This window comes from Clytia hemisphaerica, unplaced genomic scaffold, assembly GCF_902728285.1.
Source record: "Clytia hemisphaerica strain Z4C2 unplaced genomic scaffold, Clytia hemisphaerica genome assembly, whole genome shotgun sequence".
Classification (NCBI taxonomy): domain Eukaryota; kingdom Metazoa; phylum Cnidaria; class Hydrozoa; order Leptothecata; family Clytiidae; genus Clytia; species Clytia hemisphaerica.
The window spans coordinates 1733559-1877737 of NW_027104441.1; the positions used below are offsets into that span (position 1 = coordinate 1733559).

The 144179-nt window shown below is 35.0% G+C and overlaps 8 protein-coding genes and 1 long non-coding RNA gene across 14 annotated transcripts in view; 3 read left to right on the forward strand and 6 right to left on the reverse strand.

Annotated features, from left to right (window-relative positions):
- Nucleotides 1–9775, reverse strand: part of LOC136820823 (uncharacterized) — a 15922-nt gene extending 6147 nt beyond the window's left edge. Inside the window, exons 1-10 of one of the 3 annotated variants that reach the window (XM_067077056.1) lie at nt 9583–9775; nt 8264–8296; nt 7432–7572; nt 6452–6684; nt 5561–5788; nt 4389–4530; nt 3708–3922; nt 2480–2706; nt 1838–2026; nt 480–1026 (exon numbers count right to left, since the gene is read on the reverse strand). In XM_067077056.1, coding sequence (XP_066933157.1) covers nt 480–1026; nt 1838–2026; nt 2480–2706; nt 3708–3922; nt 4389–4530; nt 5561–5783 — 1543 coding nt within the window. In that variant the 5' untranslated portion in view covers nt 5784–5788; nt 6452–6684; nt 7432–7572; nt 8264–8296; nt 9583–9775. Of the gene's footprint in view, nt 1–479; nt 1027–1837; nt 2027–2479; nt 2707–3707; nt 3923–4388; nt 4531–5560; nt 5789–6451; nt 6699–7431; nt 7573–8263; nt 8297–9582 lie in introns of all 3 variants that reach the window. The other 2 variants (XM_067077057.1, XM_067077055.1) reach the window with 2 other exon arrangements.
- Nucleotides 9776–21831: 12056 nt separating this feature from the next.
- On the reverse strand, nt 21832–25398 carry LOC136820825 (uncharacterized). Its single transcript, XM_067077060.1, has 3 exons — nt 24146–25398; nt 23475–23951; nt 21832–22547 (listed from the first exon to the last, which is right to left on the reverse strand). Exons 1-3 carry the CDS (start codon nt 25305–25307, stop codon nt 22309–22311), a joined length of 1878 nt encoding a protein of 625 aa, XP_066933161.1. The 5' UTR covers nt 25308–25398; the 3' UTR covers nt 21832–22308.
- On the forward strand, nt 22477–43462 carry LOC136820829 (chymotrypsin-like elastase family member 2A). Of its 2 annotated transcripts, XM_067077064.1 has the most exons (9): nt 22503–22560; nt 26102–26213; nt 33927–34024; nt 34252–34374; nt 34836–35027; nt 36005–36178; nt 41522–41728; nt 42851–42967; nt 43180–43462. In XM_067077064.1, exons 3-9 carry the CDS (start codon nt 33976–33978, stop codon nt 43383–43385), a joined length of 1068 nt encoding a protein of 355 aa, XP_066933165.1. In that variant the 5' UTR covers nt 22503–22560; nt 26102–26213; nt 33927–33975; the 3' UTR covers nt 43386–43462. The 2 variants fall into 2 exon arrangements, with proteins under 2 accessions (XP_066933166.1, XP_066933165.1); XM_067077065.1 differs by lacking the exon at nt 26102–26213 and having other exon boundaries at nt 22477–22560.
- Nucleotides 43463–45667: 2205 nt separating this feature from the next.
- Nucleotides 45668–46928, reverse strand: LOC136820831 (uncharacterized). Its single transcript, XR_010848648.1, has 3 exons — nt 46677–46928; nt 45993–46076; nt 45668–45757 (listed from the first exon to the last, which is right to left on the reverse strand). It is a non-coding gene; the product is annotated as an uncharacterized lncRNA (long non-coding RNA).
- Nucleotides 46929–47014: 86 nt separating this feature from the next.
- LOC136820827 (NHL repeat-containing protein 2-like) lies at nt 47015–67379 on the forward strand. The gene is made up of 13 exons (XM_067077062.1): nt 47015–47200; nt 51380–51546; nt 51847–51904; nt 52224–52351; nt 52636–52672; nt 52930–53069; nt 53337–53382; nt 54110–54237; nt 56344–56535; nt 58861–58894; nt 59222–59352; nt 66411–66468; nt 66781–67379. Exons 1-13 carry the CDS (start codon nt 47146–47148, stop codon nt 66972–66974), a joined length of 1368 nt encoding a protein of 455 aa, XP_066933163.1. The 5' UTR covers nt 47015–47145; the 3' UTR covers nt 66975–67379.
- LOC136820828 (neuromedin-U receptor 2-like) lies at nt 60443–61799 on the reverse strand. The gene has a single exon (XM_067077063.1). The coding sequence runs from the start codon at nt 61742–61744 to the stop codon at nt 60617–60619; it is 1128 nt and encodes a 375-aa protein (XP_066933164.1). The 5' UTR covers nt 61745–61799; the 3' UTR covers nt 60443–60616.
- A 6139-nt stretch (nt 67380–73518) lies between the features above and the next one.
- Nucleotides 73519–74541, reverse strand: LOC136820884 (type-1 angiotensin II receptor-like). The gene has a single exon (XM_067077122.1). It carries the CDS (start codon nt 74539–74541, stop codon nt 73519–73521), a length of 1023 nt encoding a protein of 340 aa, XP_066933223.1.
- A 19720-nt stretch (nt 74542–94261) lies between these two features.
- Nucleotides 94262–108487, forward strand: LOC136820969 (glycine betaine transporter OpuD-like). Of its 2 annotated transcripts, none has more exons than XM_067077201.1 (13): nt 94262–94367; nt 98126–98295; nt 99961–100134; nt 100449–100525; nt 100910–101063; nt 102535–102656; nt 103119–103418; nt 104814–105011; nt 105638–105839; nt 106537–106739; nt 106969–107146; nt 107355–107845; nt 108079–108487. In XM_067077201.1, exons 2-12 carry the CDS (start codon nt 98216–98218, stop codon nt 107440–107442), a joined length of 1776 nt encoding a protein of 591 aa, XP_066933302.1. In that variant the 5' UTR covers nt 94262–94367; nt 98126–98215; the 3' UTR covers nt 107443–107845; nt 108079–108487. The 2 variants fall into 2 exon arrangements, with proteins under 2 accessions (XP_066933302.1, XP_066933301.1); XM_067077200.1 differs by lacking the exon at nt 94262–94367 and adding an exon at nt 97382–97656.
- Nucleotides 108488–125080: 16593 nt separating this feature from the next.
- LOC136820939 (uncharacterized) lies at nt 125081–132046 on the reverse strand. 2 transcript variants are annotated; one of them, XM_067077174.1, is made up of 4 exons: nt 131833–132046; nt 128642–128808; nt 127308–127551; nt 125081–126168 (listed from the first exon to the last, which is right to left on the reverse strand). In XM_067077174.1, exons 2-4 carry the CDS (start codon nt 128789–128791, stop codon nt 125123–125125), a joined length of 1440 nt encoding a protein of 479 aa, XP_066933275.1. In that variant the 5' UTR covers nt 128792–128808; nt 131833–132046; the 3' UTR covers nt 125081–125122. The 2 variants fall into 2 exon arrangements, 1 of the variants encoding a protein (XP_066933275.1); XR_010848660.1 differs by lacking the exon at nt 131833–132046 and adding an exon at nt 129020–129166 and having other exon boundaries at nt 125918–126168.
- Between the last annotated feature and the right edge of the window lie 12133 nt (nt 132047–144179).

Genomic DNA, 144179 nt, shown 5'->3' on the forward strand with positions numbered 1-144179 from the left:
TTCTGCTGTTTTTCGGGGTCAATCACTCATTAACTTTGTATCATAACTTTATATTGAATAAATATTTTAGTGAAATTCTTTCCCAGCGATGACCTCTTAAGATCAAAGAATTTCTCCAGTGAAAATGAAAGTTATAGCACTTCTCTACAAGATCTTCATTTTTTTCTTCTTCATTTTCATCTTCGTTTTTAGAATTTTTTTAAAGACTTTTTTACTTCAAATTGTTCCACTCACAAATATCTCTCCAGCGATACCAAATTTATAAAGAACGAAGAATTCCTTCAAAAGTTATAGCAAAAAGAAAAAAGAGTGCACACTTATCGTGAACAGACTTTAGACAGATCCTTTTACGGAGTTATGGCCTTTAAAATGAATACATGCTATGCGCAGAGTAATCGGAATCTACTCGGAGGTTAGGCTCTCTATTATAGCTTTTTACAGGTTATGAAATTTTGCAAACAGAGTTAAACTTTTCATACCTTTTTCAGTATCCCAAAAGCTGCAGTTCGGTGTCATATTCATTGCTTTTGATAACACTTCAAAAGTGACATTTATCGGTGATTCTAAATCTCGAATTTTCTGTCCGCTGATTGTGATGGATAAAATATGACTAGAGGTTATTTTTTCCTGGTTGTTTTTACTATATGCTGATGATTCATCTGATCGATAAATAAAGGAGTGTAAAGACACATTCTCTTTTGATTGGTCGAGAGCGGATTCTGGAATTTTCACAAATGCTTGAAATCGTGAGTTATCTACAGACGATGAATTAGCAGGTGATAAAACAGCTGATTGGAGTGATTTTTCGGTTACTTTTGATGCGATTGTGATGTCACCTCTTTTGATTTTCTTTCCAACGAAACCGACATTCGGTTTTGAGATTTGTATTTCTTTACCAACTGGTAAAAACGTGACTGCTTTGTCAGCGATTTTTTCTAAACTAGTGTGAATGTTTTGTAGGTTTTTTTCTTCAGAGACTTTGTTAGACGTGATCACACTTGTTATACTGATTGTCTTCGTCAAAATCTAGACGGAAAATAAAATTGTCGATTTACATTTTTCTTCCTGATTCTAACTTCTTTGAAACTTTATTTTCTTTGCAAGGGCTTAGTTGAGTCAGCTAAATCATAGCCATTATTAATAAACAAACGGGATAATCAGATGGTTTGGAATTTGGCTTGCAGACACGTCCAAGTATTTTTATCTATCATTATATTTTGTCTATCATTCTCCAAAGACGAAATACCACAATTTTTCTTAAAATGGGTTCTTTTAAACTAAACGGTTGTTACGACGAAATTCTATTGTTTATTGATTTTAAAGTAAAAAGCTTCAATATCTCGATTTTGGAAAATAGTTAGGTACTAACTTGGAACGAATAAGAAGGAAGCCACATGCCAAATACCTCAGACTTTCCAATTATGCCTTTAGATATGTTACATATGTTACACCCCTGTGTCATAGACCCGCTTGGACCCAAGCCCCACTGGAAAATGCTGCGAAAATTTCGTCCCCGGTGGGAACATACCCAGGAATTTCAGCCCCACTGGTAAATTGAGTTTGATTTCATCCCAACTCGAAATTCAATGTTCAAAAATTTTACACCAAAACGTTCCCCATTGGATTTTTTAACCTTGGAACAATAGAATTTTTATCCACATTTGGATTTTAACAGGAATACTTATCCCCATTGAGGAAAAAAGTTCGACCAGGGCTGTGAGACAGGTTAGACGAATGTCTAACATACAAGTAAATCGGTAAACTTGAGTAAAATTTCGCAAGAACAACAAGAGCTTGATTTTTTGTGGACTTCTCGACAGGTGGTTCATTTTCTTACCGACCCAACTTCTGTTTCGTTTTGAACATTATCAATTCCCTTTGCTATATTTTCGATAATATCAGCCACTGTTTTGGTATCTTTCTTGGTCACAGTTTTAGTGCCATCGAAGATGTCTTCTAACTTGTCTGCTATCACTCCAGGCGTTTTACAATCGGTTTGATACAGTTCGGTGCAAACAGTATCATTCTAAAAAAGAAGAAGATTTTTCGATAAATACAACGTTTTCGAGAATTTTATAATAATGGTACACCTTTTTGAGTAAAATTACCCAAAGTTGCTTTGGAGAGTGCAAAAAATTTCATTTTCCTGATATTTTAAGAAAGCTTTAATTTGATGAACCTGATTTCATGAATCTCTTTCTTGAGTTGCTTATTTTATCTAACGAAGTCGTTTTACCACTTTTCAAAACGTCGGAAATTACACTGAAACTGTATGTTATCAGTTGGTAGCCCAGCTGGCACACAACGTTATTTCAACGTTCATCTAACGTTATATGGACGTTATGAACATTAGATAAACGCTGAAACAACGTTGTTTGCCAGCTGGGAGCATTATGTTCAAAGATTTTTCTCCGTGAAGTTGAGTTTAGCCTAATACGTCTAAAGAGCTTTATAAAAACGTTAAATGCCGAATTCTCACCCTTAGATCAATCAGCTCTTTGGTTGTTTTCGTATAACAATTTTCCATCCATCCTCTAGGAAAGGACCATTGCCCACTCCTCAAACATGTTTGTGTAAAGTTCTTAGCATCTCCATTAGCAGAACACGTTCTTGATACCACTGTACCAACTGGTGATAGAGGGTAATGGTAGCCTCTACTCGAGCCGTCATTCAGATTCCATGTTTCTTTTCTACAGTGAGTTTTACCTACAATCAGTAACAAAATATTTGGCACAAAAGGGAAATTCACCGGGGTGTTTTGAAACCACAATCGATTTGTAAGTGCTCTAAAGTAGGTTCGAAGGGTAGAGTTTTAACTCTTAGTTTTAACGCTAGACTTAAGACTTAGTACCTTATGATCAGTACCTTAGGATCTGAGGATCGAAAAGTTCAAAAATGGTCCAGTAGGGCTTGAAATATTGCCTAGAAACCAATAAATCCCTCCCAAATCGAAATATTCGATGAAATGAAGTTGAAGGCCTGAAATTGATATTCTCGCTCGAACTTCAATTTTCGAAAAATGCTAAATTAGCCAAAAGTGCCAATATATTATTATGGCACTGATTGTAGCAATAATAAGTGCAAAGTATTTGAAATGACAAAATGTGCTCAGGAAGAATTAAAAATCTGTATTATTGTATAGTATGATTCGGTTAGGGATGCCATGTGCCTTTGTAAAACGTCCTAAAATATATTGACATATGAAGGTTTCGCTTCAATGGGTGACACATTTTATGGAAAGGACTCCTTTACCGAATCGGGCTTATCAAAGACAGAAAACGAAGCAATTTCTTTGGACTTTATTTTCGTTGGGAAAAGCAATGCGAAAATAAATTGCTAGAGAAAAATCATAATTAATTTTACTTAAAATGATCAAATTTCTGAAATAAAAGTGACAGAACCATGCTTATCTCATCACCCTGTTGGTGATCATTTCTTTATTTTTTCAAAGGTAATATTTAAAGGTTTTATTTTTACATTAGTGTTTCCGTTTCATATCAGTCACATATTTCATATCAGGACAGTGTCTTGCTATTGTTATATTGTGCTGATGTAAGCAAAAAATGTTTTTCTTCTTCCTATTTCTGACCAATCTTGCTCCACATCCGTGTCAATTCAATGTGAAAAAGCTTGCAAATTAAAAATGAAGAGTAAACAAACGTTATCACCCTTATTTAAAAACAAAACCTTTAACACATGTAACTTACTATGAAAAGGGATTTTGCAAATATATCTTCTATCACTACCAAGGCATGACGCACTTTCCCAATAAAAGAAGTTTAAGTTTAACTTGATAACCATGCAATCACCAAGATTGGTATCTTTGAACTGGTAAGGGAACGTTGCTGTTGAATCACTTTCTCGCCACCTCCATGTACCATCATCATGTCGATTACCTCCGATCCAAAACATTGAGTCATCCCTAAAATCAAAATGCTTGGAGTTGAAATTATAACCCAACTATTCAACATCTGATGATCGTCTCTGGCGTGAAACAGCCTGTAATGTTTTTAATTTTTTGAAGAAGAATAAATTTTAACCCAATTATTTGATATTTAATTATTTAATATTATTGATTGCTTGTATTTGACTGGTAAAATCATATCAAAACGCTGATTTTTTGCTTGTGGTTCCCTCAAAAGCAATTCAAAAGCAATGCAACGACTTCGAAAATGTTTTTTTAACTTCCCTCCTTTTTCAGACGCATTGAAGAGTCATTTTGCTCTATTTCTCACCATTTTTCACTGAAATTTCATTTGTCTACAACCTTTTGTCCATGATTATAGGCAAAACGCAGCGAGGGCGTAGCAAACATGAGTGATTTGGGATGTGTTCTATGGCCTATAATAGGGGTCATCAAAAGGCCTGACAAACGAAATTTTACTCACTTTGGGACATGCTTCAAATGTTCTCTTTGCAAAAATTTCAATTCTCTTGACGATAGAATGCTTGTTAAATGGCCTTCACGTGAATTACAATCCAGCTCAGCTTCAATCCATGGTTTTTTAATGGAACTGAAGTAGTAGTAGCCTAAAATATCGAATTTGATACACTTTTATATCAAAATTTGAGTTATTTTACATAGAAAGTCCAGTAATCAATCAATCGCTTTCACTGGGTCAAAAGCTACCCAATGAACGAAATTTTACTGGAATGGAAAAGAAAATGTTGCTGGATTTGGCAGGTTTACTCAAAATCCGCCGAATGAAGTTTCCGGCTGAATTTATTTTTTCCGCCACTTACCAAATCTCATTTCATTTATTTAATAAATATTTTTTTTTTGATAAACATTTTTTTTAGTCATCCGTCAAGTTGACTCACTCTGCAAAGAATTCTTGACCAGGTGCAAAAATGTCTTCCTTTAAGGTAGGCTTTCTAATGGGGCTTTTCCATTAAAAAACCATACAGGGAGATGGACGAACCTTTTCAAGTCCCCTGGAAAGTGGAAAAATTTGCAAAATTACCCTTGGAAAAAATATTTTCATACCTTAAAGTGAGGGTGGACAAACTAAAATCAGCCATTTACTTCTGGAAATTTTAGAAAGACTTTTCATCCCTTGGAAAAATATAAAAATACCCTCTGGTAATTTTTCTTGGATTACCCCCTGTAACCCCTGGAAATTTCCGTCCACCCCCTCTATGGATATAAAATGGAACGGCCCAATCTATGTACGGAAATCAACGATATCAGCAACTATCAGCGATTTCAATCCATTCGCTTTAAGTGTGCACTAATTTTTGTTTTGCTTTTTTTACAACCCAGCTGGCACACAACGTTGTTTCAACGTTCATCTAACGTTATATGGACGTTATGAACATTAGATAAACGTTGAAACAACGTTGTGTGCCAGCTCGGAAAGATTAGTGCACACTTAAAGCGAATGGACTTTAGTTATCGAATCTGAACGAAAACTTATTGAATGTAATCAATTCTCGATCTTATCGTTTACATCCTTTTTCATTAAAGACAGAGACCCCCCTATCTGAGTAGATAAACCGTTTGCCCTCCTCCCCCTCGCCCTCCCCCCGACTAATAGATAGTTAGAAAAGGAAAACTCACTCGATTCCCAAGACGGTAACGATAAGGAGATTGTTTTGATCTGTGATGCTGTATTTTCAGTTGGTATCGCTGCTGTTGTCGGAATAATCGTTATTTTTGCTGAAGTTGTAGCAGTAATTACCGAAAAGTTTGTTGTTATTGCCGGAGTGCTGGATATTTCTGTTGGAAAGTCGAAAATTATCGTTGGATTCGTTGTTGCTGAGGAAGGTCCAATTGTAGACATCAATTCTGTCAAAAGAAAATAAATGATAGAACATAAATAATAGGAGCGACGGATGTTTTAGAATGAACTTCTTAATGAACATTCCTTTCCTAATCAAACTTTTTCAAAAATGCGCCCGGCTAGATAATGTGCTTTTGTTGCTGTGCCTCGCTTCTTGAATCCTTGGCATACACTAACACATTTGCGCTCCTTAAACTACCCGCGGTTTTTTACAGGTCTGCTATTCAGACTAGACCCCCCCCCCACCAATCTTAAAAATTTGTCGACGAGAATTAGCCTAAATCACGCATCACGTATCAAATCTTTGCCCTATCACGAATCACACAAAAATCCTAATCACGCTATCATGGAAGGAATAAGTTCCAATCAAGGAACCTTCACGCAAACCAATTGGGGCCTCGTTATCAGAAACATCGGTGGGTATAAATATATGCAAAAAATGGCTATTCATACCTATTCACACACAGAGATGTATAACAGGAATTTAAAAATGACAGACCAGAATCCTTCCTTTGCAGTTGTATAAGAGAATTCGAATTTTTTCATTTTACATGAGCAGTGTTCAAAAATCTTCCAATAAATAAGCGTATATGAAAGGGAAAAATACTCATATATTATCTTTACAGTTTTTGCAACTAAAAAATTTTCAATCTACAAAAATTACTTACCAGTAAGGTTTTTTCCTTTGCAGATGTATGAAAACGTATCTGTGCAATGATGTGTCCACCAAGAGTATCTGATTGCCGTAAATTGTCCATAGTCAACATAACACAGCCTTCTGGGAATTGGTCTTCATTTGATCTTCCTATTTGTAAATGTGTAAACACCATCTCGGAGCCATCACTCCAAATATATTTCATATTACTTTTGATACCATCAATCCAATGGGGAAAGATACGCACTGAAGGAGGAAGCCTAATGAAACAAAGTGATTTATTGTACAAACCGATTTGCTCAGGTCTCAAAATTGCCTAAATAAAAAAAAACAGTTTGGTTTAGAATCTTTATTATAACAAGAAGGCAATCAACAGTTTATGTAGTATACGATTTTTCTCTTCAAAATCTATAAGTATAGGCAACTTTTAGGGTGTGACTGCTTAGACCATGTTCAGATGTTACAGTTCCGTTCCGAAACGAAACGAAACGGTTTCGAAACAAGTGTGAGCGTCAAAATTCGAAACGTCAAAAAAGAAGACGTTTCAAAGCAAAACAGATCAAAACGGTTTCGCTCCACTTTTTTCATCGAAACGGAACTGCTCCGTTTTCTTGCTCCGAAACGTTCCGAAACCAATATGAACACACTCGATCCGTAACGAAAATCGTACCGGAGCAAAACGGACAGTAGAGTAACAAGTGAACATGGTCTCAGACTATGTACTTAAAGAAAAAGTGGAGAAAAAAAATTTTTTTCTCTGAAATTCTCTTTTTTTGGCCTAAAATCACTCAAAAAGGCTGAAAAGAACAAAAAGAAATCACATTTCAATTTTTTTGTTCTCAATGTTGGTTAAGATTTATGTAATTTTTAGTGAACAGATTTTTAGGGAAAAATTCCCGGTCGGCAAAGCTCCAGGCGCAGATTCCGGGGGGGAGAGCATTGGTTCCTAGAATTTATGAATGTTGTTTGGACGTTGCTTGGCCGTTGAAACACATATATACCTTCTGACCATTTCACTGTGAATAAAATCATCTTCTTCTTTAGAAAGAATTTTCGCTAATCGTCCTCCACGACTATTGCATTGTCTTTTTGCTTCAAACCAATCCACTTCAACGTCACTAAAGTAATAGTCAGCTAGAATAGAGAAAAATATAAATTCAAGAATTAAGACACTTACACACAAAATTTTATCATTGGACGCAGTTTTTTTCGTTTTGTCTATTTCATTCCAATAGGATAAAGTAGTCTCAATGTGACTCCAGAGGGATGTCTGAAGAATAGAGAATCTTTACAGATATCAAGAAGAAGGAAAATATAATGGTCGCACAATAATTCTCCGACCTACTCTAAGACCCCAGATTGTAGGGGGGGGGGTTCTGAATTTTTTTAAAGTATAAAGATGGGAGGACCTAATTTCCACGGGTGTGGAGATTGTAATTGTACTGCTAAAAGCCCCATAATAAGGTAATTATATAAATAAAACAGGCTATATAGAGCATTTTCAGTTTTTAAAAGCTAAAAATATTTGAAAACATAAAAACGCACGTATCCTATCTGATATGACTGTTTTACAGTCTGCCTAAGCAAAAGCATATTACCATATACTACTGGGCTACTTAATCGCGCTGTCCAGTCTATAAAAAGCTTTAAGTGGACCCCAGGCTAGGGGATGTGCAACATGTATGAAATTGAAACAGTTGAAACAGGTTACCCCGAATTTGGGGTGACTTGCGGACGGTAATTCTATACATGATTAGCATCCCCTATATCAAAACATATCAGAGGGTGGGTGCAGCCTATATGAACAAGCCATCATCTTACTTACTTTGATTCCAAGTAACCATTGGTGGTATTGTATCTATAACGACGAAAAGGAGGAGGGCTAATTATCAAGAGAAAGATTTCCTATGCATGCTACGCCCGATGTAATTTTTCAGAATTTAACCCATTTTTCACCCTAAGTCAATTTCTCATTACAAAAAATGTTTACCAAACCCCTCAAAATGCTTACACCAAATTATTCAAAAGGGTCATAACCCTTATATATCATCCATTTTGTCTGTACCCTACCCCCAGACAACACACAATGTCAAAACAACGTCCATGTGACATTCATAACGTCCAAATAACGTTATTTGAACGTAAAAACAACGTTGTGTGCCAGCTGGGCCGTCTACTCTAAGAGATGCGCTAAATTAGACAGTCGGATGGATTAGAGCAATCTATGTCATCCATGAAACTGAAAAATTATCTGGACATTAAAACCATTATCTTATTGGGCTTTTCCAGAAAAAAACCGTATACCCCCTGTTGAGGAGGTCCATATCCGTTCCAAGAGGGTAAGGTTTGATATGTGGCGGAATTCCATTGGGAGATACAAAAATCTGTCAAAAATAACTGGAGTTCCATGGGGTAGCCTTTTAAATCCTACTAAAATTCAGAATTTCAGAGGGGTTTAAACCTGAAATTGCCTGGAATTCCAGAGGGTTACAGCATTTCCAGCCACAGAGGGATGGACCTCCTCAACAGGGATATACGGTTTTTTTCTGGAAAAGCCGGGGGGGCCAAAAGTCACCCTGTTCGGGGGGTAAATCACTAAAAATTGCTATATTCTCCACCCCCTATGTACAATTTTTTTCTGGAAGAGCCCAATTTATAGATTCGGGCTACAATGACATTTTCATGCTTTCTATTTTATTTAATCGGATATTTCGATTCCAGGCTATATTCAAGCCTATCAGATCATTCACAAGCTTTTCATTTCCCGTCTCAGGTTAAAACTCAGAGTTAAATCTCCCCTTTCCAACCCTAAGTTAAGGCACTTAAAAACTACTTATGGTTTTAAAATTTTATGCCAAATATTATGGCCATAATCGCACGATGGGTTATTTTTTCTTATTTGGCGCGCCTTCAAAGAGAGCAATTAATCGTTAATTGCATCCCTGTAGAGAGCAATTAATCGTTAATCACACTCTTCGATGCCGCGCCAATATATACAAAAGTGATTTTAATGTTTTTTCTTATTTATATTTTTTTCATCGAACGTAACTTATTTTCCTGACGGGGAAAAAGTAGTGCGATTAGCTCGTACAATTCGAAAATTGCACTCGTTATCATGTGATTACATATACTTATAGTACGTACCTGCTTCTACATAACAATTTTGATCAAAGTTGAAAACAATAGTAAAAACAAAAAGAGTGATCAAAATATGATCGCATAAAATCCTCATCATGATGCTCTAAATTAATTTTTCCGCTAAATTTTCGAAAAACGTCCTTCCTTTTAAACAGTTGTCACTCGTCTGATTGAATCAAATGTTTTCGCATTGATTTATGATTATCATGTAGGACGTTTTGGCCAGATTTGTAAAATCTGATAAACTGATAAATTCTTTTGTACAAAAACCTATCGATCAGTAATTTCAATTACATGCATATTAAGGAAATTTAAAAAGGGGTAAATTTAGATCTAGGAAGTGTCAAATCAACACAAGCGTGTATTTTGCAGACGGGAAAATTGATTTCGATCTTTTTGTCAATTATTGAGATTATATTGATAATATCAATTGACGTTTTATACAATGCAAACACGACATGGTATGATCATTGAGTTTATAGCCCGAAGGGCTAGAGTAGAATCTCTAACCTTTCTCAGGCAAGAACAAGTGAAGCCACTTATTTCCCATCCAGAATCATGACGACGGATTGTATCTAGCGGCTTCTTTGTTTTTGATAAGTGCATTCTTTGAAATCTAGCTATAGATTTTACTTTCAATTGTTTAAAAACCACACGCGGGCGTTCTGGATGGGAAATAATTGGCTTCATATCCCACCCAGGAGTCTCGAGTCTAGCCCTTCGGTCTTGGAAGTCAATGTGTATGATGGTTCCGAGAAAATCTTTTGTCTGCAAGTGTGTAATCTGCAATAATTAAACTACGCGTCTTTGACATTATTATAAGAGAGAATCTTTGTATTCGAAAAATAAGTGCTTAATAAGTGGATGAGTTTATCTTCCCTATAATTCCATTAGCAGTTTGAATTTTCAAATGCTTTAGTCCTGTTGTCATAAATACCACAGTTATTGGTCATCCTTTGGACGTTTGAAGCGCCTTTAATTTTGAACACAGGAGACTCTAGAAGCTTCTGATGCCTTTCATTTTTACTTCCTCCTTTTAAACTTGGTGCTTTGGCAAATTTAGGTCCTAATGAATCTACACGTGAAAGGTTTTTTTAGCGTTGCGAATAAACGAAAAGAAAAAGGATATCCAAGCTATAAAATATTTAGTGTTTAAATCTTGGCGCGGATTAAATTTGGTGGATTTGGAGGTTTTTGGTAAAATTGAATACTCGCAAAAATTTTGGAAATTGACCATCCGCCAAATTTAACAAACATCTTTTTCGGATAGAAATTCCATATGAAATCAGCATTTTTAAGTAAAGTAAAGACCAAGTAATATTTGTTAATTTACAAGTGCCTAAAATCCCATCTGCTAAAATAATACATTTAAGATATATTTTCATTGTAGAATGTTTATTATAAGAACAAATAATATCAGAACATATGTCATACTTCGATGACCAAAATTTTAAGAACATGATTAGAATATAATTTTAAAATACGCTATTTTTTAGGATATTTCATAAAAATGCTCTCAGAATGATAGAAAACATTTTAAAAACATTTTTGAAGTTTTGAGGTTAAAAAAGTTAAGAAGAGCCAAAAGCGTCAAGATTTCTGGATGTTCTTATAAAAAGAGGCTATTTATGTATATGTTTTAGCGTTTACATAGATCTCACAAACGTCTTTTGGACGTCTAATGTACGTTTCTAGGACGTCCAAAGGTCTTAAAGCCGTCCATTGAATGTCCATAAGACGTTGCGTGCCCATAGGCAAGGAGTAAATGAACAGTTTTGGTCGTGTTTTAAATGATATAAGATTTAGTACAACAAAATATTAAAGATGATATTGATTTTGAAGTTTGATGATCGTGCCTCATATACTTAATTATTTTATTCTTGATGATCAAGGAGAACTTTATGAATCAAGTCTCAAATAATGGAAGGGGCATACTGACAATGCCACAAAGGAGTATATGGCTGTTGAAACTACTAAAAATCCATACCTTAATCTTTATGTAACAAGCTCTACTCAAGGATTGAGTACTTTAATCGTATAAATTTTAGCGAGACTAACTTTAGCGTATAATAGGGAGTCAGGAAACTCTTGATTTTTTTTGGATTTATTTTAGCGAATCACGATTTCAAAAGATTTCGCGTGGATAAATTTTAGCGAATACTTGTATTAACATTATTGATTGAATCCTTTTTCTAGCATTTTTTCGCACTGAAACCCTTCCTATTGATAAAAATTTATCAAGGCAATATAACTAGAAATTTTGCGCGGATAAATTTTAGCGATCTGTCGATTCGGCGTGTTTTAGCGAAATTTATTTTAGCGAAAATAGGGAAAACTCGCTAAAACGCTAAAATTAGTCTCGCTAAAATTTCTACGATTAAAGTACTCTTTGTGCAGAGAAACACATGAAGAAAATCCAGACCAATATCTTGAGGGAGTCGGAAGAAAAGTCGGAAGGTGACGAAATAAAATATCCTTAGAGATATTGTTTTTAACATCGGTAATCTCGCAGTCACTCTAAAACAAAACAATAAAATAGTTTTATCTTTCGTGGAAAACCTTATTCTTCGTTAGTCGTTCTTGTTTTGGTGAAATGTTTTTGGGATGCGATTGATTTGACTTTAGATGTCTACATTTTCTACCGACTTGAGAGAGGTGACATTTTAGATGCTGTTATATATCGAAATGATCATGTCAATGACTCAATCTATACCTTTGCCATTCTTAGGCAATTTTTTGCTATGAAATTATATCATTCTATTACAAATCAAAGTAATGAAGAAGAGATCTTAAGTGAATCCAAAGACATTATAGGTTTGGATGGGTTTCTTTTTGAAGATGGCCCTGAATTAATCTTGAAATATTTCTACGTCGAAAGGGATATCACAACTTAGTCTGCTTTTATGGTTGCAAAAGATTTCATGATCGCTTATCTATTAAGGCCTATTAGTAAACACAGCTTTTAAGCTAATGTCCCAATCTTTAATTAAGAGTAAGACATGCAATTCAGATATTGTTAATGAACGTTATAGTTTCTCAATATTACCCTCTATCCTGCGTGTGACTGGTTCTTATTATATCAATACATCACTAAGAAATAGAGACGCTCTTGTTTCGAAATTACAGAAGGATAACATTTACAAACACCGTTTGACTCAGAGTGCATGCGTGGTATCGATTATGCGGTTCTCATCACTTCTCTTGTACCGTTGAGTGTGCTTTTGGTTCTCATCTTGACGTTCTTTATGAAGATTGTTAGCGCAGACCTCATGATCCGCAAGGAATGGAACACTCTGTACCAAAGTGTATCTCATGTTTATCGCCTCTACGGCAATGTATTTTGAAATTAACCGTAGGTACTGGGTCTGTATACAGACAAGGAATCGAAGCGTAATGTCGCATTAAGAAATATTTCTGACCAATAGGTTGGATGATTTGTGTTGCATGACGGCTAGCAGCTCCTTGTTCGTAAATAACTTTATGGTCGCTAGCTTTTCATTGAATTACCAGCGGATACCCCTTAAGACCTACTAAAAATAGAGGTTCCCTCTATATGAAAATTTAGGTGGAATTCGAGGCTGAAACTTTTTTTGTGTTGAAAGTACGCTGTTTATAGTTTTCTTCCCTAGCAGTTATGTTTTGTAGAAAGCAGTTTTCAGTTTTATGCGAGGAAGTGAAAAAATGACTTTTTAGCTATTTGCCCTTAAAACCTACAAAATGATTTTTTTTGAATAACGTTTCCTTTTGGTCTCTAATTTTGAACAGCGACACCCCCTTCTCACAGACCCGGTAGGATTTTTTCAGCCAATGGGGATAAAAATGACGAACTGAAACTCAATGGAGATTGATATTTCCATATTTTTTATGGCTGGGGATTTCATTTCTTTTGTTTTCAAGTCCGAAAATTCAGTGGGGATGGGAAAATAGTAAGTATTTTGCAGTAAGGATTGGTTTATTTGATCATTTTCAGTCGGGACAAAAATTGGAGGATCATTTTCCAACGGGGACGACATTTTGGTCAATTTTTCCAGTGGGAAGGAGTCCCAGTGGGTCACAAAACTTACTGAAACTGTGAAATTGCAATCCAGGTGCTGAACCATGATTCAATTCATCAAATTGTGGTTTTATGACCTTAAATTCAATTGTGTAATCTCTAGCTCCGAAAAATAGTTTTTTGAAGGGGCTTTTGATAAAATGTTCAATAACTTTACTTTAATTTTACAACACTTTGCGACAATCAAAATTCTTGAAATTAGGTAATTTATGAAAGTACATTTATAAGAGGTTGTAAAAAAGACTTTTATAAATTTTAATAAACATGGTGAACCTAATTGCGGGGGGAGGGGTTGGAAATTTTACTTGCGAAAACCCCCAAAAGAATTTCAAAAATATTCATTCAATCAAAAGATATCAAACAAAGTTTATTGCTGGTTGACTCTATAAAGTAGTAAAAAACGACAAAAACAGCCTTTTGTCGATCAGTCAATAACAAACTTTGTTTGATGTCTTTTGATTGAATGAATACAAATTCTATGAAAAGTTACAGCCATTTTTGTCTCCAGCTGCAAATTATTTTGAGACAGACTTTAGCACTTTAATCATCGATGAAATAAGGAAAATACATTTTAGTAGGCTCAAGCTAATGCTTAGTATATGCTTAAATTTTGCCATGTCTGAGCTAGATATGCTTATAAGTGCAATGCTTATCAAAACAAAACTCTACGTTTATTTAAAAAAACAAGACGACTTGAAGTCGAAAATTTCGCCTAGAGTTTGAACTACATGGGAAAAACAAGAAGTAGATGAAGCTAATCTGAAATCTACTTTACAGCACCTGACCCCGAGAATGTAGGTGAAATTTGAATCAGACCTGAGAGATGTAGATTTGCATTTAAAAAAATATTGAATGTTTTAAACGAAATTTTGAACTCCCAAAATCCTTTCCCAGGGGTTAGTTTCATTACTTTTGATAGATAGGCTAATTTTTTTGGTCTTTGAAGTTGACTCCCATTTTCGTTATAACCCCCAGAATGTAGGTTTGGTTTTATGGCTTTAAATCTAGTAATAGTAAAATGTTGATATTTTTTCGATTGAATTAATTATAACAGGAAATTTTAGAAACATTTTATGCCAAAACAATATTCTAAAGAGCTTTTGTTATTCTGAAAATTGGATTTTTTCGCTTTTTAACCCCCAGAATGTAGGTGAAAAGATTCGGTTGCTGAGAGCGAAATTTCAATATTCATCGGAAATTTTTGTTCTCTTAGTGAAATTCATACTTTAGAAATATACTCTGACAAAAAATTAACAAAGATATTAATTTTATCGTGCTACAAATGATGAAAAGTAAAAGAAAGGACGAAAAGAAGAGACAAGAAAGTTGTTTTTATTTTGTAGGTTGAAGATTCTGTGTTAAAATATGTGAATAATGTAACAACACCCCTGCCTCTCAGCCCCGGTGGAACTTTTCCCACATCGGGTCAAAACATTTATTCTACTAAATTCCCAATGGGGATAGAAATTCTATTGTTCCAAACTTAGGCAAATTTTCTGATTGGGCTGGGGTCCCAGCGGGTCTGGGACACGTCGTAAAAGCTTAAAATACCAACATTAATCATCTCTCAGGTTATACTTTCATGTTATGAAAGTACAACAAAAAAGTTTTATATAATTTGACAGATTTTTTATGTCGGGTTATGAAGGCTCCCAAATTGTAGGTCAACTAACCCCAAAAGGTAGGTCAAACATTTTCGTTAAAATATCTAACTTAGAACAATAAATATTGAAATTGACTATTTTCCACATTTCTTTAGTTCATTAGGAATAAGAAAATACCCTATCATCATAACTTAATTCCAATAGATTTCGATTTATAGAGGATTTATTTAAAAAATATCTCAATTCGAGTAGTATCCAATCAACTTCGATTCAGATTTTCGCCTGAAAAAATAAATTCAAGTTAAAATTTTATGTCTAGAAATAATCAGTAATATGTAACAGTATGCTCTGAAACAACTTTTTATGAAGGTGAACTATCGTTAGGGCTACCATGCTAAAAAATGAGAAACCTACATTCTCGGGGTTTACTACATTCTCGGGGTCAGGTGCTGTACATCGAGCCTTGATGAAACAATTTTACAACAAGAACAACGAAAAATCGCTAAAAAAATAAGACCAATTTAAGAACAATTGCTGTTTAATTTTTAAAAATTCTCATAAAGTATATGCTTATAAAAAATTGATATGCTCTTATTGCACGCCATCCCTTGTTTTCTTTGTAAGAACTAAGTACCGAAAGGTATATCACCATCTATCAAGAGTTATTGATTTGATTCTTATAAAGTAAATGCTTATAAGAAAAATAAATATGCTCATATTATGCGCCGTCCCTTGTTTACTTTGTAAGAACTAATTACCGAAATGTATATCACCGTCTACAAGAGCTATTGATTTGATTCTTATAAAGTAAATGCTTATAAGAAAAATGAATATGCTCATATTGTGCGCCGTCCCTTGTTTACTTTGTAAGAACTAACTACCGAAAGGTATATCACCGTCTATCAAGAGTTAGTGATTTGATTCTTATAAAGTATATGCTTATAAGAAAAATAAATATGCTCATATTGTGTGCCGTCCCTTGTTTACTTTGTAAGAACTAATTACCGGAAGGTAATCACCATCTATCAAGAGTTATTGATTTGATTCTTATAAAGTAAATGCTTATAAGAAAAATAAATATGCTCATATTGTGCGCCGTCCCTTGTTTACTTTGTAAGAACTAATTACCGAAGGTATATCACCGTCTATCAAGAGTTATTGATTTGATTCTTATAAAGTATATGCTTATAAGAAAAATGAATATGCTCTTATTTTGCGCCATCCCTTGTTTACTTTGTAAGAACTAATTACCGGAAGGTATATCACCGTCTATCAAGAGTTATTGATTTGATTCTTATAAAGTAAATGCTTATAAGAAAAATAAATATGCTCATATTGTGCGCCGTCCCTTGTTTACTTTGTAAGAACTAATTACCGAAGGTATATCACCGTCTATCAAGAGTTATTGATTTGATTCTTATAAAGTATATGCTTATAAGAAAAATAAATATGCTCTTATTTTGCGCCATCCCTTGTTTACTTTGTAAGAACTAATTACCGGAAGGTATATCACCGTCTATCAAGAGTTATTGATTTGATTCTTATAAAGTAAATGCTTATAAGAAAAATAAATATGCTCATATTGTGCCCCATCCCTTGTTTACTTTGTAAGAACTAATTACCGAAAGCTATATCACCATCTATCAAGAGTTATTGATTTGATTCTTATAAAGTATATGCTTATAAGAAAATAAAGAAAAATCAAAACTGTGAAGCTAAAGACACAAAGATATAATGACGTAATCCAAAGAAAAACCTTCCGTGGTTATACGAGCGTGTAATTTGTAAATTGATTTTAGTGAGTTCGTCCACCGTATCAAGTACTTTCGTTTTCAAAATTTTCTTCCGATATCGCCGCACCATGCCTATTGTAATACCGAGTTTATGTATCGGAGGATATCGAGGGCAACGGTAAGTGAAATTGATACAAAACAAAGTTGATAGTTGATGTACGGCTCTATATCGCCTTTGCTCACCTAAATAGACGACGGTATCTTGGTGTTTTTACCGTCGTCGATCAAAGTGGACGGCGATTTCGGCCCCATGTCAGCTTTGCTTTATACCGTCCCCCTCGATTTATCTCGAATACATAAACTCGCTAAAACTTTCGCTAAGGCGAAATTAAAAATTCAATACAGCGTCTTCACATAAAAAAAATTGACGTCAATCATTAGAATCGAAGTTTTCGAGTAAGTGTTTGAATAATTTATCTATGATAAAATACAATCATCTCAAAAATAGATAAATTATTCAAATTTGATGCATAATGCTATAATCCTTACTTTAAGTATAATTTTTCATTTTTCCACCCTATTTTATTTAAAAAAAATAAATTTTCGAGATTATCGTGACTTTTGGCAGTCCCCCCCGGGGGGGGGGGGTCACTCAAGGTAAACGACCGACCGTACGTGCGGCCCTTAAGGGTCCTTTTCCAAGCTTCCCAAAATGCACTGTAAGGGTCAAAGATGGGAAAAAGTACACTCTAAGGGTGTAAAATTTGTATAACATGACCATATTTTGCCTGACATAAGTAAAAAACTTTCAAGAAAATTTACTCAAAATTGGCTAAATTTCCTCTGGACTGTAAGGGTCCGATTTCAAAGGCCTAATTTTGGGTCGCACGTACGGTCATTTTTGAATAGAGTGCCCCTAGTCTGAATTGCAAACCTCTACAAAACCCCAGGTAGTATAAGGAGCACAAATCCGTTAGTGGATGCCAGCAGCCTAGAGTGCCCCCGTGTGGCAGTCAAGCCCACTACACTAAGTCTGGCCGTGAGGAACTCAATGATAAACTTTTAAACCATACAAAACTGTAAATTGTTAAATAATGTCTAAATTTAATTATTCTTTGTTGACTTGTTGACCAAAGGTAAAGGGTGGGGGTTTCTGGTAAAAATATCCGAACAATAGCACGTTCCAGTCAGGGATAAAAATAAATCACTTTATCGTATGTTTTACAGTTTCGTTGAGAAAATTCAAAATCAGTAAAAATTATTTTTCTTGTATTTTATGTAACATTGTAATCGAATATTTTTATCCATAATTCCCAAAATGGTGCAGTGACCATCCTTTAACCACCTGATCGATAAAGGTTGTCCGTAGACTCTCAAAAGGTATTACGTCTGTGTTTAAAGGTTTCATTCCGAGAATGTCTCGACAGCAGTGTCCAGGAAATCATATTTTTTTCGACAAATTAAGTGTACCGCGTCACAAAGTCAACCTCTTCGTCAGAAATGTTTACTTCATAACATTTCCTATCCTTTACAAGCATCACGAAAAGCATAGATATGAGAACCAAAAGCACACTCAACGGTACAAGCGAGGTGATGAGAACCGCATAATCGATACCACGCATGCACTCTGAGTCAAACGGTGTTTGTAAAATTTTTCCTTCTGTAATTTCGAAACAAGAGCGTCTCAATTTCTTGGTGATGTATTGATACAAAGAACCAGCCACACGCAGGATAGAGGATAACACCGAGAAAAGAACTACAACGTTTACCAATATACCTTTATACTCTCTGAAACAGGAAGCCATCGTTTTTATAGCAGTTTGCACCAATAAAAAAGCGATCATACAATCTTTTGCAACCATAAGCGCAGTATAAGATGTGATATATTTTTCGACGTAGAAATATTCCAAGATTAATTCAGGACCATCTTCATAGAGAAACCCAGACAAAACAATGACATTTTTAATATAGCTTAAATATTCTTCTTCTTTGCTTATTGCTGAAATTTGATATAGTTTCCAGGCACCGATTTTCGTCAGGCAACCAAGAACGGCAAAAGCATAGATTGAGTCATTGACATGATCATTTCGATATATAACAGTATCTAAAATGTCACCTCTCTCAAGCCGGTAGAAAATGTAGACATCTAAAGTCAAATCAATTGCATCCCAAAAATATTTCACCAAAACAAGAACGACTAACGAAAAATAAGATTTAGCACGAAGGATAAATCCTACTTCGTTAGAGCGTCTGAGAAAGGCTGAAAGGTTACTAATATGATTCTTAAAATAATATATCCATGAGCTGTTTACTGCAGCAGCCCATTTTTCTTCTTTATAAAGCAATTCGACTCCCTCAAGATATTGGTATGGATTTTGAGCAGTGCTTAGAGCCCAGTATTCCTTTGTAGTTTTGTCAATGTGTTTCTCCCATGATTCGAGGATTGATTTGTAAAGTTCCTTAATCATCTTGAAGAGAATGATCCAGTAGACAAACACAGGAATGATTGCCATTGCCAATAATTTCCCTTCAGAGAAACGTGGACTCCATTTTTCTGTCAATCCACAAAATGTCGAGTTGCCAACTGCAATCGGTAAATCGTAACAAAAAGTATCGTTTCTCGTGGATGAACCATTCATACCGTATAGCCAAAACTTTAAATTCTTTGTCTCTCGTAAAGATTGAAACTAGGAAACCAGATTCACGGTGAAATAACTTAAAATTTATAGAAAAGCAAATCTTTGGTAAATACAATGTTTTAGCAAATGCTAATCACATAAAGTCTTCAATAATAGTTGCTATGCTGAATTTTATACTTATGTAAATACGAGCAAAGCGTTTCATTTACTCCTTGTCAATAATGCCAGTAATAGAAAAATCAAAGTCTTTCATCGGGAAAGGAAAACAAGAAGCAACCTTTTACGTGTAATTTATTTTCAATAAAGAGTCCTTTACAGGAAGATAATTAGAAATACAATTAATTATCTTGTTCGCGTCATTGCATAAGGCGCTTCCAGAAAAAATAGACAGCTAATTTTTCTTAAATCTATTGTTTCAAAAAACTCATGTTTTGCCATTCGTGTTCGTGGATTTTTCTTTCTCAGGATGTTTTAAAAACTTTTTCAATTACGCCAGTGAGAAAGTTTTGAGAAAAACCTTTCCGGTGAATTTAGAACGTCGTGAGAAAAACACATTTCATCTATTTTCGTAACGTTTTTTTAGAATCTAAAATTCATATCAGGACAGTGTCTGCCTATTGTTATATCATGCTGATCTAAACAAAGAAATGTTTTTCCTTTCTTTTTTCTGACCAATCTTGCTCCACATTCGTGTCAATCCAATGTGAAAAAGCTTGTGAATTAAAAGCAAACGATATCACTCTTATTTAAAAAACAAAACCTTTAAGGAAACTCATTTTACTGATTATCGTAAGTTTCAGAACAACTGTAAAAACTAGCACGAGGATCGGTGGATTTGTGCTCTCCATCATCGGTTACACGCTTTTTCTTTTATAAGAATGGTGTAAATCCATTTCATCATGTATATTCTTAACTTTTTTGGGAAAATCATCCTAAAATATTCTTACGTCATTCTTAGGTTAGGATCCTAATTGACGATTTATAATTTAAAATGGTCTAAAAATGGCATTCTTAGCTTGAGAAGCAAAATTCTATGATGGTGATATTCTTAGCATACTTCTTAATTTTTTGGTCATTTTTATCATGGACATTCTTATAAAGTGTATTCTTATTAAAAAAAAGCGTGTATTTGAAAAATAATGTGATTGTTACATGCCTGATAAAATTTTACAATTTTCCTGTAAGAGTAAGATTCGTCAATTTAATTACCAATATATGTTGTTATGATGACGCTTCAAGTAGTGAAAAAGATGTTATACAGAAGCGGCCAACGAGCCCATTTCCCCGAAATATCTTTCCCTTTTCCAGGAGAGAGCGTTTCTTGAAAAATGGGGAAACATATCCGATTTTCTAGGAAAGACCTTTTCCTTAAAGCTATCTGTTTCCCCGCTCCAGCTGATGACGTCATCAGAGAGAAACAGATCAATATTTCTAGGAGATGACATAATAAATTGGGAAACAGATATCTGTTTCCAAAAAAGATGATATTGCATTAGAAAAAGATTGAACTTTCTGGGGGAAAACAGATATCAATCACAAAAAGCAAGGGATACAGATGAACATTTCCAGGAGAGGGAAACAGATATCCTATTCCTTATAAGCTTGGGAGAACAGATCAAATTTTCTAGGGAAGATACTTTGAGATCAAAAATTTAGGTTTTGAGGAGAAACAGATCTTCATTTCTAGGAATAAGATTTTTGAAACTTTTGGCCAACAGATCAAATTTTCCAGGAAGGCTATGCCTGGGAAACATATGTTTAAAAAAAGGACCTCGCTGGATGCTTTCGGTTATATGCAAGGCTTGTTATATGCAAGAAATTGAATGTTGACACTGGAAATTTTCAAACTTCAACCCCAAAAAAACTTCCTTGTTACCACGTGCCTCCAAAAGATTTCTATACCACATTGAAGCCAGACACTCTTTATCTCGCATCAGATTTCATAAATGCATCCGGCTTGGCATTCTAGCCTTGTTTTCAAACTTTTTGCCTGCAAAGGTACAAAATGGAAGATCTAGAGGACTTTTTTTAAATGAGATTATAAAACATTTTTAAAAATCAAAACCTTCGAGCCGCCATGATACCTTATCGGGGGAAAAAAATGTCGGGGGAGAGAGACGAAAATTTTGAGGGGGTGACGAAATTTTTCCCCGACGAAAAAAAACCCCGTCTAAATAAAACTCCGACATTTTTTTCCCCGATCAGGTAGCTGATGATAGTTGACCTTTGCGGAAAAAGCTTGTTAACCAATTTGTTTTCGGAAACAATTAAAATACAATGGTAGCGACCGTTTCCACCGTTTTATGATTCGTTTATCCAGTGTCTATAATAATTCCTTGATCATCATAATTTATTTACAGTAGTGAGTTTTAGAATAAATTTTTAAGTTTTCTTAGCTAGCCAAGACTAGCCAAGCAAGCGGTGATCTTGGACTGAAAGGGTTAGTTCTCTATATAGAAATTTAAGAGTCAAAATAGTGAAAATCTGGTATGGCGCCTAAAATACTTCAATTATTCCCTAAAAAAGGAGGAGGATTTGAAAGAGAAGGAGGAATTTGAGGCTCAAAATGTCAAAAAAATATAAACAGCTGAGCCTCCGCAAAAATGTACTAGTTTTTACAAAAAAGATTGTATTTGGTATATTAATATCAAGGCATGCATTTCTAATCTCTAAATATAAGATATTTTTCCAAAAATCTCTAATCAATTGTAATGAGCATAAGAGTTTTCAATGCATAAAATTCTTTGCAATGTTCTTTTAAGAATATCCATTTTTATTATATTATCTTGTTGTGTTTTCATGATTGACAGAATATGTTGAATGGCTTTGGATGTTGTGTCAAGAATCGAATCATCTGTTTCCAGATCACTTGATGGTCTTTGTGAAGAACTTCGAACTTCGATCATTTTTCGTTCATCAACCAGATGTAGCGAATCCAAGCCTGTATGAAATTAGTAAGTTTTAGAACAAATTTGTAATTCTTCTTAGAATAACCAAGAAGCTTTCATTGGGCTCTTCCAGAAGTAATCTGTACCCTCCTATGTTGAGGAGTTGTGATGTCCAGGGTGGTATGGAAAATAGAAAAGTCCAGGGGTCTGGTTTTTCGAATGTAAAAGTCCAGGGTGGTCACAGTAGCGTTTTCGGGGGTGTCGGAAAATTTGTGTAGGAGAGCAGATTTTCATGACGAAGTAATTATTTATTCATAACTTTAAAAGATAATAACTTCGTAACAAAATTGCGCTCTCTGACACAAATTTCCGACACCCCTGAAAACGCTACTGGCTAGTAGAATGAGGTTGAAAATCCAGGGTGGTCCAAAAAATGAGAAAAAAATCCAAGGGGTTCCTGAAAAATTGAAAAAAAGTCAGGGGTCATCTTTCCCAATAAGACCTCCTCGACAAAGAGGGTACAAACTTTTTCAGGAATAGCCCAATATCATACCGTCCTTTCTCTTAAATACATCGTCTAGCATTTAAGACGTCGTACTAGATAGGCTTTTTGTTGTAGTTCTTTCTTGCTTATTTAAATAGATTTAATTTATAAATTTCAGTTCGATAGAATGTCTAGCTCAAGATTCACTTTTTAACAGTCCCTGTTGGTACCCATTAACGCTTTCCCAATTTTAAAAAAATTAATTTTTTCTTTTTCATTTTATTGGATCCCCTATTACAAGAGCTTTCTCTCGTTATACAGACTGTCATGCTTTTGTGAGCTCCATTGCGTGACACTGAAAAATTCTTTCTATTGGCGAATTTCAACTTCTCAAAAGAAAAAAAAGATGATAAACTGGGTGTAAAAGCCTTTTTAAACACAGTTTTGAGAAAATCGGGGAAAAATGGGCTTTCTTTACATTAAAAACGCAACATACCTTTCTTTTCTTCCTGTTCTTCTTTAAGAATGTTCAAAATCCGCAAAATGCTTTTCTTTACTTCATGGACAAGATCTTCTCGTGGCCATTCATCGAGTTCTTTCTCATCCAAGGAGTAATAACTCTCATCATCATTCTCATAATCTCGAGCTGGAATCTCCTCATTCTCACAGGGGGTATTAGATTTAACATCAATTCGATCGAATATTGTCTTTTCTCTGTTATTCCAAGTTTGCAACTCTTCTTCTTCTTCGCTGTCACTTCGAGTTTCCAACTCTTCGTCACTGCTACTGTAAGAAGGTACCCATTCTTCATCGCTACCCCAAGTAGACAAATCTTCTTCGTCACTCTCAAGAGCTGTCGATTCTTCGTTGTGAATTAAATCCCGAGTTTGAAACTCCCCTTCCTCGTCATTAAGTGTAGGCAACTCTTCGTTCTCGTGAAATAAATCTACATTTGCCTCGCTTGGTGAGAGAGCTGTTTGATAAATGAGAACTTTTTGAGAATTTGTATTTTCCATACTTCTTAGCCTCGGAAATCTTCCCGTAGGAGGTTGGAAGATAAATAACAACACTTCAAGAAATAATGAATACATTTGTATAAAGACTATAAAGAGCGTTTTCAATATATGGGGCAAATTTGGAAAATCTTGAAAAATAATGTCGGCTTACCTTTTTCGTCCCTGGGCTGCTTTGGTATTTCGTCCTTTTTCAGTTTAGAGACCAATACTCGGAGGTTTTGTAGTTGAAAAGTATTCACATCTATAGCACTGTCAGAACTTCCTCGTCTTGAACTTTGTCTTGATATTCCAGATACGTTTTCGATAGGTTCGTTAAAGAGACTCTCATTAATCGAAGCAGCAGAGTCTCGGCGTCTCGAACTTTGCCTCAGTCTTCCAGATATATTTCCAATTGATTCATTAAGTATACTCGCAGCAAGTGAGTCATCAGAGCCTCTTCGTCTCGAACTTTGCCTCAGTCTCCCAGACGTATTTCCAATAGATTCATTAAGCAAACTCACAGTAAGCGAGTCACCAGAACCTCTCCTTTGGTTCGTTGAGCGTCTACTCATCTGAGAATAACCATCAACATTTGCGTTCGATTTCAATTTTAAGAAAGTCTCGTAAACCGGTGGAGAGTATTTCCAGGCAATCTCACAAGGAGTCTGACTCGCATTATTTGGTATATCCATATCCGCTCCTAAGCGGACGGCGTGCTCTACAATATCTTGAAGCGCATCTCGTTTAGCCAGCATATGCAACACTGTATTACCTGCGAAATTGGTAAAGTTTAAGACTAATGACAGATCAATATCATTTTGATAAATATCAATCATCATATAGAAAACTCCTTTCCAAAATATGATATCGCTTTTACTACAGTTAACGAGGAAATCTGCTACTAGGTGGAAAGGCGTATTTTGGTTGAAATCTGTCACAGATAAGCATTTATTGAGAAGTTTAATAATGGCTGCTATTTTAGTTGGCTTCATGTGTTGTAAAGCTTCAGTAGCGATTAAGCGATGTAAAGCAGTATCGGAATCATGTGATAGCGTGGTTGGATCAATGTTAAAAGGTGGTTTTATAAGTAGCTTTAAGGCCATCCGGTTTCCGAGTACAGCAGCCCAATGAAGAAGTGGATATTGGAAGTCTGGTCTACGGTCGGGAATCTCTGCATCGAATCTTTCGATTACACCGTTAATTTTGTATGTTCGTAAAAGTGTTTTGTATTCTTCGTAAGTTTGCCAGTTGTCAATTTCCGCCATCTTTATTAAGAGCACGTGGTGATCGCCTTCGCAATCTGGACGACAAAATCTCTCGCAGATTACATTCATGATTGTAATAGTATTATTCGACAAGTATTTTGTTGATATATATTTTGCGAATCGGTTGTACTGTGTTTGTTTCTTTGTGTGATAAAAGATCGTTGTCAAAATCTTTTTTTAGATGTCGATTTTTTTAATAGAAATTGACGTCATTTTTTTGAATGAAAATGCAACGGCTTCGGTTTACGTAATTTATTTTCAACTTTATTTTGAATTTAACTTCACGAGGTCCGATCTCGATCCTCATTTCATTATTGCAAACGTTAGTTCTGGTTTAAACAACCGACTATCTTCCTTGTCTATTCTAATTGTGAGAGTTAAGGTGGGCAGAAAGTTGGCTGAACAAAGTTTAATACGTAGTTTACTCTCTTTTGACCTCAATGGATATGACTTCTCCAGTGATTCCGATTCTTATTTTAAAAATTCCGGCTCATACGAAAAACATTGTTTGAATACTATTATTTTTACATAAGTGTCCCTGTTTCATATTAGACACATATTTCATATCAGGACTGTCTATCAGTGTCTGCCTATTGTTATATTATGCTGAGCAAACCAAAAAAATGATTTTCTTTTCCTCTTTTTGACCAATCTTGCTTCACTCATGTGTCTATTCAATGTGAAAAAGCCTGTAAAATTGATGAATAAGCATATCACTCTTATTTAAAAACAAAAACCTTTAGATACTTTTATTATTTACGATTCCTAAGTCAGGCAGAAACTTAAAAATTTCCACATACAAAAAAGACACAAAGTATGACACGATAAAAACCAACAATTTATTTTTATTTTTTCGTTTTCAGAATTGGCAATCGTTTTGTCATACGAGAATGACATTCTATTCTATACCATTCAAACGATACAGTCTCAACGAGGACTTGGTATAAAATGGGACAATATTACACATTCTAACTGGTATGACTTTTTTTTATCTCAGTGGGGATGGAAACTTCTATCGAAATCCCAATGGGGATAGAAGGTATGTTATTTCCAGCTCAAAACACCAATGAGGATGGTTTTTGAAAATATTAGGGGGGGGGAGGGTTAAAATTTTAGGGTACTTTTTCTACCGGGGGCGGCTTTTTTGCCAATTTTTTCAGAGGCTCCACCGGGTCTGCGATATGGAGGCGTACTGTGTACATAGAGAGGAAAAGTTCGAATCACCCTATTCTACGATTGCAACCTACTCGCTCAAAAAAACTCTATCAACTTTACCTCTTATGATTAGTTTGATAATTTTTTTCATTCTGTTTTCATTGAATTGCATTGAAAACATTAAAGGAAATGACAAAATTTTTTCGGCAATTGAATACTGAAGATACGCAAAGGGCGTGTCTCTAATTCAATTTGAATGAAGACAAAATAAGATTATATTGATGATGCAATTGCTGTATGTCGTCCAGACAACTATGTATTTGTTGTTTTGATTGACTCTTAACAGGATTTAGATCAAGAGGCACTTCTTATCGCCTGTATCATTGAATACTTTTTTGTTTAGTCACAACTTTTATCGCTATTAATGGTGACATTGGCTGACTGCTGGGATTGCTAAGCGTCTGGTTACTACATTCACAAACCACTGTCAGATCATAGATTTATAAAGCCCGAAGGGCTAGATGGCGTACTTTTGCTGAAAAGTGTGCCGTGGCTAGGTAGGAAATCTTACCTAAGTCACGTGACATTATAATAGAATTTCAGCTTTAGACCAATCAAAAGCTTCGCGGGTTTTTGAAAACAATAGCAACAATATTTTTTTCGATATCCACTTTTTTGCCTGCGATGGCTTAAAGCAAGACATCTAGTCCTTCGGGCTTTATAAATCTATGTGTCAGATAAGATATTAAGAGAGATCAAAGTTTTCTGACGAACTTCTTTACTCAAGTAATTAATAGTGTATTAAACTTTTTAGATGTAGTGACTTCAAGTGGTTATTATTAATCGTTGGTACACCCCTGTGTCAAAGACCCGCTAGGACCACAGCCCCACTGGAAAATTTGGCAAAAATTTCGTTCCTGGTGGGGTGGGAAAATACCCTGGAATTTCAGCTCCACTGGGAAATTGACTTGAATTTCATCCCCACTCGAAATTCAATGTTTAATAATTGCACTCCAAAACCATCCCAACTGCACTTTTTAACCTTGGAAAAATAGAATTTCTTTCCCTATTGGGATTTCAATAGGAATTTTTAACCCCACTGAGGAAAAAAAGCTCCACCGGGGTGTGAGACAGGGGTGTCTTGGTTCACTCTGGTTCACTAGACAATAATTACGTCCTCTTTAAATTTTAGAAAGTACCCCTATATCGAGGTCTCTATTTTGAGCCTCTTGAGTTATTATCAAGGAAGTATTAGAGAGCTATACACTCTCTTTGAGGAATTACTATTATGACTTCGTGGCTAAAGGGCTCAAAATGGGTGTTCCCACCAATGGAGTTTTTTCTGTGGTTTAAGTTTTCTATAGGGTAGAAATTCAGCAGGATTGAATTTTACACCTCCCATGCATGTTTTTTAATAAGAGCATTTTTGAAGCTTTCGGATGTTCTTACCTTTTTGACTTTTAAGCCTAAAAATGTTCTTAACATGTTCTTATTTTGACCATTTTGTGAGTATTTCTGACCATTTTCCTAAGAAATAGGGTGTTTTTGAGTCCACAAAGCCTTAGAATGTTCTTAACTTGTTCTTAACATTTTGGCCAGTGAAGCCTTATGTTCTTATATAGTCTGTTCTTATAAAAAAACGTGTATATATATTTGATTCCTTGATTTTGAGGAAATGTTAACTATTTTTACAAACTTTATGCTTTGACCAAATTTATAAATCACTACCAGTGGATACCCCTTAAAACCACATACCCCTTAAAACCCACAATGTTGCATTTTTGGCTTCATAACTATCAGATTTAATTTTATGTGGTATGTTTCACTTTTTTACAACCTCTTATAAATGTTCTTTCATAAAATACCAAATTTTAAGGATTTTAAAGATGCTAAAGTATCTTAAAATTCGAAGTTATTCAAAATTTTATCAAAAATCCCTTCAAAAAATCAGGTTTTTTGGACCTAGAAATTACACAATTGAATTTAAGGTCATAAAACCTATACTTTTTAGATACCTATACTTATGGTAGGTATGAAAAAATCATTTTCATCTTCGTGAACGAAAATGACAGGCCCTTAAAATTCTACTTTAAAGCACTTTTATGGTGATGATCAATAAAATCTGAAAATCGACTTTCTCAAAACCTGGTCATGTTGCATACCAAAATGTCACAAATTTGATGGAGATTTAGAAAAACATTAGAACCATAGGTCAAAAATGAAGCGAATGAAGGTTTTGGCCTTTCGTAGCCGCTTTTGACGAAAAAACCACACACAATTGCATTATGGGCATGAAATCCTGAAAAATGAAAATATTGTTGTGGGAATGAATTTCTAGCAAGTCTTTGAACCATTGAATCACGAAGCAACAACACCAAATTTTGTATCCATCAGCTTGAGTATCCCGTTAGCAAGGGTCGGACTTTGTGGTTTTTAGCCTTATTTTTGTAGGTTTTAAGGGGTATTTTGATTTTAACACATATTTTTGAGATCATTTAGGTACTAATGGTATATTCATAACATTAGTAACTTTACAGTGAATCACTGTTCAAAATTTGAGGTCAAAAGAACTTTTTTGTAAAAAGTTATTCGAGAAAAACCATTTTGTAGGTTTTAAGGGGTAAATAGCTAAAACTGCACTTTTTCACTTCCTCGTGAAAAACTGAAAACTGTTTTCTACAAAACATCACTGCTAGGGAAGACAATCATAGACAACGTACTTTCAACACAAAAAGTTTCAGCCTTACACTCCAACTAAACAATGAGATAGAGGGTACCACTTTTTATTGTGGGTTTTAAGGGGTAACCACTGGTAGTTAAGAAATAGAGATTACCACGAATTTTGAGGATAGCTATACTCTCCTACGAACTAGATTTTAGACCCCTTTAAGTGTAAGGTCATTCTTGGAATATTTGGATATTTTGATAGAAAGGAGAATTCCTTTGCTTTTCTCGCGCTTCTCTATCCTAGGAAGATATATTTGCTTTTTAAAAATCTCAAAAGGAAATATTATATGCGTGCTAATTTAATTTTGCTATATTTGAAGTTGATAACCGATTAAGCTCGTTTAAAATGGATTAATTTGCTCTTTTACGTGTAAAACAACGTTTGCCAATAAAATATTGACCCAAATGTATTGATATATGGATTTGTGTGTTTATTTATTGATTGATTTTTTATTGTTTTTTTTTTAATGGCTTCAATGGTCCACAAAAATCTACAAAAAATTCATAATTTAGGGAAGACGAACCTCTTTTGGTATGTGTGCGATTATGTTTCAAGTTAGAGTAGATTTGGAAAATTTTGTGTTGATTTGAAAAATGTTTTAAAGCCCGGGGGGGGGGGTACTAGGGTACCGCCCGACTTTCGAACTTTGGACCCTTACCGGGACTAAAAAGGAGAAAACAAAGGAACATTTTGGGAATTTTAAGACCCTTACCGGGACAAATTTGACCAATTTTGACCAAATTTCGATCTTTCAGGGGGTAAAAAGTTTGCCTAAGTACCCCCCGGGTTTTAAAGGCGGTTTTCGTGATGGTGTGATTGGCTTTTTTCAATTTCGTGATTTCGTGATTTAAGAATTTAAAGTGCGTGATTGCGTAATCGGAGTAGTTAACGCAATGAACGTGATCGTGGTAGAAAGGAAATTTAACTCGTGATTACGTGATTTGGAATTTTCTTTTGCGTGATTTGAAAGGTTACTGGGGAGGGTCTATTTTGCATTGCTGGGAATGGAAAATAGAAAAAGTGAAAGTTGCGTCAGAGCAGAATAACCAAGACTTTTTGGCCTAGATAAGACGATTTTCACTTTCGTTATATGCTTTATACAGCAAAATTCCTTCTCGATAGAATTTGAGAGTTTTTTTTTCACATGCAAAAGATATCTAGATTTCTTGATTAGCAAGTCCATTACGAAAGAAGTCAACAACATGATAAAAACTTGTCAAACGATCTTATCTTTTCTACCTATGTAGACATTTCATTAATTTGCATTCAAATCTGTTTATTGTGAAATCAATTGATCAAATTTGAGGTTACAATTTTCAAATCTTATCTAGATTTGAGCTGAGAGACCATTCTAAATTTTGTTAGATGGCAAAGAGGGAATTCATACTGTAAGTATCGATTTAAGCTCAAAGGACTTTAGCTTTGATTTTAATCTATGGTTTGATTTAGGTTTCTTTTTACTATGGATGAGTGAAAATTTGATTCATAACCTAATCTGGTCACCATTATCCTAGGGACTCTCTATTCCCACTGGCTTAAAGAATATGACCAGGTTTCTGAGACAGGAATGCAAAAAAAGTTTTGTGGCGAAATAGAACTGATGCTCTAGTTGTGGTGGACCTATGAAATGCATAGAAGATAGAAGATAGTTGGTCAGAAATGTTGTGAATTTCTTCAAATATATTTAGCTCCACAAAAGTGCTCATCTCTTATTTGCTACTCGTTCGGGTTTAGTTTACGCGATGCTTGAATATTGCGAGTGCGTTATTTAAAAGGAATACAATTTTATTGTAAAAAAAACTGACTTTAAGTGTAATAGGTTCACTGATCTTGCCTTTATATACCCTGGACCAAGTTTCTCATTCCTGGCCAAGCAAAATCTTTGATTGGAGTTTTTTTGAAAGTGGCACCATAATGGTAGCACTACTCAATAGCGGTGAAAATGCATCAAGAGCGCTAGATCTACTTTCCCTCGAAAACTTTTGATGATGTAGCGCCGTTAGACGTTAATTTTTAACACTGCAATGACTTCTTTACGGGTACCAATTCCAAAAAAACTCCGATCAAAGATGGCAGATATAGCTTGGTCCAGGGATACATAAAGGTCAGTGAATAGGTTACGTATGTGACTTTGCTGACATCAGATTTCATGATATAGACCAAACAAATCATAATGCGTTTGTATTAATCTTTATTTGTATAGATCGTCCTGACCTTAAAGCCCTCATAATCGCTTGATTCTGACGTATGTCCAGTTGACCTTTCTATGTATGAAACTATAAAATAGAGGGTTTATATCGGCATAGCATTAGTAAATGTCTTTTAGTAAGGAGGAGTTTTGATAGCCCGGATAGCCAATATGATTTTTTTCTCATTTTGATATTTCTGCTACAATCATGGTCGAAGTATATTGAGAATTCAGGTTATTTTAATGTTTTTTTTCAAAGATTTAAAATTCCGTCGAGAAAGTCGATTTTGGGGGTCGGCAGACTTCTAGGCTATATTCTGAGCCTTATTGGACTATTTTTGAACTTTTGGATCATCAGATCCTAAGTTCTTAAGTCTAGTATTAAAACTCAGAGTTAAAACTCGACCCTTCGAACCTACTTTAGAGCACTTACAAATCGATTATGGTTTCAAAACTTCCCCGGGAATTTCCCTTTTTTCTCAAATATTATGACCTTGATTGTATATTTAAGGGTTGATCTAACTAACTAGATGCTTATGAGATCAGGGTCGGCAAATCTTTTTGCTCTGCATAATAATCGAATCGAAAAATACGTATACGCTGCCTTCCGATTTTGAAATGCTTTAGGAAGACCAGGTGGTAAATCAGAAACATCCAAAATAGAAAAATAGTTAAACACTTGGATATCCAGGCTAGAGTTGTTGATTTTCCTTCTTTGAAAAAAGTACAAATTACACTCTTTCGATTTTTTAACGTTTTCTTTATTAGTCAGGGATAAAATCAAGTTAGCCTATCAACGGTTGCGTAGACGATATTTTCTATCCATTTCTATCGAAACATCATTCTTTTAGACAAGTACGCTGTTTTTTATAAGAAAAATTTTACAAGAGCAATGAGACTTGAAAATTCCATAAGATAAAAAGAAGAACAACCCTCAGCCTGGAATTTCCAGCAAATCCAGGAAAATTCTGATTTTTTTTGCTCTAAAAGAGTTGAAAATTTGAGAAAAATGCACTGCAAGGGTATGAATTTCACCAATTTTTTCTGCACTGTAAGGGTGCGATTTTAAAAGCCAATTTTTTCATCGCACATACCAGTTGGTGAACCAAATGCCCCCTGGTTCAACTTAGTGATTGAGATGTTCAAGATTCAGATATAAGCGTATGCGTAAGGGCAGAGATTTTCACCATCACGAAAAAAATTATATATATTCTATATAAGCGATTCTTTATGTTTCTTTCCTCATAGTTGAAGTAAACAAAATTTTAGTTAGGAAATATTTTTTTTGGTTAAGAAAATCAAGTTTAAATAAAAGTTATGACACTTTGCAAATATAATGTTTTGGAATTTTAAGTTTGTGCAACTAATATAGACTAGTAAACTAGTCGGTTATTACTTATAACCTTATAATAAAACTGTCAATCAAATAATGTAAACACTGATTAAATATTCAGCGCGCGTGAGAGAAAAGGAAAATAACCGACTAGAAGCTACTTCCAACGCCTTTTTTTCTTCACCTAAAATCGTAAGGAGAGACATACAGATTTCTGTATGTCTGACCCGTGCGGGATTGCATTTATTTTTCTCTCTGTTTATTGCGTTTTTAGAAATGCTCATTTATTTATATGTTCCCATGTTCAATGTTACTATGAAATATCATTTAGTCAAAAAAGTTGGATGGATTCTCAAAAACCTAAAAAAAGTAGTAAAATTAAACAACGTTTTTTGAGGGAAGAAGCTTCTAGTCGTTGAAATTCAGAAAAAAGACGCAACTTCACCCCTTCGATTCTTTTTATTTGGAGCTTGATTTTTTGTATATGGGTCTGTTTTCGACGACTAGTTAACTAGTCTACAACTAATAGAGCCTTGTGAAGAATGATATTTTGAAACTTTTGAAATGAAAAATGGAATTTTTTGCGAAATTTTGCAAAAAAAATATCATAAAAACATTGTTTTTTTTCTGGAATGAAAAATATGTCAAATGACATATTTTTTCGAATTTTCTATGTTGAATTTCGAAATAAGTTCTTAGAAATGTTTGAGGGAGGATTGACGGCAGGAGTAAAAGTAAATTAAAAGAACTATTAGAATTTTATAGTGAGCGAATATTTAGGATTATTTGTTTTATAATATGAAAATAGTGTGCTCTCAGTTCACCTATTGTTTTCTTTATAGGAGACATATTTTCCGACACTAAATTGTAATTAATTTTTTAAACGAAAATTTTAGCTGCGTCATTCTTGCTTAGCCCTGTTTGTGGAAAAACTGAGAAAAATAGATTCGTTTCCTTATTTTTCTCTTCAGTTTGTTGTTTGTGAAGGTTGAGAGGGTAGGGCTATAGTACGGTTTAAGGATGTTGGAGGGTCTAAAGAGTACTAATTTATGGTTATGGTTTCTTACAAACACAAAGATAAATATAAAGTAAGGTAAAAAAACAAAAAGTTGGATCTCACAGGGAACATAAATCTTGTTTAAAGGCTTTTTTCTAGGGGCTTTATACCGAAAGATATAATAAGTCGATAACTCGAACTTCGACAAATCGAAAGTTTTGAAAATACAGACTTTCGATTTGTAGAAGTTCGAGTCTCCACTTGACTTCTTTGTTTGTATGTTTTAGATAATGAAAATTGATTTCATATCCCGTGGAATAGTCAAGAATATCAAAAATGACAAATACAGCTCTTTTCGTCATTACGTTTCTACCATCCATTTTCTGTAAGTAATTTTTCTGACAACCGACGTAGAAATTTTTTCCGACACGCTAAAGCTCTGAAGGAAAAAAACTTAATATTTTAGAATTTTCATCTTTAAGGTTTGGAAAACAGAACTTCGTCAGACCACGCCACGGAACTCTGTTTTAAGCTTTGACATATTTTTACTTCTGAGTATTATTTTAAGGTTGATGTATATGTATTAAAGGCTTCTTCTTTTCTCTTTTCCAGCATCTACCATGGTGCAGAAAGCTGAGAAGCTTGAATCAGTTTGTACTCAATTACAAGCAGTCTATCCCAATATGTGTGGCAGCGATGTTGTCAAAACCCACTGCAGTACTTTATGTTCTAAAGGTAATATTTGTCTAGAAGGAGACAGTAGAGGAGAGACCTCAATTTCCTCTTTTAGATCTCATTGATTCAGGACTGTAATTTCTGATTTAGTTTTGTCATTGATAATAATTTCCTTTACCAATAAAATCAGTAGAGAAGGAAATATCATAAATTCTACGTTTGTAGGAAACTGGCTCGTTATTGAGGTCCCGGGGTGTACCTGGACATATGGAAGAGTAGGGGTGTGTTTTGTCGTTAATGATACTTCTTTTGGACCTTCGAAATCCCGCTAAGAGTCGTAAAAACACCCACTCGCCATCTTGCAACCTAGTACCCCATTCGATTTCACATTCGCGCTTGGTTTTCTGTAGCAAACAAATGGAATTTTGAAATTATATTTCTTCTTAGATAGCGTGATTGTAACAAGTTTTGAATTGCTGTAGTGAGATAGAGAATAAGAAATAATACTTGTTCCTTTTTAGGTGTTGACCAAAAACTTACTTGTGGTAAACATGTAAAAAAGCCACACACTCGGCGGCGCCGTATTGTGGGTGGTGTGGTTAGCGATGCCGGAGAATGGCCATGGCATATAAGTTTACGAATGCGTGGTAAGCACGTATGTGGCGGATCAATATTGACGCCCGAAGTGATAGTAACTGCCGCCCATTGTGTTGGTAAGTGTTTCACATTCGTGGTCAACTAAGATTTTATCTATAGCGATGGTTTAAAATTTTTTATCGCGTACAGTAGCGTGATGGGTTGACAAAAATTCGGGCAATCTAGGGAGGCAAATTTCGAATATTATGATTTTGGTGCTTCCTTTGAAATATAAATATGTTTGTAAAGATTACGAGAGCAAAGTGAGCACGAAGATATGGGGTATTTTCTCTCTTTTTGGCCGAAAACTGCCATATCTAAGGTGTAAAAGAGGAAAGGGGTGCCGTAAATAGTAAACAGAGGCGTCTTTTTGCGCCCTTTGTATTTTGGCGCCCCATCTACAAAATCGGCCGCAATGAAGTATAAGCCCGAAGAGCTAGAATCGAATCTTTAACCTTTCTCAGGCAAGAAAAAGTGAAGCCTTAAAAAATACGCCGTATTTTTGACGACGGATTAAATCCAGCGATTCCTTTGTTTTTGAGTGGTATCAAATTTAGGTGTAAATTTTAGTTTCAATCTGTCATTTGTGTAAAAACTAGGCGGACCGCGCTAGGCCGCGCAACTTTGGTAGGATTTGGTAGGCTTCAAATCCTACCAAGGAGATTCGATTCTAGCCCTTCGGGCTTATACTTCATTGACTGCCTCCTGCCACCACGCTACTGATCGTGCATGTCCCCGATCACTTTATTATACTACTCAAAGAATTGAAGATGGAGAGATAGAGTTGATAATTTACCTATGCAGACCTCATTTTAAGCTTAAGCAGACTCCATCCTTACATATATCTAATTTTTTTACGATTCTTCTGAGACTTATAAAAGATCTAACAATATATTGGACACTTATTGGAGGTATTAAAAATAACAAATAAATCTAAAATAGTTTCTTACTTCGAGTATACAATTTGTCATACAGGTTTCAGGTACAATTTTGGTGCAGTCCTAATGAATAAAATTTTTGTTGTTTTTATTTTTTACTTTAAATTCTATTGTAGATGCAAAATACACAAGTGAAGATCCCAAGAATTTTGAAGTTGCAGCTCAAACGAATTATCATAAAGAGCCTGGACAGATTGTTCAAGTGAAAAGATTGATTCGACACAAGGAATATGAATTCACTGATCATAAATGGAGGGACTTGTTCTTCGTATATGTTAAAAACGATATAGGTTTGTTAAACTTACCACCCTTATAATTCAATCGGATTTTAATTTTCACGTGGATTTAATTTGGCGAATCGGTTAAATCAGTTAGGTCAAAAATAAGTTAAAAATAGCCCTGAGAACGTCAATTTTTGTCAGAAATAGTAGATGTACAGGGTATTTTAATATTTCAGCCGTATAATTTCATCGGAAAATAATAGACCTTTTCAGAGCTATTTTTAAATGAGTATTGACCGATTCGCAAAATTAAATCCACGCGAGAATAGACCTTTTCATAAGTTACGTCACGAACACATCATTTGCCTCGTATTCAAACAATTACTATGGTGATTATTATTATTATTATTATTAATTATTAATTGTATTTCAGGCACTTCCATATATCTCAATGGCTATTCGTCCTATTTATAATAAGTAAACTAAATAAATAAATAAATTATTATGTAAAAAAAAGAAATTATATATAACTTTCAATTGCAAAAATATACGTACGACCAAAAGTTGATTCGCTGAATTGAGATCCAAATTATAAATTGAAGCTTGGATAAAATTGTACAACTGCCCTATCTGGGCAAGTTGAAATACAGAGCTATATATCTCTTCAGTGAGGCCTATTCACTTCTGAAAGATATAACTCTGCAGGCAAGGCTTAGAACTCGGAGAAATTCTAAATGGTGGAGACTAAGTATAGTATCAGACAGTATTCATTAGAATTGGATTGAGAAATATGAAATAAATTAAAAATCAATAAAAAAAAAATAAAATTTTTCTTAAACAATAACTATTTGTCGGACAACAGAAGAAGAGCAAAGTAGTGTTGTTGAATGTGAGATTGATGCTTGAAAATAAGCTTGTGAAAAAAAAGAAGTCAGATCGTGATCGGCTATTGAAGGTAAAAAAAAAACTCGATTGCTTGAAAAATGGCTAAACATGAAGTACTAGAAATATAATAATTTAAATTTGAAATATAGAAAATAAAATATTTATTATCTTATCGACAACTTGTGAGACTAGAGACTTAAAAGAAAATAGACAAAACTAGAAGTAAATTGCAGCTTGGATTGGAGAATTGTGGAGATATTGAATTGTTGTTGATAGAAGTCTTACTAGTAGTAGTAGTGATTATTGAAATGTCGAATTTGTCGAGTGTCATAAACTAATGTTGCATAATATATATTGCAAAACTAACATCTAATAAATATTTTTTTAAAGAATTGCGAAATTTAATAGAATCAACCTCTTCCCGAATAGCCTTTGGGAGATCATTCAAAAGGCGACTTGCCTTACCATAAACAGTTTTTCAGATACATTACATACATAATTAGAATCAATCTCTTCAACATTACGTGTTGGTCTACCAGCAGCTCTCAGATGGAAGCCCTTTAGGTATGATGGGAAATCCTCCAGATGAATCGACTTGTGGGCAAGTTTTAAGAGTTCGAATTCAACCCGCTGTTGCATTGGTAACCAGCCAAGGTTTATTACGTCCTCAGTTGTTGAATACTTTAGCGTTACAAAGGATGCGATTCGACATAGAAGCTTATCAAGTTTTTTGAATTGATATTGCAGAAGGTTCCAGAATAATAGAAAGCAACAATAATTGATCCTCGGTAACAATAGTGCTTCTGCGAGTTGCTTACGTAAGCGATACGATGCAGTGCGACGAAGGTATCGAAGAACATATAGCTTTGCATATACCGATTGACAAAGTTTGTTAACATGACCCTCCCAGTTCAAATTTTCGTCGAACTGAACACCAAGCAGTTTATATACGGTAACTCTTTCGACCAATTGATTTGTGTGATGAATATGGAAGGTCGGATGGGTTGGGTTAGCGAGATCGTGCAGCTTACCCATTCTGGAAGTCGATAGGAGCATGATCTTTGTCTTTTTGTTGTTGAACGCAAGATTGTTTTCGGTCGACCAATCTTTGAGTTGATCTAGGCGTTGTGTCATTCTGATGATTGCGGCTGGTACTTCTTTAGGTCTACAATGTTCGTAATTTATAGTATCGTCAGCATATTGGTTGGTACTACCACCCTCGACGTTGTCTTGTAAGTCCACGGTGTATAGATTAAACAAGATCGGTCCGAGGATGGAGCCTTGTGGTACACCAAACTGAACATTGCCTTGTTCAGACTGCTTGTCTTCGACCTGAACAAATTGCTTGCGATCGCTGAGGTATGATAACATGAGCAACGCGGCCTTGTCGGAGAAGCCGATTTTCCGTAGTTTGGTTATGAGTGTCTTATAATCAACCGTATCGAAGGCTTTCGAATAATCGAGAAATGCAGCGAGTGTGATTTCCCCTTTGTTCATTGCACCAACGATATCATCTCGAATTTTCATAAGCAACGTTTCGGTCGAGTGACGTTTGCGAAAGCCAGATTGGGTTTGCTTATATATCTGTTGGTCAATGTAGTCTACGATTTGTTTTGCCATTAAACGTTCAAAAAGTTTGGAGAGTATGGGTAGCACGGTAACAGGTCTGAATTGATCTGGAGTGGTGGATTGTTCTGTTTTCGGAATAGGTGTTACTTTGCCGATTTTCCACTGTTGATGAAAGGTGTTTTCGGCGATACCTGTGTTGATTATATGCGTGAGTGGAGATGCGAGATGGTCAGCAATAGGTTTGATGAGTGAAACTGGAAGATTGTCGTATCCAGAAGAGCAGTCAGTTCGAAGGTTCTTGATTTCTTTGACTACTTGTTCATATGTGACGGGTTGGAATTCGAATTCATGCTCAACATTTGTCGCAAGATCTTGAAGAAGGAGCTGGATTTCCTCGATTGAAGTTGGCTGTGATCCAAGGATTCTAGGAGCTGTTGAAATGTAGTGATCGTTTAATTCGGAGGATTGAATATTGATAACACTTTTCTATGGGTGGAGGATTCGGTGAATAAGCTTCCAGACTTCTTTCGGTTTTCTGGATGAGAGAAGTTTACGGTAGAAAGTTTTTTTGGTGTGTTTTATCTGTCTTTTTAGAGTATTTCGAGCTTCTCGGAATTCTATCCAGTCGGAATCTGATTTTGTATGATGAGCTAAAGTTCGCTTTTCGTGACAGGCTTTTTGTAAGTTATTGATAATTAAGTTCTTCATCCAGGGTGCTTGTGGACGAGTGACTTTTATTCTCTTCAGAGGTGCATGACGTTCGATACAGTTAAGTAGTAAATAGTTCAGTGTGTTTAAACTATCATCAGCGCAATCGGTCGCATAAACGAGGTTGAAAGGAACGGTGGCGGTATCAGCAACATATGCAGGTAAATCAAAGTTTCTCATGTCACGGATTATCTTATGCCGAGGTTCGAATCTCGCAACACGGGTGTTCATGCAGGCGTATACAGCATCGTGGTCGCTGATTTCCGGTGTCGGAAGGACGTTACAGAAATTCACTTTGCACGAGGAGTTCGTTGAGATGTGATCGATGAGGGATACTCCTTTGCGAGATGGAGAGTTGATATGTTGGGTTAGGTCGAATGAACGAAGGGTTTCAAGGTAAGAGTCTTTGGATTGAGAGTTATCACCAGTTATCACAACATTACCAGTCCAATCTAGAGTAGCATTTCCAATAATGCGCTCAAAGCTTTCAAGCCATTCTGTTTTTTCTTGGAGCGTGAAGTACGGCTGATAGGCGACGCATAAGAGCAGCTTTGAGTGTTTGTTTTTTCCCTCGATTTCAACCCATAGGTGTTCGAGAGCTGGGTTGATGTTGACTATGTCCTTGCGTATTTTGTGTTTAATGTTGTCTTTGATGTATATTCCAACTCCACCACCACGCTTATTGTCTCGATTATGGAAGTGCATTTCGTACCCATCGATCTTTACATAATCGAGCAGGAAAGGGTTGTCTTTTAACCAAGTTTCGGTAAGAGTTATCACATCAAAATCATACCGATCGACAAAAAGCATAAACTCGTCAAATGTAGAGACCATCGACTGGGTATTAAGGTGAGCGATACTGAGCAAGTGTTTATTTTGTTTTAGTTTTTCTATGTGAAGGTCTTGGTGTTGTTGTTGAGCTATTTCTTGGTCGAGTTGGGAGAGGTCTCGGACGTTGCAGAACGGTAGGACAGAGGGTAGACATTGTTGACACATCCATTCGGTAATGGAAGCTTTCTTTTTCGGATCGACACAAGAGAGGTGAGATTTTTGTTGACAGCGGTAGCAGCTGACGGCTTTGCTGTTTTTTCGAACCGTTTTTGAGCAGAGGGAGCATAGAGATCCGGGATTCGTTTCGACATCTCCTGATAAAAGTATATTGGTACCTGAGATGTTGAGCTGGAAGGTAGCGCAGTGATTTGCATACAAGCGGATCATAACTACTGTTATGTTTATAAAAAAATGTAATTAACTACTGTTATGTTTATAAAAAAATGGGAGTCAATCACCTTGGCAATAATTTCAAAACGGGGCAAGTGATGTTCGTGACGTAATTTTGAAAAGGTCTATTCTCGCGTGGATTTAATTTTGTGAATCGGTCAATACTCATTTTAAGGGCTCTGACCATAGTCAGAAAATTGATTTTAGTATCTGAACATAAAAGTTATGTTTTAGATTCTCTAACACTTTTAACAAAGAATTGCCTTTATAAATTACTTTTTAATCAAACCCCTTAAGAGTAATTAAGAACTTAATTGCAAAAATGACGTTATGAACTTTAAAAAGACGTTAATAATATGTTGCATCACCTTCTTTTATAAAAAGTGCTAGGTTTTAATGGGTAATTAACCTTTTTGTTTCAAACTTTTTTCAAACTGTCCGCAAAGAATTGGACTATTTTAAATTTTGCGGAAAATTTTTCTAAAAAGATGTGTCAAAAGTTATCACTGTTTTTTTAAGCAAAATCCATATGAAAAATTGATGAAAAACCACTATTTTGAAGATTTCGAGACAAAGAAGCATTTACAAAAATTTTCGCAAAAATTTTTATTGTTCGGTAAAAGATACACCATCTACTGCGAAAATTTTTTCGAAATGTTTTTTCTTCGCCAAAACTAAGCTCTTCAAAGTTGAAATACTCTTCCTCGCAAAAGTCTTCATTTTCTTCTTCATCAAATTTTTTCAATGCAATCTTTAAATTTTCAGATTCAGGAATAGTTTGTCTAACAGAAAATGTATAACATGCCATAGTTTTGTTGGTTACATCAGTCAGAAAACACATTTTAAACACGGCAATTATGAAAAATTCACTATGGTCAGAGCCCTTAAATATAGCTCTGAAAACGTCACTATTTGTCAGAAATAACAGATTTACAGGTGTTTTTTACGTTGAACTGGTGTATTGAGTCAGTGACCAGCGAACTCAATAATTTTGCTTGTAAATTATTAATCACACGTTCCTTTTTTCAGCTATCCTAATATTAGAGGAAAAATTAAAACTGCCACAAGAGCATTCAAACATTAGCAGGGTTTGTATGCCGGACACTCGTGCACCTATCTCGGACGATCAAACATGTTATATTGTGGGTTATGGATTTACGACTTTCAATGGAAACAAATCTGATGATTTACGACATTCGAAGATTAATCTGGTACCAGTTGATACTTGTAATCAAGGTAATTAATTCTTCTTTTCTGCTCTTTTTCATTTTCACATGGACCTGGTGTATAGGCTTAGTGGTGCGTTCTGAAATCGCAAGAAAACAACGTTCCATCTAATACGAATGTTAGAATGCTTGATGTTTTGTGGCCAATGGGTATACAGTAAAACCTCTAATTAACGGACACTCTAAAAGGCGGACACCTCTGATTAGCGGACAATTTCATTTTCCCCGGCGGTTTCCTAGTCAAATCCTCATAAAAAAGTTTCTAAAAGGCGGACACTCAATTAGCGGACCCTCTGATTAGCGGACAAAATCTTTCACACGAAATGGCCAAAACCCCTATTTTAGCTCTCCAATTAGCGGACATTGAATATCAAACGGGTCACAGACGTCCAAAATCGAAAAAATTTCTTTTAGATATTTTTATTTCAAGCACTTATTACTCTTATTATTAAAATTATTTCTAAAAATTTCCAGTTTTCTCTTGACCCATTCAACGAATTTAGGTGGGCCGAAGAAATCACAAATCACTGGTACTTCAAGCCCGTACCCACCACCTCGATTTAACCTCTTGCCAGTCACTCGAGCTCTTCTATAGCCTAGTGTCCGCAGATGAGTACTTTAGACCCCAATTTTGTATTTTCGACACCCTGGGATGGCCTAATTTCAAAATTGGAGCTCCAAGATAAAAAGTTTCTAAAAGGCGGACACTTCTAATTAGCGGACACTAACCCCTTTCCCCGATGGTATCCGCTAATTAGAGGTTCCACTGTACACCTCTGTCTCACTGCACTGGATCAAAAGCTTTTCCCCGTACTGGGGATGAAAATTTCAATCGAAATGCAAAAGAGAGAGAGAGAGAGAGAGATATTATTCCCAGCTCAAAAAATCCAATCGGAACGGTTTAGAATTGTAATTTTTCATTTAGTTTCAACGGAATTGTTGAGTATTTTTGCCAGTGGCGAAATTTTGGCCAGATTCTCAGTTGGGTTAGGTCCCACCGGGTCTGTGATACGGGAATGTACTTTTTGCAATAATGTCTTTAATAAACTTTGGGTTGTAACATCTTTGAAATTTAAATGAAGGGGGAGTTCAGTTTACCGTTAATCTTTTTCTCTATCGCCTTACTTTCCAGCCAAATCTTTCAACGATACAGTAGACGAGAATATGACAATTTGTGCTGGTGACGGAACAGCCAAAATTAGTCCTTGTAATACTGATAGTGGTGGTTCACTTGTTTGTCAAGCAAATGGTAAGACTTTTACATCCCTGTTTCGAACTTGTTTTAGCGAGAAATAATTTTGGCGAATTTGACGAGTTTAGAGAAAATTTGCAGTAGTTCTCGCCAAAATTAATCTTTTTTGTAGTTTGACAAATTAACCCTTAAATTCAAAATAGCTCAAATAAGGCAAAATAGGACAGATTTAGACTCTCACATAATATTAATTTTTTTTCAAATCTTAGGAACTTGGTATGCTCAAGGGATTGTGTCAAGTGGGTATAAATGTGGAGGTCAAGACGCATACAGCTTATATACCAGAATTTCAAATTATAACGACTGGATTGCAAAAGAGATTTTTGAATATTATTCATCAAGTGGTAGAACTTTAAAACCTTGTGTATTGCTTATGATGATAATTTCTTATGCAACTTTTGTTTTCTTGAGATAAATCATGCATTGTTTTAGCTGAAATTAATTTTGGCGAATTTCGTCAAAATTTATTTTTAGGCAAAAATTGACCCTTTCATTTCGGCATAATTAATTTTTGCTAAAATTAAAAAAAGGCTTCTCACAAGATTGTGAACAAAATTTTAGCTTGTTTTGCTTGGGTCTTTATGGACATTCTTAATATTTTTAATAACTATGATTTATCGAATTATCCTTCGAGCTGTAAGATTTGGACTACGTACTTATTTGACAATTGTAAATGTGAAATTAAATTTCTGAAAATAATTAAACTTAACTAGATTATTATATTTTAAAATGAGTAAGTTTTTTAGTTTTAATGTAAATAGATATATTTAATCATTTAGGAAAAATAGCTATAATCATCAAGTGTAAATAAATTGAAAAAGGGCAAAATGAGAGACTTGATAAAACTACGTAACATCAATCTACCGTCGTTTCAGCTTGTACTAATGCACTTTGTAATACACCTTAACGCACTTTGTAATACTTAACGCACTTTGTATACACCTTAACGCACTTTGTAATACCTAACACACTTTGTAAAACACCTTGACACACTTTGTAATACCTAACGCACTTTGTAATAAAAACTGACACACTTTGTAATACCTAACGCACTTTGTAATAAAAACTGACTCACTTTGTAATACCTAACGCACTTTGTAAAACACCTGACACACTTTGTAATACCTAACGCACTTTTTAATACACCTTGACACACTTTGTAATACCTAACGCACTTTGTAATACACCTTGACACACTACACTTTGTAATACCTAACGCACTTTGTAATAATTTATAAAGTTAAATGCCAAGAAATAACTTTGTAAAAAGCCCTGGAAATTCCTTTACTGTACATTCAAAAAGCGAAAATTGAAGAGTTTTGATATGACTTTACAAATTATTAAAATTATAAACAATGCCTTTCATCCTTATTGGCTGAAAAAAATCATTCAAGTTTTTTAACCAATCAATTTTATATAATAGAAATATGAAATCGAATTGATTGGGGTTATGAAAAAAAAAACAGAATTCGAATGTTTTAACTTTTATAAGGCTTATAATGGAGACTGTCTCTATTTCGAACTTACCCCCTTTAGGGGGGGAACCCTAGTGTTGGTATGTCAGACAGTTAAACCTACATTATTTTATAACTGAACCTCTGCTATTATTGTTTGTACGGTTTTAAAAATCTCAAAACAAATTTCTAAGTTTTGTTTTGGATGGAAATTTTCCTTTATTACAAAGTGCGTCAGGTGTTATTACAAAGAACGTCAGCTTTTCGTATTACAAAGTGTGGCGTTATGATAAAGTGTGTTAGTCATGGTGGCCACCCATATTTTAGGACCAATTTCAAGGTTTTCAAGGGTCATTTTGCATCAACCTTTTCAAGGGATCTTTTGGCAAAATTTTCGAGGGTTTCAAGGAAAAAGTCTTTTTAAAGGCAAAATATTTAAGGCTACAAAAGCGGTAGTACTGGAAATGTCATATATAACTTTAAGGCAGTACTCAAAATCTGAAAGTATGACTATGCGAATACAATGAAAAAAATTTCAACTTAGTGCAAAAGACTTCTTAAGTTTCCCCTAAAAGTCCAGTGGAGTGGTGGGAAAAATTTTCTGGGGTTGCCGTTTCTTAATGAACAAAAATCCCTTCCAGGTTTTTGAATTTCAAAGGTTTCAAGGGTGTAAATTTCATAGCTCAAGGGTCTTCAGAAAATCCTCATATTTTCAAGGGTTTCAACGGTCGCTGGCCATCATGGTTAGTACACAGCTAAGGTGCTCTTTAATCTCTTTAACTAAGGTTGTTGACAAATTTATATAATTTTCTTTCGAGTGATTCTTACATCACATAAATATAAAATCGTTTAATTTTTCTGGGTTAAACAACTCTTCACAGAGTTACTCTGGGCTTAATCATTCAACCAGCATTGACTCGATGACTCAAAATTTTACTATAATTTAGATTCCACCATTAAAATTATCCACTTTACAAGTACTCAATGTTTTAATTTAGAAATTTTGTGAAAAAATTGAAATTTCAAAGCCGCCTTCCTTTAAATCTTATTATGCATATTTTGGATTGTGAGAAAAGCAGAGAAAAGTCGTCTGTGACCACTAGTCTATATTATAATACACTTAAATCAGAACTCTCTCCCTCTCGCATGAAGCTTTTTCGTTATTTTTAAATATCAAATCCAATTTCCAAAGTTTTTATTGTTTATCAACACTCAAAATGCTTGAGACGAGAACAAGAGTTGATTGGTTTGATATTTATATCTAAATTTATTGATTTTAAAACAAAAAGTTACAAATTTTTACATTTCACTACAGCGACCACCATTACAATGCCTGAAAATGAAAAACATGAAGATTAAAAAAATGCCTAGAGGCAATGAAAGAGCATCAAAAAGTCTTATTTTAAAAGCTTTGACAGTATTGTATTATCCTGATTGGATCAGTAAATAAAAAATTTAGAAGGCAAGCATGAATTATTCCAGAATGTTAAAAACAAGAGATATTTTCATTCTGTAGGATTGGGTTCAAATCAAAAGCGGAGATCAGTAAATTTATTTTTAACACAAACCTGCTGGGTGTAATAATTTCCAGTCAACCTCCGGTCACGCTCCATCATTCGTTCATCAAATCCATCAACATTACACCTTCTTGGCTGGAAAAAAGGACAAGTAGTTGAAATTTTTCAATCTCATGTTTGATGTTTAAAAAAGAAGTGAAAAAATGGCAAATTTTGTGAGCCAATGGGCTTTTCTAAATCTTTAATATGAAGGCCAGAGTATATAACATTTTTTGGAGATTTACCCCCCGGACATTGTGACTTTTAACCCCTTGGACAGTAGGTCTAACCCCTGAACCAAACATTAGTTTAGACCCCACCCTGGACACTCAAAATTACCCTGAAATAGAGCAAAATTACCCCAAACTGAGAAAAAATATCCCCACGGACAAGGCAAATTATGTGGAATTTTCACTACCCCTTGACACTATATATCTTCCACCCCCTCCCCCATATACGAATATTTTTCTGGAAGAGCACAATCTTTTGGACTACTGGCGATTATTTAAAAGTTAAATACCAAATACTAAAATCAGTTATCACTTTAAGAAGTTCAAGAGAACCATTCAATAAAACTAGTTTGAAACCCATTTTTCAACACTGTGCCCTTATTGTTGGTTTCATAATGGGCATCTTCTCCTCTACAACAACACTACAAGTTGTAAAAATTTAAAAGGCAAGGAAAGAGATATATACCTTGCCACCATTCTGGAGTCGTTGTACAGCACTCAATCCTTTTCCTGAAAGCCACATAGCTCCACAAATGATTCCAAGTGATGGGATAATTTCGTACCACATCTTTAAAGTAAAATTTAGCGATAAAAACAGTCTTATGAGAACCAAATTTGACGAATTCTTGTCAACTGTCCGGAGAAATACTCTAGGCTCCGATCTCATCCATCATGTTGACATGTTGACATCACTAGCCCGTATTTTTGGTAACTGAAATATTGCCGAACGAATCATCTTTACAAGAAATCTGGAAAATTTGAGTTCTGCAAAATAACTATAGAACGATTGCTAAAACTCATCCACTTGGCTGACAAAACAAACATTGACTCATTTATGGCGGGAGGCTGAAAATTTCAAAAATTAAAATCGGAGCCTTGCTGGACTGCAATTTATTATCATTTAGTTCTGATGAAATGCTGCTAATTCAATAACTATGCTATTAATCATTTTATCATTGATTGGGCTTTCCTTTGTTCAAGGCCTTCCAGGTAGATATATTTTTTGATTTTCAGTAAAGTATGAGAAAACAAAAAGAAGAGCGATCCCCGCAATCAAAAAAAATCATAACAACGCTCATTAAAAATGATGTTCGTGTCTTTTCTCACTTTATTTAGCCTAGACGATCTAGCAAACAAAGTAAGTATAAGCACATTGTGCTTTTAATGATGGGCTGAAATTTTTTTTTGCATCGGAGAAACTTTTTCAAACTTTCAGCAATGATTGACGATCAAACTTTTACTATGAAAATTATCCAGCGCATTTTTTATCTTCTTACCTTCTTCATCTTCATTGAAGCAATCGAGGTTTACTGAAGTTAAGCACATAAGATATTCTTATAATTATTGATATTCACTGAAACACCATTCGTTGTGCACTGCGATGGAGTGCATGACGTAACTCGCGCGGTAACTAACACTCAGGTAGCGACTCCAGAAGTCATGCAACTTTCGTTGACGTCAAACCAAATGTTTCATTTTTCCGTGAACTTTGAACCCTTGGAACTTCTTTTCTATGTATGCTAAAGCGTTCCGGTTTTTACTAAATGAAAGCCCGTGATCTTAGCTTTCCAGTGGTATATAACACTATGGACACGGGCTAGACGGCAAATTGGTAAAATGCCGAACGTTTTGCAACATTTTGAAAATTGTTTGCCGACGGGAGAAAAAAAATTGGCAACTATCGAAGAACAAATGTGTCTGGAAACGGAGGAAAAGAGGAGGAAAATGTATTTGGAGGCTGAAACTTTGTATGTTTATCAGAAAAAAGGGTGGGTGAGGAATTCAAAAATCACAATCGCTAATTCTAGTTCATTCATTTTCATGTAGTTTTTTTAACTTTTTTGCTTCTTTAACATGGGAATGTCCCAAAAAAAAGTTTTTATTTTTGCCGAAATGGATTTTCTTTTCATTTGGGGTTTCTCCTTTCAGCAAAACTTATTCTTTACTCATAAGTTTTTGTTCCTCCGTTTCCAGAGGCCCCTTGAAAATGGGTCCTACCACCTTTTTTGACTCATTTCAACCTTTTCCAAGCTATTTTCTTCAAAAACAAAAATAAAACAATGCAATGTCTTCTTTTTTTCAAAAAAAGATATATCTTTCGTTATTTTGATAAATATACTAGATATTTTACAAATATTTTTATATAATAATATTTTAACACCATCAAAGAATTCTCCCTCCAAATTTGAGGTCTCTAGCTAAACCAGAAAAAGAGATATGCAAAATTTAAGAAGCATGACTGGAAAATTCCTTTTTTTTCTTTTTTGACACATTTTTCGAATTTTTCCAAGCTATTTTCCTAACCTTTTTTTTGACATTTTTAGTCAAATTTTTGACACTAAAATTTGAATATCTTTACAACCACTAATCCTCTGGAGGCCTATGACCCCTCATTTTCTTTCTTTTTCAAAGCTCTACAAGATAGGATAGATTTTGAAAAAAAAATTAAAACTTGAAAAATCTTCTGGAGTTGCTAACTCAGGATAGGAACAATCGCCTTTTATTAGGAGACATGTAGGTTGCTTGGGGTCGCTTGATTAGGAGACCCGTCTCCTAATAAGGAGACATAAAACTTTGATCTCAATATTCCAGACGCCCGCGCTCGATAGGATCGATCATCGGAACAGCTCGATGAAGGATCGATATGTGATTGATGGATTACTTAACGATCCGGATGGAAGATCAATAGAGGATTGATACTATCGAACCAAATTATGCGCAGTTTCTGCCTTCACAAGATAATTCAACCCGTCTCCTAATTAGGAGACGTGAACCTCCTGATTAGGAGACGGGTCCAGCAGAAAAACAATGATAAAACCATGCATAATTATTACAATATGCATGATACAGTAATTACGCATGGCTCTATCATTGTTTTTATGGTTGAACTACATCATTATACAACAGGACGTCCTCTTTGAAAAAAGGTCTATTAAGAGACGTCTCCTAATAGGGCGACTGTTCCTGACTGACTAACTCGCCTTCTGATCTGTTGGAAGATCTTATTGGGCGTTTTGACGTTACCACCCTCGGAGCAGCGGGCTCCTCTGTCTTTCTGCAACTCTTTCCACCATTTTAGATGGCCTTAACAATAGATCCAATAGGGTGCCATAATCCTGGGAAGATAATTTGTTTTGGTTTCCGGCTCTGGGAAGGAGCAATGTTTTTGGTTGTTTTCGATACGATGGGAAATGGTAAGAAACTTAAGTTTACAAGTGTCATTTAGTTTTTGCTGGCTTATAGAATGGAGGATCCAAGATGGTTTCCCTAACTGAAGAGACAGACTGGGCAGAAATTTGTCCTCTAAAAACCAGACTGCATCATTGAATTAATTGAATATTTTATTGCTTCTAGGTGACAGGATACCCCTAAAAAGTAGGCTATGTTAATCCTTGGTTAGAAAAAGCTCTGTACCTGTTTACTTTTTTCTTGTCAGATTCAACAAGCCATCAACCAACAAAATTACCACTGACATCTGAAAATTCACATGACCTTTCCACAGTAGACACTTCTAAATTATCTGCCATTATGAAGATGTTCCGAAATTACCCAATCGGGTTTACAATTGGAATTCCTCTGGGAGTTAGCGAGTGTCGGGAAATGTAAAGTTACGTAATAAGAAAAGACTGTTTTTCCGGGGGTTAAATGTTATATAAAAGAAAATTGAAACGGTTTATTTTTTTCTTCATTTATATATTTAAGTTTCCATTATCGAAATTCTAGAAATGCTAATCTGTAGACCATATTAGAAAATGTTTATATATTTCGCAAAATAAACACTTGGACATGGGGAATCGCGATTTTACAGAAATGGCAATCCTCATATGGAATAAAGCATCTTCTGAAAATTTCATTCTTCCCCATAAAATATGCAAAGATGAAAAAGAAAATTTCGTTTTCTAATTGTTTTTTCAATCTGCCATAAAATGTTATAAAATTCCTTATTCTTGAATGACACGTTCTCCTACTAAAGAGGTTTAAAAAATTACGTAAAAACAAGAAACTGTGAAAATTGATTACAAAACCTACGCCAAACCGACTTGTTCTCACTCAAGTCTGGTTTTCGTAATAAAAAGAAAGTCGTTATTCTGAACTTTGAACATGCTTTAAATGGAGGTATTTCCACTAACTGCCTAGTGTGACTAACTGGGAAAACTAACTTTAGAGATTTGGATAAGCGAGACACAAAAATTGTCGCAATTGATCTAAGATGGTGAACAAAACCTCTTCTGAGATTATGTGTGCTTTTATGAAATCAAAGGGAAAATTATTCGTCGTATGTGCTTGTATTGATGCAATAATGTTGTTGTCAAAGTGTTTTGTTGTGCTGTGTCTGAAATTTCTAGCCGTATTTCACAGTGATAAAGATATTCATGGGTAAAGTAGTACGTTGGTTTAGTTCTAATATACAGAACATTGGTTTGGAGCTCAAATAATCACAAATGAAAAGTACACACAATCATCTGTAATTGTGTGTAATTTCAAATTCAAGTATAATTTTAGCCTGTATATCCAGGCTGTAAACTATTTCAAAGTCTAGTTTTTGATATTTTATGTTCTGGTTTACAGCCTGGTCTCCTTAGAGCGTTTTGCATTCTCATATGAGAATGCAGTCCGCTTGCTTGCGCTCACTTCGTTAAAGCCGTAAGGACCAATCTACACGGCGCGGAGCAATTCTGAAGGAAAAATAGGATAGTCCTCCACTTGCTAGTGAAGATAGAGCTTTCTGTTACATGAAAACATGAAAAAGAAGAAAACAGAGGCAAGTTCATTTTCCAAGAAAACATGGTTGGTCATAATAATGTAATATGTACTAAAACTTCACTGTGCATGTGATGTTGAAGGAGAAATTCATTTTATTCAAACAAAAAAAGAGCAGTGCTCATATCCTGAGGAGTAGGAGTTGTACGCTGAAACGAAGGAGGTTATGGTGTAGCCAAGGGCCCCACTTATGCTTCTCAAATATAAAATCAGCAGACACAAAAAATTTGTTTAAAGGGAAAGAAGGAAAGAATTTCAATTACAGTAGAAAATAAATGAAATTTGAAGAAGTCACTGTAACACATAGGAAATTATTCACATCACCCATAAAGCTTTGGCCGCTGATTCGAATGTGTTTTTTTAACAGAAGTATAAAACTTTCATTTTGATCCTCTTATTTTCATACAGGAATTGTTGAGACTGTAGCTGGTGGTGGACCATCACACAAAGGCAAAGATTCTGAATGTAATAATTTTGAGCGCTCAAAAGATGGTGTTGGTTCACAAGCTAGATTTAATTACCCATGGGGCATTGCATATGATATTCATAACAACCAAGTTTATGTTGCTGATTGTGTAAGTCAATAAAAGTATGCTAGACTTTTTAGTGAAAAATAAGGGTACTTCTCCTTTTGAAAAAAGTCATTCTAGATCAAATGGGGGTTTTATATTTAAATACTCGAAAACTTAAGGTAGCGTGAGATTTAAAGGCCTAGGGTCTCCCATTATCAAAAGCATAAGAAAAATGGATTGTAAAACTATTTTCTTTATTTATGATCGTTATGCAGTTAAATTAAAGCTAGCATTCGTATTCAAAGGTTTTTTATCCGCAACATTCATTACCAATTGTTATTGTCTTGTATCCTTCTGTATTAGGGATGCATGGATTCGGAGCACAGAACTGATCTTATAAGAAGAATCGACTTAAAAACTCGTAAGATTTCTTTGACCTTATTCTTTTTTCTGTCTTGTCCAGCATTTTTTCTTGTTAAAAGAATGAACAGATGTGCAACTTAAAACTTTTCTTCCAAACAACAGGTGCTTCTTTCATTTAATTAAAAGCCTTTGACTTGTTATTTTTTAATCCAAATCATAATACAAACCCAATCTTTTTGTAAAACAGGTGGGGTTTTAGATGTTTTCAATACTTTTGAAGTGTTACACTGACTGATCACGATCAGCTGCAGAAAACTGTCCTTTTAGTGAAATTTAGTTTTCTTTTATAGTAATGACTATTGATATTTTTTGAATAGATCAAGTCACTACTGTAGCTGGCTCTACACAAGGCTTTCGTGATGGGTTCGGTCATGAAGCCCATTTTCAACATATCGCCGGTATCTTATTGGACCCTGAACTAGAAATGTTATACATTGCTGATAGTGTAAGTAATAATGTAATTTCATTTTTTGCATGATTTTTTCTCAAAGTTATTTAATGTATTAATCCTAGAGGAAGCAGAAGTAGTGATAACTCCAGCCTTCCATTATGTGAAATAGACTTTTTACTCAATTCTCTAAATTACAACTGATTTGCAAAAGAGATTTATAGGCAGATCTTTTCATAAATTTTGCCTCAGATTTATACTCTATTAGAGCCTTTGTCTGTTTTTTTTTTTAATTTATCAGATTTTCTTTTACCATTTTATCAATTTTCTTTCTTGTTTAGGGCAACAATAGAATTCGAGTGATGTATTTATCAAACTGTAAGTATCCTGTGTTCAAATTATTTCAGCTTGAATTTTACAGTTGTATGTACGAGTATGTATATTCTACCTTCTACCTGAGGAGCTCTTGTAGTTCTGTCACTTTTTCCAGATTTGCGTATTTTCATAGTGTGACAATGGAGGTCCCCAAAGAATCTTTAAAAAGGTCCATAGAAAAAAGGATAGGGAGAAACAGATTTTATATTTCAACTTCACGTCACAATCTTTTTAATCGAAGCTTATCATCTTTTTTTCAGACAAAGTGGACACAATAGCTGGGCTATCATCCAAGGGATTTGTCGATCAATCAGTTTTATCATCACACTTTAATAACCCTCAAAGTTTGGCACTAATGAGAGATAAGGATTCCAAAAGAGCATTATTTGTGTCCGACACTGTATGTCTCATTTCAATCAAATATTTAGCATTTATTTCTCCCAGCCGATTATGTTTGTAAACTTGACGATACCTAAATTCTTACTTTAGAAAGCTACCCCTAGGTGCCTCTCAGACCCGACATTATTTCACAATCACAGTCACAATCTCTTGGTACTTTTTGTTTTTACCTGCTTTATTTTACATTTTCTCTCTTGATTAGTCAAATTAAATGAAAAGTGGAAGACTTTTTAATATCAATCTTTTTTCTTATCAAATCGGTTTTTAGGACAATCATGCAATCAGAGTGATACATTTAGAGTCGGACAATACAGGTATTTACATCATCTAATGTATACGACTACAACAATCCCTACAGGAATAAGTAACTACTAATACATAGTTTGTGTCTGAACCCCCAATTTTTATTTCATTACCCCTGTATGGTGTATCCCCCCTATTTAAAAAAAATTTTGAACCTGTGCTATTTACAGCAGCAGTCCACCAGTCATTCAAAACCAAAAACATTGAAATTTGTATTTAAAATTATATGAAAAAAGAGTTTAGCATGGCGCCGCAGGGGAAAATTCAGCTATCTACACTTGTTTTTTAGCTGTCCCACACCAAATATATAAATCAATATAAAATATGATATTTTGACCAAAAGTTGTTATCCCCCTATTTTTACCAGACCCCCATTTTATTCGAAAAATCTCATACCCCTCCCCCTATAAAGCACTTTTGGAAAAGTTGGATCCCCCCTTTTAAAAAGGTGGGTTCACGCTATGTAATAACTCAACAAGATGGTCTATAAAAGATTTCTATAATCGCTGATGGGTTGACAAGTACCTTGCAATTTAGATTAATTTCCGATCTGTCGATGCTTCTTCAATTCTAAACTCTCAACTGGTTAAAGTATTATGTCTTTCCGAACTTTTTAACTCCGGGTCAAATTTAGGCTCTTTTGGTTATGTTGTTTATTTTAAGAAAGGCAGAAAGTTGAAGTGGGTAGAGTGACAAAAGAATCTTTTAACATTCATTGCAATAATGTTTTTGTTTCAGGTGATGTCAAAACAATAGCAGGAGGAAATAAAGGTTTCAAGGATGGCTACAAACTAAATGCTCGTTTCTATTTTCCTACACAAATCACTATTGACAGCCTTGGACAATATGTTTATATTTCGGATCATGTAAGTTAACAATTTAACTGCGGTAACTAAATTTTAATTTTTTTCTTGATATGCATTATTTCTCCACAAAAATTAAAAGTTATTTTTGTGATAAAAGATATCTTTTATCAACATAAAAGGGCTTGCGGAACGAGCGTTCTGTTTTCGCAAAGCGAAGAAATCTCAAAATGTACTACTCTATTATTAATGGTGAATTACAAAAAAAAGAAAAACTAATAGGACCTTACAATTCATGTTGAATTTATGGCTAGTGAGAATGTTTGAAAAATTAGAAATGTCTGAAGACAGAGGTGTTCCAAAAGCACCTGGCCTGGGGGTATTTGAAAAGTCATTTGTACTCGATTTTGTGACTTTTATAACAGCTTTAAAAAATCTTGCTGATCAAAATTACAAAAATATCTGCTCAATACAACTTTCCACAGGGTAAAAACTAGCATCATAGCTCATATTGGACTAGGGGTGTTACAGAGAGTATTCTATACAAGGCTTTTGAACTAAAAATAATTTGATGTGTCTTAAAAAAAGCATCTTCAACAAGATTCTCAATTCATCCGATTCATGCAATCGAAAAACCAAATCTTGCAATGACTTTTACCCATCTCTTGCATATAAACCTCTTGAAACATTATTAGATTGTAGTAAGGCAGCAATCATTGCATTCACATTCACAATGATTTACCCCTTTCTTGTGTTGCATAAATACGTACATCATTGTATATCAAAATTGTATATATTGGATGGGAATCGTGTAATGTTTGCTTGATATCTCAAACCACAACAAAGTCCTTCTAATTTCATGTAGAATGATTAAAAACTCCTGAAAATATTTTGTCTGTTCTTCACATCGTACGTCCTCCCCTCAACGAAAATATTACTGACCACAATCACCCAATATTCGATGTTCTTTGTAAAAGTTGTAAAATTGTTAAACAACGACAACGTGACAACAAAATCATTGTTTGGCAACAATGCCCGCTGAATGTAAAATTTAACGAGGATATTTCCAATAAAATTATAAAGTCTAAACGTTAAAATATTTTGAAATCCAAATGTTCTTTTAAATCTGACTTGACTGCTGTTTGGGTTGGTTTGATCAAGCCATAAAAATAGTTTTCGTTGAAATCAATTGATGTAATAGGAACGGTTACTCCAATCAAATTATCACAAGAATGTACCATGAAGTTTGAATGCCACAAGGTAAACAACCATTAGACCATTCTGACCATTTATCAAAAATTTCATTCAGCAGTTGACAGCCAACACATCAGCAACAAGTGGAGGATAGGACAGATCTCACCTCTCCCAGAGGAAGTGGTAAAAAAAACCTAGAATGATACTCGAGTAAAATTTCCATTAAGTATGAACAGCAGCAACGTCATTTTACAAGCAAAGGATGCCTCCAGTAGCTTAAAAAATCATCAGGATCCTGCCTTGACAAAAATCGCTATCTTTGTTTATGTTTCGCAAGTGTGCAAAAGTGAAAGTAGCACCAGATACACTTTTACTTTTTTTTAAAATATGTATGATTTTTGAAAAAAATGACAAAAACAGAACCAAAGTTTTACTAAAATTAATTTTCAATAAAATTTACGAGGTAAATGCCTCTTTTCGGTGGCTAAACAGGTGCCATTCTTCAACACAGAGCAAAGTCGACATTTATCGTCGGTGGTAGCAGTTTTGAAAACACTTTTTCGAAGATATACAAATTTACGCCCCGCGTACGCAGATCTTGCAAAAGGGTGCTACACTCCCTATTTTCTCAAAACGGTCGTTCCGCAAATATTTTACTTGGCTCTGGTTTTCATTGAGCACTCTGCAACATCAATCACAAACAATAAATTAATGTATTATTTCGTGTAAATTACATCGAATAAAATCAAAAAAAACTAATCGGAAACCCTTTATTGAATTTTAAATTTTCGCGACTAATTTGCTCTTTTGACCTGTATTAGATCTTGATTTTATAAATATGTTATGATTGACTTGAATGTATGATCCGGGTATAGGTATTAGCAATGAAATCTTTTAGGGTAAAATAATGACCGGTCTGTAAAATACCAACTGTGCAGATACCATGTCGTATATATTTGAATTTTCTTTCTATAGTATAATCATGCTATCCGAAGATTAGAGATATCAAGTGGTCTTGTCACAACCCTTACCTCAGAAGGTTTCCAGATAAGATTGGACAAAGGTGCCCCTTCGCCAGCGACGCCCACAGGGCGGCCTGTCACCATTCATTATCCAGAGGGTATCATTTATGATCCTGACTATGAGGCACTCTACGTTTGTGAATTCGTAAGTTCTTATTATAAATGTGATATTTTGAACTTTATTTGAACTTGAATTTCAAAGTTTAAAACCAAGAATAATTAAGCCGGCAATGTCCAGCAATTCACGGTTCCGTGAGAGATCTCTTTTCGTCAACGGTATCAAAAGCACAAGCGTAGCGAGCGCTCTTTTTAAAAATCTAAGGTAAACTTACTACCTTGCATTCAGTTGATAAAATAACGTTAAAATTTTGTTGAATTTTCTCTCGAATTCTCAAAAATTATTCGCACTCCACATACAATCAGGGAGAATGCCTCTTTCATGAAATAGTAGGATTTTCGCTTGGTTTGTTCATGGAGGTGTAAAGAAAAACAGGAGAAGTATGTTATTATAACCAAGCTCGCCCTACGATTTAAAAAGTTACGAGGTTTGCTTGATCATAATATCATTTATTGGGCATTTTTAATGAGCTCTTTTGTCAATTGGTGAAATCTTATTGGCTCATTTCAGTTTTAAAAATTAGATGAGACGAGATCCATTGTTTCTGACATCGGTGTAAGAAAATATTTGGACTAAAAAAGGCCTGTAAACTTGGCAATCCTTCATCAAATGACAACATTTTTCAATTATTAATGTTTTCTTCAATGTGAAATCAATTGCTTGATATTCTCCTCCAAAATTCTCCAGCGACTTTTTGTCTAAAAATTGATTCTGAAATCGTGCGGGGGGTCAACATTTATAATACCAACCCATAGCCCAAAAAACTGACTTTTGACCTTTTGAGCTAAGTTAACACCACCACCCCGAAATTGGTATCGATACCAACTTGAAAATCATAATTTTCAGAAAAAGGGGGGACCCACCCCCTTATTTTGGTATCGATACCAGCTTGAAAATCATAATTTTCAGAAAAAGGGGGGACCCACCCCCTTAATTTGGTATCGATACCAACATGCCTTTTTGAATTTGACATAATATCATGGGACCCACCCCCTAATTTAGTACCAATACCAATCTAACAAATTTGAGTTTAAAGCTGTTTAAAGGGGACCCATCCCCTCCCACACAAACAGGGTACTCTTCAACACAACACAAAAAATGTCATATGCTAAAATAGAAAATGACTGAAAACTGACAATATAATAAAAACAAACCCAATGAAGCTAGCAAAATCAATTGAATTAATATTATCTGAATATAATTGATGTGAAAAAACTAGGAGAAGCTATTATTAGTACATAATTTTAGAACAGAATAGATTCACTCATTACCAAATGCTATCACAGAAAAAATGTTTTTGCTTCAGCCTTGATCAAAAATAAAACTTGAAAATATCGAAAAAGTCCAAAATAAACAAACTTCAAAGTCATTTATACTTATTACTCATTTACAGTCATTATACTCAAAAGCTAAAACAAATCCCTGAAACCTGTTTAGACTGATATGTACCCCGGGGTATTTTCTAGCTATAAGAGCAAAAATTAGGAAAGTTTTGCTGTCATTTTGATATGGATACCAACTTTCTGAATCATATTATTTAAAAAAAGGGGTACCCATCCCCTAATTTGGTATCAATACCAACTGAGGATAACTCTTTTTTTCTAAAAAAGGGGGACCCACCCCCATCAATACCAACTTGACTTTTCAGACTTTTAAAGAAAAAAAAGACACCACCACCCGGCTATGGGTCTGGTATCTGGATGTTGACCCCCCCCCCCTGGCTTATGAATAACTTTCCATTGCCTAGCTTATTTTCGAAACAAAATTTAACGGATAACGAAATGGAACATAAACTTTTTTTGTTGGGCTAAGTTTTATTTAATTCTCGTATATAGAAGGCTAATATCTTCAATACTGATAGTTGGAATGTTCAGAGCAAACTTGAGTTCTACTAAAGAGTCTTATTTCATCGGGTGAAATTTCTTTTGATACATTTTATAAAAGAAATCAAAAGACTTTAACGACCGATTACCGACAGATTAAACTCCTGTTTTTCTTTGTACCTCCATGGTTTGTTAGATAACCAACCGTCTATAAAAAATGCCATTTACAAGTAAAAAGTTCTCATTTAGATTCATTACAAGGTCCCCTTTTACTTCTCATTATCTAGAAGAAATCTTACCAAGACAGTTTCTAATTGATTGATTGGCATTCTCAAAAATATATATTTGAAACCTCAAAATCTGAGAAATTAACATATTTACATGATTTTTGTTTGATACACCCTCGTACCTTCGATGAATTCGCAGGCACCCTATTAGCTTATTTTTTTGCTAATCTCATTTTCTAAGAGGTATAGCATATGGGAACTACTGAAAGTTTTAAAATTTGCGTATTTTCTTCTTTATCCAGCAAACTCATGTTATCCAAGTGGTGAATTTAAAAGGTAATTTCAACTTATGCAAAACTTGTATATATCTTGCAAATTAGTTTGTTAGCCATCGACCATATTGATAAATATAACTTATCCTATATAATCCTATGAACCTATACAATAACTCTTGCACAAAAGGCGATTGGTTCGATTCATGATATGTACTTGTAATGTATTTTGATATTACGTCACTTTTACAACAGATGATTGGTTACAAGAGATACACCGGGAGGAGAAAAATAACAACATAAAAATGATGAAATAACATCAAAATCTTAAATCATTGTATCGAAAGAGGATATTACAATCTAATTTGTTTCGTTTCTTTTTCAAATTTAGGTTTTGTAAAACCATTAGCAGGTTCAGGATTTCAAGGCCGTAAGGACGGTGTTGGACAGACAGCGAAGTTTTACCATCCATCCGGGATGACCTTCGATCGCAAATCAAGAAGACTGTTTGTGTCTGATCAGGTATGTTGTACGATATTACGATATCGTGTTATCGAAATTTTAGTTCATTCCCTTTAACTGTTCACTAATCTTCGTTCTGCTTGCATTTTTCAACGAATACTTCAAAGTCTAACTATACTGTTAAAAGATGAATCAGAGCACTGTAATTTTTGAGAAAAACAAATCAAAAAACTTTAGAATACAGTACACGCTTTTTTTTATAGTAATGGTGTAAATCCATTTCATCATGGATATTCTTAACTTTTTTGGGAAAATCATCCTAAAATATTCTTACAGCATTCTTAGGTTAAGATTTTAATTCAGACTAGATTTAACATTTAGTACGTACGTCTCAAGCATAAAATGACATTTTTGTGAAAGAAGTGAGCCTTACTTAGGGGTAGTTAGCAATTTATAATTGAAAATGCTCTAAAAATGGCATTCTTAGTTTGAGTAGCAAAATTCCATGATGGTGATATTCTTAGCATTATTCTTAGATTTTTAGCTATTTTCATCATGGACATTCTTATAAAGTGTATTTTTATAAATGAAAAAAAGCGTGTATGAAGATAAAAAATGAAGAAGAAAAAAAGAATTTTCCCACAAAGAATAGTGCACATTTAAAGCGAATAGATTTTAGTAATCTCATTGCTTTGAGGGAGGGAGATTAGGAATAAATTTCACGAGTGAAACGATAGAACAAATTCGAAATGTAGACGAATGAAATTCATCCGTATTTAAACTTGGAATTCTTTGCCAACCTGGCGATAAATACGTTCTAAACCAGTCAATTAACCATGTCTGGCAAGATAATTGTGAGCGGAATATTATCGTGTCATATTCTTTTGAAAAATATTAAAAATCAAGATGACAAAATAAAAAGAAAATCTTAGTGCATCTTAAATCTTAGAAGATCATTACAGTATTGTGAACAAAATTTTCAAAAATATTTATTCAATCAAAAGATACAGCCCAAAAGTTATGACTGTTTTGACTTGAACCGTAAAAAAAAACCCGTCTTTTTTAAGGCAACAAACCATTTAAAGCCACAACGAACTGTTTTTTTAAATTGATAAAAACTTCAAATATATTTTGATTTTAAAGACGTGTACAAACACCACCTGAGAAAAAAAATGCCAATCTGGACTTCTTTTTATTCATGCGGGTTAAAAAACAGGGCGTTATGGATCAGGATCCAGGCCTACCGGTACCGGACAGATAAACCGGGCGATCCATACTTTCACTTTTCGGGTGATCTGATATGATACCAGTGGCAATTAATGCGTTAAACATTACTTTCACTTCTCCTCGTTTCCAATGTCACTTTTCTTCCCACGGCATCATCCATCTTAGAATGAACTACTCCTTCGCTGTTACTCAAAACCGTCAGTTTCGGTATGCCAACCATACTCCTGAATTCATTTCGAAATCTCTTATTAGACGAACCATAAATGAAAACGTTGCCAACACAATTACCAAAAGTGATCATTGAAAGAGTAGAATCTATCAATTCACCTTCACAAGTGTAGTAAAACGACTGGTCAAATGTTAAATATAATTGATATATAATGAATGGTAACCACAACACGAAGAAGGAAATTCCAAGATAGATAAACGGTCGTGTGTTTTTCAAATTTCGTGCAACCGCTACACTGCTTTTCTTCTTCAATTTTCGTGAATTATCATCCCCCGCACGCCTCTGTAAAGTTTTTATTTCACGTAATTTATGTTTCAATAGCGTTTTGAAAATGTAACCGTAACTTATGAAATTGACTATTGAAGGGATGACAAAATTCAAAGCTAGTATTGCTTTCTCGAACGAATGCGGTACGTAGAAATCATAATACCCTTTCTCAGGCCAGCGTTGTAAGACCCAGAACAACGTAAAAGTAATTATAGCTTGGAACCAGATACATGTGACGAGCAAGGTTACCGACTTCTTTGTCACAATATAAACATACTTAAACGGATAATAAATTGTGATGAATTTCTCTATGCTAATCGCCATTAAGCTTAGTATAGAAAGCGAAGTCAAGGCGTACCATATTGCATTTTGAAAAACAGTAGCCGTGGGACTAAATATGTAGTACTCATAATCATAAGTTAAGTACGACGCAACTTCCATTGGTAGAGCTATAACTGTATTCAACCAATCAGAGAACGCTAGCATGAAAACGAGGCCGTATGTTGGTTTATGGAATGTTCGATTCTTGGCAATAATAATGCAAATGATACCGTTCCCGATGAAGGATATTACACCAAAAACAGTTACCAAGATTCCGAGAGTATAGTTTAGTGTGACCATTGTTGAGGAACTGTAACATTCTGCAAAATGGTGGTCATTGTCATCGTCTCCGGTTGTATTTATGAAGGGTGATGGTTGAGTTGTAGTGTTAAGAGTGCTGATAGCCATTTCATTAACAGGTTTTTTAGCAAACCTTTATTACTTTTTAATACTGTTATTTAAAAATGATCAGTTGAATGGATTAAGTATATTTTCTTTTTAGATCCCCAAATAAATTCTGACCAATATTATGACGTTTATAAATCACACAACTGATGAAGCACGAATTTTGTTTGTACCCTTTTTTAAAGAATAAAAGGAAACTGAGACTTTCTCGTTTAAGAAATAAAACTAAATAAAAACGCTGTAGGAAGAAAGATTACACCCAACCAGTATAATCACTTTACAAAGATCTAAAAATGATTATTTTTTAACGAAGAAACCAAGTTTTCCTACCACGATTTCAAGCTGTAAACTTCTTTATTTTCAAAATGTGAATTTTTAATCTAAAAAAACCTTCAAAACGGCTGACTCAAATTTACATGACAGTTTTCTGTGTTTGTTTTCAATCATTTAAGTTTTTTTGAAGACCAAACAAGTTATTGCAGTTTGCAATCCAAAAACTATTGTAATATTCCCTTCTTGTTCTTTTCTAAAAAAAAATTTCCCATCGAGTATCTGCAATAAGAAATTAATATTTTTCATAGCATCTCAGTACCATATCAAACATTATCCCTTTTCGTCGAAGTTCTTTTTGTGCTGTGTACTCAGTATTTTTAGATTATTTTGACAAATTCTTAAAACACTCACCAAAATTAAGAGCTTGGAAAATTATTTTATAAAGCCTCATTTTTCTCGAAGTATGATTTAGAAACTTATATCGGATATCCAGGGGGTTAACGATTTTTTTTTCAAAAGTGGATATCCCGGGGGTTAAATATCTACAAGGGAGCGGATATCCAGGGGGTAAAGTATCTTTTCAATTAAAAAATACGATATCCAGGGGTAAGAATCTTTATAAACGAGAGGATATCCAGAGGGTTGAGCATATTTTTAAGAGTGGATATCTTTGATGGGGGTCTTTACTATTAAAGTATGATATCTAGGGGATTCAATACTGCGAAAAATCAATAGCCTCTACAGTGGGGGTAAAGTTTTTTTCTGGAAAAGCCCATTAATGGTCTCATATTTAAATTACACTATAAAAATTTTTATATGCTATTTAGCAACTAACATCACCAATCCACCCTAAACATAATTTGATGCTCAAACCTTCAAAACATACAAAACTTATGAAAGCTGAGGAAGTTTCTTATACAAGGGTTTAGTAGATATAATTTTTAGAGGCTCAATGTCTCGTTTGATCCTGCAAAACGTGTCTACCCTATTATACCTAGAAATACTTAAATACTTCAAAGAAGAATATAAAACCAAAAGCCAATAATATATATTTTATGGAAAGAAACTAGAAACCGAAACCAAGTTTTCAAAAGGACGCTGTTAGGTCTTCTATCTTCTTAATGATTGTAGCAACTCATGTTTTAATTTTTTTTTGATTTACTTTTCTGTTATTTAATCAGCAACATTTCAAATTATTTTTTATCCAAACATTCTTTCGCCCCTCCTCATTTTTGAGCAGATTATCGCTTTCCCAGGCCCCTTTCATATAATTTTATCGTAGAAACTAATTCGGCGTACTGAATCTTATAAAACTGATAAAATTAAGACGATTTTGTGAATGTTTAAGGCCTGTTCTACTTATTACAGTTCATGCCCAGGCCAGACAATATAGCTCGATTTAATAAATCGAACCAAATTGGATTTTATCGATCAATTGAAATTTGATTGACAAACGCGATTGAAACTGTACGATTAACAGACGAGATCGAACATCAAAGTTGTAAACTAACCAATCGAATTAAGCTTATAGCCCCTTTTGATTATGATTCCATGTGGCTCGATAATTCGAATATCATCAGTCGATTGCGCGCGATTAAGCGTTAAAGTTTAGTTTTCTCTGAAATTTAGCCTGTGAGTAGCTTTTGTTTTCTAGGCTGGAAAGTGTGCCGTATTTCGGTAGGAAATCTAATCTCATAACCGATCACCATTGCCAAGGCATATGATGATCTGAAAAGTTTATCCAGCGGAATTTTACAAAACCGCGTTTTCGGTGTCTGGGAAAAAAACAATGACACGTGACCAGATACCGGTATCCGATTGGCCCGCAGTTTTCAAGATATATTTATCATTTTATAGGAAACAATATTTTGTAAGAATTAATGCCCTTTGAGCACGTGAAAATATCATGGTTACAAAACTGTAAACAGTATCATTTAATTTGGAGTTTTTAGACCTTTTCAAGCCAAAAAATACTTTCCTGAACTTAGAGTTGGTATTTGTTTATCTTCCAAATCTATTAAAAAGTTCTCATGAAAGGTTTTGGAAGTCTGATTGCAAAAAGTATGCAACCCAAAAAACTGATCATCGAAACCGCTTAAAAAAGCTCAACAAACATAAAATTTCACCAATATTTTATCCAAAAAGAGTATCCAAATATCCAACAATACAAATAGAGCCTAAACTAGTCAACCTCTTGGTATTTAAATCAATTTTTTTGTTGGTTGAATACCTGTGACAGACATTTCGCACACGTTAAGTTATACTTATTCTGATAAAATGCTTCATTCCTCCTAGTAATCAAGCAGATAGCAAGAGAAAAGTAATCATTACATAAGAGAACATACCTGTAATAATTAAAAGCCACGGTCGCCCACGCATTCAAAGACGGCCCGAGCAAATCGATAAATTTTATGCGAATGCCGCGATTGAATCGTGAAAAGTACTCTGAAATTTCAGAGTGTCGGCCATCAAAGAAAACCCGAGAACTTTCGCAGGTGTTCTTGCAGAACCATCCCCTTTAGAGCGCATGCGTGGAATGCGTGGAACACGAAGAGCTGCTTGGAGGTTATAGGAAATCCGGCCTAGACCACGTGACATTACAATTTAATTCCAGCGCTTGACCGATCAGAAGTTTCGCGGGTTTTCGAAAACATTAGCAACAATTCACTGTGATATTCACTTTTTTTTTGCTTGGAAAGCCCTTTGGATGACACTCTTTCATTGAATCTTTTCTTTGTTTGTTAGTTGTGATTTGATTGGTAAGGCTTTCATGACTGTCGTAGTTCGTAGAAAACTTGGCTACTCCATACAGCGTCCTAGATTTTTACAAAGGACGAAAAACTCTACTCTGTGCCCATTAGTTAAAGGATAAAGAGAAAGGGAAGAATACAGTGATAAACCGTGATAAACAGTGGCACCACTTTTTTGACATCTTTCGAAAAGAAGCATCTGACTGTCCTGACTGTCATTATTTATTGCCGACCCAAAAAAATATCAGCGTTTTGATTGGTGGAGAGCTTCGAGATATTTGCGATATTTCATATTTCTTTAGTCTGGAAATATGACCGCGTTGACTTTTGGGGGACTGGGTAAGCGGCGGGAGAAAAATCAAAACAAAACAGCCGAAAAGAACTGACTTTCGGAGAAACTGGCTTGGGAATCAAAGGGAAAAACGCAACAAAAATATGTTCAGATTAACTTTTACTTTGGAGTTCTTCCATAAAAGGCACTAAAATCAAATCTGATGAACTAAGAAATTGTAAAACTACTTGACACGACCCAAATATTTTCAGCTTTTGGTATAAAATTCGTCCGTATGTAACCAAACAGTTTTTTATCAATGCATACAAAAACTTGAGATTCTTGAATGTTTGCCAGTAAGATTTCTCATAACATAGCAAGGGAAGTGGTGATTTTTGAAAAGTTCTCTCCTCCTAATTCTCCTTCTTGACGAGGTACGTCCTTGAATTGTAAACTCAACAATCATTTATACATCTTCCTTCTAAAATTCGAAACAATTAAAGCTTGACGATAATCAAGAAAGTATCCAAATTGTTTTGCTCTTGAAAAAAATGTTGTTCTTTAACCATTATTACAAGCATACATTTCCATCATGGAACTCCTTTTCTCTGCTAGGATTCTTTTCCATGCATCGAAACAAAAACATAGAAAAAGACTGAATGTTATCAATCTGATTAATCCAACGATGAAGGGTTCCTTCTCTATCGAAACAATACTGTACACCATCTGCATTTTGAATTATCAATCTAGAAACTTTCAAATACATCTCTGAAAAATCTGCAACTCTTCAAAACAAAACTTCTCGATCGTAAAATGATCGAAAATGCTCCTCTGTTTTGTTTTTGTGTGAATATTGTCGGCGGGAACATATCGAATGTTTTATTGTTCGAATCTAACGTTCGAATTAGATTTTCGAATAAAGACATTCGAAACTACACAGAAGAAAGAATCAAGGCGGAAGTAAGTTTTAAAACAAAAACAAAAAGAAATTTATATCAGGACAATTTTTTTGAGTCGACAATAAATTAGTTATCACATGACTTCTCGTACAATACTAGATATTTTACTCGTTCCGAGATTTGGATGACACTCTTTCATTGAATCTTTTCTTTGTTTGTTAGTTGTGATTTGATTGGTAAGGCTTTCATGACTGTCGTAGTTCGTAGAAAACTTGGCTACTCCATACAGCGTCCTAGATTTTTACAAAGGACGAAAAACTCTACTCTGTGCCCATTAGTTAAAGGATAAAGAGAAAGGGAAGAATACAGTGATAAACCGTGATAAACAGTGGCACCACTTTTTTGACATCTTTCGAAAAGAAGCATCTGACTGTCCTGACTGTCATTATATATGCTTGGTTATATTTTTTTTTCAGTACAACCATCTTGTTAGAAGTATTTCCGCACTTGGATCCAAAAAGAAGTTCTTAAGAGGTAAGAGTGACGTACTAAAGTCTGTTTTCATTCAATCTCAGTCCTATTCAGGGCTCCTACAACTCAGATGAATAATCAAGCATTCAAGGACGAATTTAAAATCTTACTCTAAACCTTGGCTTGATACTTAAACTAACAAAACTTAGAATAAGAAATAATGTTATAATGATGTGAGTCCTCACCATGTGGGAATATTCTACCTCCTTATGAAGTAGGAAAGCTTAGCGCTGTCAGGACGCTGTCGATTCTACATACGAAAGACATAGATACCATTAAAAAACTCAGTAAAATATCTTTTGATTTTCTTTTTAGTGGCGAAAAAAGCAGAACAGATGATCACTAACAAAGGCTCCATAAACACATCCTCTTCTTCAACACAGACCATGTATATTGCTGGTGGTTTTCTACTGGTCATGTTTGGTGCTGTCGTCATAAGACCTTTGTTCAGGCTAGTCTACAAGCTAGTCAACAGTGAGCAATCACAAAATCTACTATACAGGGATTGAGTTTTTATGCTACTGCCACTAGTCCTTAGTCTGTTGCTGACCTATTAAGACAAGAGTTACTGTTGCTGAAACATTTAATACAGAGTGGTCTACAGAATCCGCTTTAAAGACTAGTAACGAACACTGCTGCACAGGAACAGAGTTTCTTCTTATTGCCATTAGACCCTTTTCTGTTGCTGCACATTTAATACAGAGTGGTCTACAGAATCCGCTTTAAAGACCAGTAACGAACACTGCTGCACAGGAACAGAATTTCTTCTTATTGCCATTAGACCCTTTTCTGTTGCTGCACAGTTAAATAAAGTTTTGAAATACCGGGTGCGCCACAAAAAAGTTTCTCTCTTTAAAAAGTTTTGAAGAGAGAATTTTTTTGTGGCGCACCCGGTATTTTTTTGGGAAAAGCTTCAAATACATGTTTTTTTTTTATAAGCAAGTGTATGCCCCTTGGTCAGGCTCGAGTATGCTTAAGCTTTCAAAGCATCCAGACATAGAATATGCTTATTATATGCTTAAGAATTATTATGCTTTTGATTCACCCAACCAAATTTTTTAGTAAAATCTTTAAAATTTTGTTAATATTCGATTCAAAAAACATTTAAATTTTTGAGCAGTGGAATGTGGCTAGCCGTGGAATGTCTTTTTTTACTTGACCACTTGCAAACCTTTTTGAATAGAAAGAGATTGACTACTTGAAAACTATATCAGGCTAGCGTACATGCTTATGTATGCTTAGGAAATCTGCAAATCTGAGCCTTCATATGCTTATAAGCGTTATGCTTATAAAAAAAACAACATGTAATCAGAAGGTTTTGTAAGTTTAGAGAATTTAAAGGCTGCTTAATTCACTTGTCAAAAAAGCTATTGATACTGGTCAGACGCAGAACAATAATCTTTGCAGTGAATCGCAATTCTCCAGGAGTTGCCCATTTATGCCGTTGTAATAGAGTGGAGGATTTTTTCCTTACTCGTATTATTTCAATGCTCACGCAAGTTGTTTGGATGTATTCGGATACCATTTTACGTAGATGTCAGATGGAAGTTCAGTAATTGCTTGGAATATGCTTGTATACTTTCGTAGATTAGAATATTTATTTTACTTTTGTATCTACTTTGTTTAATTTTAGGTAACTTTTTTGAAAGTTTTTTTGAAATTTATTGTCTGGCCTTGCCTTTGAATGTAAATTTTAACTTAAACTTTAACATGAATATTTTCAAATATTTAAAATAGTGATATATCAACTAAAACCTACCTTAAGGGAAGAAATTTTGGCGGAAAGAAATTTGGCGAATTGCCTAAAAATTTCGCCAAATTCGCCAATATTTCTTTCCGCCAATATTAAATCTATAGGTCATTCGCCAAAATAAATTGTCGCCAAATTTAATTGTCTTTCAATTTAGTCAATATTTCTGATAAAAACCCTTTTTTTCCTCTTTTTTCAGCTAAAATATTAACAAAAATGGGTCGTTCACCAAAATTAATTCTCGCCATAATTTCTTCTCTTAGACAGTAAAAAGCAATGAAATTCTTATTTCGATATCTAAACTTTATTTTTAGCATATTTTAACGGATATTTATGATATAGCTTATTATATACTAGCATACTAGCTTAGATATTTTTACTCCAATTTTTTATGTATTTTGCACTTTTCTCAGATGATTTTTTGAAATTTTGAATTTAGTTTGTAGAATTTTTTGAATTGAAATCATAATATACTCAAGTTTCTTTACAGGCTTGTTTTGCCTAAATCGTGCGAATCTCCAGCCAATACACACTATTTTATTTAAAAAAAACTTAGGAACAATCTAAAACTGCAAACGGTGTTGAGAAATATTTGTATTTCCTGATCCTAACCAAAATCTTTCTTAAAAAACTATTCAAAAGGTTGATTTTTATTCGAAGCTGATTTGCCCACCGATCAAAAATGGAACTGGGTAGCCGTTTTAGTCCTATATTGTTACCATGTCAACATTCTATTGAATTAGCTTAAATCTTAATCGTTTTAACTTTCTTCTTTAGGCAAATGAATTAATTGATGCAAAATTAACAACATTGAAGAGTATGCTGTCCGAAAAAATGTATCAATCATGGTTCGGTTTGTCCGGCAGTAATGTTTTGTGCAACGTTGGATGGAAATGCTACTTAATGGTGAAAATTCCATTCCATTGAACACCGTCAAGTGTAAGTTATACTTTGGTATAACTTGTGGTGTACCACAAGGAAGTGTCTTAGGTCCACTCCTTTTCGTTATTTACATCAATGATCTAGCTGAAGTTACCAAATCAGAAATGTTTCTCTTTGCCGATGACACAAAGCTTGTTGAAGAAATCAATAACGCTGAAGATGCAATTAGACTTCAGCACGATATCGAGGCAATGGAAAAGTGGTCTGTTGACTGGTTGTTGAAATTTCATCCTGACAAGTGCCACGTGTTGACACTAGGGAAATTCTGGAACATTCAACATGCACATCCTTACGAGATCGCTGGCTCTGTCCTAGAACATGTTGATCAAGAGAAGGATCTTGGAGTGATTATTGATAGTGAATTGAATTTCGAAGAACACATCTACACCAAGATCAAGAAGGCTAACTCGATCGTTGGATTGATTAACAGAAGCTTCGACTTCCTTTCTCCCGAGATGCTCCGCACACTTTTCATTGCATTTGTGAGACCTCACCTTGAGTACGCGCAAGCTGTTTGGTCTCCACGGCTGATCAAACACTCTGATGCAATTGAAAGTGTCCAACGTAGGGCCACAAGACTGGTCGGCGGTTATAGAAAACCATTCATATGAAGAACGTTTACAAGTCATGAACCTACCCAGCCTCAAGATCCGGCGTAAAATCGGGGACATGGTGGAAGTATATAAACATCTTAATGTCTATGATAAATCTTCCCTATGTCAAAAACTCGTTCTTCGAAATCGACCTCAACGTAAGCACAATCTCGAATTAAAGAGGAATTTCGCTGAAGACGGCATTAGAGGATACCAAACGAATTCACTTTACTATAGGAGCATTGATACTTGGAACAGTTTGGCAACCAATGTTGTAAGTGCAACGTCCGTAGGGAAATTCAAACTAGAATTGACAAACGAATGGAATGATAAGATCTATAAATTGTAAAGATGTAAGATTGTTTCATAGAGGTCAATAGACCTGAGAAATACACTTCTATAAATAATTTATCATAATGAATTTTATTTATTCACAATGCTAGGTGATAGCAATTTAATGGCTGCCATTATACGATAATAAGGAATCATGGGTAATTAGGACGACCACGACTGCGCTCTGATAACAACTTTCTAATGGTCTAATATTTTGGAGGTTTGTATGTCTGAAAGCCGTTACTAGGGCATAATCACTCCTGATTGCCCATATGTGTTCTTTAATTAACCTGAAAAGGTTCTGTTTTTTTATACACAAATCTTCATTCATAAACGCTACTGTCTGAATTAGAATAGTTTGAGCAGTTTGGTCCTGATTACCCATGATCCCTTTCAATCGCTTAATAGCCTGAGAAGATCCACAATTCAAACCATTTATGCATTTCAGTAAATATGTCTCTTGCAGACATTGCACTGCCATGTCTATTAGGCGTTGATGACGTCACTTACGACGCCCTGATAACAACTTTCTATTGGTCTAATATTTTGGAGGTGTCTACGTCTAACCGGGAAGCCGAATACTAAGGCGCGATCGGTCCTGATTACCCAAGATTCATTTAGACTGGTAACCTTTGTCTGTTCTGAAAAGTTTTTTTTACACAAATCTTTCTTTAAAAGCTCGTAAAAATGCACTAAAGTTGTAAACGTTTCTTCCTCAGACCTGTCTTATGTCTTCTCTCGTTGACTGTGTAATTAGTATTTTATGCTGAAGGGTGGATTACCAGATAAGGGAAAGGAGTACAAAAACGAGATTTTTACACAGTGAAAATTATTTTTATTAAAATTATGTCTAGATTTTCACACATCCTTGCTGTGTCAGTCAATTAGAGATAAACTATCCTTTGTTGGACCTACCTTGAGGTCCTATAAATTACGTACGTCTGCTACCAGCTTTTCTCGGAAATGACTCATTAGCCTTTTCTGATTTTTTAAAAATGTAAAATAGCAATAATGTGATTTTTCTCTTCGTCTTTTTTTTGACAATTTTCATCTGGTAGCTTGTTTTTAAAGTGAATTTTAATTGTTTTATTTTTACATTTTTTTCGGGTGCTTCCGTTAAAGAAATGACGTCGTCATGTATATATGCAGAGGAGTTGCATAATCAAGAATAGAACCTCTTTCTGGAAAATAATCTTGAAGTTTTTTTTAGATATCGGATCTGTTTCAAAGAAAATATTTGGTGTTCCCGTTTCATATCAAACGCATGTTTCATATCAGGACAGTGTCAAGCGAAAAAAGATTTTTCTTTTCCTTATTCTGACCAATCTTGCTCCACATCCGTGTCAAAAATATCAAAAAGCTTGTAAATGAAAATTGACGAGTAATCAAACGATATCACTCTTATTCAAAAACAAAACATTTAATTGTTTTATCTTTCTTCTCCAGACAAACTAATCAGGAGGTGACTAAAATGAATCCATATAACGCTATTAATAGAATATGAAAAAGAAGCAAATGCGATGATTGAATCTTGCTTTATCGGCTATCTTTCCATGTAAGTTGGCTTTTTATCATTTTGATTGATAATCATTGACATTGAATATTTTTTGAATAAGAGAGAGAGTTTATTAATTCTAGGGCTTTAAAATAAGCGGCGAGTCGGAGCGGAGTCCCATTACTTTTCGTGATATACATATAAACGATCTACCTGAGGTTACATACTCTGATATGTACCTCTTTGCAGACGACACTAAGCTTGTTGAGGAGATAAATAGTGCTAAAGATGCCATTCGCTTGCAACATGATATCGACGCAATAGAAAGATGGTCAAAGGACTGGCTACTCAGATTCCACCCAGATAAATGCCACGTGCTAACACTGGGAACATTTTGGAACATCAAACATGCCCATGAATACAACATAGACGGGTTAATCCTGGAGCACGTGGATCAAGAAAAAGATCTCGGAGTGGTTATCGTCGGGGAATTAAATTTTGAAGAACACATCTTTGGTAAAATCAAGAAAGCTAACTCAATCGTTGGTCTGATCAGCAGAAGTTTTGACTTTCTTTCACCAGAAATTTCACGACCTCATCTTGAGTATGCTCAAGCCGTTTGGTCTCCACGACTCATCAAACACATTGATGCCATCGAGAGTGTTCAGCGAAGGGCCACGAGACTGTTTAGCGGGTACAAGAACAAATCTTACGAATACCGTCTCCGTAAGATTAACCTTCCGACACTGAAAATCAGACGTAAAATTGGCGATATGGTTGAAGTATATAAACGTCTTCACGTTTATGATAAATCATCGGCCTGTCAAAAGTTTGTCCTTTGCGAACGCCCGAAACGTTAGGAACTACAAGGAAACTTTGCAAATAATGGTGTCAGAGGGTATCAAACAAATTCGTTGTTCTACAGAAGTATTGGCATATGGAATGGTTTTGGAGTTGATGTCGTTGCAGCAACAAATGTCGCCAACTTCAAAGAAAGTTACACTACAGAATGGGTAAAAGATCTCCATAAATTGTAAAATGTTAAGCATGATTATTTAATAGAGGTCGATAGACCTGGGAAATATATTACTGTAAATTAAATTAAAATTAAATTAAAAAATAATTCAGAAAAGTGTTTAGTGGGTGTACAGTTAGACGATGCTATCGTCCGTTTATAGGGTCAGTAAACGCGATGCGTAGAATCAGGGCGTCAGGACGGTTTACGGGAAAATAGTGGTGGTAGAGTTTTGGAACCTCCGCCACTGTTTACTCCGCCCCGAACTGAACTCCGTTTTCAAATCTATCCCACCTCCTGAATTATTCCCTTTTTTAGTGATGTGTAGACGATAGGATCGTCTACTGTACAGTAGACATGTTTTTGATTTGTACCTAATGTTAATTAAGCAACCACACCTATGTCAATTGAATATACCTGGTCAGGGAACGCAATGAAAAAGGTTGAGTTCATTTTTCATTGCAACGGCTTCCCGTTTATCGGGGGATATCGATGGCGACGGTAAGTGAAGTCGACACAAAATAAAGTCGATAGTTGATGTTGGGCACTACATCACCTTTGTTCAGCTAAATAGACTACGGTATTTTAATGCTTTTACCATCGTCGAACAAAGTGGATGGTGATTTTAGTGACATGTCAACTTAGCTTTTTACCACTATGCCTTCGATTTATGTCGAATACAAAAACTTGTTATTGACTACTCTTAAGCGCGGATTTTGATCATGTGATCAATATCGATGGGCAGTAAGGTACATTCCATACCACGGAGGTATTCATGATAGGCGCCGTTGCAATTTCTTCTGACATTACATCACGGACCCAACAGCTGATTTGTTGTAAGTGAGTAAAAATCACTCAATACGTCACTTGCAACCAATCAGCTGTTTGGTCCGTGGAAGACATTGCGATGGTGCATATTATGAACTCAATTGACATCGACTGCCCTATACTGTGACATTGGTATATCTTTCTGTTGTAAATCTACAAAACTTGCATCACCGGTTGAAGAGAAAGTTACTCTATTCGGGTCTTGAAATCTCAAAACTCGTTTGGCTTTCTCTCTGAATGTTTTTGAAACTGAGCTATAAACCAATCCATTGAGTACCGCGTTGAATTGAATCAAAGTGGCAGTAAAAATGTCTAAAGCGCCTGCTGTACATGTTTCCCAATATGCCGGATCGATTAGGGTGTAAGCATTGAACAAGGTAAATGGTAGCCATGTTACGCAAAATAATATCATGACGTAATGATAAATCATAATCTTTTTGCTCGTCGTTAGCTTGTTTGCAGAGTTTCTAGGCATCTGTTTTCTGATTCGTTCCCGCTGTATACGAGATATGGAAAATATGTAACAATATAATACAACGTTGACGGCAGCCGGTAAAATAAAGTTAAAAATGAATCCAAGCGTTTCTGGTAGAACTTCAATCTCATAGTGATATATTTGCTCAGAAGGGCGCTTCATTTGGATAAAGTAATAAACAAAAGTTGCCATGGCGTTCAAAACAGTAACACACATCCAACCAATTAGCGTACGTCTTTTGAGCGGGCTGAACGGAAATCGAATAGCAATAAAACGTTCGATTGTCATTAACAAAAGCATGTAAACAGAAAGTGTCGACAACGAATACCACAACCCAATATAAGCAACCATACCCTCTGGACTGGTAAAATATTGGTCCCAGTTTTGACTGAACGAAGATACTGCTTGAAGAGGGAGCAGCAATATTGAAGTTAGAAAGTCACAAAAAGCCAGCGCAATTATCATGAGGAATTGGTTTTGAGATCGTTTTTGCCAATACACAAGGATGATAATGATGTTGGTTGCAGTACCAAAGATGGATAAAAAGATATTCAAGATTCCCAATCCGTTGTATATCTGGGTGTTGGTGTTTTCTGACCAACATTCAGGTTCCATAACTTCTGTCTCGTTTGATGAGATGTTCATGTTGTTTGGTTGTATTTTATCTAAGGTCTTGACTTATCTCTGGTTGTTTATTTGTTCTTCTGTCTTTTAAAATTTTTGAAAAATATTGTATTAAATTTTTAAATCTTCCCTACTATCTTCAGTTTTGATTAACTTTATATTATCACAACTTTCGATCAAATCCATATTTCTAATCAAACTTCTCAAACCTAATCTTACATAATTGACGAAATTTTGAATTTTTTAAATCTAAATAGGATCAATAAATAAATTTTACGCATAAGAATCACTAGCCCCCACTCTCTATCATAAATCAATTTTTATACAGTCTGCCTTCGTCTAGAATTGTGTCTGTGACGAAAATAAAATAAAATTTAGTTTTATGATAATAAATAAAAGTTTTGCTCTATATTAATCACGCCTTAAGGAATTATTTATGAGCTTTTTTTGCCCAACTACGTGACCTAAAATCTATTGAGTTTTGCTTTTTTTGATTTTAGGGATCGGGCTACACGTAGTTTCATTTTTCCCATCCCCACCGGTCGTTTACGGAAAAAGAATTTGCGGTGCCGGCCCTGGTTTACTTTATCACCCAAATTAACCATTAACTTTTAAAATTAGTAACCTTTTGTAATCGTAAGCACTGTCTAAGCTCTTTAATAAGCAGAAGAAACTGAAAAAAGAAAAAGAAGACCTAAAATCTGCTGAAGAAAAAAAAACAAGAGGAAGAAAATGGGAAGGAATATGATATAATCCGGTCCTGAGAACTCCTGGGAACTTCAATGTTCCAGCAATCAAAGTTACTCAATATAGATTAGGAGACAGAAAAACTGTCATAAATAAAAAATGACCGTCCTCTTAAAGTCTTCCTTAAAAGTCAGCATGGCAAAGATCTAAATAAAGAATGACCGTCCTCTTAAAATCACCCTTAAAAGTCAGCATGAAAAAAGATTCTGAAAGAAATTTCAGGTTTTCAGGGGAGTCTGCTAAATCACGCACCTAAATCGCCTCCGCGCCCTCATTTTTCACCGCGCCTTACGCGCCCTATTTCACGTGCCTTGACTTTTCACGCACCTTGATTTTTTCACTGTTTTAGATCCTCTTGTATCCTATGTACGGATTATGGAGAGGGATCACTAATTCACTTGATGGCTTTTTGTCCGAGGGGTAGCTACAAAATTTGCCTTGTCCGGGGGTAAACTTGCTCTGTTTCAGGTTAATATTGAGTGTCCTGTCCGGGGGATCAAAAGTCACAATGCCCGGGGGGTAAATTTCCAAAAAATGTTATATCCTCCATCCATCCCCCATATTCAATATTTTTCTGGAAAATCCCAATACAACCTTCAATGCTATACATAACAAGCACTGTACTTGTTGGTCCCAAGAGAACCAATTGAAGAGGTCTTAATTCGAAGATGTTATTACTTTGATCAAAAGCTTGAACAAGTATATAATAATTCCTACACTTCACCAAGATTTACTTTTCCAAATTTCGGTAATGATGCCATCGTTTTATACAGACTCAAGTTTGTGAAAGTCACCCAATTTTTTAAATTGGGCTAGTAATAAGTCTGCGACCGCAGTCGGAGGCGACCCGAAGGCTCCTCTTTCGATAGCTATATCTACCCGAAGGTAGGGGAGGGCGCTACTCTTTCTCACTGGGACCCCAGCCCCACTGGAAAATTTGGCAAAAACTTCATCCCCGGTGGAAAAATAATCTGGAATTTCAGCCCACTGAAATTCACTTTGTTTTATCCTCATTCGATTTTTTAACCTCGGAACGATAGAATTTCTATCCCCATTTGAATTTCAATAGGAATTTCTATCCCATTATAAAAACAGTTATCAACTTAAAAGAACGCGTGTTGCCGCCTTTCATTTCCTAACCTTTTTCGCATATCCTTTTAAAAATAATTAATCAATAAACCAATTAAAAATATTTTTGCTTTAAAATGAAGATTATTTTGAGTAGGTGTTTATGGATTATAAACAAAAACAAGTCCTGAAATATAGATTTGAGGAATTAGAGATTCTTTTATTTGGACTACCAAGAAAAAACATGAAAAATGAATTTTTCTTGTCATAAATCTAATATGAGTTGATCGAACGAGACAGAGGTAAGAAAGGATCTTGAATAAAATACAACCAAAAAATATGAACATCTCATCAAACGAGACAGAAGTTATGGAACCTGAATGTTGGTCAGAAAACACCAACACCCAGATATACAACGGATTGGGAATCTTGAATATCTTTTTATCCATCTTTGGTACTGCAACCAACATCATTATCATCCTTGTGTATTGGCAAAAACGATCTCAAAACCAATTCCTCATGATAATTGCGCTGGCTTTTTGTGATTTGCTTTTATCTGCTGTTCTTATCCCACTTGAGGCTATAACTGCTTTTAGTGAAAATTGGGACCGATTTTTCACCGCTCAAGAGGGCATGGTAGCTTGTATTTCGTTATGGTTTTCGCTGACGACACTTTCTGTTTACATGCTTTTGTTAATGACAATCGAACGTTTTATTGCTATTCGATTTCCGTTCAGCCCGCTCAAAAGACGTACGCTGATTGGCTGGATGTTTGTAAATATATTAATCGCCATGGCAACCTTTATTTATTATTTTGAACAACTGAAAAGGCCTGAAGAGCAAATCTATAGTTTTGATATCGAACCACTTTCAGAAATAGTTGGTTTTGTTATCAATTTTTTCGTTCCATCGGTAATTAATATTTTCTTTTACGCTTATATCTTCCAAATATCTCGAGCTCAACGAAAGAGAATCCACAGTCAAAGAGTTTCAATAACATCACAACATCAAACTGGAAACAAAAAAATAACAATTTACCAATATATCATGGTTCTATTCCTCTTCACATGGCTACCATTTGATATCTACAACATGTATTCTTTTATTAATTTGGAATTTTACGACACATGCATCGGGGGAGCTCTTGACACATCAACCGTAACTTTATTATCTTTCAATGCTGTTCTGAATGGACTTATCTATAGCTCAGTATCAAAGGCTTTTCGTAATAAAGTGAAAATTCTTCTAAAGCTAGGATCACCAAGTGGCGACCAGTCTGTAAGCAGAGTGTCTACTACAGGACGTTGAAAACCTTGAAAAAAAAATTTGAAATTGAACGTTCGACGGCTAGTACAAATGGTTCATTTCACGATAAACAGTGAAAAATCTATAGTTTTGATATCGAACCACTATCAGAAATAGTTGGTTTTGTTATCAATTTTTTCGTTCCATCGGTAATTAATATTTTCTTTTACGCTTATATCTTTCAAATATCTCGAGCTCAACGAAAGAGAATCCACAGTCAAAGAGTTTCAATAACATCACAACATCAAACTGGAAACAAAAAAATAACAATTTACCAATATATCATGGTTCTGTTTCTCTTCACATGGCTACCATTTGATATATACAACATGTATTCTTTTATTAATTTAGAATTTTATGACACATGCATTGGAGGAGCTCTTGATACATCAACCGTAACTTTATTATCTTTCAATGCTGTTCTAAATGGACTTATCTATAGCTCAGTATCAAAGGCTTTTCGTAGTAAAGTGAAAATTCTTCTAAAGCTAGGATCACCAAGTAGCGACCAGTCTGTAAGCAGAGTGTCTACTACAGGACGTTGAAAACCTTGAAAATTTTTTTGAAATTGAACGTTCGACAGCTAGTACACATGGTTCATTTCACGATAAACAGTGCAAAATCTTCAGTTTTACTGTTATGTAATATCTAATGCAACCACAAATCCAATGTTTTATGTCCATAATGGTAGACTTGACTTAATTTAGTCATAGTGAAATCCCTCTATACTTAATGGACGCGAATTATTCTGAGCAAGGATTACATTTAACGCGCGTTGGCGGGACAAGTCGCCGTTTTGTGCCACGGCAACAGCTACAGGCTCGACCACGCATTGAACATCATTTATCAAGCGACATTCATGGTGTCATTGAGTTGTCCAGTAAAGCATGATAGGCAAGAATAAACAATCCTAAATACTGTTAAAATAGAATGGAAGCATAAAAACATATCCAATTTTCATTCAGTATGTCGATTGGTAAGATAAATACAAAGGAATCTTTGAAAAAGAAACTTTCCTTAAGGATGTTGCACTGTCTTGAGACATTCATGGTGTCATTGAGTTTTCCAGTAAAGCATGATAGTCAAGAATAAACAATCCTAAATACTGTCATTTATCAAGCATCATTTGAGTGACATGGTATACGCCATGACTCATGAGATCGTATCCGTGTTTTTGCAACTTTTAAGCTGTTAGTGGTTTTTAATCTCATGGGAGGGACCCGTGAAAGGGAGGGCATAAATATTTTGTATTTATGCCGTTTTTTTTAGAATGTACCAAATTGTCTTTTTTGGGTATCTCCTTAAGACAATTTTTCTTAATGAAAACTTTTGCACGAGTATTTCAATTTATTTTGAGAAAAAGAGATGGGATGAAATATTCCGATTTTTTTAGTCCGGCTTTAATTGGATGAGTTGAACAGCTACAATTTAAGGACAAAATTAGGAGTAATCTAGGATGACAGCTTTCCTCTGTGAGGATGGATGAATAATTCCACAGTTAATTACTTCTCATCTATAAAAGATTCCGTTTTGAAATTAAACTCTCAAATGGTATACCATGTAAATTATTAGAAAATGTAAGCAAAATGATGAAAGGAGTAGAAAAGGATGAAATATTCCAAAAATATTGATAAAAAATGAGTTGTCCAAAAGAATTTTTTTTTAACTAATGCTAATGGATATTATTTTGAGGATGAAAATTACATGAGTGTATTAGTAAAGAGTGTATCTTTCAGAAAATAGCAATATATTCACCGAAAGAGTGGCATAGGATGAAATATTCCACTTTTTATGTCCCCTGAAATCGAAAATTGTGGAATTCTTCATCCTTTACTACTCCTTAAATTTAAATTTGAAAATTTATGGTTTCAACAATAGGTTTCCGAAGGGTTTAGATAATAAAACCGTTTTAAAAAATTGCTATAGTGAAAATCAGAAAATCTTGATTTTCTGGAATAGTTCATCCCAAATTACTCCGAAACCTATATCACTGGAATCCTTGTGGAAAAATTCGTCATTTCTGAAAATAATGAATAATTAAATTGCTATCTGACGTGTGTGCACAGTTGTTGGATTGTTGATATCTGATGAAAGTGCTGACATCACGAGTCCCACACAATTTATGTAGGTTTTTAATGACTAATCGAAAGTCACTATTGTCAGTGTCCACTTGTTCGAACCATGCGTCTTAAAAATGTTCTGCACGCTAATGTGTCTAACCTGTTCAATTTATTTGTGCTTAGACACCAATTCTGACATATATATGTCAGGTGACTTCGTATAAAACAATCCAGGAAGGAAACACGAGTTCGTAAGTTTACGTGAAAATTTTGCAGGGGATTTAATAATTCAGCAAATTTAACATAAGCTAATTGAATATGTTGATTTACTTCACTATCTCCTGTGCTATGTTCTTTACAGTTTTTTTATGTCCCAAAGTATCGAAAGACGGTGACATTTTTCAAATCAAAACCTTTGAGGTTGGTAATAGACGGTGGTATGTCATCAGAGTTGAGGATCATCGTTTCAGTTTTTGTATTACTTATTGAAAGACCAAAATTTGAGAAGATTTTATCAAGAAATTCAATACTTTTCTGAAGACCGTCTAATGACAGAAGATACATCACTAGGTCATTAGCATATCCTGACCTTATAATCTCTTTGGTACCCCAATAATGTTTATTATTATCTCTCATTTCATTTCGCTGTTTCGTGAGATAGCATGGATATTCAATCGATATTTGATTTCTTTGATCTGTTAACACTTTTCAAGAAAAACTCTCATAACAAAGTCAATGTAAAGATTAAAAGAGATTTGGACTTTCTGGTCCTCCTTGTCGAACACCGCTCGTTGTATCAAATGTGGTTTCTTCAAACGTCAAGGAAGTTCTTTTGTACAGTTTTTCAAGAATTTCAATCAAGATAGGATTTTGGGTATCCTTAAATGGAAGTCTGATTGAGGCGTAGCGAGATACCCTGCAAAATTTATGAGGGAGTGCAAACGTTTATGACATATTCATTATTTTTTGATTAAACAAAGACAATAATTACAGTGTCGTAAAAACCGCTCTCATCCATAAATTTTGCAGGGTACCTCGCTACGCCTATGGAACATCTATTTTCATGGGATTTGGTCGAATGCAGGTGATAGGTCCATGAATACCAGATAAAGGGGTTGCTTTTACGGTAAGAGATTTGTTGAACACGCTTGATACTGTAGATCCCATCTGTCGTTTCTCGATTCTGTCGAAATCCGTTCTGCTCATCAGTCAGTTGTGCCTCGTACCAAGGTTGGAGTCTGCTAAGGATAATGTTCACAATTAGTTTGCTTATTAATGAGCCGATACTCAAGCCTCTGTACTCAGTAGAATCCTCCTTAGAACCTTTGCCTTTCCATAAAAGTCTTCAATCTAGAGTTTCCCCATGCAGAGGGAATGTTGAGATTTTCCCATACATTTAGTGTCATTTTGTGAATAGCGTCAAGAAGAGCTGGGCACTCATATTTCATTACAAACTCAGAGTCAATATTTGCTTTTTGTTTTTGAGTTTTTGTAAATGCTTTGCGATCTCATCAATGGTAGGAGGTTCAATATTGATATCGATTGTTGAAGAAATCTTACGAAGCGACTCTACAAAACTAGATAGATTGTCCAATTCGTCCGTTCTGACAGTGTTTTCCTTTTTCGGGTTAAAATGATGTTTAAAATGTTTTAAAATTTTGTCAGGGGACACCTAGAAGAAGTTGTCGAAGTGTTCAAGGTCTATCTTTTCGCAGTAGCAAACCGTTTATCAAGTTCTATCGTTGCAGCGAGAGTATTCAGTTTCAAGGGTTTTTCCAGAAAAAAACTTTACCTCGACTGTTGTGGATATTGATTTTTCGAAGTATTGAACCCCCTGAATATCCTCTCTTATAAGAGTCAAGCTGGAGTTTTTACAAGTTCTTTGACGACTCTGTTGGTCGTTAAATGTTGAGACAAACAATTTTATTACTTTTTCTAAAGAACGTGTCATCCCTATTATTTAAAAATAACCAATCAGTTAAGCATCTTGTAAAAACTCCAATGCATCCCTCTTATAAAGATTACCCTTGATATCGTATTTTTTACTTGAAAAGACACTTTATCCCCTGGATATCCGCTCCCTTCTAGATATTTAACCTCCTTACCTCGTTACCCCCTGGATATCCGATATCCTCAACAGGGGGAAACGGACTATTTCTGGAAAAGCCCATTGTTCGTTTCTAAGTTGCCTTGATCTTTTCCTTATCTTTTTGTGTAATTGTTGCAAAGGTTTCTGATCAGCATTTTTCTTAACGATTTCATCTTTCTTCATGTATAGCTCTTTGATATTTTCGTCATTTTTCCAAAGGGTGGTGCAATTTCTGTTTTATGGTTTCAAGTAGTGGATTTTATCACAATTTATTGAAGCAGGTTTAAAACGGCCAAAAATGACAAAAACAGCATACAAAAATCTGAACATAGATTTGAAATCAGCAAGGTTTAAATTTTCTAAATAGCCTTTTTTTTTTTTGAACCAGTAGAAAAATTCTTCATTTTTTTCATCTCCATTTTTCTTATCCCTTTTTTCAATTCTTCAAAAATCTTTTATCCTGTAGATTTTTATCCTTGGAAATATCTTTCCAACGGTGTATAACTTTCTAATAAAGCATAAATGGATGCTGAGAAAATACTCAGACGACACCCCTGTGTCACAAACCCAGTGAACCCCCTCCCCGCCCGGTGGAAAAATAGCCCAAAAAATCGTTCCCGGTGGAAAAATTGCTGGGAAATTGGTGGGAAATTTTTCTATGATTTTATCCCCGTTGAAAATTGAATGTGAAAAGTTGCACTCCAAAACCATCCCCACTGGAATTTTTGGACCGACCTGGAGGTCCTATAAATTAACCGTTGTCCGCCCGTCCGTTCGTCCGTTTGTCTGTTACCAGCTTTTCTCGAGATTGGCTCATTAGTTTTTTCTGATTTTTGGCACAAAAGATGCAAAATGGCAATGCCCAAAATGTGACGGAGCCCGACCTTCAAAAAATAAAAATTTTCCGGCCGAAAATGCCGGAAATATGCCTGAAAGAGATTTTATCATTAGTTTTTTCTGATTTTTTGCTCAAAGATGCGTATTAACAATGCCCAAAATATGGCCGAGTCCGATTTTTGAGAAAAATCTTTTCCCCGGAAATCGCCGTTTTTCTGGATTTTCATTGGACTTTTTCCTTATAATTGGTTGTTTTTTGGACCTACCCCGGTGGAGGTCCTATAAATTAACCTATGTTTGTTCGTCCGTTCGTCCGTCCGTCCGTCCGTTCGTTCGTCTGTTACCAACTTTTCTCAGGATTGAATCATAGGAATCTTTTGATTTTTGGTACAAAGGTGCAAAATGGTGGTGGCCAAAATGTGACGGAGCCCGATTTTTGAAAAAAAATTTTGGGGGCAAATTTGGGCCAAAAAACGGCTAAAAAACGGGTTTTTTGTACTTTGTGAAAAATTGGATCATTAAATTTTTCTGAATTTTTGCATGAAAGTAGGGTACCATCATAGGTAAAAGATGGCTCAAGCAGATTTTTGCAAAAAAATTTTGTTGGCTCAAAAAACGCATGTTTATCTATAAGAATCACTATTAATAAGCATACCTCAATGTTCTTATTCAAATTACTCAATTTTTTTATGCGATAGATGTTTTTTTTGCTCACGAGGGCTTACTTTTGAAAAATATGTGTGTTTAAACATGCAATTTTGGTTGCTTGGCGTGCTTTTATAGAAAAACTGGCCAAATTCGATATTTTTTATAAGCACATTATCAATTACTTAGGTATTAGCTTTTCTCGAGATTAGCTCTTTCATTCTTTATGATTTTTTGCACAAAGATGCATAACTATAAACCCTTGAATGTGTCGGAGCCCAATTTTCGGAGAAAAAAAATTTTGGTCAAATTTGAGCCAAAAAACGACTAAAAAAAAGGTTTTTTGGACTTGGTGAAAAATTCGATCATTAATGTTTTCCAATTTTTTGCATGAAAGTAGGGTACCATCTTAGGTAAAAGATGGTTCAAGCAGATTTTTGCAAAAACATTTTGTTGGCTCAAAAAAACGCATGTTTACCTATAAGAATCACTATTAATAAGCATACGTCAATGTTCTTAGTCAAATTACTCAATTTTTTGATGAGATAGATGTTTTATTTGCTCATGAGGGCTGAATATGTGTGTTTAAACACGAAATTTTGGTTGCTTGTCGTGTTTTTATGGAAAAACTGGCTAAATTCGATATTTTTTTATAAGCATATTATCAATTACTTAGGTATTAGCTCTTCTCGAGATATTGGCCCTTTCATTCTTTATGATTTTTGCACAAAGATGCATAATTATAAACCCTCGAATGTGACGGACCCCGATAAAAAATGTTTTTGGGCAAATTTGGGCCAAAAAACGGCTAAAAAGGGTTTTTGGACTTTGTGAAATATTAGATCATTGTTTTTTTCTGAATTTTTGCATGAAAGTAGGTAAAAGATAGCTCAAGTAGATTTTTGTAAAAAAAATAAATTTTTAGCTCAAAAAACGCATGTTTATCTATAAGAATCGCTATTAATAAGGATACATCAATGTTCTTAGCCAAATTACTCAATTTTTTGATGAGATGTATTTCTTGCTCACGAAGTCTTGAATATGAAAGAATATTTCAAGGGCATGAAATTTTGGTTTCTAAACGTTTTTTTTATGAGAAACAAACGACTAATTTTAATAGATCGTCACTATTTGTGTTCTGAATGATTGTTTAACGGTCATGCTCACGTAGATATCAATTATATGTGTTAAATGCATAACCAGGTAGGTCCTTTAAAATATCACTTGTTTATTCAAAAACATTATGAATAGTAATGCCCACCATCAAGCATGTTTCAATTTTCAATAAAATTGATTTTTGAAGCCGGAACTATTTAAAAATTGCCGGAACAACCTATTTTCGCCGGAAAGACAGTATTTCTTGATTTTCTCGAGCTGTACTCTATATCTTATTATGAAATTTTGCACACTGATGCAAAATGACAATACCTAAAATGTAAGGGAGCCCGATTTTCGAAAAACATTTTTTTCCGTCCGAAAATGCCGGAAATATGCCGGAAAAATCGGATTTTTGACATTTTCTCGGATTTTCATCCTTAGTTTTTGCTGATATTTTGCGGAAAGATGCGTATTAGCAATGCCTGGCAATGCTCAAATTATGGCCGAGTTTGATTTTCGAGAAAAATTATTTTCCGGTCTGAAATGCCGGAAATATGCCGATTTTCATTGGACTTTTTCCTAATATTTCATTGTTTTTTCACGCAAAGAAATTATTGATAAAAAATGCCACCATCAAGCATGATTCATATGTTAATAAAACTGATTTTTATTCCATTCAGCATCTAGCTTGTTCATTATAATATCCTCAGTTAATAATTTTTTTTTTCCAGTTTTATTTCTATGTTTGTAAATCTCAAATAGTAAAAATGGTTGCCAAAGTGATATTGTATATACAATATATATAATTTTTATTTGGATAATGCGGCTTTCTTTTTATCAATAATTCATAGCTATGATGAAGATTATTTAAAATTATGAAAACTTAATGTGAAATCGTGAAGAGAGAAGACAAAATTTTTTTTTCTACGGCCATTTCGTATTTTTCATAGTGATTAAAGGTTTCAGAATATTTGGTTAAATTTATATAAAAATATAATACAAACGATAGAATACACCGTTTAACAGTCTCGCCATCTCCACCGTAAAGGCGGTAGGTAAAAATGCTCACTTTAGTACTGTGGAAGGTTAGAGCAGAGATTTGGGAAAAGAGGATAAGAATCGCCGCTGCCGCTCGCTGTTTTCTCATTGTTGGCCATTGAATTCGGCGTCGTTTGAAGTCGCTAGGCTAGGGAACAACTTGGCCAAGAAGTTGCAGTGAAAAAATGGCGTTCTGTGCAGTATTATAAGAGTTCAAGCAAAACTTCCTTAATTTGCTTCTTTGGAGGGGTTTCCTACTAATTTAAACAACTGAAAAGCAAACAACTATCTTTTGGGGTTTCCACTGACAAGAAAATCTGCTGTTGCATGCTTTATTTTTTGAGAAAAAGATGGCGGAAGCAGGCATGCTAAAATTGGATGTGAAATGGGACCTTTTTATTTTTAGCTAGTTTGCCTTACTGGAAAGTCCTTCAGAGTCAAAATAAAGTAGTTTGGGTTGGCAAAAGGTTGTAGGTGACTAGCCTAGCTTTGGTTTTTATTGGCACCTTCTAGATCTTTTTGGCACATCCTTCAAAGATAGCTGAAAAATTATATGAAAAAGTGTATTTTTTGTTTGTTAAGTTGATTAAATTGATTGATTAAATGACAACCTATAGCTTAGTTTTACATGGCAAATCTTCAAACTTTCTTAGCATTTTGATTGAAGATGGGCAGATGGGCAAAATCGACTAAAAATGTTGGTTTTTTTTTCCTAGTTTTAGATGAAAAAATAATGTTATCCTAGCAAAACTTGCTTGATGGCAATGGACAATGGATTTTAGATTTGGTAAGTATGCTAAATGCCTTGATGCCTTTTTAGCTTCTACTGAGGAAAAACATTTTTTTGGTGTTGAAATTTCAAGTTTTTTGTATGTAACAGAAAATTGCAATCAAAGTTCTAATATTTTTACTTATGTAATTTATAAAACTATGACTCTGACCGGTTTGGCTCTGACCGGTTAGTAGATTGGCTCTGACCGGTTAATAGATTGGCTCTGACCGATTAATAGATTGGCTCTGACCGGTTAGTAGATAGACCTTTTTTCAAAGAGGCCACCCTGTTGAATAATTATGTAGTCCAGCAGAAAAACAATGGTAAAACCATGCATAATTATTACAATATATGCATGATACAGTAATTATGCATGGCTCTATCATTGTTTTTATGGCTGGACTACATAATTATTCAACAGGACGTCCTCTTTGAAAAAAGGTCTATTGGCTCTGACCGGTTAATAGATTGGCTCTGACCGATTAATAGATTGGCTTTGACCGGTTAGTAGATTGGCTCTGACCGGTTAATAGATTGTCCAGTTATATAAGGTTTATTTCACCGGTTTTTGTCAGTGGTCGGTGGAATTAAGATTTGTTGTTTCAAGTGTTCTGTATTTGTTCATGATAGCTTGCTGCAAAAATCCTAATTCCCATTTTCATTATTATATACTTTCAGGTTAGTTACCATCATACTGCCCAGTAACCTAGATCCATGAATTATTTTGTATATCTTCACGTGGTTGGTATACAATGAGAATTGGCTTAAAATTTGTCTGAATTTGTCAAGTACAAGGTTCAATATCTTTGCAAACACCAACAAATTCTGCTAATAAGATGGACGGAAAGAGTTATATCGGATCACCCAAAGTTACCTTCATTTTTTTATTTTTCATTTTTTTATTTTTTTATCCACGGATCGCTGATAGTCACCTTTCCGGGGGTTTTGTTGTTTGGAATTGATTAACTAACAGTTAGGTAGGGTCAGGGTTGCTAGTAACGGCTTGTCACTGTGCCGGGTGCATACTCGGCGCCTTGGGCCCCGCAGGGTTGCTAGTAACGGCTCGAATTTCAGTCAGGTTTAAAAGAGGGGTACTTTTACCCATATTATAATAACATTACCCCCGTCTTCTGCCAGTTCGGTATAATATGTTATGAATTGCGTGGTTTTGCTGTGCGGCGATGGCTCAACTGATAGAGCGCTGGCTTCCGAATCAGAAGGTCTTTCTTTGGTGGTGGTTCGAATCCCACTCGATGCGAAAATTAGGTTGGTCGAAATTGATGGACAAATGATTGACAGGTATGAAAACTCAGTCAGAAATGAGAAACTAAGTCTCAGAAACTCAGACAGTCAGAAAAGAGAAAGACAGGATCAGAGATAAGAAAATAAAATAAAAACATGAAGGTACTTTGGGCGATCCGATGTAACTCTTTCCTAAGATGGACGGGTGAAAAGTATATTTAACTCAAAGGAAACAACAATGGAATCTGATGTCATGGTTTGTTTGCAGTTGGATTGAGGTCTTTTTATCCCTGTTTCACCAGGATTTCTTGCTTGATTACGCAAATAGTCCCAAACAAGACACCAGAATGCGGGTAGACTACAATTACAAGATATGAACCAACCATAGAGATATCAAAATGCTTTAATAGAAATTCCAGTTTGGACACTGAACTATTTTCATGCATCACATTATATCATAGTTATTCATCTTCAGTCTGGTTATATTTATGCTCTTTTTCTATAAAATTTCATTTGAAAGGGTAAATTGCTTTTTATCTTTGAGTCACACCTCTATTGGAATTAGTGAGCCCCCCTAAATCCAAGAGTGTTCCACAATATATATGTTTATTTTCCAAAGTGCTTTTAGTGAGGAAAATGTTTTTTTATTGTAATTAATTTTCTTGCAGTAACTTTTTGGAAGCAATAAGACAAATAAAATTGACATAACAAGAATCAAATTAGTCCAGAAATTTAACCAGTTTATTATTATTTTTTGTTATTACAACGCGACCAAATAAAGATTTTTGTATAATTTTTGTTTTTAATGTGTGCTACTTTTTTGTATTTATTGCTATTATTTTTCGCTTTGTTGTGTAAACTTCAAAAAGTTCTTACAAAAAAATTCATGATATTTTTGATTTTTTGTCATTGATATCATGAATTGTCATTGTTTTAGTCCTGTTTTTTTTTCCTTTCCTTCCCTTCTCCTTCATTGTTTTAATATTCAACCAAGCTAGCTCTTTTTATATGGTTGTCAAAACACTTTAGCCCGAGAAGTAATGAAAAACTATATTCGTTTTACCAGCTTCGTTTTGTGTTTGAATATAATGAATTTTAAATTCTTTACTAGGTAATTATTTCTATTTCTACAATATAATCTGTGACATTGGTTCGAGCATTCCTTGAGGAAAGTATTTTGGCTCAAACTGAAACTTTTTGGCTCGACCTACACTGTATCCGCCATGTCCAAAATGAAAAGTGCTTATAAAAAATACCAAAATCCCCGATATTAGAAATATTTTTATTTCACTTTCGATATCAACCACGGCTGCCATTTTTTGTTTGTACTTCTAGTCTTGTGCGCATAGAATAATCAAGCGCTCCGATTGGCTCAGAACTAAAACAATCGATCGGGCGCAGATATTTCAATAGAACAAAAGGCTTCCTAGCCTATATTTCTATAGCTGAATAGCGCAATTCTTATCCTCTTTTCCCAAATCTCTGGTTAGAGAAATGTAAACATTGTCATTTTTTTCTTTCCTTTACAGAGAATGTTTTAGATATTTGAACATGATATTAATGACAATTTTATGTATCTCTCCTGAAAATTTCACAAAAATTCATCTACACGTTTTTATTTTTTAAAAGAACGTCAAAAATTTTCGAAGCCTTCGGATGTTCTTAGATTTTTGGATTTGAAGCCTAAAAATGTTCTTAAAATGTTCTTATTTTCAGCATTTTTTGAGCATTTTGATGTAATTTCTTAAGAAAATGCATGTTTTTAAGTCTCCAAAGCCTTAGTATGCTCTTAGAATGTTCTTACATAGTTTGTTCTTATAAAAAAAAAACGTGTAGAGGAAAAGAAGTTATGATTAAAAGGGTTAAAAGGAGTTCTTACCTACCATTTCTCTGCTGGGTTTCCTTATGAGAGCTGGATGTTTACCTACCATTTTTTACTGGGGAGAGTGAAGTTTCCCGTGGTTGCCAAAATCAAAACAATGGAAAATTGTTCATACGCGTGCGCAGTTGACACTGTTAAACGGTGTATTAACTTTTTTTATTTCTTTCTTTTTGTTTAGATTCAAAATATTCTGAATCATGAATCGACATACTATCGACTTGTCAAAATTTCAATGCCATTTTACGTGGGATTTTGTACCCCGTGATAAACCGAAAACATATCTTCGTGACCGAATCAAAACAATCGAATGTGAGTTAGAATCACAAAAATATGAAAAGTCTAAAGGGTCGCAAAAACAACGAAACCTGCCTCAGCTTTACGCACTCAAAGGATATTTATACACGCAACTTTACAAATTAACAGATAATGGTGGAGGACAGCTCTTAGACAATGCTGAAAACAGCTTCGTTTGTGCTAACAAAGAAACTCCTGATCTCAGAGATGGTTATTTAGCAGTTATTTATGGCGGCGTAATACATTTGAGCAAAATAAAGGATGCTTCTCGATTTCCAATTGACGCTACCATCGATTATTACAATAAAGCAGACAAAGAGTGTGACCTTGCTAACCATCCCGAAGTTTTGGCTATGAAAGGATTCACTGCAAGCTTTATGCATTGTCATGAAACGGCAATACACTTTTACCAGCGAGCCTTAAAGATTGAAGAGAATGTCGAATGGTTATTTGGTTTAGCTCTGGCGAAGCTACATCGAGACGTCGGTAGAACCAAATCAGAAAATGACGAAGTTGAAATGCTTTTGAGACAGGCTATACAATTGGATCCATCTTATAAGATGGCTAAAGTCAAACTTGCCAGATTTCTGTGGGAAGAAAGAGGCGAAAATGGTCTGGAAGAAGTTGACCACTTAACTGATCCTTTGCTAAAAAACATGGAAGAAAATGGTATTATTCTCTTGGAAGAGCTTGCATCTTTGTTAGCTCGCATTAAAACTTCAGAAAAGCTTGGCGTTGAAATATTCCAAAAATGTTTGGTGCGAAATCCAACTTCACAGAAAACACTGCGTGGTCTTGGAAATCATTATTTTTATAGCAAGGGGCACAAAAAAAAATTCGATGAACAATTTTTAAATGAAAGCCTCAAATATTTCACTGCTCTTGTCTCAGACCCGGAAAATGCAAAGCCATTTGATATCGCTAAATTGGGCTCTATTCATCTAGCTGCTTACAAATATTACAAGGGGCTGGGACAAGGTAATGGCTCGAACGGCAGAAGAAATCACCAGAGAGGGGGAAATCAAGAAAAGGCAAGAGAACATCAACAAAAAGCAGAGGAGCACAAAAGTAAAAGTAAAGAATGGTACGGAAAAGCTGCAGAAGAGCTTAAGAAGGGACATCATGATTTGAGAAGTGACGTTGAAACATGCTTTAGACTTTCAGAATACTATAAGGAATTTGAGCCAGAGCGAGAAGAGTATTACTTAAGGGAAACTTTGATCAAAGCCAGTCAAGGAAGCGAAAAAGATGCATTCGGAGAGCTTGATTTCGTTAAGAAAGCAAGAGAAAGATTGTTAGAGGTTGTTACAAAGAAGAATGGAGATCCAACAACTATGTTTCAAACGAAAGCATGGGCTTACGAGCAAACCGGTCATTTTGAAAGCGCTTTGTTTTATTTGGAAAAAGCAATTAATCTTTGCAGGCGAGGAAATCATCTATATATGTTAGAGAAAAGAGCTGAACTATGTTTAAAGATTGTTAAGGATAAACGGAGGCGTGGAATCAATTTCAAGATATCCATGAATGTTTTGGATGAGCACATTCAACAGCTACCAGACGGTTCTATGAAGCAATTATTGGTGTACGAAAGCCAAAAGATTAGGATCGAAGAATTAATGTCAAGTGAAGAAGTTCTAGAATGCTTAGAAAAAAGAATAAAGGAATTCGAAGATTTTATAAGGTGTCACAACGTTCGTATGGTTTGCAAGTTGGAAACATATGAAGAGTTTGTTGACAGATTAATCGACATCGCTCATGCTAGTAAAGTCGTCTTAGATCGTTCTGTTAAGTACATCAAAGTCCAGCTTTACCCAGAAGTAGCTAAGGACTTTATATACTACCCAAAACCAGCTGAACTAAAGGAGAAAAACGAGAACGAAAGACGTGACGCACTTCAAAAAATGTTCCATAAAATCAACAAATGGTCTGGTTTCGATCATGATTACAAAGTCCTGTTTGATTTCTTTGTAGATAGACTGGACCTTCAAAAATATCCCTTTATTGAAGGTCTAGTGGAAGTACGCAACAAGGGCGAGCACGATTTTAAAGAGCGACAATTAGAGGTTTTAAATAAACATTTTGATACCAGAGAAGATAAAATTGAGTTTGTGCGACTTGGTTCCAAATACGCAGCTGATGTCTGGAGTTTTGTTAAAACGGAAGTTGACAAAATAAAACATCAGTTACAGGCATAACACGTCTAAATGAAATGTCTGGTTTATTGATATGATAATACAACTACCTCCAGCTACCTAAGTAAGGAAATTTCGGTAACAAATAAGTGTTCTCAGATACAATTTCATTTGGCGGATGACTGCAATTATTAAATTTGTCAAGGATTTAATTTGATGGATTTTTTTGACCAAAAACCATCATTAAATCACCAAAAAACTTGATGTTCAATTAAATTGTGCTTCAGACTGTAGTCGGTAAAAAACTGTGAGCCATACTTCTTTTGATATTATTTAATCGAATTAGATTTTCTACATGCACAATTTACATTACTTTATATGGAAATAACACGTCACTAGCACGGTCGCACATTTATCGAAATTTTCAAGTAGTTATTAATTTTTAAATCATTTTGAGACCTTTTTTTTGGCCGTAAAAATTAGATTTTCTTATTTGGGGAAATTCCCTTTTGTTATTTTTAGGGAAAATGAGTTTGACCTGGTATTTTTTTTCTGATTTTTTTTGCATAATGATGTAAAATGGTAATGTTTAAAATTTGATGAAACCCGATTATCGAAAATATACTTTTTTGGGCAAATTTTGGCCAAAAAGTGAATAAACATGTGTGTTTTTAAACTAAATTGAATCGTTAGCTTTTCTGATTTTTTGCGTAAAGACAGAGGGCAAGTTTGCATTTTCTTAAATATTTCCATTTTTTCTTTTTTCTTATTACATAAAGCTACAGGTAGGTCCACTCAGCATTTAGCTTGTTGGGTTGGAAACAATGGATTTTCTATCCCAAATTGGGATTTCGATAGAAACTTTCATCCCCACTGAGCGAAAAAGTTCATCCGGGCCACTGAGACAGGGGTGTACTGTAGAAACAGTGTCTACATACTTTTGAGACCGACTTTTTTTAGGTTTACTAATAACTGCATTCGTTAACAACGCTGCGTGCACTGTTTCGAAATTTTTTCTCAAACTCATCCGTGTCTGAAATCGCAAAATTCGCAAGCATCCTTTGTTTATATTTCCTTAATAAAATCTTTTTTTAAAGGGTGCTCCTACCTATCGAGTTTAGAATACAATATCTAACCATTCCCAGGCAAGAAAAAGTGAAGCCACTTATCCCATCCAGAACGCGCCTAAAACGCTCCGCAATCATGACGACAGATTGTATCTAGCGGTTTCTTTGTTTTTGAGGACTACATTTTTTGAAATCTAGCGATAGATTTTACTTTCACTCCGGCGTTCGTTTGAAAACCACGCGCGGGTGTTCTGGATGGTAAATAAAGTGGTTTCATTTTCCATCCAGGAGTCTCGTGTCTAGCGCTTCGGGCTTGGAAGTCAATGCTCTTACCCTCCCTTTAAGACAATAGAGTTTACGACTCTTAATTAAGGAAGATCGAATAAAAGTAACAATGCAATGCGTTCGATTCTTTACAAGCACTTAATTTTTATTATTTTTGATAATGAAATAAAAGATTATCATTTAAAAGTAATTAATGATGATCCAAATGAAAATGGACGGACTTTTTGATTCTTGGAATTTTTGCGGGCACCATCTAGTGTGTTTTCTAACTACATAGTTAATAGCTTGTTAACTATGCTGATGAATTGGCAGAAAATGTATTAATTGTTAATTTTGATTACAAAGCTATAATTATCCTTAATTAGATTACATGTCATGCTTTGAATATCTTGGCTTGATGAATTTTCTCGGATTTGCTTTCTTTATTGTTTATTGGTCTAAATTATCAGTTGGTTATGGATCATGCAGACTATGTAGTTGCTAAATAAATTTGTGCTATTCAAGATTTTAAACAAAACTATGGCAAATATATTTAACTATTTTGTTTAGTATTTTTTTTGATTTTGCAAAATTTTCGAGAGGGGGGACAATTTTCCGGGGGCAGATTTCCCGGGGGCTACTTTTCAGAAGGCTTATTTTTCCGGGGGCAAATTTTATGTCAACATTATTTTAATCTTTATCCTCCTCACCCGCGTTTCTACGCGATTAATGTCTATTCCACTTGGCGACTTTTTCGAATGTTTGAAGCCCGGGTTTTTGACGTCACCTATAGCCTACGAAGCTCCTGCGTTAGCAAAAAAATCGAATTTGTGTGAGAACACTTGAAAGGCTTCTTTTTCAGAAAGTGATCAAAGTGGAAATCACCCAAGAAACGGAATGAAAAGCCCCGGTTTTGGTGAGGTGCTCGCTAAATTCCATAAAAGTGACGTAAAATTCTAATATGCGTTCGGCTTGCACTAAACATCAAAACAACGTCCATCCAACGTTCTTAAACATCCATATGACGATGACAACGTTTTGTAAAGTGGCTTCTTCCTCAAATACAGGAAGTCTATTATACGCTTTTTTAATTTTCCCAAACGAAAGTATTAGAATAGCCTTTCTGCGGCGGGACTGAATATTTTTAACCCTTCTTCACTAATATAAACAGCTCAGGTATGATCTTTTTTCCTTTTTCACCAGATAGTTATATTTGTTGATAGTGAAACCAGTTAAACTGTCAGTTTCAGTATTTCCTAGAAGAAATCATGTCAATTGAATATCCAGCAATATCACCAAACCCTACCGTAAGTTTGTCTAATAATGTTGACACTCTTCTTTAGAGATAGGAATAATTGGAAGGTCGGGATCACTGATGGAAACTATTTTTCTTTGCTTAGCGACCAGAGAGGAAAAAAAATTTTGTCTATAAGTGAACCCCACCTTCCTATTATTCCTATCTCCGAAGAAGGGTGTCAAAATTAGGAGAGAGATGTCGATTGCCGAACCTGATCGAACACCTATCGAACTTTATAAAAAATGTTTGATAAGTTTAATATCAGTTTTTTGTCAGAAGTTGATTTGTAATCGATGAGTTTGGTATGTAAACGCTCCAGCTTTTCCCTTGTCTGTACACAGACCCAGTATCTACGGCTAATTTCATTGCCATAGAGGGTCTGTTGTCATTGTCTTTTCTCATTTGAGATTTTTCTAACCGATCGCTGCGGTGGAGACGACGAGAGAAGTGTTGTTATTTATAAATCATACTTCATCGCAGAGGTCTCCGTGCGGGAATTTTTTTATCAAACAGACAATGCGCACAGAGTGTACTAGTGTACTACGAAGAAATAAAGGTGAGATACCAATCTGGTACAGGTTAGCTTTTCCCATCCGATGGGATAGATATTGGCTTTAAGGCAAAACAAGAACAAAAAAAGAAACCATGAGACACGCACTTTTTTTCTTGTGTTGGTGGGATGGAGAATGTTGCATGTCCCCAAGCCTTTAGCGTGGGCGGTCACCAATACGCCATCAGAATGTAAAAAGAATAAGCGGCAAGGTAATAAATCAAACTTATCAAGCTTCAATCAAACTTCATCGATCTTGATAGACCTTTTGCTAATCAGGATTGTCATGTTGAAAAATCAAAAACTCCGGTGGTTGCATTTTGTTGTATAAGATTCCCATTTCCGAAAACGACCAAACAAATGACTGAGCATGAAGGGTACTATGATGTAGTTTCTAACCTGATGTGTAACCTAATTGTTTTTGATGATGATCATGACGTCATAATCAATGACGTCATAAAAACTAAAAATCAAATTTTTCAAGGATTATTTATTTAATTGTCTTCAAACTTTCCCCAGATGCATCTCACTAAAGTCGATTATTTGAAAAAAATTATTTTTCGAAATTTTGATTGCGTCAGCAAAAAATTAGATTTTTCGTTTTTTACTAATTTCTGCTGACGTCATCAAAATTTCAGAATCTAAAAACTTTCGAATGATTAGGACTTGCCACAGATAGGGATGTTCCTTTTTCCAAAACACCTGAGATATATTACAGTATCTAAGAAATCCAAAACAATTGGGAAATACAGAGACTTCTCCTAGTCCTTGGCATGTGACTCAATGTGGAAGGGTTGGTAGCTTAAAAACTATCAGAAACTACTTTAAGGGCATTATAGAAATACCATCAATGCACATTCCAACAACCAACATGCCTAACTTTTCAAAATAAAAGGCTTTAATATATGACTTATAAAGTTCTTATTTGTGAAATATCTTATGAAGCCTTAACATCTCTTGGATGAACTCAACTGGCAAGTTTAATTAACCCTACATCCCATTTAAAAAGTGGTTTAAAGCAGTTTCAAGGGAGTCATTGTTGTGATTTACTAAAAGGGCCATTACACGTTCTTTTTTTATGAGAAAATCCAAAAATTTTGAAGCCTTCGGATGTTTTTAACTTTTTGAGTTTTAAGACTAAAAATGTTCTTAACATGTTATTATTTTCACCATTTCTTGAGCATTTTTCCCCATTTCTCTAAGAAACCGGCTTTTTTAGGGTCGGCAAAGTCTTAAAAGGTTCTTAACTTGTTCTTAACATTTCGGCCATCGAAGGCTTATGTTCTTATATAGTTTGTTCTTATGAAAAAACGTGTAATCGATTATGTATAATACATATAATATTGATTCTTATGCTGTCTTAAGTCAATTTGTAGCTGGTGGGAAAATTTGAGCGGTAAAAAAGTGGATTTTTGTCAAATTATTGCATTTTTTTGACTTTTTAGCTTAGAATCTTGCTAGAAAGACTCACTTTAGATTTGTTTTGCTTGACATTGAAACCCAATCCAATTGCTACGAGTTAAACCAAAAATGACGATTTCTAACTCAAACTGGGCATTTCAGGGGGGCTTCGCCCTCCTACATAGTCTGATATATACGACATCGGCACTTAAAGGGTTAGGTGAATAAAAAATTTGAAAATGTAAATTGTTGGTGTTTTTCAGCCTTTTGAGTTTTTTAGGCCAAAAAATTAGTATTTTAGAAAGAAAAAATAAATTTTGCAATTTTTGTTACCAGCTTTCCTTAATATATTTTCATATGGTTTATTGCGTCGAGTTTTTGAAAAATTTGGGCAAAGATAGCCGAAAATAATCTCAAAAAGTATTATTTCTTCAGAGCTTAAAGTTTGCTAGTTTTTATCCTGCCTATTTCTAGTCCAGAAGCTGGAGCTCAACTACTCTTTCAAATCAGAAAGCGAAGATAGTATGCGACAGATTACAGGTTTTTCCGACAAGCCATTTTCTCAATTTTAGATGAATTCTACTGTTTATAGAATGAAGTTGATCAAAGAATGAAAAATTTTCTTCTTCATTTTTTAAAATAATTTCAAAATTATTTTTTTGTTTCTGAGAATTGAGATTCTTTATAAGAAAACATGGTATCTACGGGTACCCTGTGTATATTTTGTGTAATATAATGCATATAATGCTATATAGGTCACATTTCACGCGTCTTCGTCGTATAATGTTCAAAATTATACGAAATTTTCGACTTTAAGTCATCTTGTTGTGATTTACATCTGGTTAGTTTTTGACAGGACGTCGCATGTTTCGTCTTATAATAATTTTGCAGCATCAACAATCAGATTAAAATTCTTTTTGTTTTGATGTTTTTGAAATGATAAGACCAAAAATAAAATAGTTGACCGATGTAGGAAGTGTAATATGTCTTGATAATAGACTCGAAAGTAAAAATACAACTTTCCTAAATTATCGAAATTCCGGTGTATTTAATTACTATGAAAATTGTTCAATGATTTCGTTTTGATAGCAGTCTTTTATAGTATATTGTTGCCGCGCCTATAGATAAGCTGTAGAAAGCTGGTTGTTCGTATTGTACGTGTAGTTTTTTTTACTTGAATCTTTATAAGTTTGGAGTTTGAGCAGACAATTTCATAAATCATGTTAAAAAAAGTGACACCGGCGTATGCTGCATAAAAATACCTCGGTGGTGAAATTAATTTTGATTGGAAGATTTACAGAAGCGGTATTTTTTCAATAAATTTGAAACTGAAGAAGAAAAGTGAAAAGTAAGAACATGGAGTATAATGATAGGAAATCCTCTTTCTCGAACTTGCGAGGGGGGAGTATTCGTTCCATATCATGAAAGCCAAAAGGAGTACTAGTTTGTGAGTGGTGATGGGTGTGTCCGAGCTAAAAAGCAAAAAATAAGAGATAACACGACACGAGATAACATTTTTTGATGTTTGTGGAACCTTTAAAAAAAAAATACTATTCTTCCTTACAGAACTTTGCTCCAATTTTCAGGGAAACATGACTTTTGGATCCTTTCAGAGAGTAGATTTGATTTTCGTTAACCTTTTGAGAAATTCCTAAGGTGTGAGAAAAAGGTACGCATACCACTCGCACACATCACTTGACGATATTGCCCCGAGTGTCCCCCTAAAAGAGAAAATCAATCTCTAATACCCAGAAGTAGGAAAGACATTGTGAGGGATAGAATTTTGTTGCTGGAAATGTTCATTCTTTTATTTTTAGGGATCGCCTTGGCAACTGACTTTTTTAGCCTCAAAGGTATTTGAGAGTAACCGAAGACGGCTGTGGGCTAGATAAGCCTTTGAAAGCACTATGGATTCATTAGAAGAGGCTAGAGATGATAAATACAATGAGAAACATATTCAAGATAGAAAGACTTGGTTTATATCAGAGTAAGTTTATTATCATACAATTCGAAATAAAATTCATGGTAGCTATCACGTCTTAAACACACACCCCTCTCTCACAGCCTCGTGAAACTTTTCCCCACAGCGGGGATAAAAATTTCTATTGAAATCTCAATTCTATTGTTCCAAGATTGAAAAATTCAGTGGGGATGGTTTTGGAGTGCAATTATTAAATGCAATTAAAGACTGCATTTCGAATGGGGATGAAATCAAAGTCAATTTCCCAGTGGGGCCAAAATTCTAGGGTATTTTTCCCACCGGGGACGAAATTTTTGCCAAATTTTCCAGTGGGGCTGGGGTTCCAGCGACACAGGGGTGTTCTTAAATTGAGTAACGAAGCTATTCTCAGGAATGTAAACAACCCATATAAGATATTAAGGAATTATTTTTACATGCATGGCAAAATGGTCATTTCTAATGTTTGAGATTTAGATATCCATGTGGAGCTTTCTTTCTTCATAAAATGTGCCTTTTCGGTTTATCATATTTGTGACAACACGTATATCTGAGTAAATCAGTATTACCAAGGAATTTGGATTATGTTTTATTAAAGCTCCTTGGTATTACAACTACTAAACTGAGGACTGCAAAGTGAGATTCGAACTCACGACTTTCGCATTACTAGTACAACTAAGGTCAATGCGCAGATATATGTTTTGGAACAATACGGTAAGCCCTTCAAAATGACATCGCAGTCTATCCTTAGAAAAAGGAAATTTAAGAAAATAGCGAGCTTATGTTTTTACACTTGAGGACGGTAGAGTGACTGAAGCGATTAGGAATAACCTGCAGTTCTGACCCAAAAAATCGAGGACGGTAACAGTGCTGATTTACCGTTGTCCTCAGTTGATCAGGATGTAGACAAATTAGAACCTTACCGTCTCCGTCGCAGAAAAACACACATACATTAACTCAGTAATAAGGGCATATTAAAAAAAAAAAGTCTGTCCACATATAATTGGCAGTGGAAACAAGAATGCCTGTAACTTTTGGTAGTCAAATATAATTATATTTTCTTGTTTTAGAGGATCAAAAGCGCTATATTTGAATGCATTTTTGGTTGAAAAATTCGCGATTTTTAACGGTTTAATTTGCGATTGTAAAAATTGAGTTTTTTTTCAACTTTCAAGGCAAACAGAAAAGTCATTCGGAAGATATGGGACCCGAAATACCCCTTGGTAGCACTTTTCTGTGAAATATTAAATCTCCAACTTATTACTAAAACAAGCCAAAAGAATTTCCATAATTATTTTTGACTATCAAAAGTTACATTCATTCTTGTTTCCACTGCCAATTATATTTGGACAGACTTTAGTCCCATTCAGGTTCATCAAAACGCTGATTTATTTCAACACCCCTGTGTCACAGACCCGCTGGAACCCCAGCCCCATTGGAAAATTTAGCAAAACTTTCGCCCCCGTTGGAAAAATACCCTGAAATTTCAGCGCTACTGGGAAATTGACTTTGATTTCATCCCCATTCGAAATTCAATGTTTAATAATTGCACTTCAAACCCATCCACACTGGATTTTTGACCTTGGAACAATAGAATTTCTATCCATCCCATTGCGATTTCGATAGGAGTTTTTATTTCCACTGAGGAAAAAAGTCTCACCGGGGCTGTGAGACAGGGGTGTATTTGAATTACAGGTGCTGGCAAGTCAAAGGCAAGATTGGAAGAATTCGTTTTCAATTCAACCCTTTGTCAACTTTTCTTGGTGCTTTCGTCCTGTGGGCAATCCTCATATGGGCCATTACTGATGAGGAGACCAGCATTGAAAAGATCAATGTTGCGCGACGGTGGATCACTGATAAATGCACGTGGTTAGTTTAATTTTTTTCTCTGTATGTTAGTCAGGACCGGTGGAAGCGGGGAGACTGGGGAGACTTCGGCCTCCCCACTTTTGAGCAAATGAGGTTTTTTTCTCAATTTCCTAGCAGATTTTATCTTATTTTGAGCCTTCAGCGTCCCCACTTTAACGGTTCTTCCGCCGAGCCTGTTAGTAGGGTTGTTAAGAGAATGTTAATGGGTACAAGACTGGTCAAGCAATTTTCCTTCAGAAATGTATGTAGAAAATCTCAGCTGTAATATGATACTTTGGAATTCGAAAGTTTTCAAACTTTGTTTCTTGTTTCAGGTTTTATATTGGCAGTCAATTTATTTGGGTTATCTTGATCATTTATATTTATTTCAAATATGGACATATCAAACTTGGTAAGTATGGACATAAAGTTTCAGTATTTTTTTTGTTGTGTGCAGCTGAATTCTGTTGCAGTTTCAGCTGACAAAAACGTCGAATCAGGGGATGTGAGAGACTTTATGTTGGCATAGGGAGATTTCAAAATTCACGAAACGGCCGTCATTTTGATTTTGCTCGGGTACCAGAAATCAGATGTCATTAAAATACACGGACAATAGAAAAAACAAAAGAAATCGGAACTTTAATTTTTTTTGTAAGTCACCCTTCTCTCACACCCCTGGTCGAATCGACATCTAATTAAAGTCGATTGCAAAAAATTACTTATGTCACTTTTTGAAAAAAAAAAGCCGTTAATTACAGTTATTAAGAACGCTTTGGTTCCATTCTCTTTTTCACAGGATTATCAACAGATCAGGTAGAATACGGAGATTTCGATTATTTTGCCATGATCTTTACAACCGGTATATGCAATGGATTGTTTTACGATGGTGCAAGCGCTCCCATCGCTGGATATAATGATTCCACCGATAATTTACTCATCTACAAGGGAAAGTACGTTGAAAAGTATTGGGCTGCGTTATTTAAAGGTTTTATTTTTACATGAGTGTTCCCGTTTTATATCAGACACATTTCATATCAGGACAGTGTCTACCTACAATCAAGGTCATAATATATGAGAAAAAAGGGAAATTCCCCAGGAAGTTATGAAACCACAATCGATTTGTAAGTGCTCTAAAGTAGGTTCAAAGGGTAGAGTTTTAACTCTGAGTTTTAACGCTAGACTTAAGACCTTAGGATCTAAGGACCTTAGGATCTGAGGATCCAAAAGTTCAAAAATAGTCCACTAAGGCTCAGAATATAGCCTGGAAGTCTGCCAACCCCTCCCAAGTTAAGATATTCGATTAAATTAAAGAGATAGCCCAAAATCGACTTTCTCGCCGAAACTTTAAATCTTGAAAAACGTTAAAATAACCGGAATTTTCAATATATTTCAACCATGCTTATAATTGTCATATTGTGTTGAATGTTTTTCTTGGCCTCTTTCTGACCAATCTTGCTCCACGTCCGTGTCAATCCAATGTGAAAAAGCTTATAAATCAAAATTGATGAGTAAGCAAACGATATCATTATATATACATTATATATCGATATCATATCTTATTTAAAAACAAAACCTTTGATATTGATCCACACATGGAGGCGGAAGGAAAAATAAGTTTAAAAAACTTATAATTGTGTGGATATTTCCTGGAAGGATGGCAAAATTTACAAAAAAACCCTGGAAAAGGATTCTATTCCCCTATGGAAAAGTTTGCCTCTATGCGGTAAAGTGAGGGTGGACGAACAAAACTTCATCTTTTATCCCCTTTAAAGTTCAGAATAACTTTCGCCTCGAAATTTTGGAAACTTTCTTCGAACCTAGAAATTAGCATGTTGTTTCATCCGTGGAAAAAGGAAAATAGACAGCCAATGCTTTCTCATTCAACAACAAGCAAAACTTAAACTCCCTATAATCTCCCCTACACCACTTGGAATTTCTTATTTGGGAACACCTCAAAAATGTTCGTCAACCCATTGTGTGGGCATGAAATGGAAATGGTCGATTTATTAAAAAATTCTAGATTTATGATTTTCTTGACGTATATTTACATACGGGAAAAAACAGGAGTAGTTCTTTTTTTTAACCAATATTGAGCCCCTATTGAATTTTACGTAATAAAATTATGACAATTTTAAGTATTTTTCTGTGTGGAAAATCATGAGTGATACATTAGCTAAATAATCCAATGAAAACGCAGGACAAGTTCACAAGTAGTTTTTGATTTATCAACACCCTGAGTGACTTAAACTTTGGTAATCTTTTCTTTGCCATTTGTTTTCAATTTTTCGGAGCTTCTAAACGCATAAATTTCCAGGAACAGTACAGCAGCTAGACAGAAGAACTTTCTGATTCTGGTCAAAATTGATTGATTCATTGTTGGATTAAGATTCTAAGAAAATGCTTACCAATTTTCTTGTCTAGGAGTAATCATATTACGCAAGCGCAGAACTCGTTGAACGTTGTGATGTTTCATTGGGGTTTCCATGGTTTCAGTGTGTACGTTTTACCTTGTCTCCTCTTATCTGTTCTTTGCTATCGTAAAGGTAGGTAAATTCGAACTTTATTTTATAAGAACTACTATATTTTTCTTATAAGAGGTTAGACTAGCCGTGATTTTTAAGCTTAAATGTTCTTAAGTTGTTCTTAACATTCACTTATTGGCTAAAACGATGTTTCAAATCTAGAATCTTCTGAAACTTGAGCCTAAGCTTGTACAGAATTAGTTAGTTGGTTTTGGTTTAAAATTGAGCCTCATGTTCTAATAAAAATTATTCTTGTAAAAAGGCGTGTATTTTCTTTGCGAAGTTTTTAGGGCTCAAATTTTCTTCATGCATTTTGATACGATTAGTTTCCGGTTTCATATTTAGGTTTTAGAAGAGGCTCAAATCAGTCTTCAAATCATCATATCTTCATAAGGCTGAGATTAAGGTTATTCTTAATTTGTTCTTATAAGATTGTTTAAAAAAAACCCCAACCATTGTTTTATTGAAAATCACTATCTACAGGTTTACCTCTGACAATGCGTTCCTGCTTGTATCCTGTGTTCGGTAAGAAGATCTTGGGACGATTAGGTGACGTCATCGACAGTATCTCTATTATTTGTATGGGGTTCGGAGTAGCTACCTCCTTCCTGTTAGGTGCCATCATGGTGGTAGTAGGGTTACAACCTATCTTTCCTGAACTAGCTGACAACCAGAATACAAGATTGATTGCGCTATGGGCTGTCTCTATCATGTCAATGTTTTCGGCAACGAGTGGTATCAAACTTGGTATCAGGAGGATGTCGCAACTATGCTTCTTAACAGGTACAGTCAACTCTTGCTTATTCGAACTTCTACCGGGTGTGCCACAAATAAGTTACCCTCTTTGATTTGATATTGTTAGGCAGTAGAAAAGAGATTTTTCAAAGATTGTTTCGGAATCATTCGAGGAAAGCCTAACTTAAAATTTGGTATATTACTTTTTGATTTTACTTCATTTGTTCAAAAGTTATGTTCAAAAACCTAAAATGTCAATTTTAAAAAATGTTAAAAAATGGCTAAAAAAAAGGGTATCGTTTTATGAGAGAAAGGACTTCGTTTACCAAAACATTAAAATACAACGTCTTGCTCCTTGTAACACTCTTTATGTTTTCTTTATCTCTATCGTTTTTTTTTACTTCTGTTTTCCCCTTGGGCATAAACAAGATGCAGAATACTTCAACCCCCACAAAATCTTCAACGTCTTTCCAAGAGTTTCCGATAGTTTTCTGTGTGTACATCATCGTTGAGAAAGGTGGAGAAGGGTGAAAGTTTTGAGAAAAATACCTTGTTTGAACTGTTGCAGCTCATCTTGATTCACCCTGTATTTACAGGGATGCTTAACTTTGTAAATAAGTGCTTTTTACATGATGGAAATACATTTCCTGATGCATAAAATCGTTTTGTGTTTGTATTTATTACAATCAATTTAATACCCTTGTTTTTAGCCTTTTTTTGACATATTTTTAAATTGACATTTTAGGTTTTTGAACATAACTTTTGAACCAATGAAGTAAAATTAAAAAGTAATACACCAAATTTTAAGTTAGGCTTTCTTCTGAATGATTCCAAAACAATCTTTGAAAAATCTCTTTTCTACTGCCTACAATATCAAATCAAAGAGGGTAACTTCTTTGTGGCACACCCGGTAGATGTTTGAATCTTTCTCTAATTCGAACTTAATCTCAGTTCCCTGCAGGGAGAAACTCTCTTAAAATACTTTCTATAATTCGAATCTCTTTGTTATTCCAACAAATATAAGAGTTCGAATTAGCGAGAGTCTAATTTATCTGTTGCAGTGTTCACAGCTCTATGAAAATAGGGTTTTCTGCCTTAGAATTTTAGCAAAATATTAAAAACAATCTGGCTTAATTAGTCGTGTTTAGTCCATTTTACTTCTGAGAGGAAAAAATTTACTTTGACCACTGCTTTTAGGATTGTATCATTTCAAGCAAAGAGTCTTTATTTTCTATTTTTCGCATTACCACAGGCACAGTGGAAATTGGTAGGGATGTAAAAAATGTCAAAGGTTGAAGTTATTTCTCCTATCATATCTGTTTAAATTCAATTCAATTTTGGCGTTCACGAGCATTTAGTCACTCCACCCTCCTCACAAGGAGTCAAAAATTGAAGTTACCTTTCCTATGATACCAGTGTAATTCAATAACAATTCAATTTCAGGAGCTTTATTCACATTAATCGTTGCGCTCAGTGACAACCTGTGGTATTTACTTAATCTGGCTGTTCAATCGATCGGTTACTATTTCCAATACCTCATATCGACATCAACATTCACAAGTGCTTTCGTTCAACAAAGAAATTATCCTGATGGCAAACAACAGGAATTTGATTGGATGCATAAAAATACCATCTTCTATTGTAAGTTGAATTAGTATAACTACAGTATGGTCTCTTTAACTCGAACCTTTATAACTCGAATGAACTCCGACAATTTTGTGTTCCCCGTGAGGGTTCGAGTTGTGGAAAATCCACTGTAGTATAAAGCGGAACTCTGTGCCTCATTCCTGGTAGGATGGCCGATAGTGTATCTCCTTTTTGGGGGCTTTCTTGAGGCTGTCGACAATGGAATTTGACATTACTTCAAAAGGGTTTTCTTTTCCACCGGCTTTTCATTCCCTTTAGCATACAAATTTTAAATTCAAGGGTTCTAGTTTTCGCGGTTTTTCGAAAAAAAGCGACAATTAGTTCCTTCGAAAATTATTTCCCTTGTAAACTTGACTATATACAGTAGTACTGAAATCATAATATACGAGCCTTAAATTGAAGTTGTTCTCACAAACACAGAAAAGAGTGTATCAATTTTTCACTAAGACAGAGAATTTAACAAATCGTTTGGGACGTTTCCAATGACGAATTACGTTACAAAATTATGACTATTATCTTCTTTTTTTCGATTCACTCACTTAGAGTTAATAAAACGCGATATGTAATGAAGGCCATGCAACATCTGCTATTATCATTTTCTTTTCTTTTTCTCGTTTTAGGGGGCTGGTGGTTAGGTTGGGCACCTTTGGTTTCAATATTTGCTACACGGATCAGTAAAGGTCGAACAATCAAAAGTGTGATCGAAATTGCTTTCATAATCCCAAGCTTTGTCAATTTCATTTGGTTTGTCGTTGTAGGAGGTGTGTCCATTGATATGGAAAATCAAGCCATTTCCATGAGACTCCATTGCGGCATGAACAAGTAGGTGGTCTCACACACTAAAATGAAGTTCAATTTTTTATTCAGTCGCGATAAGAAATCATGCACTCTAATTAACAGAAGTGAAGAAAAGCTGAGTTAAAATTCAACTCCACAGTACTACCCTTTGCAGAAATAAGCGCAGAGAAAGCCTTCTGTAGGAGCACGTGGTACATTACTAAAGCACAAGGATATTGAACTTTTATCCCATTGACTTCAAATCCCCGAAGGGGCTAGACCCGAAACTCCTGGATGAGAAATGAAGCCGCTTATTTCCCATCCAAAACGCGTGACCTTTCAAGCTGAAAGTAAAGCCTATAGCTAGATTTTGAAAAATATGTTGCGCGAAAAGAAAAAAAGGGCTAGTTTCAATCCGTCATCTTAAGTGCCGCGCAAATCTTAAAGTTTCACTTTTTCTTGCTTGTGAAAGGTTAAAGATTCCTATTTAGTCCCTTCTGCGGGGGCTTCAAACTCGATGTTTTGTCCGTCATTAGCCTCGGCTTAGTTAAGATTATTATAAGAATATTCATGATGAAATTAACCAAAATAATTAGAAAATGCCGAGAATAAACCATCACGAAAGGTGACAGCTGAACCTAAGAATGACATTTTTAGAGTATTTTTGACTTTAAATTGCCAATTATTCCCCTGTAATGCTCAAAACTTTTACAAAAGTGCCATTTTCCTTTTTTTTTACTAGAACAACACGTGATGCTTTAGGAGCTCCTGATTGGCTACACAGTCTCGGTTGCATTGATGAAGACAAAAGATTCTTCATGGTGATCGAAAAATATGAAGATATCAAGATTATTCTTCAGATTATCGCTTTGATGATTACATTACTGTATTTTATCACGAGTTTCGATTCAGCTGCACTCGTCATGGGCACCATCTCGAGTAACGGTTGGTCCTTTGTTTGTTTTTTTCATTTTTGTAACTATTCCTTGTTCTTTAAACTACAACTTTGTATCAAAACCGCTACTTAAACTTGTCCATATGATAAAACAGATCACAACAGCGAATGAGGGCGGCATGGCCGAAACGAAAGATTTTCTGGGAAATATAATCCTATACAAAGCGATGGTATTTTGTACAATCTACTCTTTTCGAAATTTTATTCTTATTCTTACAGGTCTAGAGGAGCCACCATTGATTCAACGTATTTTCTGGTGCATCACCATAGCTGCTTGTACTTCAGCTCTTATTGTTTATACTGAATTCACTGATCGTGCTGATGTCAATGCTTTTGCTATTCTGGCTGGCCTTCCGTTTGCAGTTTTGATGTGTTTCTGTGCTATTTCACTGTGGCGGTGAGTTAATTATCATTAATCGGGAACTCTAGATTAGTCCCCCACCCTCCCGAACAGTTAGCTAAAACATTTTCGCACGGGAAATTAAATCAATCCAACTAGCTCCTTTTAAAATCAAACCCTTGGCAGGTACCAAGATGAACATTCTGTTTGAAAGAATATTCATTAAAGCAAAGGTAACATATATCAAACATGTATATTTTCATAGATTATTGAAAATGGAACCATATTGGTTTTACAATGAAGTCGCTCACTGGGAAATGATTTATGGTCATATTGATGATATTCAAAACTGAAAAAGCCTTTAGCAATTGTTGCTCCCTGGTACTACCTAGGGCAAATGTCAATTAAAATTAGCCTAAATCACCATGGCGACAAGAATGGTAACCATGTTTGGTGAAGGACATCCGCCCGTGTCCGCCCAAACTACAGGAAGTCCACCCTTATCCAACCGAAAAACGTTTTTCGCGTACTTCAAATTTGCTTTCCCATTCTACTTATGGATTGTTTTACTTCTTTACAAATTCGATACCAAAACATAAATAGTGTTGGGGCTGGGCTGTTTTTGTCGGGTTCTTGGTCCTTTCGAGTCGCATTCGTAGAGCTCTTCGTCGCCAGTACGAATACAAGGAAAATTTTTCGAAGATATTGGCGATCATGGCGATTTTCCCGTTTACCGTGGTCCAGATGTATCGACAGGTTACTACAAATTATACTTTCAAATCTTAATTGACTTTTCTCGTACCCATCGTATGAGTTTTAGAAAAAAGGAAAATCTAATCAAATTTCACTACGGGTTTATTTGCCATTGCAAAATATTTTTTCAATATGTTTAAATTCGCCTTTTCATTTGGAATAGTTTTCTTTTTTCGAAACTACGGTACTCATCGCCTGACCCATGAAGTTATTGCCTTTTTCTCGCGTCATTTCAGGTCACTTTCGGTGAAAGATCAATCGAAACTGGTGGACGAGCATCCAGGCTAAACAGTGATACCACAGAAATGAAGAACAACCCATCCACCAAAAGTAACAGAGGACAACGCAATTTAGCCTACATACAGGATGAATCATTTTCGCCTGAATCTCCGCCCATCTATCAACCTGGTGAAGATTTCTTAGCTGCTTAACGTGTATTGCTCTGCAGCTGGTACTCAACGATGTTTTAACATTAACATTTGAAACTTTGGTCGTAAAAAAGTTAAAACTTTTTCTTTTATCGTACTTTGAAACTGACCCTTTTAAACTAAACTATTGACAGGTTATTAAATTTGACCTTTGTAGACTTCATTATGGCAAAAATTCTTATTATGCGAAAAAGATGCTTTCCGTATCGCCAGATAGAAATTTTCATTAGGAAAATACTATAGACAGCCGTTTAAGAGGTGTCAATTATCATAGTATTTTGGCACCATTCGATATGATGCAGCAGATCGTACAATAGGATATAAATTTACATCCTTCTTATTATCCAGAGCCTTGGAATAGCTGTATTAGACATTTGTCGAACAGGCGAAGGAGGGTTCTGGTCTGCAAAGTATTCAAACGGAGTAGGTATAATGTAGTAAGTAGTAAGTAATAATATTACCACTCTTCCTCCTAATTTATTGTTGTCCTCGTTTTCAAACAGATTTCATTGCTATAAAATTACATATTCACAATGAAAATTGTGTTGTTTATACCTCATGAGACATTTTGAATTTCAAGTACTTTTGTTTTAGAGTTAATGCTTGCCTTTTGGGAATTTAAATTGCTTTAAATATATAATTTCATAGCAATAAATCTGTTTGAAAACGAGGACAACAATAAATTTATGCATCTCGAGAAGAGTGTATTAGACGTTTGGTACTTGGCGATATAAGAGTTTTATAACAGTTTTTTTTCTTCACATGTTTGAGTAAAGATAACAGGAATAACAAATTATAAATTTTTTTTTAGTCACACATTTTGCTTTCTTCAAGTTGAAAATCTGAAAGCCTTGTTATTATTGTGAAAAAAAGCAAAATATGTGGTATACTATTCTATTGATAAAGCTTTCCAGAAGTTTTCAAAATATGTAGCAGAAGGAAAAACTGATGTGTTTTTTCCTTTTTCATCATTTTTTCGTAACCCTTCTGTGAATTATTTACTAAAATTTGATTTTAAGTTTTTTGCAACCTTTAGCGGAATTTTGAAGGTCTAATAAAAGCGCCATTAAGGCCGGTGGCATATACCCCTACCCTCCATTTGCCTAGGTCCCACCCCATATTGTAAGAACTATTTTTATGCTTAGAGTAGTTTAACCATCGTGACTTTGAAAGACTTTTATAATATTGAGTAAAACCTTTGGCTGGATAGATGTTTTAGTAGCTGAAAATCACCAACTAAAAACCCTAACTTTTTACTGTTTCGTATGTAAAAAGGTCAAAATTTTGATATTATTAATTATATTTATATCGTAGTTCGCCACACCATTTTTTTATCACTAGCCATAACTTTCATTAAAGTGCCAACGCAGCAAAACAAACACATAGAGTTGAATTTGCTTTCAAAAGGAATGGTATTAGCCCTACAGTAATTTTTTTTAAGAGTGACTTCTCATCTGAGACAAAATTATTCAGTCTTCAAATACTAACAAGGAAGTGATTTACAATTATAGTTTCAAAAGCCCATTTTGTATACATCCATACCTTGCCTTACACGCTTTTTTATTGAAATTTGACCACAACCTAAGAACAAATTAAGAACAATCTGAGCCTCAGATTTTAGAAATTACTGAGAAGTACAGATTTCCATTTAATTAACATGGCAAGAACATTTAAGTTTGAAAAAGCCGGATCCATAACTTCTACTGGTTTTTCTATAAAAAGCGTTTATTTAAGGATACTGGTCTCATATGTTATTTTACTAATGTACACGTTTGGTAACGTAACTATTCGAAAACTTTGTGTTGAGTGATTATTTAACCTACGCGGAGCGCTTTATAACTACTTGTGGTATAAAAAGGGGATTTCCCTTAGATTCGTTAATTCTCTAGGGGTAAGAAAAAGACAAACTGAGCTTTCAAAATGGGTAATCAGATCAATTAACTCCGGAAAATTCTTTTTGATGATGATAAAACAATAGAAAGCAAGATAAGAATACTACCGGGAGACCATTTACAGCACCTGACCCCGAGAATGTAGTAAACCCCGAGAATGTAGGTTTCTCATTTTTAAGCATTGTAGCCTTTTTTTTTAAAACGTAGTTTCAGGCATTTTTTTACTGTTACATAGTACTTATTATTTCTAGACATGAAATTTTAACTTGAATCAATTTTTTCCAACGGAAATCTGAATCGAAGTTGATTGGATACTACCCGAATTGAGACATTTTTTAAATAAATCCTCTCTAAATCGAAATCTATTGGAATCAAGTTATGATGATAGGGTATTTTCTTATTCCTAATGAACTAAGGAAATGGGGAAAATAGTTCATTTCAATATTTATTGTTCTAAGTTAGATATTTTGACGAAAATGTTTGACCTACCTTTTGGGGTTAGTTGACCTACAATTTGGGGGCCTTCATAACCCGACATGAAAAGTCTGTCAAATTATATAAAACTTGTTTCTTGTACTTTCATTACATGAAAGTACTACCTGAGAGATGATTAATGTTGACATTTTGAGCTTTTACGACGTGTCCCAGACCCGCTGGGACCCAAGCCCAATCAGAAGATTTGCCTAAGTTTGGAACAATAGAATTTTTATTCCCATTGGGCATTTAGTAGAAATTTTTGTCCCCGCTGTGGAAAAAAGTTCCACTGGGGCTGTGAGGGAGGGGTAATGTTACATTATTTACATATTTTAACACGAAATTTTCAACCTACAAAATAAAAACAATTTTCATATCTCTTCTTTTCGTCCTTTCTTTTACTTTTCCTCATTTGTAGCACGATAAAATCAATATCTTTGTTAAACTTTTGTCAGGCTATATTTATAAATCATAAATTTCACTTAGAGAACAATAATTTCCGATGAATACTAAAATTCCGCTCTCAACAACCAAATCTTTTCACCTACATTCTGGGGGTTAAAAAGCAAAAAAATTCAATTTTCAGAATAACAAAGTGCTCTTTAGAATATTGTTTTGGCGCAAAATATTTCTAAAATTTGCTGTTATAATTAATCCAATTGAAAAAATATCAATATTTTACTATTACTAGATTTAAAGCCATAAAACCAAACCTACATTCTGGGGGTTATAACGAAAATGGGAGTCAACTTCAAGGACCGAAACAATTAGCCTATCTATCAAAAGTAATGAAACTTACCCCTGGGAAAGGATTTTGGGGGTTCAAAATTTCGTTGAAAACAAATGCAAATCTACATCTTTCAGGTCTGATTCAAAATTCACCTACATTCTCGGGGTCAGGTGCTGTAACTGGTATAAGAAGAGTGGAAAACAATTTCGCAAAATTATGAGATGTTTATCCAACTATCCTTAGGCGTAAAGCCATGGAATCATTATAGACACTGGAAAAACAACGAGCTGATTTTTGCCAATTTCTCATGTACAAGCCTTGTACATTATTGTTCACCCTCTTTCCACCATTAAATAATTTTTCGTAGCATTTTAATTGCATTTCTCATCAAAATACACTTATCGAATTCCCAAATGAGACTTAAGTTCTCCTCCGAGATTCAAACTCATCTAGTTGATTACTAATGATACGTCGTTATGACGTTTTAAATTTCGAGGAAGATGCAAAAACATGTTATGTAAAAGAAATTGAATATTGACACCAGAAATTTTTAAACTTCAACCTCAAAAAATCCACGGTGCCACCAAAAGATTTCCATACCACAGTGGAGCTATGAGATTCACGTCTAGTATATGTCAATCTCAGCTCTTCTCGGAGTAATATTGGAAAGATATTCCCCAATTCGAAATTTCGTGTCATTATAAGTATTTTGTTTGATTTTACTTGTCTGATGATGTTTTTCTCACACCAGATTTCATAAATGTATTCGCTCGGTATTCTAGCATTTATTTTCAAACTTTTAGCCAGCAAAAGTACGACCAGAAAAAGTTAGAGAACTTTAGAAAGAGTATTAATCATTTTTCAATATCAGAGTCCTTCGAGCCGCCATGACAATTGTCCTTTGCGGACAAAGCCAGTACATTGATTGTTTTCTGAAACAATAGAAAGACAATACTTCGCTCTCCACCGTTTCATTCGATGTTTATCCAGAGTCTCTATAATAATTCCATGGTGAAGCTATGCATGCCATCCTCGGTCGCTTTAGGCTCCCTGCGGTGACTCGAAGTTCAAACTGTGACATTTTAACTTCTTAAAAATACTGCCCTAAGTTTATGAAAAGATTGGGGAATTTTATAAGGTTTTTGAATAAAATCTTTAACATAATAAGAAAAAAGATTCAATTAGCTTTGCAAAAATGTATAACTTTTGTTCAGATGATTGAAAAGTTACTCTTGTCTCCCGAATAGATGGGGGGGGGTGAATAAGCAGGGGGTAGGAAAATTTTCTAAATTCCAATAAGCAGGAGGGGGTGGAATAAGAGAGGGGATTTGAAGACATAATTTTTATTAACTGATATCAATTTCAACAACAAAAAAGAAACTTTGACACATAAAATAAGATAAGAACCAATACTAACAAAAATGGAAATTTTTAACAAGTGTAAGGTCTATCTACACTGTGTTAAAATATTGAATTATTCTAATTTAATTAGCAGGGGGGTCTTAATAAGAGCGGAGGGGATGGATTTTTTTCTCTTAACAATTAGCGGGGGGATGTCTATTCGGACAAGAGTATGACCATTCTTGGAAAACTTCCATTTTTGAAAAAATCCATGCCCGCTGTAGGGTTGATTTTATGGAATGAAAACGGAGCCTAAGGGGATAATGCAGATGGGATTTAGCGTCAGGTATGACTACTTTATTACTAATCGAATGCAGGTGGCTCGGTGCATTTTGATTGGTGCATTTTAATTCCTTTTTTTCCCTCTTTCAAGTTTTTTATCTACCTTAAATTAGCCAGCGTCCCCTCTCTTTTCTTCACATTTGTTTAGTTAGATTACCAACTATAACTTGTGGCAGAATATGAACAACTCAACTGGACCACAAATCAGCTTGTTTGCAAAGGACATTGAGCCTGGTTTTCTGGTCCTTTTAGTAATCTTTTGTTTGACTTTATGTCTTCATCTTGCCGTTCAGTGGAGCATCTACAAAATTCGCTTACACACGAGCAATAATTATTATCTGATTCGCGCTTTGTCCTTGGCTGATTCTTTGGCTATTGTCTTATTAATTTTCTTTGGATCACTGAAAGTTCTTGACTTGAGTTTGGGAGCTACTGCATTAAATGTTATTTTATTCTCCTGTTTAAACACTTCTTACTCTATGTCCTTGGTGATAACAATGTTGATCGTGACAGACCGTTGGATAGCAATGCAGTTTGCTCTAAGATACCACGCACTTGTCACCAAAGGAAAGATCAATATTGCAATCCTCGTTTCAAGCATTACAGCCTTTGTTGTGAACATTACATTTTCGTTCTTTGGCACATCAGGTGACCAACAGGAGCCCAGGAACGAATATGTTCTGGTTCTTTTCTGTCTTTTGAGAACAATAACTTGCGTTTATATCATTATTCTCGCTAAACTGACACTCAGGGTTCGAAGTCAAAACGAGGCTAGAATCGAGAACATCACAAACTTTCATGGCGCAGAAGCTGAGCGTCTAGATATCATCAAAAGACTTACAAGGAGTATTAAAGATGTTTGGGCATTAAACATTGGGACGTCTGTCTTCCTTTTACCACAGATAGCCATTTCCTTCATCTATGCGATTTTTCCTCAAATGATGAACTTTTTTGAAAGACTACTAGTATTTGCTGTGGCCAATGGAATTTATCTCATCTCGAATCCGATTGTGTATTTGTTCTGTTTCACCAAAATACGGCAATACTGGTACCGCACGCTCATATCACGAAATAACGTCAATAATGATAACGAAACAGTTTAAGAACCATTTCTCTCAATTCTACGACAATTTAACGAATAAGCGAAAGCGTCATCTTTTTGCATTCTCATGTGAATTGACTTTCAAGAAAACCTTTCGAATTTATTTCACAGGAGAAATTTTTTGCAATTTCACAATAATTTATAAACTGCAAATTTCTTCAAAGTATAAAATTCTTTGAACTGAATATATATTTATTTCTATTACAGTATTTACTAATCAATTAAACACATCATTTATTCTTCCTTTTGTCTTTAAATGAAAAGAGTTTAATTTATTATTCAGATCCTTTTTTCCTTTTCTTTGTTTTTCAAGCCCAATATCGACAATTTCAAGGGGTTCCAGACAAACCAGCTGGCACACAACGTTGTTTCAACGTTCACTTAACGTTATATAGACGTTGGGAACGTTAAATAAACGTTGAAACAACGTTGTGTGCCAGCTGTCAAGGGGGCAGTGATCTTGAAAGCCGACAATGAGATTCTGGAGTTCGAAAAGTTGACCCTGTCAGATATAATGTTTGCTTCATTTTGAGACCCTGTAAATTGTCGAAATAATCGAAAATCGATCTGATCAGGTAACACCTTACTAGAATTTTTTGTCTTCAAATACCAGACACCTGAACTACTCAATTTCTAGACCCAATGGATTCTAATTCTTTTTCAGTCCATTATCCACTAACAAACAGCCTGTTAATCCTTAGATTCTATACTCCTTTTCGACCGTAGTCGTGGGGTCAGGCCCGTGTCACTTAATTATTTAATTATCCCCCTAAAAACTCGATCCAATCCTTTTTTACATATTTTTCTATTGTCTATAGGTACGAGAAAAGGACTGGGACGGTTTTAGTGGAATAAAGCGGACAAAAAAATGCCCTCGCGGAAATTGGCGGCTATGGTCGAAAAGTTGAATTGAAACATTATGTTGAAAAATGAGCGAAAGATCCTCAAAACTAAATATTGAACTGAATAAGTCTGTCTCAATATAATTTGCAGTGGAGACAAAAAACTATATATAACTATAACTTTTGATAGAATTCGAATAAGATGGCGGTTTTGTGCTTGTTGAAAAGATAATCCGGAGTGGAATGTTATCAAAAAAGAAAATAATCTAAAAGATGGAAAAACGAAGATGAAAAATTAAAAAGAAGAAACTCAGCTTCCCATAGAACAATGCCAAGATCTTTACTTTTGTATCAGAAATTCTTTAATCTTTATAGAACGTCATAAATGCTAAAAAATTTATGAAAATTTCATTCACTCAAAAAATATAGCTTAAAACTTTGCACTGATTGACTTGAAAAAGGGCTCTTTTTTATGGTTTTTGAAGTCAATGATAATTATATTATGAGATAGACTCTACCTTGCCTTCTGAAAATAAGTTCATTGAGAAATTGAGCTATTATTTTGTCTAGCACGCTGGGTGATTGACTATATTTGATGAAATTTAGTGTATCATAAGAAAACTTTTTAAAAAATTTTATTTTTCTTAAAGAAACTAGTTTTACCAAGCAGCCTCAATGTTTCTTAAGAAATCGGCCTTTTGAGCCTTAAATGTTTCTTACATGTTTCTAAACTTTTTGACATAATCAGCCTCATGGAAGGCTGGATTGGAAGGTTCTTAAAAAAACCGAATTAAAAAATGTTATTTTCTCATTCTCAGCCTCAGCATATTTCTTAGATGTTTCTCAGTTTTTAGGTATTCTGAGCCTCGTGTTTCTTAAAAGTGTGTTTCTTAAAAAAAAGTGTACTAACTAACGTTATCCAGGATCCCGTAGCACAGTCCTTGTATCGCAAACCCGTTGGAACTTCTTCTCCATAGTCTAGAATATTTCTATCGACATCAAAATGTGAATAAAAGTTCTATTGTTGGCAAAGATCCATTAGGATGGTTCTGAGTTCAAATTTTTCTTTTGAACTCTAAATAGAGGGTAAATTTCGCACCGGGGAAGAGATTTCGGCCAAATCTGCCGGGTCCGGCAATATTGACTGGCTTCGTTTACAGCATTGGCGAGGTGGCGATGGTGTGTCAAGAAACATCATTTTCTGACGGAGTTCAATTTTCTTTTGCAGTCGTTTCATGACGCGAAGTTTAAAAAAAGTTCGATGATCACTGTCAATAATAGGTGACATAGTTCCTGCGTCGGTTACTCTGCCGGCACATAACGTTGTTTCCAAGTTTGTCTAACGTTCACAACGTCCATATAACGTTAGATGAACGTTGTAACAACGTTGTGTGCCAGCTGGGTGTGAGCCATTTCACTATTCGCTCGTGATGAAATGGTCGATTTGATGGCCTTTCTTGCTCCTAGGATGTATCCAAGTGATGTAGTCCTTTTTCTGAAAGCTGGTTGTTGCAACCAGAAATTTGGGAAAAGAGGATAAGAAATGTGCTATTCATCTTTTGAAACCTAGGCTGTAGAATCTTTTGTTTCTATTGAAATATCTGCTCCCGGTCGATTGTTTTCGTTCTAAACCAATCTGAGTGCTTGATTCGTTATGCGCACAAGACTAGAAGTACAAACAAAAAATGACAGCCGTGTTTGATATCGAAAGTGATTTTTTTTTTCTTTCTGAAATCGAGGATTTTTTAATTTTTTATAAGTACTTACAAAAATGCAGAGGTTTGCGAGCCTAAATAGTTTCTCAGCTTTATTTGCCAAAAAAAATTTCCTTGCAGGATACTGTAGATACTATTTAGATACTAAAATATTTGAAATGTGTTGCGTTTAGAATACAGTAAATGAAGGCCTCTTCAGTCAGGATAGCGAGGTTGAAAATAAGACCTTGGAGGGGAAAAAAAACAATGGACAATAAATATCATGGAAAAAAATGGAAAAAAGAAACGATTATAATTCATGATATTAATGCCAGGCTTTCTCATAAGAACTTTATGAGCTCTATAGACAACAAAGCATAAAATAATCTTACGGCAACACCATTGAAAAATACAAAAATTATACAGAAAACATAACAAAGGGATTTCCCCCAGATATGTCAGAAAAAATTAGCGAGAAGTAACGAGTAGGTACAGTATGTGGCCCCGAAAACGTCGATCAAATTTAAAATTTCTCTCAAATCTAGAGGAAAAGACATTTTACAAAAATTTTTGCTGCGTGAAAAACTTTAGCATCTCTACTTTATTTCCCAGAAGTTCTTTTTCAAAATTTTCAATTTTAACAATATTTTTCAATCGCTTAAAGATAGGTAGCTTTTTTCTAATGGCCCCCAAAACGGAGGTTTGCAATTTTAGCGATTTCTCGAGATATCTTTAAGATATGAATACAAAATTTTCACCATAGTTTGGAAATGTGATTTAGAGGGTTTTGGACATAAATTTATTTGATAAAATTTTTACAGTATACCCCTGGTTGTCAAAATGCAGGTTTGGGGCCCCCAAAACGGAGGTGTAGTTAAAATCAAATTATTAAGCCCAGTGGTAATAGGGGGAAAAACTATGAACATATTTGTGTTTTCCCTTAAATTTACAACCCGATGGATGTAAAATTTATGATTTTTATGAAATATTTCAAGATTTTCGATATTGCAAAGTCCAAACTGAAAATTTAGAAATTTTCAAAATGACAATTTTGATTTAACAACGTCTTAATCAAGTTTTTGAAAACAAATCTCTTTTGAAAATAGTTCCATTCATGTATGCAATAAGCTGTGAAAATTTTAGAAAAAAAGCTTAACTGAAACTGAAAATATTAAGCTTGAAAGATATTTTTCTCCTATATTTTGCAAAAAAATTACAGAATTTGCCGTTTTGGCTGATTCAGCGAAAAATTTTATATATAATCTCAAAGTGATAGGAATGGAATTCCAAGATTTTTTCCTGTTTCTCATATTTAGAATTTTCGGTTTTATCAATGCTGATTCTAGGGCTCCAAAATACTGGTTGACCTTTAAGATACTATATCTTTTACCCAGCCTCTAAAGTCACAGATGTATTTGCATTTTCTGAACGGCATTAGGTGTAGAAAGTTTCCTATACCCCGTTTTCATAACTTATTTTCACTCAAACCAGCAAAAACATGCTCATCTTTAAGTATAACCATCATTCTTTCAAAATAAACAAAAATCGTTTAATTCTGATAAATCTACAAGTCAGAATCTTCATTTTAATGACGACCTCCGTTTTGGGGGCCATATACTGTAACGAGAAGTAACGAGTACCAAACCTAAGTAACGAGTACTTTAGTCAAGAAAATGACGCTCCATTGTCTTGCTTTTGTCACCAGTTAATTGTTTTAAGATTGATGACGTTATTTCTAGATTTTTTTTTAGGCACCTATATCTCGTGATTGGCTTGCGTGTTTCCTTTCAAATTTGGCATGTGATACCTTGACAATAATGCCTTAAAACTAACCTAATTAGATTTTGTCAATTTTGGTGATGACGTCATAATTTTAGGCCCTTTTTGGTACTGGAATCTGGACACGTTTATTTCGTTTTTTAGTTCTTTTTCAAATTGGTTTTCTATAAAAACCGTGTATCTAAAGACTTGGAGTAATGAAGGCTTGGCCACGAAACGCGAAAAAAGCTTCTCGTGTCCCCGAGCCTTAAGAGCATTAATCTTTTTTCAAAATCAGAGTCCTTCGACAGTCCTTCGATAGTTTTCCTTTGCGGACAAAGCTAGAATATCAATTGTTTTCTGAAACAATGGAAATGCACTACTTTCCTCAACCGTTTCATTCCAGAGTCTCTATAATAAATCCTTGATCTCGCTAAAAGCTTTGAGCTCGATCGGGACGCTCATTTTTTTAGATTTTCTATTTGTATCTTCATTCTTCAGCAACACACAAAAAACGGAATAGTGGGAAAATGGACAACTGGCCGATTGGAGCATGTTTGATGTGGCATATTTCGTAGGGATAATGAGGATCCTCCCTATGAAATATGCCACATTAGTAGTTCTTTAAAATGTCGAGTAGGTGATAAAGTGTCATGTTAAATCTGTCAAAATAAAGAGAATATCAAAATGCGGTAGAGAGAAAAACACAACACAACACAACAGTTTTTTTGCAGGTACACGTTTTTTTTATAAGAACAAACTATATAAGAACATAAAGGCTTCAATGGCCAAAATGTTAAGAACAAATTAAGAAGATTTTAAGGCTTTGTAGACTCTAAAACACCTAAAAAAAGAAACATAAAATGATTTTCTAATCCTGAATGAACTATTAAATTTGGGTGATAAATCGACCGTGACCGTGCATTTTCTTGAACATTTTTTCCCATTTTAAGGCAAAAAAATTCAGATTTTCCCAGAAAACTTCGTATTGCTCACTTTTTACACCCTTGAAGTGCACATTACGTCATTATTCAACTTCATGAAGCCTTCGCCTGACTGCATTTCTTAAACATTTCGACTTTTTGACGTAAAAATTAAGTCATTTTTCCTAGTCATTTCGTTTCCATTTTGTTTCCAATCGGCAAAAGTCCCCTTTAATGACAAAGCTATTGATAAGTTTCCTATAAAGTTGGTGCTTATAAGAAACAATAAATAAGCTCCAGTTAAGCAGAATACCTTGATTGACTTGAAAGAACCAATCGGCGTAAGCTAGTTTCCATAATCACTAGTCACAATTTGGTGTTTGTACAATCATGGTTGAAATATATTGAGAATTCCGGTTATTTTAACGTTTTTCAAGATTTAAAGTTCCGGCGAGAAAGTCTATTTTGGCTATCTCTTTAATTTAATCGAATATTTCAACTTAGGAGTGGTTGGCAGACTTCAATTCAAGGCTATATTCTGAGCCTTCTTGGACTATTTTTGAACTTTTGGATCCTCAAGACCCTAAGCTAAGTCTTAAGTCTAGCGTTAAAACTCAACCCTTCGAACCTACTTTAGAGCACCTACAAATCGATTGTGGTTTCAAAACTTCCTGGGAATTATCCTTTTTTTCAAATATTATGACCTTGATTGTAGGTTTCTTATAAACTTTGTGATTATAAGAAAAATAGATAATATAAGCACCTCTTGTGCAGAATGGCTTGGTTTGGTAATAGATACACCATTTAACTCAAAAGTCTTTTCAAAATGTTTTTTCTTCGCCGAAAATAAGTTCTGAAGTTGCAATACTCTTCTTTGGAAAAGTCTTCATTTTCTTCTTCATCAGATTTTCTCGTTGCGATTTTTAAATTTTCAGACTCAAGGTTTATTGGCCTACAATCAGTGACAAAATACTTGGCACAAAAGGGAAATTCACCGGGGTGTTTTGAAACCACAATCGATTTGTAAGTGCTCTAAAGTAGGTTCGAAGGGTAGAGTTTTAACTCTGAATTTTAACGCTAGACTTAAGGCTTAGGAACTTAGGATCTGAGGATCCAAAAGTTCAAAAATGGTCCAGTAGGGCTTGAAATATAGCCTAGAAACCAATAAATCCCTCCCAGATCGAAATAATCGATGAGATCAAGTTGAAGGTTAAAAATCAAGTTAAAAATTGACATTCTCGCTCGATCTTCAATTTTCGAAAAATGGGAAATTAGCCAAAAGTGCCAATATATTATGGCACTGATTGTAACATAAAATGCATAACGTGCCAAAGTTTTTTTAGCTACATCCATCAGGCAGAAATTTATATTTTGTACATGGCAAGTATTAAAAATTCACTATGGTTAGAGCCCTTAATAAGAATATAAACAATGAGAACTTGCAAAAAACTAAAATAATCAGCTTGGTACTTATGTGTGGACGTTTGGATTTAAAGTAAGTTTTTATCAGACGCTTGAATTGTATGCTTCCTGTTACAAAATTCGAAAAAGCCTTGTAAAAATAGGGTTAAGAAAAAGAGGACTTTATGCCGTTAACGTCGATTTTTTTCGGTTAAGACAAGATTTGACGTTAATAAATCACAGTAGAGCTGACAGTTAGTTGGTCTTAAAGCGGCTGTATTTCTTTGTGTGTTTTAGTCAGAGAGTTGTTGTAATACATTTTTTTGCTCAGAATTTTATGCTCTATTACTGCCGTGATCTGACAAAAGGAAGTAACTGCATTTTTCTTATTTTGAGATAATTGCATAAACGACGGAGTTAACCTTATTCAAGATTAATGGCATCGTTTTAAAAGTTTGGATCAGATATTATATACATTTTGAGCTACATTATTGAGCATTTTTTAATTTTCTTGATTCTAAAGTCTATTTCATAGATTCTTGTAATCAGGGTGCCATAACGATGATATCTAATTTCCTCAACATTCATTTCCTTCGGCAAGAAAGATTCGCGGATTTCTTCCAAGAGGTCTAAGACGGTTCTTTTTTCATACTCTGGTAAAATTTCAACTCTCTCCTCGACTCGATTATCTTTCGCAAAGTGAAGTCTAATGGATAGTTTTTGTTGCAAAGTTATCACTGATTGATCCAGAAACTTATATTCTTCGACTTTTTTTGTATCACACAAAATGTCTTGCGTCTTTTGGTCAATGAGATGTATGTTTTGGATAGGAATTTCTGTTTCTGCTTGTATTTGCTGCTTCATCTCTTCAATGTTGTCAGAATCATTGATAGAAATGCTAAACCATGACTGAGAACGTATTTGAGGTGATATTTTGAGCATGAATGGCTTTTTTTCAATCACCAAGCTAATAGATACGTCTCTTAATGAATTTATTTGATTTTCAAGAAACACATCTCTTGTCAATTGATTCTCCATCAATTTTTTACCTTTATAAATCAAAACTTGGTCACCAACTCTGATGTTAAATTCCTTTTGAATATGAATTTTCACATCTCTTATTAACCGAAAGTTTTTGAACTTCAACTCCACTGTTTTTGTCAAGAAATTTAATCGAAATGTTGATATACAGTTTATATTGTACCTATCACGTATCTTTTGTGAGTTTTTATTAGACATCTTATGCCGAGCTCGCTCGACCCGGTAAGGTAAGGTATTAGACATGATTGAAATTTTGGCTTTATTTTCAACCATCATATACTTGTTTACTTTCAAACCATAATTCACTGTATTGCTGTAATGGTAATCTATTGTCTCATAATCATCCAACGGGTGCCATTCCATTAATTGACTTTCTCGCTCAGCGGGACGGTCTTCACGAAAACGATACAATCTATAATCTTTAAAAGAGATTCCGGTTTTTTTTGACACTCTTTGTTTGACATCTTCGATGTAGCTAGACGGATGAATATCAAACGAACAAATCAAAGTTCGCCTTTCTGTGTTCAAAGACCAGATTTCGATCCTTCGTCGGTAACAATTTATACTCGGTATATTGCAGCGGTCGCAGGTGGTGCTCTGGGCCCATGACGCTCCTTGATTATAAAATCCACAGTCGATGCAGTACGATTGGTTCATTATCAATTTGTATTTGAAATGTTTTTGTTGAAACAGTCTCCCGAGAACTGCTATTTTATTAGCAATACTTATCCTTTAGTTTAATACGCTCTCTTCGCTACTTTATCAGCTTGACAATCTCATATAAATACCTTGCGTCCGCTTTTTATCATCTCTTATCATTTTTTGTTTTGTGATATTATCAGATCAAAAAAAAGAACTAGAGATTTTTATCTTTATCATGTGATCGTTTCAAATGAATTTGCATTATATTGTATGGTCGACTTTTATTAAATTAAGTACAAAACATAAATGACAAAGAAAAGACAAATTACAAAAATTTATCCTATTAATCTACTTCGCATAAGATTGTCTGAATTCCAGCTGCACGTCACAAAGAAAATTGTCAGGCAGCAAGAAATAGGCTTAAGGAGATAAGGTTGTCAAAGACATTTTTTACACATTATATTTTAAATCCTTTATATTTCCTTTGAAACAATTCTTCTGTATTGTTCCTGCTGATTTTCAAGAAAGGAAATTCCAAACGAATTACGCATTACCAAGTTTCCATATAGACTAACTAGAGTCTACTTTTGGCTGAACGAGAAACTCATCATGATACAAATGAAAAACTTTCTTGAACACCAGGAACTCTTGTCACAATACCAATCTGGCTTTCGTAAGGGCCATTGCACTGTAGCACTGTATTAAAATCAAAAATGACATTCTGAAAGCTATGCACCACGGAGAGATCACACTGGCTGTTCTTGCCGATTTCTCGAAAGCTTTTGACACCGTTGACTTTGAAACTCTGATAAAAAAGCTTCATTCACTCCATTTCTCGAAGAAGTCCTTACGTATTCTTGCAAACTACCTCAGTACAGTAGTCGACAACAGTACGTACAAATTGATCACCCGTCTTAACGGTCACTAATGGTGTGCCGCAAGGGAGCATATTGGGTCCCGTCCTCTTTAATGTGTTCAGTATGCCGACGACACCAGCATCTATCGTCACACCAAACCTGCCAACCTTGAACTATGTAGTCAAGAAGTTCAGAACGATGTCAATGTTATCGAGGAGTGGTCACGCGACTCAAACTTAATCTTCAATGCAAAAAAGACAAAATCGATGCTCTTTGCCACCAGTCAAATGGCAAGAAGACACGACTTTACTTTATATATATAAAATCAAACAACGAAATGATAATCGAGCGAGTTCCGTCATTCAAACTGCTTGGTGTCACGTTTAACGAAAATCTCAAATGGAACGCCCATGTTAAGATTAAAACTTTTGCTGATTGTGAAAGACCAAACCCTATGAAGGAGTTAAGGAGTTTAACATCTTGATTTTGGCAAAATCTACACAAGTTTTACTCTACTCAAGCTCTTTCAAGCTAAAATAAAAATTTTAAAGTTACTTCACATGTATTTTTTATAAGCAATGCCCTTATAAGCATATCTAGGCTCAGATATGGGAAAAATTAAGCATATGGCAAGCATTACTTGAGCCTACAAAAAATGTTTTTTTCCTGATTTTGGCTTTTTTTGGCTGGAATTTTTATTTCAAGAAACACACTTTTAAGAAACATGAGGCTCAGAATGCCTAAAAACTAAGAAACATCTAAGAAACATTCTGAGGCTGATAATGAGAAAATAACGGTTTTTTTAAGAAACTTCCATTTTTTGCATGAAAAACAGGCTGATTATGTAAAAAAGTTTAGAAACATGTAAGAAACATTTAAGGCTCAAAAGGCCGATTCCTTAAGAAACATTGAGGCTGCTTGGTAAAACTAGTTTCTTAAAAAAAAAAAAACGTGTATATCTTTTTGTCAGAATATAAAATGAATTAGATTAGATGGTACCAATCATTTTCGTTTGTTTTGACTTTTTAGAATAAGCTATTTCTCTACCCCTTATTTTTCCTTGTAGTTTTGCCTATGGCGTCACTATTTTGGTCACACAAAGTTTTCTCGGGCCTAATCCGCATCTTCCCTCACGAAAATATCTTGTAATATACTGTTCTTTGGAATAGACTATAAATAGTTAGGTCGTAAAAAAGATGTCACGGAACCCCAGGCTTGGCCCCCTACTAAAAGGAATATCAAAAGCTAGATTGACTTTATTTAAGACCCCTTGAGTCTTTTTTGAACCCTTCGGTAAAAGATTTAGCCGAAAATCAGGTTTATAAGAATACTTTCAAATTACAATTACCTATGGTTTGATTTTGCAATTATAAGAGCAGCAGGAGTCCTAGCTAAGATTATGCTGGTTCTTGTAAACAAATAAAGTTGAAAGGCTTAAAAGTTCAAGAATTAAGCTATCTATCCCCAGGGGGTAGGCGGACTAAGGTTGCAAGCTGACGAGTATACTTTTTCCGACTTTTGATCCTCGGACCCTTAGTGGGACTGAAAAGGAGGAATATTGGGACTAATTTGGTCAGATTTCGATCTTTCAAGGGTCAAAAAGTTGAAACTTTTCTATTTATATGACCCTTAGTGGGACTGAGAATCGGTTTTCCGATTTTCCCAATTTGCAGGGACTGAAAAAAGCACACACTCTTACTCTTCATTTACCTAGCTAAGTTTCTACGTTTCTACCATAAACCATTTAACAAAAGCATTGCATTAGAAAAAATTATTTTACCACATTTTTCTCCACAGACGTCCCTGAAGACTTTTACAGCTTTATAAATCCTATATAACAATGTCTTTTGTATAATAATGCTCCTGCAACGACCAAAGAAATCAAATTATATACAGGTGTCACAAGGTATTGAACAGAGAAAACTGAACTGGCAGTAAAAAATGCCACACAGATGAAAAAGCTTGCACTCGCTTTACGATGACTTTCAATAATGGCTGCCGAGTGCTGTGGAGCCATCGAGAAAAGTATAATTTTGGTGTAGCTTCCTGCGCCGAAAGCTTGGAGCGTATTCAAAAACACCACAATCGATATAGTGGCTTGAAGAATAATTTTGATGCGAAATCCTGATAAGATGATAATGTTTAAATAGCTCTCTAGTATTGTTGCCAACACAAATGATAAGGCGAACAGAAAAACAATGTTAACAGACGAGCCTAGTAAACGACTTCTTATTGCCAACATCACTAATGATGCAAACACAACTCCAATCGTAGTAGCAATGCTGATTTCAGTCATATTGAACTGAAAGATAAGTAATGCAGTCATATTTATTAGTAATTCCATCTGATAGTATTGACCACTTAAGAATGCTTGCGTCAAAATGATAAAAAAGACATCAGTTCTTTGAACGATATCTTTAGTGGTCCATAAAACTGAAATTGTTTCAAGTTCTTCAGTAGAAGTTGAAGGTATCTTTTTGTGTTGCTTAAATGGCTTAAATGATTCGTTTGTTTCTTCAAATATCTCCGACCCTGTTGCGTTATTTGTATTATTATTTGTGACGGAATCTGAGACTTCTGTTGATGAGAAAATATCATTTTTCATAGTTTTGTATATAGGTTCTAATGTTAAATTAGGTAAAAACAAATAGGTTGCAACCCATATAATAGTTGCTACCACTGCCAGAAATAATCCAATAAAGTTGTTGGTCGTGATATGCCAGAATCCGATGTGGAAATTAATACCGGTAAATAAAACGGGTGTACAAGGTGCCAATGAGGTTACAATTAGTCCAACAATTTCATTGGTGGAGAAGATTTTGCCGAGCTCGTGTTTACCGTAAACTCTTGATAATTCACCTGTACAAATGATACAGGGGGAGATTCAAATTGAAAATTTTAAATACAGTTTACTCTCTCTAATTCGATCTTCAAGGGACAAAAAATCTTCGTCGAATTCCAGAGAGAAAGATTAGATACATTAGATTACAGAGCCGAGGGGACCAATGTATTAGTTAGCCAATTAGCTCGTTTTCAAAATATTGCTATAGTAATTGATTACGAAAGGAGCACAGAAGAAGTCTACTCTATTCAAAACACTTTAAGATCCAGCGGATTTAATCACCTTAGTGATGATCTCAAAACGAGACAGTCGTTGCACTTAAAATGATTAATTAAATGATGAAATTTCCGATAAAAGATTAACTAAAAAAAGACCCGGGGGGGGGGGGCTACCCTTGTCGACCGACGGGGGTGCTCCGCTGAGGTTCGAAAAATGGACCCTACGTGGGACTCGAAATTTGCGAAAAAAGAGACCCTGATTGGGACTGAAATTCCAACATGTTCTCAAATTTTCTACTTTTTCCCCAAATTTTCCAAAAATAGGCACCCTACGAGGGACTGATTTTTCTATTTTAGTGTTTTTGCGACCCTACCTGTCGTACCTGGGACTCGTGGAGGTGAAAAAAAGGTACCCTGACCAGCGGAGCATCCCTGTAACCCATCTTGCCCTAGTACCCCCCCCCCCCCCGGGAAAAAGACTTGAACAGGTTTTTGTCTTTCTGAAAAAATTGATCCTCCTGACGAAATATCTGCAAAGTGCATAAATTTTCTCCCGATAGGAAACTCTAAAGCCCTGAAGTTCCAGAAAGTTTTCAGAATCCTGAAGGTTTACATTACGGAATTTTACGGAAAGACTATGTTAAGGATTTTGCAGCGGGAGGTGTGGTAACCCAGCCCTCGTTTTCGGAGGGTGGCGGGTCCAACCGAAATATGTTTAAGTTTACCCACAAGGGTAGTTAAACACAAGCGGGATCAGACACATCAAAGGCTGAATGTCATACGACTACCTTTGAGAAATTGGCCCACTCCTTTAGAGCTTTAGCGTGGGTGGCCGCCAATCCGCCATCGATATATCAGATAACCTGACAAAGTATTGTTTTTAAAATAGACTGGACCGATTTAGCAGTAGCTCCCAGAAACCATGAACTAAATATTACCTGCGGCACAAATACGTACTCCATCATTAATACCACATAAAAAGCGTCCAATAATGGGTAAATACGGCGAAATTGTAATAGTATACGTCAAATTACCAACGATAGAAAAAACGATGGTTGTTAAGGCGATTCGTCGGAGATTCCGTGTTTTATCCATGTACCTCGCACACGTAATGACGGATATGAAAATAGAGATGTACATTGCACCCATTGAAAGTGAGTAATAAAACTTAGGGTTCTGCACCTAAGAAGAAAATAACAGGTCTTATTGAAAACACCTGATGAGGTCTGTTTAAATAGAGGTTTATCAGGTTTCACCTAAGTCACGTAACTTAAAAGGAAAATTTTAGATGTGACTCCCGGGAAGGGGTCTTAGGTTTGCGAGATGATGGTTTGTCCGAGCCAAAGTTGAGAGAGTAAATTTCGAAAATTTTGTCCCCTTTTTTACGGTTTTACCACCCTTAAAGAGAATCTCCCGACAATTTCAGCTGAAATTTTCAAATTTTAGAATTTATGACCCTTTGAGATTTTAGATTTTGGTAATTTTGGAACAGAGACTCAATTGATTTTTAATTTCTTTTGAGGGACTTTTGAGGGTGTGAAAAAGAGAACTTAAGATCTAAGAGAGCTTGATCATTGCCGGGACCCATTTCGCCTAACTCCCCCCCTGAGAAGCGATTCCTAACTCAAATCGAATATTTGCTTTAACAGAAGCGCAAGATACCCAGGTGGCACACGTTCATCTAACGTTATATGGACGTTATGAACGTTAGATAAACGTCAAAAAAGCGTTGTGTGCCAGCTGGATAAGTTTCAACTTGAAAATAAAATCTTTTCCGGTTGTTTCTGAAATGAAAAAGATGTAATCTTAACTTATGAATATCAAGAATAAAACTCTTTAGATGCTGTGACACAGTGAGAACTTTTGAGATTCTATTCAAAAATATTAAGTATTAAACTGCTGTGCCTTGAAAAAGACCGAGAATCACTATGTAGTGTTTTATATAAAATATCTGTAATTTTATTACATCAAGATTATGTTCAGACGTTACGGCTCCGTTTCGCTCCGGTGTGATTTTTGTTACGGATCGAGAGTGTTCATATTAGTTTCGCAACGTTTCGGAGCAAGAAAACAGAGCAATTCCGTGCCGATGAGAATGGTGGAGCGAAACCGTTTCGATCTGTTTTTCTGTGTAACGTCTTCTTTTTTGACGTTCACACTTGTTTCGAAACCGTTTCTTTTCGTTTCGCGAACGGAACCGAACCATAACGTCTAAACATGGTCTAAGTGGCGTTATCATTTTCATCACATTTTCGTTCCCAGAACACCCTACCTTTAAATCATCCTTGTAATAATATAATGCACTGATTGACACAGCACTGTATTCAAAATATATAAGACATTGCATCAGAAGAGTAAACCATGCCAAAATTCGTCTCCTCTTGAACCAATTTTGCTTTTCAATATGATCATACTTTTCCATCACCTCAAACTTCAAACCTACAATGAAATTAGCAGTATTTTGCATCATAGGGGTATTGGGCTATTCTAGAAAAAGTTTTTACCCCTTATGTTGTACCCTGAGTATCACTATCAGAGTTTGAGTTTTCAAAGAATATATCAACCTCCAAAGACCAATAATAGAAATTTTATTGCAGATGTGTCAATCTAATCACTGTAGAGAGAATCAAAGATGAAAATCAAATATTACCATATTAATGTCTAGCAGATTGTATCAACATAGTATAAGAAAACCGCATCTGGAATGATAACATTTGAATTTCTGTTGTTCTATCTCTGTCGTATTTGACTATTTGTTGATCAAGAAATCAGTAATGCAGCATCTTTAATGGCAAATTTTATTGGTTTGTCGTTACTACTTACTTAGGTTTCAGGGTCCGGTTGTTACGTAATTAAATATTAACCTAAAAATTAATTATTAAAGAAATTGTAATCATGACGTCATAATTTGATCCAATTTAGTGACGTCATGAATCGTATAATCGCTATAATATAAAAATACATGTCAAATCTTTCCCAAATTTGAACCAATGATGCATCTAACTGAAATGTAACTTTTTGAAAAAATATTTTTGGAAAAATTTGATGACGTCAGCAAAAAATTGCATTTTTCGATATTTTGCATTTTTTGCTGACGTCATCAAAATCGTCAAAAAAATTTTCATTGAAAAGTTTGGCACCATTAAGATGCGTCTTTGGTCCAAATTTGACAAAGATTTGACATGTACTTATAGAGTAAGAGCTAATTTACGATTTATGACGTCATAATTTGATTACGTCACAATTCACACTTTCTTTAATAATTAATTTTTAGGTTAATATTTAATTACGTAACACCGGATCCTGAAACTTTAAGTTATAGGTCATCTAAAAATTCATAAGTGAATCCCTGAGAATGGGTGCTATTGGTCGCGGATTCGGGATTTGTGATTTTTAAAAATCTAGACACGCCCTAACTCACCCGAGAATTTAAACAAGCACAAGATCGCTGGGCTGAAAGAACTAAAAAATTAATAAAGTGCCTCGAAATGCCTTCACAATATTTCAGTAAAATCTTTTTAGAAATCAATGAAAGGGGGGGTTTCAGGGGGTACCCGATTCCGCAATTCAGCCGATTTTTTCTCCAATTTCCGTCAAACAGTCTTAAATTGAACCAAAATTCCTTTGAAATTCAATATTTTTGTCGAAAATTCCGCAAATTTTGAATATCTTTTACCAATTCCGAAATTCCGCAAATTATTTTGCTAAATTCCGTTTTTCCGCACTAAAATTGTCTAATTGTCCGTCTCCGTCAGAGAACCCAATTTCCGTAATTCCGTTTAAATTTTCGCCAAATTCCGCCACTCCGTCCGAAAAAAGGGCCGATTCCTCTCCTCCGCCAACCATGAAACCCCCCCCCCCATGAAATAGTACATCAAGATAATTTTGTGAAAATTTCAAGCCAGCAGCTTCAAAATTTATCATTCAAACTGACAGGAAAGTTGTCATCTTTAATATATGGTTCTTATAATTTTAAAATTTGGCGAAAAACTATCGTTTCCACAAAATACCCCTAAAATATGTCCAAAATCAGTTCAAGTGTTCTATTGGGTACAGACTCAAAAATATCTAGCAATAAAAACACTTTTTGTGAAGATAAAAAAGAAAAAAAGTTCAAAAATTATCTACCAATAATAAACTGACAATCTTGATGTTCTTATAAAGATCGGAGACAGAGATAAAACAGCAATTAACTGAAAAGACAATAATACGGTACATATTCCAGCCGCAGCTTTCTTATACTATGGTATCAGTATGCAGTTTACTATTAAGAATTCCCCAGAAACCTCCAAGTGTAATTGAAATGACTTTCTTTCGAAAGAAATCTTTAACATGATCTCCAAATGTATAACAGTAATTACTAAATCTAAATCTAAACCTAATCCAAGATCTTGGGTCAAGATGAACATTTTACAAGAACTTTTGTCATTGGATTGGTCGTTAACCATTCAAACAAAAACTTTTATCATGTTTTTCTAAAGAACGCGTCATCTCTATTGTTTTGAATAACCAATTATGTGAGCATCTTATAAAAACTTCAACACAACTGGAGATCTTGGATAGTCGTCATGTCCTCTTGAAAAGCCGGACCACCCTGGATCCTCTTCCTCGACAGACGGTAACCACTCTGGAGTTTTCTCCTCAACATGGCTACCATACTCTGAATTTTTACACTCAAAAAACCCACACCACTCTGGATTTTCTATTTCTCATACCTCTCTGGACGTCACACGTCCTCAACATAAAGAGTATTTTTGGAGTTGTCCATTTAGAAATTGATCTGAAGATACTGTTGCCACCTTAAATCGAATCTATTTTTGAGTCTAATAACTCGGTTTTTAAGGTACACCTTAAATGTTCGAGTTGGTCAATCATACTGTAATTTTCTCTCTTCGAATAGAGCGGCACAGCGTCTGTTGCATACAGTGGAGGCCATCAAATAACCATGTGTGTCTTCCGAACCTTTCTTGCCCATGGAAAATCTGAACATTAACCCCCCCACATTTTTATGATAGAAATAGCAGATCGCAAGTGAAAGAGTGTTTATTATTTAGAGCTGTTTATTTAATCGCTAACACGAACGATAAATTACGCATGTGCATTATATGGGATCCACTGTATGCAACAGACGCTGTGCCGCTCTATTTGAAGAGAGAAAATTACAGTATGATTGACCAACTTGGTTGTATAAAAAATTAACTCGAACATTTAAGGTGTACCTTAAACAACCGAGTTATGAGACTCCAAGATTTAAGGTGCGCCATGAATAATCGAGTTACATAACTCGAAAAATTAAGGTGCACCTTAAAAAACGGAGTCATGTAACTCGAAAATTGAAGGTGTACCTAAAATCACCAAGTTATGTAAATCATCATGTTTCCCTAACACCCTCCCTGGATGTACTTGGATTCGAACAGATGAATCGCAAGTATTTCAAACGTTTACCTAATCCTGTATATTTACCTCCTGGATCCTGAATCTTGTACACTAGAAATTCCGTGGATGTCAATTCCAATCTGTTTATTTAAAACACTGTATACTTTCCATCTTGAAGAACCACAAACACAACAAAACACACCCTCTTATTATATTGTATTACAAAATCAATTAATTATATTAAGACCTGAAAGATGCAAGCTGTATATCTTAATTTTATTGAATTATCTAAGAATGTAGTTATAATCGCATGACAATGGATATAAATAAGTTTTCTTTGAGATTGCCAAACAAATACTTTTAAGGACCTTTTTTTAATCAAAACATTCAAAAATTAACCAATCGGCTATCAGAAAATAAAAACAAAAACAACAGCTGATATCTCTTATTATAATTATCCTTGTTATAGTGATGTAATCTTGATTAAGCAGAAATCATCGACCTCTAACATGATAAAAATGATGAGAAATAGTTGTGGTTTTCAGTCGCCATTTCATACAGCACTTTGACCGCCATTATGCGTATATTGCCATAGCCATAGATTTATAAAGCCCAATAGGCTAGATGTCGTGCTTTAAGCCATCGCAGGCAAAAAAATGAATATTGGAAAATATCTATTGTTTTCGAGAACCCGCGAAGCTGCTGATTGGTCAAGCGCTGAAATTCTATTGTAATGTCACGTGACCTAGGTAGGATTTCCTACCTAGCCACGGCACACTTTTCAGCAGAAGTAAGCCATCTAGCCCTTCGGGCTTTATAAATCTATGGCCATAGCCGGTATTGTTCGCGTAAATGCAAATGTGACAAGCTTATTCAGCATAAATAGACCCCTGGTTCTTGATTTCAAAGTGGATATTTCATCTTCGGCCAATCGTCGCGCTAAATAAAAGCATCCACAATCTAGATTAAAAACTTCAAAAAGGTACTGCTGCCAACTTTATTAATCTCGCGTAGCAACTAGGAACTGTTTGGAGATCAATTAAAGTTATAACAGCAATCCATTTTAATTGGAGATGACTACCCTAATAATTATCGTTTGGTTTTTATTGCGTTATAAGAAGATAACTAATTCTCATTAACGTTCCTGCGGCGAATTTCTAATTAGGGGGGCTGGAATTTCAAAGTGATGAAAAGTATCTTAACGACCTGGGTATCTCGGCCATATCTATAGGCAGAGTGTCAGGCGTGATGTCTAACCCATAGATTTATAAAGCCCGAAGGGCTAGATGGCGTATTTTTGTTGAAAAGTGTGCAGTGGTTAGGTAGGAAATCCTCTCTAAGTCACGTAACATTACAATAGAATTTCAGCGCTTGACCAATCAGAAAGCTTCACGGGTTTTCGAAAACAATAGCAACAATATTTTCTCCAAAAATCTTTTTTTTGCCTTCGATGGCTTAAAGTGCGAAATCTAGCCCTTCGGGCAATTAATAAATCTATTGTCTAACCTCCGTTCAACGAGATTTCACTACACCTATACAAACGCATGATTGCTAACAACTCTCACTGCGGCTCGTTTTATCGCATCCAATCAGATTCTAGTATTTTCTTTCACCATCAAAACGACAATTTGTCGTTTCTGATTGTTTTAATGAAATGGTGCGTTCCAAACAAAGTGAAAAAGATAGTCATTTTTAATTGCTCTTGGGAATTAGTCCGGGAGCCAAACCTGAAAAACGGCATTTTGCTTAACCCAAGATTCTACAGGATATAAACTATACATTTTTGGAATCCTTAACTATCCTAGTTTAAGAAATGGTCGGTCCCCAAAGCTAACTCCTGGTCAATTTTTCATACTTGGCCCAAATTTAGTGGGTACTTTTTACCCTTTGTAAGGATTTGTTAAGGAAAATATCTTTTCATGTATGATATAATTTGCTATGTCTCATGAATAAATTGACCAATTGCTTTGAAACTTTGCCAAAAGTTTCAAGATAGATTGGCAAAAAGGTTTTCCGAAAAATTATTTTTGGGTGTTTACCTGGGGGAAAATAGGGAAAATTTGGGTATTCTGGCACAGCAGTGGCATAAACAGCATTTTCAAAGTTTGCTAAAGCTTCAATATTGGCGTAAAGAATTATTCACAAAATAGCATAAAATACTCCATAATCCATCGTTTTTCGGCTTTTGTTCCGCTTCTGTTTATATTTTTCTGCTCGCTGCTCGCTGCTCCCCATGCTCGACCATTTTTTTGCTGTAACACTGTGCTTCAAATGTCCACGAGAATGAATCAGTTCATGTTAGTCATAGTATATTTTCATTGGCATGTCTCACTCACTAAACCTTCTGTAAGAAACTTAATGTTGGTAACAGTTTTTGACACGTTTTGGCGCAAGGCTTACTCTTTGAAAAATTACTTTCGGCGCATGCAATATCCTTATAGGGTACTGGGTTTTTTTTTCTGCCAAAAATTTCAATTCAATTTCCTTCAAGATGAAGTCACTATATAGGTAGACAATATGAATTAACGGTCAATTTCCCTTTTGTCTATGCCTTTATAATATCAGTAGGGTTTCGGTAGAGCAGCGCATAACACTGTGTGTGTACTGTGAGATTGGGTAATTTGCATCAGTTGAGGCTAACATGCATAGTCCTCAAATGAATGACCTGGCTGGTCATTAAAATTAACTACCGGGTGCGCCACAAAAAAGTTTCTCTCTTTAAAACTAATTTTCTAGAAATCTAAAAATTAAAAAAAAACTATTCTTATTTCATTGGAAAGAAGAAAGATAAACTTAAATTTTGATGGTTCATTTATTAAATTCGATTCATTAGATCAAAAGTTATGCTCAATTAAATAAAAAAGTTACTTTCTGAAAGTGCTCAAAAACGTTAAAATTTTACCTATCAAATTAAACAGAAGCATAATTACATGATACATCATTATCTTCGTTTCAGTCATTAAAAATGATAATTAGCTGTCTAAATGACCTTTTGTTATGTAAAGGAAGGTTGTATTTCTATACAAGGAGAAAACATTTGTACAAAAAGGCCAAAAAATCTGGTAAAATTCATAAAAATCCATGAAATATGGTTTTCGAGATATATCCGGCCTTACATAGACTTTATCCAATCTAAAACCAAAAATCGGAGAAAAATTTCGGTAAAAGTAAATTAAAGTGATTTTGATGAAGATTTAAACCCTTTCGGCATTTCAATTTCGAAATTTACGTGTTTAAATTACTGAAAAATGCTTTTAATCATGTAAAGGCTATTGCAATTACCAATTTTAATCTAAAAATTTGATAGGTCGATTTTCGACGTTTTCGAGCACTTTCTGAAAGTAATTTTTTTATTCAATTGAGCATAACTTTTGATCTAATGAATCGAATTTAATAAATGACCCATCAAAATTTAAGTTTATCTTTCTTCTTTCCAATGAAATAGGAATGGTTCTTTTAAAACTTTTAGATTTCTAGAAAATTAGTTTTAAAGAGAGAAACTTTTTTGTGGCGCACCCGGTATATTCAGCTCCGCTCACAGCTCTACTCTACCATTTTTGTTTTGATTTAACTTTGTATTTTAATGTATTTTAAAATCATTCATTTTAGGGCTATGCATGTTACTCCACTGATGCAAGTTATCCAATCTCACGGTAACACACTGTCATTGAAAAGATGTCGTCCATTCTGACGATTGTATGAGGTTTGACCCAATATCAGTAGTTTGATAGTTATTCATTCAGTAGCAATTAATGTCCCTCAAGTAAATCCAGTTTTAGTTTTGAGCAACTACGTTAAAAAGATATTAACCAAGCAAAAATCTTGTGTGCTGTTTGTTATTGTAGCTGTGTGGACTGGCAGAGGGAGTGGAAGTGCCAAAATGAGACCACCATAAAGTGACTATGAAAGAACGAAGAAAAAACGAGAAACGAATAAAAACGACAATAAACGACAATAAACGAGAACAAACGAAAAAACGACAATAAGAAATGACATATTTTTCTGGCGAGCAAGTCCGCTATGTGAAGCAACAAAAGCCCCTGCGGGGCAACTAACAGTACCGTGCTTCATTGACTAAATTGTCACACATTGGAACTTTTTACCATTACTAGACATGATGACCTTTAAATTTGGTTCAGTAGTTTTCAAGTTAAGCTTTGGAAGTCAAAATTCACTTTTTAAAAAGTCCAAAAACAAGTCAAATAATAAATTTAAAGTTTACCTTTCTTTACGATGAAAAAAGAATTCATTAAAAAATTCATCTTATTTCGGACACAGTTGGCCTTCAAACACATTTTTTGGGTCATCCGGTGTGATTTAGCTTCTAGAATTATTCAACTTCCAAAAATTTTAAAAATTTCAAAAAAGGAGTTAAAGAATATATGCTCTTTTAGTAGCCTCGGCACATCTCTGTGATTGTATTAGAAGGGTTTCAGACTACATTTTGTAATTTAGTACCTTTTTTCCATTAAGACATATTACACAATGAATGGCACAAAGGACAATACCTACTAACTACTCCTTCAGGTGACCGTGCTCAATAAGATTACCTCAAAACCTTATAAACCAAACCCATTAAAGCAAATAGATTGGAAAAGCGTGCCTGGTGACTTGAATTTGCGTCATCAATATGCTGTTGTGGTCTATAACAGATTCTCTTCACTTTCCACTTCTCAAATCACCTCCAGTAATGTTGATGACGTTTACGACAAATTGATGAAAGTTAACAAGGAAGTCGCACTTTCAGTTCTGCTAAAATGCCTAAACGGTCGAAATATACCTCTGTTGATATCTCTGAAGCAAGAAGTAATCTCAAAAAAATATCTCTAGCCTATCATACAAGACCGACTAGGAGGTACTTTCTAAAACGTGAAACGCCCAGGAAACGAGGGGAAACGGCAGGGAAACGAGGGGAAACGACAGGGAAACGACATGGAAACGACATGAAAACGACTTGGACTTGGAGACGACTCGTTTTCCTTCGTTTCCACTCGTTTCCAAGTCGTTTCCATGTCTTTATCCTGCCATTTCCCCTCGTTTCCTGGTCGTTTCACGTTTTAGTAAGTACGATTACTCAAAGTTAAACGATCACTTCTATTGAAAATTCTATTGTAAAAACGTTGATTAGGTCATTAAATAAAAGTCCAGAAAAGACCGCTCGCCATACACATCGGATGGTTTCTACATGATTTGACGATAAAAATTATTTTTTTTCCTTTTTTTTCCGATTAGTATATGTAATCACATGATAACGAGTGCAATTCGAGAATAATTGCACGAATGATTTTTTTAAATTAATTTTCCGAGTCCGAAAGAGCTAATCGCACAATGGCTCTCACTACTTTTTCCCCGCCAGGAAAGTAAATTGCACTACACTGAAAGTTTTATTATCATTTTTCTCTTCTCGCTATGTTTTTTATTTTTGTTTATAAATTTTAGGTAAATTTTCTTTCTCAAAAAATGAATTACGAATGCAATTAAAATGTTCGATAAAAAATTTAATTCAATTTAATTAAAATCAATTTTGTAAACATTGGCGCCTCATCGAAGAGTGTGATTAACGATTAATTGCTCTCTACAGAATGCAATTAACGATTATTTGCTCTCTTTGAAGACGCTCCAAAGAAGAAAAAATAACTCATCGTGCGATTACTAGTTCAATTTTTAAAATAAGAAGCAAATTTCCTCGAGCTCTAGCTTTCCATATAATGGTGCGGTCATGATGCCGTTATATCAGTAGAATTGCTAGGAAATTCTGAGCAAGAAGATATAGGTACCTCGGGGGTACCTTTTTGTATAGGAGAGGTGTACCCAAAATATAAGCCCTAAAAGTTTGCACATAATCAGGCTTGAAACAAAAGAATTTTGTCACAACACGCTAATTATACAGATTTTTCGGCTAGTTCGAAATGCAGGTTCAGGTTTCAGGTTTCAGGTTACAGGTTCAGGTTTCAGGTTACAGGTTAAATCTTTTTGATGAAAAATTCAAAAATAAAATATCCTAACGTGTAGAGTGGAGCTTTGCGGTTTCGACAATATATAAATTATTCTATGATTGTTACTAGTCGTTGAGTTATCATACAAAGTAAAATGTCTATTTTTATTTTGAAACGCGTTCAATTTACTGACTTAATATTAATTTTACAGACCGGTGTTTCTAATCCGAAATTCACGCACTGTGGATCCCCTGATCGAATCCGATCCGGTTCGGGTCAAAGTCCCAATTTCTGACCAGGTTTTGATATTTTATGTTTTTTTGGGTGTAGATTCCAAAAAAAGTGGTCCGAAGTCCTGAAAAGTTCATGGAAAGAGGGGGGGGTTCAGAACTCGTACCAGACCCCGGTGGGATGGAAAGCAGTGAGACGTTTCTACAACTCGTGAACCACTTGGTACTAACGTGCACCTTCAGCCAAGTCTAAAAAATACTCTGAGGGGTCCCTATTGAGCTCTGGGCCAAGTCAAACTAGCGAAGGAGCGACATCGCTGAGAAATATCTTTTAAGCACGGCTTGAAATTGGCCCAGTGGTACAAGGTGTTGGGTTCACGTACCAGGGGTCCCCGGATCGAACCGAGTTCAGTCACCTCTAAGATTTTTATCAAGGTTTCGATATTTATGTTTTGTTGGGTGTAGATTCCGAAAAAATAGGTCCCAAGTCCTTAAAAACTGACGGAAGGGCCCTACGGGACCGTAAAGGACCCGACCGTAAAGGACCCGTACAAGAGAGTAAGAGACCCTCCTCTCCAAGCGCCGGACTTGGTAAGTCTAACGACTTGAAACTTTCTGGAGACGTCAAGCATACCGAAGGGGGAAAGCATGCCAAATTTCACCACTCCACCGTCACCGGTCGCTGGGCTACGGGCCGCGCAAGGTACGCTGCAGGACGTCCCCGTACGAACGATTGCCGGGCCGTGCGTACGGCGTTTTTAGCCGGTCAATTTTTCTCTTTTATCACCCACAAGAGGTATACCAGAAATATATACACAAGAAAACTATATACATGTTAGAAAAAAAACTTTTAACATACACAGAAAAGAGAAAAATAAATAAGAATTTTTTTAATCTGGTCTGCAAACTTCAAGTCGAAATGATATATCTGGTCTGGCAATTATTCCGTTTTAACCTGTAACCTGAAACCTGAACCTGTAACCTGAAACCTAAAACCTGAACCTGCGTTTCGAACTAGCCGCAGATTTTTTATAGCGACAACAAAAAAAACTATTAACTCGACATAAACTCCCTTAAGGGCAATAGACCTGGTATATGGTGAGCCCGGGGGGTACTAGGTTTGCGAAAATTTTGGTGATTTTGGAACCCTTTGAGAGACTTTTTCCTAAATTTTGGTCAATTTTTTCCAAATTTTGGTTTGATTGTCACCAAATTTTGGTCAAAACTTTTGGAAATCGTGACCCTTTGAAAAAGAAATCTTTGATTTTCGTGATTTTGGGACCCTTTCAGAGACTAAGTTTTGAATTTGTACCCCTTTGAGAGACTTTTGAGGAATGAGAAAAGGTATCCTTATGGCTCGCACATACCCGGTACCCATTTTGCCTAAGTACCCCCCCCCCCGGATGGTGAGCCGTCTTTCCATTGTTTTCAAGAAGCTGTTTTTCCATCTCTTTACATTCCTCTGCTCATACACATCCTATTCCATTTTGCCGAATTTTTTACTTCTTAGTCCTTAGAATTTTATGGGAAAACCAGCGGGACCGGTATTTTCGAAAATTTTGGACGGGATAACGGTAATTTTCAAAAAAATGGCCGGGATAGCGGTAATTCAAAACCTCGTACGCCTCCCCACCCAAAAGACACGCTGATTTTGTCCCAGAGACAAAAAGTGAGAGACACACAATTGCTATTAAAAAGTGTTGTCGATTTCACTTTTATTGGTAGCAAGACAAATGGGGTGGAGACACGAAAAAATGGTGTTTCAGGTTGGTGGGATGCATTGCATTGCATCAACGCGAAAAAAACTTCTCGTGTCCCCTAGCCTCTACTGTATAAAGTAAGTAAGAAGTATGTAGCTTTAACACTTATCATAGCTGATGATCCGTAATAGTATAACAGTAACAAAAGTACGTATAAAAACTCTAACGAAAGAAAGATAGCTGCCGAAGGATAATATCATTCTCTCAAGGAAGAATATCTGAAAATAAATTTTTCCTCGTTCTTTTTCTAGTACTTTCAGGTTCCAAATAAACACCACCCGCCCTGCTTGTTAATTTTTCGAAAATTTTCCAACCCTTATCAGGAACCCCCCCCCCCCCCGTTTATTAATTTTTAAGAATACGAGAAACTGTCAAAAAGAAGGTTTTGCTCTATATAGCCTGAATTTACCCTATTTTTTGGGGACCCATGAGGACCCAAACGGATCCCGAGCGTCACTTTCTTGGTCAACAAGAAATGGAGAAACAACGCAAAAATCTGCCGAGCTTTCAACTCGTAAGTTTAAGTGTTGTATATTCTCAAATAATTCTCACCATCCGTGCAAACAAAAAGAAAATCTCCAACAACCACTGGTCAGTTTTCAGAAATAACCCATTAAATCATCTTTCGTATTGACCCCGCCTCCAAAACAGATCCCAAATTCTACGTGATTCTGAAGGTACTGATACCGCAGTAACTTGCTTACAAACATTTTGAAACTACTTGTCGTGAAGCAGCTGCTGCTATCATTCCTCACGAGTCTAGGTAATGTTCTAGTTGGTGAGTTGGGGAGTTGGGGAGTTGCTAGTTTCGAGTTGGGGAGTTCGTAAAAATTTACGGTGACCGAAGATTTTCTAATTTAAACTAATGTAGCCCAAAAGTACAAATTAGCCAGTACCAGACATATTATTGACTTTAAGATCATGAAAATGGTAAGGTGCTTGCTAGCAAAGCCAAAATACTTAGTACTGTTATGTCATTGTCATAATGCTGACAACATGACACGTTCTTGTAAAAATATTGACAAAATCTTTAAATACAATGATTGTCAAACAAATTCCCAAAAAATATTGATCATACTGCAAGTGATGCTTATTGTATAAAAGGATATAAGTTGACAGTCATCTTAGCCTCAAAAAATTCGCAGAGATAGCTTATATAGCTAGAAAAATAATGACACTTTCTTTTGTCATTTCATCATTGGAATTGATACTTTTTAATAAAAAGTTTGATCACATTATAAAACACAATGGTTCTAAAGTCACTTGAATCAAGAATTATATTTATACTCAATGTGATGCAGGAAATATAAATGGATATGAATTGACAGTAGAAAATAGCTTTCCATGCTCTCAGCGCACGTTTTTAAGGCAAATAAGCATATTACAGGTAGTATATGTATTATACGTATTATATGTGTTATATATTACTCTCATATTACATTTACTTTCAAAATCGTACTTTTGATGTATGTTATTCTTTTTCGGAAGCCGGTAATTTTTTAACTCCCCAACTCGAAACTAACAACTCCCCAACTCGAAACTAGCAACTCCCTAACTCGCGACTAGAATAGTTTCCAAACTCATTCCTCACAAACAACTCCACCAGTTTCGCCTACTACAGTGAATATAAATTTTTTAATAATGAAGCACGGACTTGAAACGGCGTACAACCCGCATCAGAAACTCGGTATCAAACAAACGCTCAGCAGAATCCTGGAAAACCGTGAATGAAATCAAAGTTAGACACCTAACTTGTAACTTCTCAAACTTAAAAGCAGAAAACCAAGAAGAGAGCAAGATATTTTTAAGGAATTATTTTGACAATTGCAGAAGGGATCAACTGTGTTTCTAAAGTTATGTCTAAAGGCTTAGGGACACGAAAAGCTTTTTTCGCGTTGATGAAATGCAACATGCTCCATCCCACCAACACAAGAAAAATTCAGTCTTTTTGGCACGGGTCGTAAAAAAGTCGCGGTATTTTACCAACCACCTTCTAAGAAAGGTAGGAACAGCTAGTTCAAAAGGCCGTGGTATTTTGGGCACGGACAAATAAGAAGACGCAGTCGTTAAAGGGTTGAATATGAAATGAAGCATAATCCATAGAATAACATTTTCTTATTTTGAAATTCAAAATCAAAGCGTCTTATTTATACAAAATTCTACAAAATTACATGTGATTAAAGGTAATATTTTGTAGAATTTTGTATAAATAAGACACTCTGTAAGCTTTTTATTTGCTAGACTGACGATGATTCAATAAAGTAATCGAAATATATTCCTGAAAACGAATGTTTACTTTTCTTTGATTTTGAATTTCAAAATAAGAAAATGTTATTCTATTGATTGTGCTTCATTTTATATCTAATAAAATTGTCTGGTACTACTGGTTAAAGGGTTAAAGTGCTTGAGAGTCCCGTTGAGAGTAGATCACATCCATAGAGTTTCCTAAAAATTACCACTGCTGTCTCATTCTTTCCCATATTCCTTCTTTCAGTGAAGCGAAAATCTGTAAGGCTGGTACTACAAAACAGCACTGGTTAAAAATGGCTGAAAACAAAAAAACACACAAAATTCATGAAAATAACATCAAAATGGATAAAGACCAGCCTTTCGAATCAGCCTCACCACCTCAAGCTTGCACGCCGTCAAGATGTACTGAGGACGAAGACCTGGATCGCTTAACATGCAAAAAATGTAAAAGATTAGTTCATTATGAGTGCACACAGTTACCCCTGTATCAACTACAAATATTCGTGACATCCTACAACGATCATTACTTATGTTCAAACTGCGTACGGATAACGAAAAACCTAAGAAATAAAGTGGGAAAAAACACTCAACATATGATGCAAAATGAACTTAAAAAGAAAGACGACGTCATACAAAAACTGAACAACGAGGTCAACACCAACACAAAAACCCGTGATTCCATCAAAAATGACCTCAAAACCTTTCTGGCAGGAAAACTACAAGAAATGGAGGAAAAGACAAGAAGCATGATAAAGGAGGAAATAAAGCACACAGCAGAAATAATGACGGAAACATAAAAATAAACATACGCTGAGATTACCAAGAAGCAAAAAGAAGACTTAAAATCTGCCGAAGAACAAAAACGGAAAGAAGAAAGTGAAAAGAGAGACATAGAATCTAGAAAACTGAATATGATCGTTCATGGGTTTCTCGAATATTCAGGCCCAGATAAGGAAGAAGAAGAAAATGGGAAAAATATGACATATTTCGGTTCCGAGAACTCCTAGATGACATCAATGTTCCAGAAATCAATGTTACTCACCACAGATTAGGAGACAGAAAAACAAAGAATGGCCGTCCTCTGAAAGTCACCCTGCAAAATCTACATGACAAAGATCTTATCATGAAGAATTTACACAGGCCAAAAGAAACTTGTTTCTTTCAGGTAAGTATAACGGAAGATTTCACAATCAACGAACGGAAAAAGATCAAGGAGATGCACGAACAAGCAAAGAAACTCAATAAAAACAATAACAATAAAGGATTCAACTGGCACGTAAGAGGAAGCCCAAGAACAAAACTACGCATCGTTAGAAAATTACAAAACCAAAGAAAAATTTCTTCAAATTATAAACCAAAATGCTCTACAGAAGAAATCGTTAGCCATTGGGCATTAACAGATGATGATGAATGATTCATTTTGTAAAATAAGTAGTCGAATTCTATTAGCTTTAAAGTTAGTACAGATTTGTACACATTTTTCGACTTTAAAGAATATATACATTAACATTAACATTAACATTAAAGTACTTGAGAGTAAACCACATCCATAGATTTTCCTAAAAAATACCACTGTCTCATTCTTTTCCTTATTTCTTCATTCAGTGAAGCGAAAATCCTTAAGGCTGGTAGTACAGACAGCACTGGTTAAAGTACTTGAGAGTAAACCACAACCATAGACTTTCCTGAATTACGCTGTCTCACTTGTTCTTTTCATTCCTTCAATAAAGTTTGATTTGCTTTATATGTATCCATCCATCTCATCTATATATCTTATGTACTGTGATATATTTTAGGTTTACCAAAGGGTTTACAGACAAAAAGTCTATAATTAAATGGTAAAGTAGCAATGAAAGAAAATACTTACTACCCCGCGGGGGGCTTTTTTGCTTTGCGCTGTGGGACGTCTCTGCAAAAAAAAAGAAGTTCCAATATTAGATGTTTTTGTTATTTGTTTTTATTCTTTTTTATTTTTTTGGACAGTATTAAAAAAGACAAAACGGAAACGAAAGAGAATTTTCAATACTTCAATTTTCTTGAACGGCTAAGCCTTCCCCTACACTCTAAAATATAAAATACAAACACAATGTTGTACCACATATTTTTTATAAGCACTTGTCTGCCTTTGGTTAGGCTTAAGTATGCTTAAGACCGCAGCAAATCTAGGCTCAACATATGCTTACTATTTGCTTATAAGTCGTTAATTTTCTAACATCTTTTATATTTTAGTCTAAGGTAAGCTAAGGTTTGGTAACAGT

Excerpts from the sequence above, each read along its gene's own strand:
- LOC136820827 (XM_067077062.1), top strand. The coding sequence starts at position 47,146 with ATGCTATTAATCATTTTATCATTGATTGGGCTTTCCTTTGTTCAAGGC. Across the intron at positions 52,673-52,929 it reads AGTGATGTATTTATCAAACT|ACAAAGTGGACACAATAGCT; the intron begins GTAAGTATCCTG and ends TCTTTTTTTCAG. Across the intron at positions 59,353-66,410 it reads GACTGTTTGTGTCTGATCAG|TACAACCATCTTGTTAGAAG; the intron begins GTATGTTGTACG and ends TTTTTTTTTCAG.
- LOC136820825 (XM_067077060.1), bottom strand. The coding sequence starts at position 25,307 with ATGAATGTAATCTGCGAGAGATTTTGTCGTCCAGATTGCGAAGGCGAT. Across the intron at positions 23,952-24,145 it reads GCAGCCCAGGGACGAAAAAG|CTCTCTCACCAAGCGAGGCA; the intron begins GTAAGCCGACAT and ends TTTATCAAACAG. Across the intron at positions 22,548-23,474 it reads AGAACAGGAAGAAAAGAAAG|GCTTGGATTCGCTACATCTG; the intron begins GTATGTTGCGTT and ends AATTTCATACAG.
- LOC136820829 (XM_067077065.1), top strand. The coding sequence starts at position 33,976 with ATGACAAATACAGCTCTTTTCGTCATTACGTTTCTACCATCCATTTTC. Across the intron at positions 34,025-34,251 it reads GTTTCTACCATCCATTTTCT|CATCTACCATGGTGCAGAAA; the intron begins GTAAGTAATTTT and ends TCTCTTTTCCAG. Across the intron at positions 41,729-42,850 it reads AGTTGATACTTGTAATCAAG|CCAAATCTTTCAACGATACA; the intron begins GTAATTAATTCT and ends CTTACTTTCCAG.
- LOC136820828 (XM_067077063.1), bottom strand. The coding sequence starts at position 61,744 with ATGGCTATCAGCACTCTTAACACTACAACTCAACCATCACCCTTCATA.
- LOC136820939 (XM_067077174.1), bottom strand. The coding sequence starts at position 128,791 with ATGGAAAAGTATGATCATATTGAAAAGCAAAATTGGTTCAAGAGGAGA. Across the intron at positions 127,552-128,641 it reads ATTACAAGGATGATTTAAAG|GTGCAGAACCCTAAGTTTTA; the intron begins GTAGGGTGTTCT and ends TTTTCTTCTTAG. Across the intron at positions 126,169-127,307 it reads AGTACGTATTTGTGCCGCAG|GTGAATTATCAAGAGTTTAC; the intron begins GTAATATTTAGT and ends TCATTTGTACAG.
- LOC136820884 (XM_067077122.1), bottom strand. The coding sequence starts at position 74,541 with ATGAACATCTCATCAAACGAGACAGAAGTTATGGAACCTGAATGTTGG.
- LOC136820969 (XM_067077201.1), top strand. The coding sequence starts at position 98,216 with ATGGATTCATTAGAAGAGGCTAGAGATGATAAATACAATGAGAAACAT. Across the intron at positions 98,296-99,960 it reads AAGACTTGGTTTATATCAGA|GTGCTGGCAAGTCAAAGGCA; the intron begins GTAAGTTTATTA and ends TTTGAATTACAG. Across the intron at positions 102,657-103,118 it reads TGTTCTTTGCTATCGTAAAG|GTTTACCTCTGACAATGCGT; the intron begins GTAGGTAAATTC and ends CACTATCTACAG.